The 143,158-nt window shown below is 46.3% G+C and overlaps 6 protein-coding genes across 19 annotated transcripts in view; 3 read left to right on the forward strand and 3 right to left on the reverse strand.

The window, feature by feature from the left end:
- Positions 1-12,089: 12,089 nt before the first annotated feature.
- On the forward strand, positions 12,090-18,250 carry LOC127065839 (leucine-rich PPR motif-containing protein, mitochondrial-like). Of its 5 annotated transcripts, none has more exons than XM_050998726.1 (5): positions 12,090-14,377; positions 14,444-14,969; positions 15,077-15,230; positions 15,316-15,503; positions 18,033-18,180. In XM_050998726.1, the coding sequence occupies exons 1-4, from the start codon at positions 12,246-12,248 to the stop codon at positions 15,444-15,446; spliced, it is 2,943 nt and encodes a 980-aa protein (XP_050854683.1). In that variant the 5' UTR covers positions 12,090-12,245; the 3' UTR covers positions 15,447-15,503; positions 18,033-18,180. The 5 variants fall into 5 exon arrangements, with proteins under 5 accessions (XP_050854683.1, XP_050854682.1, XP_050854680.1 ...); XM_050998727.1 differs by having other exon boundaries at positions 12,504-12,647; positions 12,760-14,969; XM_050998725.1 differs by having other exon boundaries at positions 12,090-14,969; positions 18,115-18,250.
- On the reverse strand, positions 15,529-17,774 carry LOC127065841 (intraflagellar transport protein 74 homolog). Its single transcript, XM_050998729.1, has 2 exons — positions 17,217-17,774; positions 15,529-17,059 (listed from the first exon to the last, which is right to left on the reverse strand). Exons 1-2 carry the CDS (start codon positions 17,558-17,560, stop codon positions 15,529-15,531), a joined length of 1,875 nt encoding a protein of 624 aa, XP_050854686.1. The 5' UTR covers positions 17,561-17,774.
- On the forward strand, positions 17,862-19,468 carry LOC127065790 (DNA primase small subunit-like). Its single transcript, XM_050998645.1, has 6 exons — positions 17,862-17,961; positions 18,033-18,183; positions 18,244-18,413; positions 18,503-18,698; positions 18,791-19,001; positions 19,091-19,468. The coding sequence occupies exons 1-6, from the start codon at positions 17,862-17,864 to the stop codon at positions 19,442-19,444; spliced, it is 1,182 nt and encodes a 393-aa protein (XP_050854602.1). The 3' UTR covers positions 19,445-19,468.
- A 343-nt stretch (positions 19,469-19,811) lies between these two features.
- On the forward strand, positions 19,812-22,575 carry LOC127065791 (testis-expressed protein 47-like). The gene is made up of 7 exons (XM_050998646.1): positions 19,812-19,847; positions 19,966-20,031; positions 20,102-20,203; positions 20,414-20,524; positions 20,629-20,787; positions 20,889-21,057; positions 22,475-22,575. Exons 1-7 carry the CDS (start codon positions 19,812-19,814, stop codon positions 22,573-22,575), a joined length of 744 nt encoding a protein of 247 aa, XP_050854603.1.
- Positions 22,576-23,965: 1,390 nt separating this feature from the next.
- Positions 23,966-96,676, reverse strand: LOC127065840 (nephrin-like). The gene is made up of 14 exons (XM_050998728.1): positions 95,369-96,676; positions 51,571-51,703; positions 49,848-50,056; positions 41,320-41,430; positions 40,935-41,138; positions 31,208-31,359; positions 29,115-29,259; positions 28,790-28,920; positions 28,325-28,484; positions 27,292-27,585; positions 26,080-26,388; positions 25,548-25,874; positions 25,249-25,439; positions 23,966-25,153 (listed from the first exon to the last, which is right to left on the reverse strand). Exons 1-14 carry the CDS (start codon positions 95,490-95,492, stop codon positions 24,884-24,886), a joined length of 2,760 nt encoding a protein of 919 aa, XP_050854685.1. The 5' UTR covers positions 95,493-96,676; the 3' UTR covers positions 23,966-24,883.
- Positions 96,677-142,639: 45,963 nt separating this feature from the next.
- Positions 142,640-143,158, reverse strand: part of LOC127065848 (uncharacterized) — a 9,690-nt gene continuing 9,171 nt past the window's right edge. For all 10 annotated transcript variants that reach the window (XM_050998766.1, XM_050998762.1, XM_050998765.1 and 7 more), the window contains one exon: positions 142,640-143,158. This exon is cut by the window's right edge. The gene's annotated coding sequence lies outside the window, so the exon portion shown is untranslated.

Here is a 143,158-nt window from a genome sequence, read left to right on the forward strand (position 1 = left end):
AGGATTCCGCGAAAAAAGAGCTCAGCGGGGCAAACGGGAGTCTTCCAATCTCTCGTACTCTCGACTTTGTTCGAAAGAGAAAAGTGTCTAGATACTAGAGCGATATAGGCGCGTAAAATGATCGAAGGGAAGAGAGAGAGAGAGAGAGAGAGAGATGGACGGAAGTCGGAGGTAAGATGGACGGAAGTCGTAGGGACAACGCGTTCCCATAGAATAGCTCTGCTCGGTAAACTCGTTGTCAGCCTTCGACTCCCTCTCTTCACCTGTACCGAGGATGCAACCTCTCACCCTCCGGTTGCGATCGCGTGGGAAGGGTACACAATCGAGCCCCGAATCGATTGATTTGATACGCGCGCGCGCGCGTAGCTATAGCGTAAAAATATTCGGAAACCATACGTCGCGGGGATTTTCTCAGGGGCTTCTCGTCGTCGCCTCGCGAAGATGCCCGCTCTGCTTTTATGATCGTTCCATCCGACGCGTTCTATCCTCTATGGAAGGTTTCTCCAAACGATCTCGCGATTAAGAAAGCCCGCGCCCGCATCCGCGCCGAAAGAAAAGGAGGAATACCACGTGGAATTAATGTGTCGCCCAAGCGGGGCTTCCTTCTGGTAAAGCCAAAAAACTCCCTAATAATATTAAAAACGGTCTCGAAAGGTAATACGAAAAACGATCTCGCTCGTTCGAACAAAGTATAACCAAGCGCATAACAGAAGGAAAATGAGAATGGAAGAAATAGAGAAAAGTTTGAAGGGCGTTTCGAGAAATCTGCGAGATACCTTTCACCTGACCGATGACGAACGAAACGCGCGATCGACCGCTCCCGATGGAGATGCATCTTACGGCGCGTATCGCCATGTGAAAATATAATCAAGAATCGACCTTCGACGCGAACGTAATCGAACGAAAAGGAAACTATCGATAAGACGTTACCCGATTTGGAAAATAAATTGATCGTAGGTGGTCCTTTGAAGGATCGTGGGTGGATAGAGATTCCAAAGATTGGATTTCATGTCGTCGACCTGCCTCTGTCTCTCTTATGTACCCTCGATGTCGAATGGATAGAGAAAGTAACAATAGGAAGAAAATAAGGTAAGAAGGGAGTCTATTCCTTGGTCTTTTCATAATCCTCCCTCCCGTGTTCGTAAAGCACCCCCCGAAGAGACTCGCAGCATGTCATCGCGACATACCCGACACCACCGTCGGTGTCCACACAAAGGGAATAGACGATGTCGAGCCCTTTCGATTCTTCTAATTTACCGACGCTTACGTCTCTTACTTTTTTTTTACTCTTCGTGAATTAGAAATCGGTGTCGTTGCACCGGCCGATAGGGATGAAATGCTCTTTGTTCGAATGCCTTCGAAAACGAGGTTTGACGATAACTGTTAACGATACGATCTATGGATATAGTACATAGACAGACAGCTATATTCTTTTTTCTTTTCCTTTTTTTTTTTTTTACGCCAATTATAGCTTTTCAGTATCCAAATATCTTTTCCGAACTTATTCGAAATGGGAGAATCTAGGATAGGACGATGTCAATAGTCGTCTTCTCGAGGCGAAAGACCCGAGATTTGATTTTAGACACCTCTAACGATATCGATTTGGAATGATAGACGCGATAGAAATGCATTAGATTTCGTTTTGATTAACCATTGACACGCGATAGATATCGGTATTCGATAAAGGACGACCTAGTTTCGTAATAACCCGTGAACGTGCAAAATAACGTCGTAGCGTACGAAAAGGTCCGTCGTCGACCGAAAGGATCGGTAGGAGGAGGATGGATCGATGACGAATTCTTTTCATCATATCCGTCTATCTGTCCGATATCCATAACACGGAATTACGCACTCGCCGAGTATTCGCATCCTGGCACGTGCCAAGGAGGATCCTCTTACTCGTTCAAAAAGAGAGAAGGAGAACGGCCACGTATAGCGCGATATAACGAGGTATATTCGATACCGCATACACGGGGGCACGGGTCCACTAGGAAGGGATAGGTAGTACATAATTTTACACCAGGTACATATATGCTAAGGCTATAATATTTCCAGGAGACGGCCGGCGTCTGATATCCTTCCCCTGCTATACAGTTCCCTTCCTCTTTTACACGCGTCCTGAGAATTATATTACCACGAGGCCACGAACTAAGCGTCCGGCCCATAAAGATTAAATAAGGAACTCAGACGCGGAACGTGTTCCGGTCAATATTATCGGTCGACGTGAGAATCACGCTAGATTAAAAGCATCGTTTTTCTTGTTTCTTTAACGATAGCCCTCTATGGAGCGTGACGCGATACAATGGTGAATTTTTCAAAGAATTCTTCGCGCTGAGAATAAGTACGAGATTAAGAATAAGAACGGGAACGGGAACGGGAACGGGAACGGGAACGGGAACGGGAACGGGAACGGGGACAAGAACGAGAAGGAAGAGGTTGAGGGTAGGTGTTGTAGGTAAGGGTAAGGTGTGGGTTACGGTCTCTATCCGTACCTATTCGAGCGTCGAATGGAAATGTTATTTTCGAATCGTTGAAAAGAAAGGGTTGGAGGGCCAGTTCGCTGGTGGGCAGTATCTTGGCGGGCAATCCGCGAGATTAGTTCCTCTAATGCGGTTACCTCACGACGCCGTAAGGGCTTACAATTAAACGAGTCCGAGATGAAAATTAGCAGCGTGGAAGGCGTTCGATATAGATCTCCTGCGGTTAGAGCCGCACGTATATTGTCGTCCAACACGAAGGCTCTCCACTATGATTGCTTCGTGAGAACTTTATCCCGCGTTGATCTGACTCTGTGCAAGCCAAAATTGGGAATCTTATAGTCGAGTAATAATTAAGCGAGGTCAATATGCGAGCAGAAATAGAGAGTAAGAACGGTAATACCTATCGACTCTCCCAAGAACTTGGATTACATCGGAACGATCGAGTAACTCGCGTATAACGTCTTTTTAAAGTAATACATTTTAAATCAACGTTATCCATCCGTTCGAACCTTCGAACGTAAGTAATAATTCAGGCAAGCTTTCGTCCCAGATATTCTTAGATATGGATCGTTGAACGAAACGGTAACGCGTAACCGTACCGAATACTTTCCCCGCTACTTCGCGAATCTAAGCATTTGGTACTATTACGAGATCCCATAGTAATAGAAATAAGTAATCGACGCGCGAGGGCAATCTCGGCAATTGCACGATGGTATTACGGTGTCACCGAGTCCCTAGCAAGCTGTCATTCAAGTGTCAAGTGTAAGAGACGCGATCCCTCGAACGCTTTGGGGGACACGGATGGTGACCGCCGAATCGACGAGTCCGCTTTCATCGTCGGGGTTGCGACGTATAAACGCGCAAGGGCGAAAGATTCGATGAGTTTTGCTGGTTGCGCAGCGGTTCTCTCTGCGAGCCAAGTACTTGGATGGTCAGGCGTTGAGCCACGCGGTTACGTGGGTGGCCGTACCTAAGGCGCACACGTGACGTTTTTCAAAACGCGATAAAAGCTCTCTCGTGGATCCGCGCACTTCCACATCCACGATCGCTTTCACGGTGTGCAAACATTTCGTGGCCACGAGAGGGATATCGCAAATCACCGGCCCACATACCGCTCGCTAATCTAACGTCGTATCGTCGCGCACGTAATTTCTGCCTTGAAAGCGCACAACAGGCAAACGCGAACGCGAACGTTACGACGTATAACGCCGATAAACGATTGCGGCTGTCCTTAAGGTTGGACGAATAGACCGCTCAACTTCTCTTATCCTTTTTCAATCCTCCAACTTCGTCAACTTTTGATCGTACGCCAGCGAAAGATAGAGAAACATATATAGGAGGTAAGGCCTGTTTCTAGATAAAACGCACATGCGCGATCCTCGTGATATATAATATATATAGATATAATTATTGGTCGAATTTAACGGACGACGTAACGGTTAAACTCGCCTGAAATGATCGTTTAGAACATTCTCACGGTACGTTCCCAAAGTGGAACGCGCATACGCGCATTTACGGTTTACGGCTTCCCATGGAAAAAAGATAGACCTCGCGTCGAACCTATACATTACGACGTAGGTATCTCTCTCCTTCTCCCTGTATTTATTGTTTCGGTTCGTATCGACAAGACGACATATGTTCAAAGGCAGGGGTTGCGCCTTTGTTGAAACGCGCCAAGAATATTTTCGTCGTTTCGTCTACGAGAGAAATATTCGTGTCCTGTATCGGCGATAGCCAATTTTTTTACGTAGCTACATACCTGGGATAAAAATTTATTCGTCGTAACGAGCATTGAATATTCGTAGAATAGCGTATTATTCTCGTTATCGTTGCACGTGCTTTCCATTGAATGGAGAACTTTTTTTCTGTCCAGAGAGAACGATCGAACGCCCGCATTCGTCATTATGCAACGTAGAGGGTGCGAAAGGGATTGGCGAGTCCTTGAAAGGGCCCACCTGTTGCAGCTTCTACCCCCGAGCGTGCCGATCAGCATACTCGCGTTCTATGGATTTCCAGCGAACGATCGGGTCGTTTCACGGCTCATCATCTCGCGACGCCGACGCCGACGCCGACGGATCGAACGGGGCAAATTGTTACGAGCCCAACGGACTATCGGTCGCGATAGCGACGAACGATAAGGAGGTTTCGAAGGCCCTTGGCCGCGAAACATCTTTGTTCCATCACGGGTGTCGCGTTCACGGATGAACGCTATTGTTCGATCCTGCCACTCGTTGAACGAAAAGGGCATTTCGCTCGATGAACTACTACCAACGGTTTCTACTTGGGCGACTGAGCCCACCTGTTCGTAGAAGACATCGCGTCGTGTCATTTTTGTAGAACGCATAAAACAATCCTCTCCTGTCTCCCGTGTTGCACGATCCGATCGCATTGAGAAACGCGATTGCAAAGATTCGGACAACCGGACGGGACATGTTCTTTTTCTTATCGCGCGAACGATCCTATCGAAATTTATAATCGTTAATGATATATAAAGCCTCGAATAGGAGTAGGAGACTCGGGAGAAGGTCATCGTTCTGATATCAACGAGAGAAATTTGATACTTGCCTTTCGAACGTGAGAAACCGATGACGAGTCCAGCAGCCGGCACGGGACAGCGCCTCGCTGAAATAACAAAATAATTTTCTAACGAATAGGACGCTCGTGCGCTCGAGCCACGTAGAAACGGGAGTTGAGATGGCTGGCATCGTATTCGAATTTCGATAAGGGTGAGCGTCCTTAACGCGTCTCCATTTCCACAAGTTTATTCTCCGATTTAATCACGGTAGCGTGACTAGGAGATCTGGAGATGCGTGTTCGACACCCAAAGTCGACTTTGTTGATTCTACCATGGAGTCCATCGTGGAAGACGGCTGGGTAAAGAATGGACGATTTATATTGATGCTCGGTATATTGCTCCGTTGGTAATAACGAAGTGCGCTATAGTGATGTCCCACCGCAGGCATACTCGGCTAATTGAACCATATCCTTGATATTCGTTTCGGGCTCGAAACACGCGATCGTTTCGCAGCTGCGAAGCGACCGTTTAGTTTCTGCATCCTCTACGATATCTCCCTTTAATGCATTTCTGGCACGTGACTTTGATTGAAAAAGTCCCGATGCTCTGCTTATTTTTACAAATTTTTACTCTATCGTCTATGCTTCTCTCTCTCTCTCTCTCTCTCTCTCTCTCTTTCTCTTTTTAATTTTGCTCTATCGCGAGTCCTGTTTGCATATAAATGGAATACGAAGGAGGAACGAATGGAGTTAGGGGTGATGATAGATAAAAGATATAGCCACGTACTTGGCACGTAACAGCGTTTGTCGAGCACAGGACGAACACATCTGTCGACGTTCGCGGAGATAAGGAGATTGGGATTATCCTGATCGATTATGCCTATTTTATGCATCACGGGCACGTTGGTCAACGTTCTAAATCTCGTCCTTTCTTTCTCTCTCTCTCTCTCTCTCCCTCTCCATCTCCCGGGAAATCATAAAACGATTCAAACGTGCCTACCTAATAGCCGAATTAGTCGATTGGACTTTGATGATTCAAACGTCATCGATCCGTACTCGAGCGAACGGATAAAGTAGATGCTTACTAATCGCAAGTAATCGTTCTCGTTAAAGACTTTTTGTCAAATGAGGGCTTGACATTGTGCGCGAACCTTGAAACTCGATGAATAGGCCACGAATGTCAACGTAACCCGCATATACGACGACATTTCGCGATTGTACGCATCGGTTGTCGGAATGACGATGTCACGAAACCCCAAGTTACAGGTGTCTCTGACGAGAAGAAAGGCAAAGTTTTAGGAACGATCGAAGATACCGTCGAATGAGACGTACGGAATGGGAAAACGTCCATAGTCCAGTGGCGATCCCGATCGGATAACTGGAGAAATTCCGCGTGAAAATTTCCATGGCTATCTTTGCGGGCTATGAATTGTATCGGCCATCGACGAGCCAGGGTGCGATCCATTTGCGACATCGCAAAGAAGCATAGATTTAGACGCGTGCCAACGCGTTGTAGGAACAACGAGTCATAGAATTTCTTCGTTCCGTATCGAATTCGAGGAGGGGATCGCCCTCTTCCTCGAACGGACGAGGCGACGACGCCGAACCGCGTCCAAACGTCGACGACGATATCAGCCTCGCGTTAACTTTCGTTTTTTCACTTGAAAATATTACTAAAACGATCGGGAAATCGAATAAAAGGCATGGGGAATATTTAAGCGCGAGTCAGCACCCTCGTGGTAACGAACAGCGCGCCTTATGTCGCGTGCCTGCAACTTAGCCCCTGCAACCCATGAATGTAGTAGCGTGAATCTTTGTGGGACCTCGTCGAGGGCCGTTTCGCACCACCCTTTGCTACAAAATCTCGACGCGTGCCACGCATATTTTGGTCGATCTGACAGAACCTTTTGCTCCCTTCCGTCCGTCGGGTTGCGTCGCGTCGCGTCGCGTCGCGTCGCGTAGCGTCGGTCCATTATCCAGAACAATATCGCTTTTGGTTCCTTCGACGACAACCCTGACGCAATCATTTCGCAAAGCTCCGCTCTTTATCCGTCAAACCGATTCTCGGGGGAGGACCGATACAAGCTGCACCGTGCACGAAGGCTACGTCGAAACGCTTCGCTCGGAGGAACAGATGTTGCCGGGACAGATTGGGCGCATGTCTATTATATTTCAAGGTGCATTAGTTACGTGTCGACTGTACGACTAATACGCCTGACAAACGTCTGGGATATGGATTACGGGAATGGAAGAAATAGCGAAGAAATTGATATCGCGATTATTTCCTTGGTGTTGCGACCGGCCTCGATCGGTCTCGATCGGTTTAGGATATAAAACGTGACGGTGACAAGAAGGTGGCAGGATGGTGACGGTTTAGGATAAAAGCGGCAGAGATCGCGCGGACCGGCGATGGAAGGGAGACGTGTCCGTATCTTGGCGGCACCAATGACGCCTTTCGAAGGGGAAAGATCGACGTAACGGCGTACGCGCAGTTAGTGGGAGGATCCAGGGTCGCGAGGGTGAGGGTAAAGGGAGCGAAAACGGGCTAAAGTCATCGGCGGGGGGTACGGAGGGGAAAGGAGAACGAGCTCGATGGAGGGGAAACGAAGCTCGCTCGGTGGGGATAATGGCAGTCCGATGGTGGGGTGGAGACGCGTGCGAGCCCGATACGAAGCCGAGTTAGGGCTAGTCTGCGAGCAAGCGAGCGAGTGTGCGCTTGCGTGACCCTCGGAGGACTCTTTTCTCTCTGTTCCCTGTTTCCTCCTCAGCCCCTCTCTCTTCCCTCTATCTCTCTTTATCTATCACGAAAACGCAGTCGATCCATCCTCCGAGGGTCATGCGACCTTCCATCCCGCTTTCCCGGAACGAGCTACTGGATTGAAATCACCGAACGGACGTGCGCTCGTCGCCGCTCTTTCCACTCGCCAGGAGTCTGCGGCAACGGAGGATTTGCGCGAGCGGAGACTCCGTTACCGGCGATGGGAAACATCTGGAGTGGATTGGACGAGAGAGAGAGAGAGAGAGAGAGAAATCCTTGGAAGAAGAGCAATAACTTAACGCCGAGGTTAAAAGCGAACGAGCGCGCCGATCGAACATCGTCGAAAACATCAAAGGTAAATAAAGTACTGGATTATCTGATAACACGACTCGCATGACCAACGAAAGAGAAAAGACTGAGGAAAGCTTTTATTTTTTATTATCCGAAAAGGAGAAACGACTGTACATAAATTCACTTTGTAAATTTATCGCTTAACGATGAGGGTTAATGAAGAAGAAGAAGAAGAAGAAGAAGGATTGGGAGAAACGCAGAGTACTGATGCCAAGAGTACAATTATTAGTTAATGGCTCGCTCGTTATCAAAATTGATTTTTGATACGTTCATTCTAGTACAAAAATGGACTCTTTCGTCTCACGAATACGACGGTCGTTGGCATCTAAAGTCGCCCAAAATCTAATGAGATCTAACGAGAAAGGACGAAAAACTCGAGAAAAGATTAAACCGATGCAACCCTCTGGACGCATAACGAAAGAGAGATTTCCAACTTACGAGATGAACGACGACGAACTACTTTGGTCCTTTTTCTCTCACACGTCTGTCACCCTCGTGGAAATCAAGGGACTTCTGCCGAATCGACCTATCACCTACCGAACGGGCGACCTTCAGGCGCCAAAGTGATCTACGTTTTACACGGATGTAAGATTCTATTTTTCGTTCTTGATACGCGGCTGATATTTCTATTCGAACCTAACATAAGTTGTAGTAAATTTAACGAGTCCTTAAGTATCTGTATTCGATACCGAGCACTAAGTCTATTTTAATTCAGAGATCACGCGCGCGTGTGCGCGTGTGTGCACACGCATCTATACCTACACACACACACACACACACACACACACACACCTATATACGCGAACACGCACAGTGAGACTTGGAAATAGGTTATCGTAGAATTTCTTTCCTTCTTTTTTTTCCCTACTTTTCTATATCTCTATGATGAATATGAAAGGTGCACAACGGGCCGATACCAAAAGTATAGGATAGATGACAAAAAAGTGTTGGAAAAAAGATATATTAGATCGTCATAGATTTGTATCTCTCTAGTATATAGTTCATGCTCTAGTCATCCTCTAGTCACTCTCCAAATCGTCTCTAGTCGTAAACTAGTCAAAAATCTACTTTTAATTAGAAAGATTCGATCAAAGCGCTATGATTCTAGTCTAAATCATCACCAATCTAACTTATTCTAGTCTCAAAGCTGAGATAACGTTTGATCGGTTAATCGTAAATAACGTTTCCGATTAGTTTAAGTATTCGTACAGCACATTCTATCGGACGAAGGAAAATCATTTATTCCCTTATAGAGTAGTAACGTAAAGTAGAATAGTAATTCGACGTGGAAAAACATTTGACATATTTCCCTCGTTTTGCTCTTTTGAATCTAGTCTTTTCGTAACGTTCTAGTCATTCGAAATTGATAGTCACGAATCAACGTAATTATTGGGCCAAAATCAAAGATAAAATTAATTTATTATATATTCTAAAGCGAATATGCAGGCCAACCGTAAATGCAATTCTCGAAGAAACGTATAATAAATCGTTTCAGCTTCGATTTCGATCCTATACGAGATACGAGATGTTTAAGTACTATTTATTTATGGCATCTTTACTGGATCATGTATATTTATGTAAGTAAATCGTACGTCGTATATCGCACATCGTATATCGTATATCGTGTACGCAATAACCGTCAAAACCCTATCACTGCCCGTGGATGCGATGCCATACACACTATGCTAAAACAAAGGTGAAATTCAAATCATTTTCACATTGATGAAAGGAGTCGATATCTCAGGAATTAGTAATATTCTTTCTCGCGCTAGGTAGCTTTATCTTATCGGATTTATGTTTAAGGAACGTTATGACAATTTCAATCAAAATTTCATCCTGTGCCCAATCGTTTCTATTACGTCATATCGATTTTTTTCCTTATCTTTTTTTGGCATTTCCAATTGGCAAAACAATCTCCTCGCATATACGCAAATATTCGTCTTTGATATTTAATGATAATCGTACGATAATCGAGTACGAGATGTCCGTTATGGCAGCTACTAAGGTACTTAGAATTAGATTAGTTTAATATGATACTATAGATACGTAGTGCGCGAGCTAAAATAGATTAAGAAACTATAATATACGTAGATCATAGTCGAACTTGTCGCGTGAAGGTATTGTACTTTAAAGAGAAAAGCAAACAGATTTCCAAATTTAACGATTAAATTAGTGTTCGCCTTTCTCTACGGATTTGTATCGTTTGAAAATACGCGAGTGAAAGGGTATTACGCGGCTGTGCTTATTCTAATAAGTAATTCGTAATAAGATAAAATATGATACCAAATTTACATGTAATACCTTTCGCGAGTAAAATTTTCAATTGAATGTTCTCGTACTAGACAAAAAAAATAGATAAAAGGAAAAAAAAAGAAAAAAAAACAGAAAGAAAAAAGAAAGACAAAAAAAAGACAAAAAAAAAGTAAGAAAAAGGAAAGGAAAGAAAAATTTTTATCCTTGCAAATCCATAGAGACTGATTAGAAATATTTTAGAGCGATCAAATTAAAATTGGTTTTACAAATCGGTATAAGTCAGTAGCTGATAAAACATCTAATCGTACAATCTAGTCATAAAATTACTTGTAAATAAAAGACTAATATACGAAGATATATTATCATGAGTGGGATCTAGTCAACAAATTCCTGGACACAAACCCGAAAGTATTCGACGCATATCGCGATGTGCCATTGTCTCTCGTGGATACAAGTAGGGTACTCGATCTCAGTCCATGGATACCTAGAGTTAAGTCTATAAGACAATAATAAGTACTTGCATGTTCTTTCGTCGAATTACTTTTAAGAAAATCAGTATGTGCGTTCTTAATAAGAAATTGCGTAGACGTTCTTTTAGAAGTTCGAGTGAATCCCTTATTCTAAGCTTTCAACTTCACTGGAAAATTGGAATTGCGTGCGTATCTTTTAATTTTGATATAACTGAGCTATAATGATAATAATAATATATATATGTATGATGTATTATATATATATATATATATATATATATATATATATATATATGCACACGCACACATATATATAAAATTTTGATAAAGAGCAGTGCACAATATGTATGTGCTATTATATATAGATATAATATTGTCATAGGTAATTAACGTTTCATACTTTACTCGTAGTCGTCAAGTTTGAGCTTTCACAAATGTAATGCGTTTTGCTTATTTAATCGCCTATTTAATCACTTATTTATTCATCTATAATCATCGTGTGTTTATGTGTGTATTTTTCTTGTACGATGTAATCGACGTATGTAATTTAATAGCGTGTTAAGTGTGCTCCTTTTTCAATTTTATTTCAATCTCCCGACGCAATACAATATTTATCGATCAGGACGAATGATATCTCTGGAAATTCATAACTTATCTCGCAAACTATTTCGTACAATAAAGACAAAAGAAAGATATAAAGAGAGGAAAATAAAAAATAAAAGATCAGGTACGACCGACATATAAATCGTTTTTCTTTCTACCTAATTTTCCATGAGAACGTCCTTTCATTTATTCATTTATTTTGTTCTCTTTCGAAAACGAATTCGTAGAAAAGATTATTTCTAAAGAAATGATCAAATACCTCAATCTTTTACTCTCCTTGTTTCGCAAGATTCATCTTTAAATCGATATACTTAATCATCGAATAAATGTTATTTTGTCGCTTTGACTGTTCTTTGTTTTCCTACTACGTTGATCAAATGGACCCTCGATAGAATGACTGGTGCCACCTTGAGAAAGCGACGCGAAATAGAATCTATCTGTGTACCTATCGTGTTTGTCCAAATAGGTAAGTACTTCCGTGTTACGTTTCAGTTGTCGATCTTCTCTGTTATAATTGCACGTAATACAAACATTTAATTCTACGGAAAGAAACTTGATCGACGTATACTCCTTCGAACGAATCGTGTTCGTTGCAAGAGTTCCAAGTAACGTCGTTTCGAAATGATCTGTTGGCACATAGGTAGGTATCGTATTTATCGAGCGATAGTCGACTAAGGCGCGACCGATGACGGTTAAACTATTGTGAGGAATAATTTTGAGGTTAGGAAGGTAGTGTGGAATACACGGAATTACGGATAAATTTGATCCGACTCTTTCTCTCTCCGGTAATATGCGCATCGAAAGGATCAAAGTCTTATGAATATGGCATTGAACAACAGGTGTTTTCGATTCTTGAGAAATTATAAAAAGACGTACGTGAGCTGTTATCCAAAATTTTATAGTCTTGACAAATACTGTCTCGACAAGAGCGATTGCATTGATTTCAACAAATATAACACGCAACACTTTGACTTCCACAATTCCGTGATTTCTAACTGTCTTTCGTTATCGTCTGACACGTTAGAAAATAAAATAGTAAATTTGTGTATAAATCTTCGAAATGGTAGGGTTTTCCTCAACGATTTAGAGGAAATTATTCAAATTTATGAGAAAACGAGCAATGCGCCATCGAACAATGTTGACTTGATATTACTCAAGTGTTGCGGCGAATCACTACCCAATGTCGATCTCCCAACGAGACGAAAGTTAACTAGTCAGGTATGGAATCTGTTACATAGGAAAGGCTGTCAAATTACGTTGAACCATTATAATGCCCTTCTTGAAGTTTACGCACAAAATTTGGAATTTGTAAATCCTCGTGAATTTTTAGATAACATGACCTTAGAACCTGATCAGAGCATATATTGCTCTCTGTTGAACGTAATGTCGAAAACAGAAGATTCTGAATTAACCGCCGATATGATAGCGAAGATGAAAGAGAACTTAGATTCTTGGAGCAAAGAAACGTTCGAAACGATTGTCAAAGTAAACGCCTTGCAAGGCAACATCGCGAAGGCTTACGAAGTGATCGAAGAAATGACATTGTACGAAATTGTTCCATCTCCCGAGATCTATAATTACTTGGCGTACGGTTATGCAAAAACCGGCGATATTTCCAATATCATAGAAATATTTGAAAAGTATCATCCCAGTATCGTAAATATAATCGAGGTCGTCAAAATTCTCAGCCGTCACGAGTACGGAGAGCACGTAGAGAGTATTTTAAAATTTCTACCCGTATCGTTGAAGCCGAATGAGTTATCCGTAATTACTAATGCGATCATTGAACTTATATACACTGGTTACAGGATAAACGCTCTCAAGATAATAATTAATCTTCCTGCGGTGCCAGAAGTTATAGACACATGCGTGGAATACGTCAAATACCTGGTAAACGAAGAGATCCGGCTGAATGGAACGGACGAAGATATTTTACAAGCGATACGCAAAATCACGGATTATATATATTCTCCGTTTATCATAAACGAAGCTACCAGAGTTGCCTTGCACGAAGGCAGGGAATCTTTGGCGCTTGCATTGTTCGAGGATATGAGAAAGAATGACATTCCGGTACGTTCTCATTACTATTGGCCTTTGCTGATACTAGCGCACAAAAGCGCGAACAAGAACAAAATTTATTCTCTTATTTCGCATATGATATCCTCGGGCGTAGAAATAGATAAAGATACGCTTATGGACTATATACTACCTTTCGTAGATGTAACAGATCCTGTCAAGATAACGACAACACTGATCGATAATGGGATCTATTATCTCAACGTGATAGAAAGCGTCAGTGCGTTTCTTTTGCGCGACAACAGATTGAAGGACCTAACGTTATTGCAATCTAAATACAAAGTGAAGATTAATTTCTGTGATTCTTACCTGGAAAAGTCCCTTGTCCAGGGATATGAGAAGGCAACCGACAAGTTGGCTTACGTGCCATTAATGCTAAAAATTCTCTATACTATGAAGCCACCACATTTGTATATTTTGAATGCGTTACTGAACGACGCAGCCAAGTTTAAAAAATTGGAGCAGCTTATTGATTTTTTACGAATATTAAAAAAATATAAAGTGACGATACCAAAGGCGGAGATCGATGTTATGAAAAAACGTATTGTTGACATAAAGGCGGACGTAGCCGAGAACAAAACTATTGAGGATTTATTGAAAGGGTTGAACGATAAAAAAATAGATATGACAAGCGACCGGTTCGATTTAGTGTTATCGTTGGATCCGCATCCGAAAAAAATGGACATTGAGAAACTGCGTAATCATATTACAGAACTCAAATCTAAAAATTTGAACGTTCGTGGCGCGACGAAGAAATTATTGAATCAATACTGTAAATATAACGATCTAAAGGCTGCCGAAAGTATGAAGGAAGAAATTATTGCGAATAATTTCCAGTGGACACCAGGAATGAGAGCAATGTTATTCGATTTGTACGTAAAAAATAATCTATTGGATAAAGCCGAAGCCGAGTTAAATGAAATTCGAAATAATTTCAGTTCGTTCGAATTGGATAGTAATAAAATATTATCTTACGTCATCTCTTTGGTGGAAAACAACAGATTGGATGACGCATTCGATGCAATAAGCGATATTAAAAATATTAATAATTCCGCAAATGTTACCAACAAATGTTTGCAGTTATTGTATGCGATAACGAAAGGCGAACGTCACGGGGATGCCGAAAAAATGTTGATAACTCTCATTAAGAATAATTATTGTACGTTGCAAAACGTTTTGCTCCAACCGTTGGTCGAAAGGCATATTTCGAGAAACGACATAGTATCCGCCGTGGATACCTTTCTCTACTATGGGAATAAATATAAGCGGACACCGTTGCAACAAAGATTATTGATAACATTGGTCGAGCATATAGACGACTCGTCGATACCGGACCTTGAGGATAGATTAAAGAAGGTTTTAAACTGTATAAAAGACGTTCACGGAAAGCCGGTGGCTGTGGTAAAGTTGATCGTGGCATTGGCGAAAACCGGTAAAATCGAGCAATTACGGAAAATATTTCAGGTCTCGTGTTTTCAGCATATATCACTCATGCTATATCGTATCATTATGTATTTCATCGTGTCTTGTGAACAACGTTTTTTCTTTTTTTCTTTTTTTCTTTCTTTCAGATGGAAAACGTGCAGATGAAACTGTTGTTTAAGGATCTTCATTATTACGATCGCAAAGACAAACTCGATATATCGTTAACCATATTCGAAGCCGCCAAGTACCCGAGAAACATAAAAATAAATCTTTTGTGCGATTACATTCTTTCGATCTACGGTACGGTATGACAATATTTTCTCAAGTAATATTTAATGAGTAAACATTCATTAATTCTTTTCATTTAAAATGACACCGTCGACAGATGAGAACAACGATTACGAAGGTGCTAGCGCGTTACTGAGGAAAATGGAAAAGGCATCGATAACGCCGACCGATAAGTTTAAAACTAAGATTTCGCGGCTAAATAACGAGGAAAGGAGGATGCAAAGTTAAAATGTAATAAAACGCCATTTAGTTCTATCCGTACGAACGAACGGGATAGGAAAAATGGTAAGAACTTGACGGGTTCGTCAATTCAATAAAGAGTTTTGGAATTTTCTTCGAGCATCGTACCGTATTCTTTCATCAACTTCAAGGCCTCCTGTTTACGCGGTAGAAAATCAACCTGTTCTTTTTGTCGCAGAATCGAGTCATTGCTCTTCTTATTTTCTTCCTTCAAATCGAGCAATTTTCTCTCAAGCGCCTCGACCTCGAGAAAAATTCTATTTTCGTTGAAACGCGCCTTGATCCGGTCGTAATCGTCGTTGACGGTTTTCAATTCTTCCTCGCTGATCGTTCGCTCGTCCATCAGCTTTTTATATTCAACATTGGCGTCCTCGCGTGTCATTCGATAATTCGCTTTAACAAATCCATCGAAATCTTCCGATCGGGTCGATTCATGATCCCTGCCGTGCGTTCGTTCGTCGCCGATCTCCGATCTCAATTTATTCTCTAATATTTCCAACTTGCGCAATGTCTCCTTTAAATCGATGTAATCGTTGCTTAGCACTTGGAAACTTCGATCGTTCGGCGTACGCTCGATGTCGTAATAACCGTCGTAGTTGGAGTTATCTAGAATCAAGGACTCCTCGGTCCTCGTTAAATTCCTATCGCCGGTCCCACCGGCATTCGATATCCTTTCCAAGTACTCGACGATCGATACCTCCAATTTCCTTATCCTTTCCATTTCTTCGGCTTTATTTTCGTCAAAGGTGGCAGCGAATTGCTCCATAACTTCCTCCCGCTTTCGCAGCTCTTTGTATTTCGTTTGTTTGTCGGTTTTACCATCCTCCAAATCCGTCTCCAAACGTTCCAATTCCATCTCCACCTCGGCCAGACGTTTCTTTTTACTCGCGAGTTGCGCCTCCGCGGCAGCCATGTCCATATTATCTTGTTTGATCTTTACCAGTAATTGCTCCCTCTCTTTCTCAGGCGACAACCTGTTCCTCTCTTCCTCCCTCAGTTTGTCCCTCTTGTACTCGGCGTCCATCGTCTTAACGTGTAACTTGACGGCTTCCTGTTTCAAAGGAGAGAGCGCCATTTGTTCCTCGAAATGGTCCTGTTCCCTCGACAATTCCTCGAGTTCTTCCTGCATACCGGCGATCGTTCCCTCGACTCGAACCTTTTCCTTGCGCAGTTTCTCGTATCTTTCTCTCGCAGCTGGATCCATCATCTCGACCAATTTTTCCGTACGTTCCCTCTCCGTTTCTATTTCCTTCTCCGTTCTGCGCGATCGTTGCTCCATTTCTTGCCTGCGCTCGAACATATCCTCTATCTCGGCCATGGACCGTTCGTTTTTCGAGAAGAGCTCTTTGGCCTCTTGATCCACCGACTCCTTTTCAACGTTCGAGCTCATTTTGTCGACGACGATGTTATAATCGGCGAGTTCTCCCTGCAACGCCGTTAATTCGCCTGCCAGATCCTTCGCCCTTTTATCGTAATGCAATATAGTGGCCCTTTCCTTGTTCTGCATATCGATGTCCCGTAGGATAGCCGCCATCTCTTGCGATAATTCTCGCATTTTCAATTGTACGAGTCCCTCGTAATACCTTTTGTCCTGAACTTGTCTGTATGTGATTTAAAACGGAAATAAATGAGTTAAGCGAGTCGAAGGGTCCGACCAGAGTGATTACTAGCGAGTGAGCGTGCGAGCGAGACGGTGAGCGATAAAATGTAAACTCGCGGATGAGCGTGTAGTATACGTGCGTATCTCCGCCAACGAACCTTGTCATCGACGTGCCTCTGCCAGTCCCGGGTCGGATAGAGGCGATTCCGTGCTGGGTGATGGGCCTTTCCAGACCGGGCATCGACAGTCCCGTATTCAAACGAGACAAACCCGAGATAGAGGCCGAGGGTGCCCTGACGGCCAACGGCGCGTTTCGGGCCGCAGGAGTCGCGGATCGAAAACTACCGTACTCCTCGAGCTCCTCCTTGATCCCTCTTCTAGACGTCGGTCTCTCGATTTCGTTGCTTTCGATCTTTTTCGCGGCCTTGTCGAGCGTCTCACGGCGCCAACGGGTCACCGGTCTTTCCATTTGCCTTTCGTTCCCTGCTCTTTCAAGATCCATCGGAGAAGTATGGCGCTATGCCAAAACCGATGCTCGAATAGTTTTTTCTTTATCGTTTCTTTGTTTTTCTCTACCTTGCTTTCCTACGCGCGACGCAACAGCGAAGGAGAGTATGAAATATGAAGCGTTGTTGACGCGTCGATGTTTTCGTTCTTATCGCCATGGCAACGAGACCTAACGTACGATTCCGCGAGACCTAACGTACGCGCGCCGTCTGCGACGCTCTCGAGTTTTATTTTTCCCGTACGGCTTTCGTAAAGTTTCGTTTCGTTAACAAGTTCGCTTTAATGACGTTCGCGTTATGAGTACGTGCGACGAGAACATTTACAAATATCTCGATATTTATTATCAAAAATTCTTTCCGTACGAGGAACTCTGCGCTTGGTTAGGTTATGGAGACGGTATCGAATTATAAATCAACGATCTAACTCGTTTAACGAACCTTGCGAGCAATATCTACTTTTTCTTTCAGTGGCCACCCTCTCGTTTAGAGAATTTTCGTTCAGGCTGTTGAGTCAATTGTTCATTAGAAATAAATCTTTTCCAATTCCTAGTCAGATGAAGGCAATCGTTTTGAAGGAACTTCCAATAGCAATAAATATTGGAGCGATATACAACACGCCGTGAGTACGAGTTACCGAAAGTATTGATAAAATGGAAGGAAAATAAACAAAAAATTTCAGTCCGCGCTGTAGGAGCGTATCCAAGTCCTTTGTCGAAAAGGAACTGGTCTTCGACATAGATATATCCGACTACGACGACGTGAGAACGTGCTGCGAGGGGTCTGATATCTGTACAAGATGTTGGAAGTACATTCTTATTGCTTGCAAAATATTAGATATTTGCTTAAGACGTGAGTACGCGTGCTTGCGGCGTTAAACAAAATCGTCCTTGTAACGAACACCCTCCGTGTAAGATTTTAATAGGAATTCTTTCTTGCAGATGATTTCGGATACGACCTTATACTCTGGATCTTTTCTGGAAGAAGAGGAATACATTGTTGGGTTTGCGATAAAGCTGCTAGAACATTGAATCAAAGTACGCGTTCTGGGATATTGAACTACATGCGGCACGAAGCGTTGAAGTGTTTCGCCAAGGAGGACCATTTTCAAATGAGAAAGTTGAACTATTACGACAGGTTCTCTAATCGTTTCCTTCATCTATCGCATTTAATTATAATTTTAAGAGAGCATACGCATAAATAATGAAATATTTCAATGCGTCAAACAGGCGCGTTCTTGCAATCATAGAGCCCGAGTTTATACCTTTATGCGTCGTAGATCAAAATCTACTTGGTACGGAGGAGGGAGTCGATTATTTTCTGGCTCTACTTCCTGATAACGAGGCACGGACGGACGTTAAACGGTTGTTCGATGATCGCACAAGCAGTGTCGATAGGTGGAACTCATTTACCGAGTATCACAAAGATATGATCAATTCTGTACGATTGAAACGCACTTGTCGGAATTGTAATAACGATTATTCGTGCGTTCGTTGATATATACTTTTATACATGCTTTATGTTTTTAGGGCGTACGTTATTGGAAGGGATTGGAGGAATATCCGGATCACGTAAAGTTGCACTATTGCGGTCCTAGATTTGATAGTAACGTAACAGAGGGTACAACGCATTTGTTGAGATGTCCATTTTCTGTGCACAATGAAACTGGCAAAATCGTTGTACCGTTCGACTTGGCCGACGTAGACAAGTTTGATCCGTCGACTGTTCCTACGATAAAACGATTGATTACCGAAATTAATATTCTAAACAGAAATCGTTCGATCGAAGGTGACGTAGGTTATGCGAGTGATTGCTACGAGACTAGTTTAAAGAAACCCATCGATATTTTTCAAAGATTTGTAAAACGAGTAACGACAAACTGAAATTAAAATTAATATCAAATGAAATTTGTTGTTGAACCAGTTATGGCTAAAATAGAGCTTACATAAATGTAGTTCGTACGTTTATTCGCTTCTATGCGTTTTCATGTACTTCTATAACGTCCATGGCGTATTGTCGTGCCACGTGCCATCGTTTCGCAAAGATATTACCATTATTATTTTCTCGCATCTATAGGGGACGCGTGCAACGATTGAGCAAGGAAAGGATTACGCGCAATTAAGAGGTTTATTCGAACTTTTATTCAAATGTGCAGTGTGAATTTGCGCGTTTCATCGTCGTCGCCAGACGGTAACTTTTTGTTTTCAGTATATAGCACATACGTTATTGCATTTTGGAGGAATAGCTAAAATGGCAGAGACAACGAGAAAAAGTATATTGGATGTGGTGGAAAAAAATTTAAAGATTATTAACTACGTAAATATGATTATATATTGTTCACTTTATCTTCGTCCTTTCCACGTTTACAAAATAATGTGATAACGCACGATTATGTGATTTTCAGAGTACATACATAACACGATTCTCGTATTTTGGAGAATATTTTCACAGTTCGGAAGAATTGCAAGAGGTTGGCTCGATACATCAGTCATAATGGCCGTTAAACTTTGGAGAACGTTTTTACATTGTATTTCCTACAGGTAATGAAAAAGATCGTCAAAGCACTGCACGTGGATTCGAACGAAAATCTCGTAACCGGTTTGTTACTCGTTTATCCAAAATTTTACATACATCTCTTGGAGGTACGTTTTGACGTGATTGTATCGAACGAAAGAAAAAATAGTAATAAGCCCTTAATCGCAATAAGTTAAGATCATTAAAAAGAATTTTGAGAAAGGAGATGAGAGTTGAAATGAGGAGCGGGAGGGGGAGGAGAGAGAGAGAGAGAGAGAGAGAACACAAGGATGCGCCCTGATTCCGACTGACTTAATTCGATAAGTTTGTACAAATAGGCCCCGGAAGACGTAATTTACATGCATTTCAAAGACATCTGTGAGAATAAGATAAGGGAAGAAAAATTTGGGAAGACTATTGTTTTACCGACGTATCACCACGTTTACCACGTGAGTTACGAACGTAAAAGGCAATAGCGCATAGCGTTGTTACATCTTCGTGTTTTCTTCTTTTTTGTTTTTTCCCTTTTTTTTTCTTCTATCTATTTTCGTAGAGATTTTTCATCGATTGGTTTCACGTTTACACGCTGGCACCTAGCCTATTGGAAAAGATAGAGAAGCAAACGCTGGAGGATATTAAAAGACAAATTTCAAATTGCTGTATGAAATTATATCATCTGTGCAACTATATTTCAAGAGTAATGCACGATGACGTGAGTAAAGATCGACGTATACGTAGATATACGTGTTTGTATCTATATGTAAACAAAAAAAAAAAAAAAGCGATAATACCTACGTTCATCTTCTTTGATAGGCGAACGACGTTGTAGAAATTTTATTTAATTTGAACGAGAAAGTACCGCAATATCTTCCCGAAAGTACCGTATTGGAATTCTTGTTAAACGCAAAGTCAAGCGTATTGAAGACCGTCGAAGATTATTTACGTATTTACAGAGACGTACCATTCATAGAATTTTACGATGGTAATCGAATTTACATTAGTTTCCATCTTTTATTCTAGTTTTACATTATTCCACGCGAAGAAGCGCGATTCGGACCAAAGGGTTTGACAGATTCCGGCCTTGAATAAAAACGATTATTTATTATAGAATATTTACAATATCAAAAAAACGATTTTTGTTTTGTTTCGTTTTTTTTTCTTTCTTTTTTTCTTTCTCTTTTTTTTTATGAGGATACACAAAGTAGGTATTGGATGGTATACTAAACTAACAATAAGTACATATACATACAAATTTCAGTGTTTCTGGCAAAAAGCAGCCCCGGTCAAGCAGTACGGTTCGAGCAGTCGGTGCTCCGACGATATTCTTATTCTAACGAATCTTTTCACATCTTATATCGAATTAATCCATGAATCGTATAGTAGTGCGACAAATATGATCGTGCCTAGTGCTTGTGGTCGGCACTACGTCGTTCGCGATAGAAGAAAACGCACTTGGACTCGCGTCTCGACACGTTCTAGCTAACGTACGTTGATCGTGGATAAAGTTACGCGATACTTATCCTCCGTTGTTTATTTTTTTGTTTCGGTTTTTTGTTCTTTTTTGTGTTTTTTTTGCTCGTTTGTTTTTCTTTCTTTCTTCTTTTTTTTTTTTTGTATTTTTCTTTGTTTAATACTTCGGTATCGGCAAAAATGTCTGAGAGAATAAGTACTACCTGTTTATATCTCGCGACGGAAGAAAGTCTGGGTCGTGTCTTACGAGCGGATACACGATACCTCGTAAATTTTTCGCTCTTGCTAAGAGCGTAAATATACAATACGTATACGTATTTTCTCTTTATACCGTTAAGCATGTAAATTATTTTCCTAGGAAGTCTGAACATTTTCCAAGGTATTGTATTTCCAGCAAGTACAATCGTACGTCTGCGATGCCGCGACACTGGCTCCTATCCGAAACGAAACTTTCATACATATCGCGCATACTTATGCGTTGCGATGTCTCTTTCAGAAGTGCTGACGCAACTTGCAAATTTGTAACTTATACAACTGATGTAATTATCGTCTCTTTTGACGTATTAGTAGTAGTAGAGGATCTAATGAACGAGACTCGCACGGATAATGGTGCCTTACGTTTTCACTTTGAAACTACGCGTTGCGCTCACCTTTAAATAATTTCATTGTGTTACGCTAGATGTCAATTTTCAAGCGGTATATCCTAACTTAGTTGTACATTCGGAACTTTGGCCTCGTCGCTGATGTCGCATATACGGTATAGACGCGCGCGTGTTAGTCGGCCAAATTCTATACGCAAGACTTCTTTGCAATTCCGATAGGCATTAAATGTTTTTGCCTTCGTAGATGTGTCATCGTAGTAGATATGCAACGAATGGCAAGAGCCTCGAAGAAACGCGTTTATCGAAATTGATACGATGATTTTGCAGATACGATTTGGCCACCTCCGTCGGATAATATGCCTCGTTACGCGTCGGAGAAATGCGTCGATGAAGAAAAAGACGAAGATCTAATAAGGAAGAAAACGTAGACTTGCGACGATTAAAAAGGAAACGTTGAATTTGACGAGATCATCGAACGTGTTTTATTTTCTTACGTTAGTTTTCACGACGTGAAACGTAAGTAGACTTTCCTAACCTTGCGAGATGTGTCAACGTTTATGGGTTAAAAATAAACGATCAGAGTTTTCATCGTATCGTCGACATTTACGATTGATCTCGAACATGCGCGACGAACGAAGTCGTCCTTTGGTGCGTATCTCTGTTTTCTTTAATTTCGTGTAAAACTTCTTACAAGGATAAATTACGCATTTTCCAATTTATCAATCACTAACGTACATATTTCGACGGTACATTCGATCATGTACCAACATCAATTCCATCAATGGCAATAATAATTAACAATTCATTTAGTAAACGTTATAGTCGGATTTCTCAGAGATATAACTTAACGTCTAGCGATCGAAAGAACACATTTACGTAGAAGTTTAGAGAAACGTTCGGTTTCGACGTTATTTTACTAACAAATGACTCGCGGATAGGCCACTTTCTCAGCTAGGTGCCTAAACGCCAAATAACCTTTCCCAAGTACTCGGACCTTTCAGGTTTTTATTTCTCTATTCTCTATCCTTTTTTCCTTTCCTCTGCTTTTCTTCTTTAAAGTACCTTTAAGTATTTACGCGTTTCTCATCTACATCGAAAAGTGGGTATTTACAAGAGGAAGCGAAATATCATCCACTTTCGATGCCCTCCCCTTTAGCCTTAAATCGCGGAAATGGAGATCGATTTAGTTTCTTTCTACGTTAGAACATAGGTACCGTCGTCGTGTCGCCGGCGCCGGTAACGAAATCGATAATCGACGAAAGCCATACACTCGCACATTTTGCTCTTTTATACAAATTTGCAATCTACAGGAAGGAACCACGGTTGAAACGCGGCTGAAACGTGATAACCCTCCTACTCGCTGCGTGGCGCAGAGGAGTATTCGCACGGGCATTCATCCTTATAACGATTAACGATACGTTCACGTATGATACGAAGGGAGAGATAACGAGAAATGACCTCCGGTGATACATTAGATTTCCAACAAGATTTTCTTAAGCATCGAAACAGGCAGTAATTTGTAGGACTATCGCAATTACGTACCACGAGTGACAGACTTAACTTAAGTAAATCGGCATTCATCTAATCGTAAGAGTAAAGATAAAGATTCATTCTTCTTTTTTCCCCCTCTTTAAAAACAACGCTCGTATTTGTGTCGTTAGTACGATTACTCGCAAAAGGGAGGAAACGTTGTCTTCTCTTCAAGACACTATTATACAGATAGTTAACGTTACAATAAAATCCAGAATATTGTAGACCGAAAGAAATCGGGGACTTGCTTTGACTTTTTTCGTCGTCGTTCGTTTTTCGCTTCTCTACTTTTTCTTTCTTCCTTTTTTTTTTTTTTCTTTTTGGTTCGAACGCCTCATTCCTTTATACTCTCTCTTCGAACGTTTTGTCCGGTTTTCGTGATGGAAAACCAAACGATATGTTTCTATCGCGTTCCCTCGCTTTCAATCCCCTTTTCCAGCAGTCTACGTTTTTAACTTATGCCGGCTCCGACACGCCGCGACGTGTGATCGATTTTTCACACAGTATCGCACCAACGAATTAACCCTTTTCAGTATACGTTATTCTGGTTGCACGATTGATTTTTGAATTTCGTCTACGTATTTTTACTTACATCGACTAGACAAATTGTACAGTGTGTACCGTAGTAAAAGTTGAATAAACTTTATGCTATTGATTTGTATAAAATATCTTCCATGTTCCAAAGGTATGTACAGTACATAAATTACGCGACGCTGCGTATGTGTTTCTTTGTGTATTCTCAAGTGTATGCATGGAGCACGTGCGTGTGTCTGTATATATACACTTTCTCGTTCAACTGTACATATTTATATTTATATATGTACAAACACACGCAGGCACGTGTATGTGTAGGCATTCGTACTAAATGTCACGCGTTCGTGCACACAGCTTTCTCTCTCTCTCTCTCTCTCCCTCTCTCTTTCTCTCGATTCACGTGCATACACATTTATCGACGCAGTATCAATTTCAAAGTCTTCCTTTAATATAAAAAGGGCACTTGATTCAACATAAGTTCGTAAAATGGCGATTTCATTTACGGGGTAGGAAATAAATTCGTTAAAGTAAAAGAGGCTTGTGTTGTTGAACTCACATACGACGTGCGTCACATACGCTTTCTCTCTCTCTCGTACTTCTTTCGCGAGCGACAAGATAATTAACAACGAATCTTTCTTTTTTCTAATACATGGTGTACTTCTCGAGGCAGCGTCACACCGAGCTTTCTCTCTTGGCCATCACAACGGGCGTAGTCACGGTCGCCTCTTTCTGCGACTGGACGCAGCACTGAGCAGGAACTCTCGTTTCGATGTCCTTCGACAAGAGCGTGCATGTACTTGGACAGGTTCTACCGACGACTCCTAACCCTGCGTACAACATCGGTGGACTCATCGTCATAGATTGAACGCTCTGAGTCGGCCAGTGCTGTCTCGGTAGCGTGCACACTCCGTCGTCGTACACGCTTCCGATGATGGGCTGAAACTGAAGGATTTTTTATTTCTCTCTCTCCCTCTCTCTCTCTTTCTCTCTTCCTTTCTCCGGCTCTCAAGGGAAAGAGAAAACGGCGTTTTTCTTACACTTTTGTGCTTGGTAGATAAATTTGAAAATTCGTGCAGGGGCATCCCGTTGCGAATGGTGCAGTAGCCAACGTAGCTACCGTGGCCGGTTAAAGAAGTGATGGTCGAGTGTTCCAAGAGACTTCTCGACGGAGAAGTTTCTATCGTCGATACCAGTCGTCTTTTTCTCAAATATTCCGAGGGCTCGTCACCTGAGAAAAACAAAATTGCATGAGCGGTTAATAACGATTGATAATCGAGAAGGGAGAAATTTTCTTCGATCGTTTCATCGCAAATACGTAGACATATACTATACGAACCGGTGATTTGCTGAGGTATGATGTCCGGATTCTTCTCGTCGCTCTCGCTCAGATCACCGCTGGTGTCCAATTTCCTGAACGGACTACCTGGATGCTTTTCGTCGTTAAGAAGGCTGCTACCTTCGCGAAACCTCAATTCACGCTGTATCGGCACGGGTTTCGTTTGCTTCCCATGTTCCTCTATTTGCGACTTGCCACGTTCCTCGACGTTGGTGTGTTGGATCCTCAAAACGACCATGACTATTACCGCGACGATTATCAAGGCCGTTACCACGCCGATCATGACACTGAACATCGGCGTTAATCTAACGTTTTGCCGTGGCCTTTCTGAAAAAGCCAACGACTGATCTTACTATCGTATTTTCCGTCCTATTCGTCTAATTCGTCCTGCGTGCGGAGAAAAGGAAGAAAAGTTCGATCGATCGCATTCGAAGCTTTTTGTCCGTATGCTTCAACTTTCATACTTTCCTTCCGTTTCTCGCGATTAATTCGGAAAAGAAGATCGTTGTGAAAAGAGATTACACGCGTTTACCTGACTCGGATGTTAATTGTTTTTCAGGGAGCCTCAACGTTCCTGCCTGCACGACCATTGCCTCGCTGCGCCCTTTATCGTTGTACGCGTAAATGCACGCCTGATAAAGAGCACCGGACTCGAGTTGAGCGACGCTGAAACGCGGCACCGGCGATGTTAAATTTGCACGCAATTCCTGGCTGTTGCTCTCCCTCACCTCGAGAAGAAAGGATTGCGGTAAGCCGCCGTTGAAACCCTCGGTGCATCGCACCGAAAACGAGTTGGTCGATGTGTTCGAGGTAGTACAATTGTGTACCATATCCGGGCGACCTGTCAGGCGGGGATAGGGAGGAAAGAGATAGTTACGCTAAATCAAGTTCCTCTCAATCTTCAAATTCGTTCGATCCGTTCGACGTCTTTTTTTCTTTCTTTCTTTTTTTTTCTTTTTTTTTTTTTTACCCGGATAAAACGAAAAGTTTATATATAAAGTACGTTTGGATGGAACCGTGCGATCGATGATCCTTTAGAAAGGAGCGCAATATCTTAGGTGGCTTAACGAAGCCGACAAAAGGAATGCAAATGCCCATTGTTCCTTCGTAGGGGTACCTCTATAGGGTACCTCTTTCGCGCTATTTTTCCAAGCTTACCTCTTGAAAATATAGCCGCGGTAAGGGGAAAGGTAGGACGTGTCGCGTGGCCGAGAGAGGGAAAATATTTTCTCTTTTCTCGTCTTCTTTTTCTTTTTTTTTTTGTTCTTTCCTTTCTTCTTTTTTTCTTTTTCCAAAGAATATCCTCACGGCGTGGCGCGACGCGCCGGAAGCACGGTTGTTCGAGATAACAAAAACGAGAGAGAATACTTTCGTTCTCCGTGAAAAATCGCGCGCGATGAATTTTTGCGACTCCAAGTCCACTAGGGCTTTTATCTTTAGCGGAAAAATGATGATAGCGATTTAGTTTGATTTTCAAGGAGCTTGCAGCGCGACTCGGAAAGATTCGCCGGGACGAAAAAAAATACATCATCTCTCAGGTTCGACAAGCGGACATGGATTTATCATACGTACATATACCCTATCTTCGAAAACTTTGAGTCGACTCGAAAGTCCGCACGACAAAAGGAAAACTGCCGGATATTACCTTTGTGCTCGGTGTTCGGCAATGCCAACGGCGACATCCGATATTCGATTATCGAGGTCTTTCGATTTTCGTGATCGTTGCTGCATAAGGATAACTCACCGGCGGGTATAATGTGATAGACGCAAGGCACTTGTTGATGCCCTATACGATTCGTGGCCCAACATAGCAACGTTCCGTAATCCAATTCCGTCATCGGCGTGTACGAAACGATCGAGGATGTGCCTGCTCTGGCGATATGACCCGCGGCAACGTCGATACTCTCCGCAGAATTGTTGAACGTCCACCGGAACTGCACTTCCGCGGGATTCGCTTCCACTTGACAGGATATGTTGGCCTTTTCTTGTTTAGCCACGCCGTGGAACTTGGTTTGGTTCGGCTTGCAAGTTGGCGCGACTGCAAAAATACGTAAATGGACGATAGAGACGACGGAGACCGATTTGCGAGTCGAGTCGCTAAATCCGAATTAACGCGGGAAAATAATGCGAATAGATTTTACCAAAATTATGTGCTAACGTACGCCATTAATAATTTAATAAGCAAAATTGATAGGGCGGAATTTCAATATCCTTGTCGACGCCGTCATATCCTTTCGCGTACGCTTTTATAGGAGGATTTAATAATAATTCAAACCAAATAAGCGGACATGTTTGTTATAAATTTATAACGGTTGGATACGTACTTATGTAGGTACACGTATTATATATTGGCAGGATTATTAAACCGTGGGATTTCATTTTCATATTTATAATCGATGGAAAGTCGAAAGATTAATGACGATCGAGGCGACGCGACGGTTCGCTTTCCGGTCAAATTCCCTTCGAAATCGCTTTTATTTCGTCGTCAGCGTTGTCGCCGGTATGCATCGATTATAGAACGTAACGCGGTTGTCGCGTTCCACGATGAGGGAATGAGGATTTCGTGGAAATAATTTTCTGCGGTGCTTCTTCTTCTTCTCGCGCGAAAGATAATAGCGTACGCGAGTGTACGTAAATATGCCACCGACCCGACGCGACCCCGAAGCGCAGATCCGACGCGCAACTCAAACGCGGAATCGCGGCACTCGTCCGGACTCGCGCGTACTATCCTACGTAGCTCGTAGAATTAACGTCGTTCGCGCAGATGCGATACTCACACATGACGTTCAGATAAAAGGGCGAGCTCTCCCCGTCGCCCTCGACGTTGTATCCCACGCACGTGTAATTGCCAGCGCTCTTACGGTCGACTCCTTGGAGCACCAAACTCTGGTTACTGATTATGATGCCTTGCGTGACGTTGTGATAAAGTGCCTTGCCCTACGGAAGAATTTGACGATTTTTAATTGGCACGGGGAAACGAGGAAACAACATCTCCCTATTCGCTCGACGCTCGGAATCGTCGCGAGATCGAATGCGCGCCTACGTAATCGCTTTTACCTCCTCGAAGCAAGGATATATCGTCGCTACGCCGAGGCGAAATTTATTAAAAAGACTTGTCGAACCGACTCGATAAGATTCCTTCTAAAGATCATGTTCGGAGATATTTCTCTCTCTCTTTTCTAGCTTTTTCATTATCAACGAGACGAATCGAGGAAGAGAAATCGTAAGAAAAAATTTCTTACCTGATGACGCCACTCGACTTTGGTAACCGGTGGCTCGGCTTGTATCAAACAATCAAAGTAGACGTCCATACCTTCTCGAATCGTGCTAGGGTCCAAGGACGTTCCCAGTTGTATTTTCGTTTCCGGCGTGTCTGTAAATATGGTCGATCGACGAGCGAACGCTTGAGTATCGTTTATGGGAAAGAAGTGGTGCGGTTTTAACGACCGAAAAGGAAAGAGAAGAGAGAAAAGAAAATGTTCGCGCGCAAATTCGTCCGTTCGTCGGAGACGAACGTCGTTTCAACTTTCCTTCGGGCAAGATAAAATGCGTCGTTAATACTCTTACATTGTATCTCGAGTATCCAGTCGTCCTCTATCGGCGCGCTTCCCGTGATCGAATTTTCAGCTCGGCATGACAAGTGTCTACCGGCATCTGCTTTGGTCGCCATAAAAGATAAGACGCTGCTGGTCGTGTTCCCATCGCTCGAAGTCTGTAACAACGTCGCCCGCAACTTTTATTCGTTTTCTCTTTTTTTTTCTTCTTTTTTATTTTTTTTTTTTTCTTATATTTGCTCTCTTTCTTTCTCTTCTTATCTCCTTACTTTATCTTACATTTTTCCACTATATGAATTATACATACGTCAAAAGCTTATCTATCATCGGAAAGAGGGGAAGAACGCTCGAACTCGAGTCAAAATCCTCGATCGATCTGTACTTTTTCTTATTATCGATGCGAGAGGGGGGGGGGGGGAAGGAAGAAAAGACGCTGAATCTTTTTCAGCCAATTTCATTGTGGCGGAAGTGCATTTTTCCGCTCCGATCGTCGCGTCTCAGCCGAATCGATAGCAAGTCGCAAGCTGCTCTGATAACACGAAGGACTACGTCGCATCGAGACGTGGCAAGGACGCGAAAGGGATTACGAGTGATGGATGGAAGGAAGTCGTTTCAGAAGCTCTTATTTTTCCCTCGCGTATATCTCTCGCCGACGAATTTTCGATCGACCTAAACTACGACTACCTACTTACTACGTATGCTCATTTCTGCATCCTCTTATTTCGGTCTTCTTTCTTATATGGCCTGAGAGATCGCGGAAGGAAAGAATTTTTGTTGTGCTTCCGATCCATGGAGTTGCGTATCTTTTTCTTTCTTTTCTCCTCTTCTTCCTTTCTATTTTCTTTTTTTCTTGTTTAATCCGATAAGACGACGATGTAAATATTTGAAACGTCGTACGGACAAGGAAAGATGCAGCGACTCGTGGAAGAAGGGAGAATTACCAAAAGAAAATATTGTTTCAGACTCGATACACTTGGTTCCGTAGCACTTTGTTTTGTTGCTTATATAAGAAACTTAAACAAAAGGGGATGTGTGTGCGCGTGTGTGTGTGTATATATATATATATATATAGAGAGAGAGAGAATATAGAGTAAGGGACCGATGGAGCGTGAGGGGTGCTAGTGGGAAACGGCCGAGAGAAATACGAGCGGCAAACTATAATCTATTGGAGAACGCAGCGAGGGTAGGACTCGTTTTTCTTCCTCTTCTTCTCCTTCTTCAACGTGCAAAGTTGAACGGTGAGTCTTTCGTTTTCTTTACCGTGGCATATTCGATGAAATCGAGTCGTCGAGTCGGAAAGAATAAGTATTTTTTTGTGCGCTGATTGCACTCGCAATTGCGACTAATCATTCGTAAACACGGAGTAATTCGTGGCGGCGTATCAATTAATTAAAAGCAACACCGGCAAGCCGACTGTCACGCATCAATTTAGCTTAATTACGTGCTCGCTAGGACGGTATCCATGGGTTGGCACGTCCGCGCACGAGCGAGCTAGTTGTTGCAAGGTTAAAGGGAGAAGGATGCGAACGGCGTGGCGCGGCGTTATCGCGTCAGTGGCTTACTTTGATTTAAATTACCTCGGGCTCTTAACGACGCTTTTACCGGCGGCTTAAGCCGCGGCACGAGCTCATGATAACGATATCTCACACGCCATTTCGACGAATACACGCCAAGTTAATGCGCGCGAGCACGAGCTACCTTCGGGATACGTACACACGGCTGGCTCTGTTTTACGGCTCGTGTACGAGGCGTGTACGAGGCGTGTAAAGAACGCCAAAGAAAAGAACGCCGGAGAGTCACAAAATTACGAATTATCTCGAGTCTCTACGCTTCGATCGTACAAATCGAGTCTCGAAAGCATTTTCCGTCACTTCTTTTCGCGCTACTACTCCCGCGAAAAAGGAGCCAATAATCCGATTCTTGGGGATGCCAGAGTACTCTTAACGAATTTCTTTCTTCCTATACTTTCGTGCCGGTCCGACGTGGCGGCGTTCTGCCTCTTTCCCTGTTATCTCCTAAAACTATTTCGTCGATTTTTAAGTTCGAGCTCCGATTCGAGTCAGTAGCGAGAACGGGCTATTGGAATTATGGTTTCCGTTTCCTCACCGTTTCCTTGGAATCCACTAAACGTTGACCGTTCCTCCACCAAGTCACGATCGCCGGTGGTCGCGAACCGGAAGTTCTGCAGACGAGCTCGTACCTTTTGCCAGCCGATAGAGGTTGATTAGCATCCCTTATCTTCACTTCCAGCGGGCTGACTGAAACAGTTGTCATTTTTATTCCTCTCTCTCTCTCTCTCTCGTTTTTTTCTTTCTTTCTTTCTTTAAAACGTAACATCGCGCTCGAGGCTTTGTACCTTTTACCGAGAACGCGTAGGCCTTGATAAACCTACCTTTTCATTTTTTTCCCTGCCGAGTCTAGATGTGGCAATAAATTTCTATAATTGCGATGAAAAGATAAATTCTATCTCGTATACCGGAGAACCATGTAATTAAAACATTTTATACGATACCTTAACGCGATAAAATATATCGTGCCGGAAAATAAAGCTGCGGTATAATGCGATCGTTTGTATTTTGCAATAAACAGAGCGGATGGAATATGGTCCATGATAAGCGTCCATGATATTGAATCTCTCGATGTGAACGTATTTAAATAGCGAGGAGGTCGAATATTTTTCCAATTAGAAATGATTTCCCGTAAAAGATGTCAAAGCATTTGTAGGTATTCGTAATTTCGTTACGCGTCTTGGTACGCGCTGCGTTGGAGAAGTTATCAGGTGGACGAGTCATTATTTTTTAGATGAAAATAATTAAAACGAATTATAAGTCCTGCAATTAACTTACGGATCTTGGTTTTGTCTCGTATTTTTAGAGAATCGTTCCCCGCAGGATAATCAATCCTCTCTCATTGTTCTCTCTTTCTAATTCCTCTTTTCGCGATAGCACCGTGTAACCGAGAGGACGTGCTATACTGCGACAAATTGACGTTGATAAATTCTCTTTGTTATAAAGCTATACATCATTTGTGCTCCGTCGCAGCCTTCGCCAGGAACGGGAATCGAGTTATTCGGAAAATTGTCTACCGTCTTTGCTCGACTTCTCTTTGCTTTGAAACGTCCACTTCTCTCTCTCTGTTTAACTGTCCGTCTGTTGTCTATCTCATTCTCTCTCTCTCTCTCTCTCTCTCTCTCTCTCTCTCGTCACGATCTGAAATTCTTTGTTCAATAAAAGACAAATTTTCGTTAGCGAAATGGAGGAGAAAGAACCGTTCGCTCGGTGGCATTCATAAAGTTTAACATGATATTGTCGACGCGACGTACGTATATACTTGCGCACGCGCGCCCACACACACACACACACATACCACGCATGTATTTTCTTCTCTTCACGTCGTTCTTATTTTATTATTCGCGCAAACCGGAGATCGAAGATGTATACACAAGTGTATTCCTCCTTGACGGCATTTTCAACTGTACTTCGGTCGCGCTTTGACGGCGCTTTGACGGTGCGAAGAATGGCGCTTTGACGGCGCTTTGACGGCGCTTTGACGGCCCTTTGACGGCGCATGTCCGACCACGATCGGTCGGTATTTTTGAAAATTTAGACGAGAAGCGCGTATACGAGGGAGCTCTTAGAATATTCGTTTCGACGTGGAAAAGAAAATCGAGTATACCGTCCGAGCGAGCCCGATTAAAGAGGCGTTTTGGAGCGTTCGTGAATCATTGAACGATTCCAATGATCAATCTCGTGCATTACGTCACATTTTTTACGTGATTTCGTTCGTCGAATAAAATGAAGCGTTCTCCGTTTGGACGTTTCGAAAAACTCGTCGAAAAGAGACGCTTCGATGAGAGAAGGATGTGTTAGGAGAAACGTACGTATTCTTGTACGTTTTAGATACGCGTACTTTCCGAAGGAACGAGATCGAGTCTCGTGAGTGTGCGTCGAACGTTTCCATTTTTATAGGAGCCACGAGGACGTGCCATCTACGAGGAGGAGGAGAGAAGTTCCTGGAAAGAAGACAAGGGAATATTGGATGGAAAGCGTCATTCTCGATGAAGGAGAAGCGAGCGTGAAGCGTGGCCAAAAGAAAGACGGGGAAAGGAGGAAGCGAAGATGCGACCGTCTATGTTCGAGCAAACGAAATGCTCGTAAAAATCATCCTCCTTCCGACGCGTCTTTCAGATACACGTGTTTTTCGTTAAAGCGGCTCTATGTTCCGAACAACGAGCGTACGGCCTAGCGAATCTATGCATGGCTAATGGTTATCGATTTTCAAGTGTACGTCGCATCGGTGCTGCCGACAGAACGGTCGACGATAAACAAGCGCGGTTCGCGTCGCGTATAACGAGGCCGTTCATTAATCCGCGATTCCGGCTAGCGTGGGATTTGTCACGCGTATTATACAAACAGCCGGTACGCGTACCCCGTTCGAGAATCCGCCCGGCTGTAGGTTGGTCCTAGTACAGATTGGGCAAAGGTACGAGAAGAGTGTGTCTATGCGCGCGTGTGAGAGAGAATATGCGGGAAACCTTGTTCCGAAGCACTTGTTCTACCTCGTACGTGCTTCTGCAGCGTGCTTAAAATTTAGGACAGTCTACCACTGTATCGTACAGCGGCCCTGTAAAAGTGGCAAAAACCTTTTGTACGAGATTAGCTCCTATTGCTTTCCGAAGGTCTCTCTCTCTCTCTCTCTGCGTGGGAGCGAATTTTGCTGATACGCCAGACCTGATTTTCCTCGCGAGCGCGCTCTTAAAAAAATATGTGAACGTCATTAAGGCAACGTACCGGCAACGTTATTTTCCCAAACTGCCTACTCACCTAGATAACGATCTTAGTTAAGTATAGATAGAAATTTCGTAAGGGCAAACATTGTTCGGGTTCGCAGTATCGTTCGATTCCGGATAGGATAAATATTTTACGGTCGAAGGCGGTCACAAATAAGCGAAAGATTATTTTGGATTCGGCGCGTATAGATCGATACCGAGCAGGAATATCATCGTCCCTTGTGGAAACTCTGGTAGATAAGCAGGAGTGTACGGTTACGCGAGTAATTCTCTACGCCGTTCGAATTACCGTGGAACGTAGGATAATCCGTACCTACGAGTTAAATCGTCCTTTCGCGTTGTACGAGAATCGCGTTTATCTTTCTCTTTACCTTTCTCTCTTGTTCTTCGCACGGGTTCGTTTGTAATATAATCTTTATACCGCGTCCGAAGGACTTCTCCGCGGTTCGTCGTGCAACGAGAAGATCGAACGTATGCCCTTTCCAAACAATTGGTTAGTCGCGTACAAAGGGATTTCAGATACTCGAATTCTCTCGTACGTGTACTTACTCGACGTACGAAATAAAACTCGTTTCAACGTCGATTTAACGTCTAGTTAGCTGCATTCTCTCTCTCTCATACGCTCGGCATCCTTTATCGAGAAATTTATCTCGTCGCCGCGCCGTGTCCGCGACATAGCGCATTCATTTTCATTGATTTATCGACGCTTTTGTTGACTGTAAATTAGGATGAGTGCCTTCGGTATTCGGTTCGGAGAGAACCAAGTGGAATTAGCGGATAGAATTTCACCGCGACATTTGTAATTCGGTAACTATCTCGACTCATCGAGTCGTTCGCTTTGTTTCGCCGGAACGTTCGTTTAATACGCAATTATCTTGACCGTTTGAAACTTGCGGTACCTAATGGATGTATAAAAAGGCATTGGGGCGGCAGTTCATTCGCTTCGACTTGAATCAAATTCAAGTTTATGATCGTCGAGCGTGGAACAAGGAAATGCCCCCGACGATAATTTTTGTCCAGGTTGTCCGCGGGACTTTGAAATGGACGGTATCGTTTGTAATACCGCAAAGTGCGCTCTTTCGAAGGGGGAAAGAGAGCAAGCTTCGTTCTCTCGCGTCGACACGATCGCGCGTGTAGCAAGCCGCGATATCCCTCGTTTACCCTCGTTTCGGCGTAGCGCCGTGTACACGGTACTTACCTACCGACGTACGTGCCACATGGTACACGTTTGTCTCGCTCGCGAGAGCGCGATTCTACGCGAAAAGCTTCTCTATGGAAGGGTCCGTCTTTTCTTTTTCAACGCGACGTCGATCCTCTTTGGCCTTTTTATACGTTCCGTCCTCTTGGTAGACGTCTTGGTAGTCGTCTTTGCAGTCGCACTCGGTAGTCATCCTTACCGCCTAAGGCTAAGCTTTCGCGTTTCTGTTCCTACGTCCGTCGCACACCGGTACCATTTTCCTCGCTTAGAAATTCAGGCCAGTCTCTTGACGGAGCGAGAGCGAGAGGGAGGGTCTATTCAACGATGCCGGATATCCATTCAGAGGGCGAGGGAGAGAGAGAAAGAGAGTTGGAAAGACGTTGCGTCTTTAAAAGGACGCCATGGATCAACGCCGACCAAGAAATATTCTCGATGTTCCGCTTCCTCTCCTTGCATCGGACTTTTTCTCGAGGAATACGAGAGTAGTTGCAATATTTATTGCCACCTGGCGCCGGTTACCACTGACACGCGTCAGCTTTACCGTTCCTCGACCGTCCTGACTACTTGTCGACTATACGTTATGCGACGTGTTTCGTTCGCTCGGAAACGTCTACTTCGGCAACGATCGTGCGAATTATTATTATATTATACGTTTCCTCGCGAACGCCGTCTAAAGTTTATACTTGATCTTTTCAAGACGCATCGCCGTGCTTCGAGACAACGTCTTTCAAATACTGCTTTTAACGGAAACACAAGGTTTAACCGTAACTTTTAACTTTTTCAAGTTCAATCTACTTTTACCGAATTGCGACTGAATGTCTTTAAAGTCGTCCATATCGAAGGTTTCTTTTGCTTTTCTTCGAATACGCGATTCTCTGCTGATCGAAAGTTATTAATCGGCGAAATTGATTCAATCACTGGTCTTGGTCGTTCTAAAAGGAGAAAGAGACGAGAGCAATTTCGACGTCTTACTTTTTCTCAACGAATTACGATCGAGAGCTTTTGATCGTTCGGAGGAGATTTCGAGCGGAAAACTCGCGCGGTAAGTAAGGAGTTTTCCAGTTTGCATAAATAGTCTAAATGCGAGATGAAATCATAGAAAGTCGCGGAATTAGTTTCGTATCGTATGCGTTGCCACCGTCGTGTTTTGCTAATTTTTTGCATTTTCTACGATAATTGTAAGAAAGTTGCTCGCGTTTGATATTTCCAATTCTGACTATTCCCTCTGGACGGCATTCTACTGCCTCGACGGTGTTGATTTGACGACATTGGGTATTGCCAATCTCTTTGCCTTTCTATGATAATTGCTCGTCTCTCTCTCATTTCGGAGAAGAAAACTCGAGGGAAAAGATAGTATCGAGCGTGAGCGCGAGAAAATTGATACGAAGCGTTATATTCGGGCGAGTGAAGAGATATCATTCGTAACTCGATCGTCTCATGCGTGCACACGTCGTACGGATAATCCGATGATATCGTAGTAGCGTGGAGAAAGTAATTGTTTCGTCGTCCCGTCGGACAACTTGGTTGGCGAGAGAGAGAGAGAGAGAGAGAGAGAGAGAGAGTCGGATGAAGAGAGAGCGTGTAACGCGCGAGTGTGTTAAATCTTGGAGATATTATACCGTGCGCGCAAACACGTCCGCCGGGTGACACGACGTAGCGTAAGAAGGAGATGACGGATCGCAAGTTGCAGTCATTAATTCGTTGCGTTTCCTCCTGCGCTTTTAACGAAGAGGAAAACGCCGACTACGCCGAAGACGTTCGATCGAAATTGTCGAAAATGATAGCGAAGCGTGGAAGGATATATTCTGCGAGATTCAACGAATTGAATTGCAAAGCGAATGAAAGCCAAACTTTGCGGATAAGGATCCTTCGATGAAAAGCGGTCTGCGTTTCGACGCTCCGACGCTCCGCGACCCTCCGAGTATATTCGAGCGAGCGTATAAACCTTGCATTTGCATACGTATGCATACGCGTCGTAAAGGCAGGTATATAGGCATATCTATGGACGTACGTGCATATTATGTAATACGTTGTTACGTATATGCGCTGGGTGGCAATAACAAATAAAGATAACGCGCAGGATTTCTGTGGAAGCAGTTTGTTTAGAAAGGCCTCCAACGAAATCCTCGATGCGATATAATTAATTCTTCTATTACTCGGTACACGTGTTTCTAAATAATAAGGCTAATTCGAGTAGACGTTATTATAGCGAAATTCGGCTTTTGTGAGTTGGCGAGCTTCCTTCTCTTTGTAGGTACCGTTCGCGAAGAAAAATTCGCTCGGAAAAGAGTTTGTAGGAAATGCGAAAGAGGCTACCTCTCTGGGAACTAGGAAGTAAAAGGAGAGAAGGGACGGATAGGTGTACTTTCTTAAAAAGATGGAAGCTCGAGCGCGGCCGTTAAGATTTTTTACGGACGAGAACCCTGATCCGCAGTCGGTACGATTCCCGCACCCGTCTTTCGTTGCATGCGCCTTTCCTTACTCTCTTTTTGAATCGAGTAATTGATCGACGAAATTCAATTTCCAACGGATAATGAAATTCAAGCAACGTGCGGATTCGCCGCGTCTCCGCCAGACGATCGCTTCTTTCCTCTACTCGAGAGACCGCCGAGATTCAGCCACGTGTCCGTATTGCGTTTGAATTTTCTTTTCAAGCGAGGACCTCGTACGAAGCCCACGTAAATACATCATCGATCTGGCCTCGATTAACGTTCCTCTTCATTCCATAATCCTCCTTGAAATCTCTTTATCTTTGACGTATCCTTTCGTTTCCCCGACGTGTAAAACGACCCTAGACGTACCTACGTATGAATAACGGGGAAAACCGTTCGTTAAACGTCTTTCGATCGTCGACGTTGCGTGAAATGTTTCGGCGAGTAGAACGAAAAGGGTACGTCTACGTAAGGCGGAACGAAACGTTGTTTTTAGAATCAACGGGGAGATCGTTTTTCTCCCTTTCAATCTGTTCCATTAAACGATTAAAAAGTTATATTCGTGTACGAGCGTTCGAGAGCAAGGTATTGAGAGGAGGAAAGTGTCTTTTACAAAGAAATCATTCGTACGTCGGTCGAGCAGCTTTCCCTCCTTTTCCTCGCGTCGAAAGGAGTCGCGCAGGCATTGTCGACAAACGCGTCCTCGAACAAACTCTTTAAATACGTTCCTCCTACGCGAGATCCTTCGTGTGCTTTTAAAAAAGAAAAAAAAAAAAAAAAATGCTGCCACCGTTTTGCCGACTCGAAACGAAAAGACATCCGGCCCCGGCCCTGGATTCTCTTCGGTTGCCCTTGACGGCGAGCGAGGTCGTTCGATTTCGTTCGTTTCATCGTTACATACGTCCAATCGTCGAAATAAAACGACGCTAATTCAAATCGTAGCTTTACCCGATTGTAAACTATTATCTCTTATAAAGTTCCACGATAGCCCTCTCGAGAGCTCCGAATAACCCGATAAATATATATAAAACTTTCGTCATATTTCTTTTTCTTATCGTTAACTCTTAGTCTTATCGAAACTGTGCCGAAAGCATAAACGTGCAAAGCGTAAACGTTTGAGTAAATAGGTGACGTAAACGGAAATCCTTTAGACGACTTTGCTTTCATATTTCCCTCATTCGCGAAAAACGCATCGAGCGTTTTTAAGGATATCTCGTACGTTGTTACATCTTTTTCTTTCAACGTGGCCCAAATAGCGCATAAACTTTGATCGCTTATTCGCACGTCGAAATCACGTAAAAGCCTCCGGTCGCGGTCGTTCAATTAATCGCTAGTTAATGCGAAAGCCGTGTTGGATGTATCAGATTATTTCTTTCGCCATTCAACTCCTCGCTTTGTCCACACATTTTTAATGGTCCCGTGCAAACAGTGTATTTACTTTTGTTCTTTGTCGCGTATTCTTCATCTCGTTCATTGTCTTTACTTTTTTTCAATTATTCTCATTTTTATTCGTTTTCCATTGACGTAGCTAACGGAGCACGACAATTGAATTGATAATATCGACGTATTCACCGTGAAAAAACGACGTAATGACAACAATAACAATAACAACACCAGCGGCAAAGTAGCGACAACGACGACGATACTACACGACAGCAACAACAACTATGATAATGATAATGATGATGATGATGATAATAATAATAATAATAATAATAATAATAATAATAATAATAATAATAATTATTATTATTATTATTTTAACAACAACAATAATAATAGTAATAATAGCAATGATAATCAAGTTGTTTCGCCTAAAGGAAAAGAAAAAGATGAAAGGTAGCGTGGCGAATATGGCTATCGTAAAACGTTCCTTTCTCGAGCAACGGAATTAACGTGCGGGCACTGATAAAACGTTGGCGGTGTGATAAAACGCGGTGTGGTATTTGCTATCGAACGTTATCGAAGATGTAAGGGTTGGCGGCATGAGATAATGGAATTCACTTTGCAGGGAGAGGGAGAGAGAGAGGGAGAGGGGGGAGGGTGTGAGCTAGGACGAGCGAATTTCGGTCGCGGAGATATTATTCGTCCTTTAACGATCGCACGAAACATCACTTCCCTTGCTTTCGCAGTTTTTCCTTTACTCGGTTGTTTCTTTTACCCGCTCGTCTCTTACGCACTATAACCAGGGACAAGACACGTTTCTCTTGAAGAATACAAAGCACCCAAGGGGAATCGTCGAAGCTTCCTAAGCGAGGGGTAGAAGCGAGTGTACGCAAGAGTCTATCTTTTCCACCTACGGCTATGTATCGTGTCTCGTCCATCTTGATTTACTTGTAACATAACGTGCGTATCGCACTGCTACCAAGGCTTTTGATCTCCGGTATCTGCAGCGTTAGAAGGATTTACGGGATAACATCTGCGCGATCTCTCTCTCTGCCTTCCCATTGGCGATAGCAGCAGCAGGGTAGTAATAGTGACGGTAACGGTAGCAACGCTTTCGAATGGACGATATTCTCGTCTTATACCAAGAAACTGTAACGCGTTGCATAAATTAAGGGAGCGAGTTTATAGCGCGATCGTGAGATAACAGCTTTTTATGTGGACACCGGGTCGAGGTAGATGTATCTTTTCATAATAGCAGCGTGCTGCGGACGAGATTAAACGCGCTTTCGAGCTCGGTCACGTTTAGCCACTCGCTTTCGACGCTCTAAAGGCAACTTGACGAACGGCGTATAGCCAACCCGAAAAATCTCCTATCTTGATCGGCGGCGTATCTCTTTCTCTCTCTGTCGCGCCGTATCGGTGTTTTTCTCGCCGAGCTCGCAGGTGAAGCTAGAAAAATGACCATCGGTTTTTCTGTTATCCCGATAAACATCACGCAGCGTACCGATAGCACGTCAATAACAAAGTACCATCGAAATACTCGGCTCTTCGACCGACCGTAACTCGCTCTTGTGAAAAAGCGATATGGTATTTCTACGATTGTTCGTTCGCACTACGATATCTGCCATCGCGTAATCCACTTGTCTTTTCGTCGTAAATGCGTTTTTATTTTTGATTTTGCTTTCGTCGCAGGTACCAATTTTATCCTTTTCCTCCTCCTCCTCCTTGCTCGCGACGGAGGGAGTATCGATCTAGAGTTGAAAAGTCTGCTTGTAATTAAAAATGTTCGAGGACGTACGCTCGAGGAGGAGCGATAGAAATTAATAATACAAGACGCGTAAGCATCGTTTTTCGATGTACGTCGTCGGATCGTCGGATCTAGGGTCGAACGGAGAGGCGAAAAGACTCTTGGAGAATCGCCGAGAGATTATTTATAGTCGTCCATTCAGCGTATCTACTTGAGCGAAGCGTCGCGTCGCGACCCTTTTGTTTGCTTTGTTTTATTGCTTCGAGCGGATAGATACTTACAATTCATATCCAGTCGAATGGTCGAGGACAGCGGGAGCGATCTGTTATTATTCGTCGCGTTGCAGGTCAGCTCCGAGAGGACGTCGTCTCGTCCCAAATTTTTTATCACGATCTCGCTGCGCGTCACGCCGCTTCGTACGTTCATCGTTTTGTTATTCATGAAATTGTTGTTGCGGTACCAGGTCACGGTGGGCGGCGGCTTGCCTGCGAAGGAAACAGACCATAGAGATAGTATTCGTTCGAATCGTAGGAGATATAATATTTCTTTCCTTCCTCGTTGTAGACTACGAATTTATTTCTATTTCTCGAGTTTACTTACTCGCGCGTATCCATATTTGCGGGTATTCGATTGCATTTCGCAGCTTCTCAAACGATCGTTACTTACCGCCATACACGTCGCAGTAGAGCCGCAAGGAGTCGCCCTCGGCGTACGGTCCGGCCGTTTTGTCCCGAGCGATGCCTCTTTCGTCGACGATCACGATCCTGTGAGGTGGAACTGCAAAGTGACGGATACGAAGACGTAGATATTTACGCGTGGTATTAGCAAAAGGAGAAGGATTCACGGTCGGGCCAGTCGCGCGCATCTATGAAGATAGCCGCGGTCGGCGTTTCTCTTTCCTCCCTCACCCTCCGCCCTCTCTCTCTCTCTCTCTCGCTCGCCATCAAGCGAAAGTCCGATAACGCGAAATTGGTATTGGAAGATCTTCGGATGCTTCGGATATCGTGAGGCGGCATTAAATTGAAATCTGAAATCGATATCGCGCGTCTAGTTCATAGAAGCCAGTCACCTGTACCCACTGCCGTCGCGATAGCACGGAAAAGAAAACGGTATCGAGCGGTATCGAGCTGGTATTATTGGTAATGCGATGGAGAAATTACAATTACGAAAAAAGTCGATACTCTGATTTGGCATCACGAGGGGAAGTTTGGACGGCCATCATCGTTGCGTCGGAGAAACGCGGCTGCGATTCGCGAGAGGGCGATGATCGACTGGCTTGCTTTCCACGAAGGAAGACTCGCGACTCGCGATCGGAGCCGAGTCGGCTGAATATCGAAGATCGTTCCCATCTTTCGCTTCTCGAGGGTACTATCCGCCGTAATAATTCCGCGACGTTCCGGTTTGAAGACCGCCATCACGATAATTGCTTCGGCACTTTCTCTCCTTCGCTAGCGCGGACAGCCATTTCTGGCGCATTTCCTCGGGCACAAAGAGAATCGTCTCGTACTTGTTCCTTTTGTGCTGGTAGAAGAGGAAGACGAGTACCTGCCAGATTCTGATTCAGCCTACAGGCAAATTACTTCGATCTTGGTCCGTGTCTGTCTTCTTTCCGCGTCGCGATACACGTAAAATTTCGTAGCGCGACGCGAAGATTTCTCTCGTTCTTACGCGTCTTACGGGAGAGCGAGGCTAGAGAGCTCGGCGAAGACCATTCTTATCGGTTAAACGGTACGTCGAAACCGCCTCCATATTTCTCTCTCCCTCCCTTACTTTTTATTTTTCTTTCGTTTTCCCATACACCCGGAGACTCTTGGTTTTCTTAGGCCACACCAGTTTACCAACACTTTTGTTTCCCTCTCGCTTTCTCTCTCCCTCGCTCGATCGTATCTTCTAAACCTCTTCTAATCTCTTGTTATCCTTTCGGAGCGAGGCGCTCGAGAGCCGAGAAAAGAAACGGGACGATCGAGTTTCTTTCGTGGTTCTTTGTCTCTTTTATTTTCTTTTATTCCTTCCCGCACTCGTCGCGTTATTTCGTACCGTCCTTCTTAACTGCCGTTAAGATCTTGAAGCACACGCGAGCGAGCGAGCGAGCGAGCGAGCGAGCAAGAGAGAGAGAGACGGAGAAAAGTGTCTCCTTTCCCGAGAGCGTAAAAAGTCGCGAATCGTGAGAACTGTTATCGAATCTTCTCTCTTTCTCTCGAACGGACGAGTAGGAAGAGGAAAGAGGCGACGGTGGTTTACCGCGTCGTGGAATTTTGCCAAGTATTTCCAAGTCTTTTGGAAAGGATCTATGAATGGAATTTAATGTCGCGGTAAGCATCGTAGCGTTTGCACGAACAAGGACGTGGAAGAGTAGCGAACGTGTTTTTCCCTTTCATTTTTCTTCCTCTCTACCAACTTTCTCCAATTCTTTATCTCCCGCTTCTCTACCATCGAAGTCTATCCGATGAAATAAGATTGTCCTATCGTGTTCGGGAAAAGTACCTTTCAACGTTGTTGATTCAGATGTAGGACGAGATTCGCGAATCCCCGACCATGAAACGGATGGAAGATGAAATTCGTCCCACGAAATTGGATGGAGAGGAGAGAAGGAGATAAAGACGATCGAAATTTCATTCCTGCCAACACCTAGCGTGGATTTCAAGAGCAAACGGGATGTATCTTCGAAGCGCTTTCTCATTATCTCTCGAGAGCGCGTACGAGCGAAACGAACGAATCTGGTCGTACGGCTTTAAGGGAAATATTTCTATTTGGAATCGAGTCGTTCCCCGGACGATGGTCACGCGATTTTTCCTAGTCCACGGAAAGATCGCGAGAGCTTTTCCAGTCGCGCGAGTAAAACGCGTCTCGACGACCGTAGTAATCGTCTTGCGAAGCTCGAAACGGTACAGACGGGACACGGTAAATGGGCAAATGGGCAAATGGGACGGCGAAACAATTAACGTGGCTTTGCATCCGCTTAATATCCGCGCCACGCTTCGGAGACGGGAGACCGATCGCGAACGCTTCCGCGCGCGTAGACAACGGTGCGCGCGATTATTCCTGTCCGTTACGTACATCGAAACCGATCCGAGATCGGTCTGTCGGCGAGCGTCCGCTTTTTTCCCCTTTCATCGTCGCGCCCCGCCGCGCCGGCCCGTTGATTTCGCTCGGAAACGCTTAAGCGATTTTTCTTTTCTTTTCCATCGAACCGAGAACGAGTGACAAAGAGAGGGAGGGAGAAAGAAACCCGATACATCGTTTTAATAGCGGGAGAAACGCGTCGATTCGCCCGACCGCATTCTCCCGAACAAAGCGATTAATCCGGGAAAATTGTTTGCAATTACGCGCATCCGGGTGCGAAGTGCGTGGCTGCTTTATTAATAATGATTGGAATATTACAAGAATGCACCGCGAGATGAAATCCAAATTTCCATAACGAAGTCGAGCGTGTTAAAGCGCATTTCTCGCTCTTATGATTTCGACTGGCGTCGCTATCGCGGCTCGTTAATTTCGACAGACACGCAATTTGTGCATTTTATGCGGCATCGGTTGGCATTCCTGAGGGCAGTACTCGTCCGACGTTTTTAGGAACGGGACGGTCGAGAGTACGATCGCGGGGAGAAGAATCGACGAGGAGCGTGCCTCTCCCGATTTGCGAATTATTAACGTTTGTCGGTCCGAACGGGCAAAAGCCTTTGTTCTTTTTCCTTTCTTTTTTTTTCCCCCGAGGAGCGAAAACTCGTTGTTAGCGCGGCTTACGCGCGAAACGTCATCGATTCTCTTCGCCAACTCGCTGTTACGAGAGCGCTCGTTAAAGAAACGAGTAAGAGCACTGGTGTAGTGGATATCGACGACTTCGACTTGCTTCCATCGATGACTTCGTCGTCGTCGAAATACTCACTTTTTAACGTTCGCGATAATTCGAAAACGATCGTTCGAACGCCTTCCTTTCCGTTCTCTTGCCATCCTTTACTTCCTCGACCTCGATTTGTTTATTACTTTCCTCTCGAAGACGAGGATACATAGGAGCACTTTTATTCGTCGACTCGTCGCGTTCATCGCGTATCGCGCCACGCGGAAACGAAATCGTATTGCGAATAGTTACCGAAAGTTGCTTCCTTGGTCCTCGATAGGTGGCACGTAACTATGGGTTTGCGTCATCGAGCGAAAGAGAAATGACAAACTCGAAAGGCAGTGCCGACGGGTATGGGTTCTTTTGACGAACTTTGATTCGAAATGACGTAATACGAGTATTTAAGGGCAAAACCGCAGCCTCAGGTTCGCGAGTTTGAATTTTCTAAACTTTCAGCTTTTCCTTTGCGGTCGTTTGCAACAGACGTCGTGTAACTCGATTCTTTGCGAGCTCGTTTTCTGCTCGTTCTCCGCTTCTACCAAGTTCCGTGGAAGCACGAAGGAATTTCAAGAATGTCGTCGATTCGTACGCGCACGCGTTCCTTTTAATCCGAGCTGGAAAATGATTGATAGACTTATCGGTTCTTCTAGCGAGTAACTCGAGCAACTTTCGATATACAATTTGATACACAAAGGACCACTCGTTCGTTATTCGTCGTTCTTGCTATCGCCTCCGAGAGTTTGTTTGGGCAGAGCAATAAATGGATGGATAGAGATGAAGAGAGAAAGAGGGGGGATGCTCGTTCGCATCTCTCTTGCGTGTTCACGCGTGAATTTCGACAAATTCTCCTCTTCTCTTCCCTTCTCGAGCGCGTAAATCGATCGTTCTCGTTTTTTTCCGTCCTTCCGCCACCGAAATTCGATCACCGAGATAGCCAAGAGCTCCGAAAGCGCTTTTATTATTCAGCTGCGATAGAGCGCGCGTTCCTATTCTCAGTTTTCTCAAAATTTCATCCGGTGGGTCGAGTTGTACGCATCGACGATAACTATGATCCGTTCGTAAAATTTAATCGTCTGCGCGTTAAGACTAATCGAAAGAACGCCCTTGTTCTTTCTAAAAGTAGGCTATGCCTACTTTCTTCTTCGAACGACGTACCTTTTCTCGCAAAATGTGATCGAGATATTCGAGTATCTCGATTTAAACGACGCACGTATCCAAGTACGTATGCGAGTGAGGAACCAGAGAGAGAGAGAGAGAGAGAGAGAGAGAGAGAGAGAGAGAGAGAGAGAGAGGGAGGGAGGGAGGGAGAAAACTGAGAAAATTCTGAGGCAGAGTGTACCACGAATGGGATAGAAGCGTAATTATTTCCTTCCTCGAAAACTCGACGTGACGTCCTCGGATCTTCCCTAGCTTCGCGAACGAGGACCTTCTTCCGTGATTTCTAACAGGTGCGGCCTTTCTATTTACCGTCGGTAACGACGAGAGCGAACCGATTACGGAGCTACTTTCAAACAATTGAATTCAAGTACATTTTCAAGCGGCGCTTCAACTACGTCCGCTTCTCCAAACTACTTCGTACGTCCATCGACGATGCTCTTCCCGTTCTCGTTAGCAGAGTCCTTTTTCCTTTTATTTCTCTAGAACGTGATTGCATTTTCAACGGTAAAAGTAGTTTTTAAATGCGAATTAACGGCGTAGCCGTTTCCCCGTTTCGCGTAAACCGAGCGATCTTACCGGATTCTCTAGATCTTGGCCAATCATTCCCTCAAGATTCTAACTGCCGAGGCAATTCTTCTACGTTTCTTTAGCCGCGCGCCTGTCGCGTTACAATTAACTTTTCCGATCTTCATTCGCAAGCACTTCGTACAAATGTCGACAAGTTGGAAAGCACGAACTCGATCGTATTCTAGCTCATATTTACTTCCATCTTCAACAGGAATGTACATTTCCATCGAGTGTTTCCAATTTTGCAAATGGCTCGACGTCTCTTCTATTATATATTTTCACAGTCAATTTCGCTCATCAAAGCGGATGATCGATAAAGAGAAAATGAAAGAGAGAGGGAGAGAGACAAAGATGGCATAGCAAAGGAGAAAAATGAGGAGAATCGAGAGTCGCTCTGATTGTTCGGAAGAAAAAGAGCTCTCGTTTAATAAAGAGGAAAAAAAAAGAAGGAGCAAGGTCGTTCCCGTTGAATCCCTTCGTCGAACATGGTTTTACGTGTCGTTTTTTCGTTCTCTTTCTCTCTCTCTCGCGTCCCCCACTTTTTTCTTATTAACTTTCTACGAGGGAATTTCGACTCGATCGTCTTTCGCGTCTGCACCAGATGCATCATCCGGACGGAAGTGTACTTAAAAGTAAAATACTATTAAAAGTTCGGGGTCGAGAAGACGAGTGAGAGAAAATCCAGATCGATTACCTTTCGAGAGAACAATTCGAGCGAAAGGTTACCGCCTCTTTTCCTTTCTTCTTCTTCTTCTTCTTCTTCTTCTTCTTCTTTTCTGTACCGCGCGCGCGGCCCCCCTCCGCGCCGTCGCCCTAAACCTCACCCTAACGTCAACGGATAGTCGAAAGTTTGTTACGGAAAGGCGATTTCGTTCGCAACTTTGACGGATGATCAAACGCATTTGATAACACGGGGAAAGCGGGAGAGGGCGATTTCAAAGTCCGTAGTACGTAAAATTTCACAAATTCGTGGGACGGTTAGTCGTGGAAAAGATGCGCGTTATATTTTCAAGTTCGAGCATGATTTACGATTATACCGCGAGTCTTTGCCCGTTCCCACGAAAGAGTTCTCGCGTTATTCGAGTTTCACAGAGAAAGGAGTTTGTAAAGCTTCTTGAAAATCGAAGAATCGATGTCTATCGTATATCGTGACGTGCCGTAAGAAGTATGCGGTGGAAAGCGTCGTTTTCCGAGTAACGAAGTTGATAAATTCTTTTCGATCCAATTTATGACTCTTCCTTCTTATTCTTCTCTTGAAACGTAAAAGACTCTCTCGTTGGTACGCTTCCTCGATTCTTACTTTATTTCCTTTTATCTCTCGAACGTTCCTTGCTTCGTCGTTAGACCATTACTCCTTTCTGTCGTTTGCTTTCTATAATATATATTTACTTGTCATTAATATCACCTTACGTCGGTATACACTTTTATGGTTTCGACATTGGATGGGTCCGTCTCGAAACAATCGTTGGGTGGTACACTTCAGCGGTAGTTTATTCGAGCCCGAGTTCGAACCTTGTCGAACTAATATCGAATTACTCGAAGGCAGGCTATTCGATTCGATAACGAGTAACGTCGATCCCTCGCAGCAAATATATTTGCGTCTCCTCGTTACTCCTTGCGATGGACTTTACGCAACGAAAGCAAAAATATGCGATGAGCGAGAATTCGAGGTTTATTTGGAAAAACGAGTTTGGAAGGAGAGACAGGGGTCTAGCGTCTCGTCGAACGTTCGAAAACATCCTCCGGCGTGACATCGCTGTTCGCTCGCACTCATGCCCCTTTCCTCGTTTCTCCTTTTTTCTCAGAGACACAGACGGCTGCGGCCTGCTGGTTTGCGAGAAGCGCGATTTAAATTCCTCGAGTGCTCTCTTTAACGCCGTTTCCTTTCTCGCTTTTAACGAAAGGTCGCTCTCTTCCGTTCGCGTTTATGCGCGTACGTGTTTCGAAAACGACACGCGCCTTGCGAATACGGGCGGGGGGGGCAGAGAGAGAGAGAGAGAGAGAGAGAGAGAGAGAGAGAACAAGCGCGAAGCGTGAAAATGAAAGAAAGAGATAGAGAGACCGATGTGCAACTAGCAATTTTAGCAAAGTACGGCAAAAGAGTGGAGAGGAGAGCGGAGAAAGCACGTTAATTGGCGTTCATCTGGAAAAGGTTTACCAACGCTCGCGTTTACGAGGGCTTCTGTCCGGAGCATGCTCCGGGTGGGGCCGGGGCTGTTCGGTAGAAGGGGCTAATTATCCCACGGGAAAAATTCCTCGGCACATGCCGAGGAGAAAAAGCAACGAGGCCGGCGCGGCACGCTCGGCCGGGGCATCTCCATAACTTCTGAACGGGATTGTTAATTGGATTCTTTTTTCCCTCTCTCTGCTCTCCCTCTTCTCGTCGCCCCGTCAGCTTCGTTCCGTTATAACAACCTCTTCCTTTTCCGTTCCCTTTTTCCCTTCTTATTTTTCTTTTTTTCCTTTTTCCCAGAGTGGTTCATCTCCCGCTCGACGTTTTCCGTCATTCTTTTACTAGTGCGCGTGGCCGTGCTCGCTATACATTTCGTTCCTCTACAACGCCTCAACCGCGAGAGAAATCCGAGAAACGCTTCAACGTTTCAGCGTTTCAGCGGCGAACGTTTAAGGTATATGGAACAGTGGCCTCTCTTCTGTTTTTTCTTTTTCCGTTGCTCAGCTAGCTCTTCCGTGAAGCGCACGTACGAAAGAAAAGTTTTGCAAATAATTCAAGAGAGATATTTACGTTTCGGATGCGAGATATCGACGCGACTATGACCTCGATTGTAATCGTCGATAAAAAAGATAATTTATCGATCGTTTGTATTTCATAGCTTTCGGCTAAAAAAATGTAGGAACGTCTCGGCATTGCCAACGTGCGAGGAAGCGTGCGCGCACACGAGAGGCGCGATAGATATTTTCTATTCCTACACCCGAGGTTCTGGTATAACCGGATGCATGCGTACATACATACGTTCCAATGTCAGCTGCAGAACGTTGACTATAAATCGAGACCGTTGGCCTTTTGCCGTTTGCCGCGTCTAGTGACGAGACGTATTGTTAGGTATAGTGGCTCGTGAGAGAGAGAGAGAGAGAGAGAGAGAGAGGACGGCGCGACCGTTCACATATATCTAACGTGTAACATATTGTAACGTTGTAAGAAGGTAGACATCCAGTGCGACTATACCGTGGAAAATCCTTTTGAAAACCCCTTTGCATCTTCTCTCGAAGCTCTCGCGCGACCTTTCCAATGCGGAAAAATGTCAAACGTTTCGGTTACGCTTTCGGAGTATGTATCTCAGGCTGAGATCTCACACCAGACGAATAATATCCGTTTGGTACGAAGCCGAGTATCTCCGTGTTCCTAAGAGATTTCAAGGAAGAAAGTCGAAAAAGTAGAGAGAGCTGTAGTAATACCGCGCGCGGTGTGCATAGATGCGCAAAAAAGGCGACGTTGGGAAGAATACGAATTTTGAATAAAAACTCATAGTGTATCGTAGAAATATCGTAGATAGTATATCGTAGAAAATGCGTTCGATCGAAAACGAGTGAAGTCGATCGAAGTCACTTTCCGACGATCGTCCTTAGAAAAATATTCTTACGATTAACGCGAATGAAAAGATCGTTTCGTTCTTACCTATCACCGTTAAATTGACTTTGGAGTTTCGCGTTTGGCCGATTTGGAAGTCGACCCGACATCGATAAATACCAGCGTCTTCCTCCCTTATGTGATCCACGCCCAGCTCGGCCGGTTTCTTGTCTGGCATGAAGTAAGCTCGACTCGAGAACACCGTGTCGTCCGACCATCTCTCGGCTATACCAAAGTCTCGATCTCTGGCGTCGACGCTGCGACAGAATCGCTTTATTATACCGATGAGTCTCGGGGCTCGCGATCAGCTGCCTCGAACGAATACACACACGATTTTCGATTCTCAGACTTGCAAGCTTCTCTCGTGTAATGCGTGCGAATGTGTCGAGGGAAGAGCAGCGAGAAATAAATTTTATAATTTCAGCGGAAAGCATCTAAGGATAATTTACCAAAGGATAGCGCAACGCGTAGTTTGAGAGAGAGAGAGAGAGGAGAATACCTATATCTATACTATATTTATATAATACGGATACGAGTATATCTATGTTAGCGACGTGCAAGCACGAAATCGTTTAATCGCGTAATCCATCTTGTGGTTTCTACATATATGCGTTCTAAAGCTTTGTTTTTCCTAGAGCTTCGAATCCAAATTAATAAGGCGTGGAAACAGTATCCATTACCGGGAATTTTTGTTCGTTCGAGTGAAACCGTACTGACGGATAGAAAATTTGAAGGAGTGCGTCTCGTCTAAAGTTAACAAGATTAATTTTTCTTTTTCTTCTTTTTTTTTTGAACGAAAACATTTGCCAAGCGAGATGAAAAATGTTTCAATCTTGGAAAAGACTCAATTTTGTATTTATTATTATGTCGATAAAGGTTCTAGGAAAAGCTCGACTTTCAAGCGGATTTTTGCACGTAACGATTCCACGCTCGCTCCTAATGTAATTCGATGGTAACAGGTTTCCAGTCTTGGCATTATTCAGATAGGATCAATTAGGACCAATTACACTCACTGTTTGGTAGCGTGAGCCAAGTTTGCGATACCGATTACACTGCGGCATTCCATGACTATATATTTCGCATAGTTAACGTGCTTACTCGATCGCGCTGTTGTAAGAACTCGCTCGTTCGCGTTCTCTCTCTCTCTCTCTTTCGCTCTTTCCCCCTCTCCACTTCTGCATGTGTCTCTTTGCGCTTATATCGTAAACGCTCCAACTATTTCCAAAAGTTGCTACCCCCAGCGACCATAGTCATTTTTAGGTTCTCGATTATGAGTAGTTGGAAAACTCATTTCTCAATGCTTTGTACGGTATAGAAGATACCATCTAGATAGTTTAGTTCGGCGAAAGACTTGGCGACGTGTGTGTGTTTATATATACATATATATATATATATATATATATATATATATATACACACATATATATATATATAAACGCTTATGTACGTATATAGATAGGTATATATCCCCGATGTGAGACGAAAATCGAGTTCGAAGGCAATTTTCGGTTAAAAGCGACCACCAATCTCGCATTGTGTCGACGAGATGTATGTAGCCTGGTGCGGACCGATAGAGACAACGACCGACGCCAGTTTGTACATTCGTAGATGGATAGAAGGATAGATAGATAGGGCGCGTGTGAGTGTGTGGATATGTATGCTTGCGCGCGCGTATGTACGTATGTATTTGCGTAAGAGAGAATATAGTAAGGAGAGAATACGCGTATTTGTATGTACATGTAGGTATATGTATACACTGATTGCATCTCACCTGTAAACCGATGTTCCAAGATCCTCGCGATACCAGAGCACAAGATGTACCGAATCTCCTTCGTGGGTAGTTGATATGTCGCAGGGAAGATAGGTGGGATCTCCGACCAGTGCCACGATGTGCGATATGGGTACTAAACAGAGAGAAACAAGGCCGGTTGATATGAAATTCAAAGTGGCGTTATACGCTTGCTGGAATGTTTATCGATGGAGATAGAGAGATTCGCGAGTCGGATGGCCTATTTTACCGTATTACCGTACAGATTCGCCTAGTCGAGGCCTAACGCGAAGATATTAAACGGAACAAACCTATTAGCCGTTACCCGTCTCCTTTCCCCGTAATCGTTTTATCCAAAATCTGCTTTTGGTCGATAATCAAGTATCCCTCGCTAGTCGGACTCGGGTCAACGTGAAATACGATGCGATAAAAATACGGTACGCGCGTTCTTCTCGTCCTTACGACGAAGGCCTGTCGTAAATTTTTGACCGAATTCCCGACGTTATTCCGGCCGGAGTTGAGAAAATATTGGTGAAATACGAACGACGAGACGCGACGATAAAAGTCTATTTTCTATAGGTTCGGGACCGTCGGGGGGAGGGATGGATTCGCGTTACTTTCCATGAAAATTTATCCTAAAGCGCCTATAAAGAGGCGGCGGAGTAGTAAGGGGAAGGGCAAACGCAAGAGCCGCAGGTGCGATCAACCTAAATCGACCGTTCGAGGGTTTGGCGAAAAATTTCTATAAGACGCGTTTCGTTTTTCTCGCGCGACTATTCCCGTTTGTCGACGATTTGTCGATGCCGTCTGAACCATCCAGGAATGGATCGTGCCGAGAGAAAGCCGCGTTATCGCTACCCCTTCCCTTTTCTGCCCAGCCGCGTCGTTTGACACTTACGAAAGTACATTGGCATTTTATACAGGCATCGTATACGTCATACCGAGGACCTCGGTGCGGGTCGTCGTAATCGTCATACGTAGCGACGTGAGGGAAAAGCGTCGGGATCGTACGAATGCGGTAAGTGGCGAGCGTAACGGCACAGTGGTAGCAATTGCCGACCGGTCAGCCTAGTCGGCCTAATCGGCCACGTATCGGTCGAGCCGAACGATCGAACCCGAACTCGGCCACGGCAAAATCGATGATATCAAAGGGAATGGCATTCCTCGTTACAGGAACATCGCTTTCCTACCGTCACCGTTCTCCTTCCGATTGAACTCATTAAGGGTATAAATTTAACGCACGATCCCTATGCTTCGCTTCGCAACCGGGGTCGGCCGACTACCCTCTAACGATCGATAAAGATATATCGTTCGATTACCGAAATACGCTTATACACGTACGGACGCGCGTCTACCGGTACACCCTTACGTAGATCCATACCGTACTTGGATTCGATGGAAATCGATAGAATTTTTGACAAATTTTTTCAAAGAGGAACAAGCTCCTTCTACGGGACGGACGCGCGCTTCGGATAATTTCCTTCCTTCGAAGGGATTAGGACTGGGGTCGTTAACGCGCGTGTCAGCGATTTTCGATGCTAATTAACGATCGTTTACTCGTTAAAACGTACGGCGTCGTCGGTGAGCTCGGTGCGATCTCGAGGCCCAGATTGCGAAGAAGAAGCGCGCACGGGAGGAGAAACGAGATCTCTGCGGCTCGTTAGAGGACGATTAGCTCGTAATATGCGCGAGAATGCTTTGTCGTCTCGTGGTACGAGCCAAGGTACAGTTGGTATATTTTAAACGCGTCGGCGCGCGCCTTCGCGTCGCGGTGGCATTAACGTCACGTGCGATCATTCCAAACGAACGAAACGAGATTCTCTTTGTAGAAGCTTTAGCGCGAACGGTGAACGTTTTTCCTACTTCTCTCGCGATCCTCCTACGTGTACCTGCTAATATCGGGCAGGTTGAAAGAGAGAGAGAGAGAGAGAGAGAGAGAGAGAGAGAGAGAGAGAGGGTGAGAGGGAAAGAGGAATTATATCAGTTATTATTTTGTCGTTAATTGCAGTTCGCGTATCCGCAGAGAGGCGGAGGAAAAACGACGGACGACGGACGACGGACGACGGATCGACGGATCGACGGATCGACGCGCGTACAGACTAGGTTCCGCACTTATTGTAAGCGCAGACCACAGTTTCGAATTAATAGGATTTCGTGCGGCTCACGTAGAATTTCGCGTGTACCGATGAGAACGATCCAATTATTTACTTGCGATTGTTTCCACGATAACGAATAGACGTCGAAACGGGCCGACATTGAAGCTCTAATTATCGAATCGGTAGGAGGGGGGCGATTTCGCGGCCCATCTCCTCGTTCCCATATCGCGTCCTCCTTTTCTTCTATCCCGTTTACTCGCTCGCGCGATCTTCGACGACGTTTCGGTCGTTTCGGTCTTTTCGATCTCCGACGTACCTCTCGTCTCGCCGTATCGTCGCTTTCGCTTTACGCGCGAAAGTGCGAAAATTCGGCGAAAGGCCGAATTCGTTGGTTTTTTTTTATTCGGCTGAAATAAAGAGGAACGGGTTCGCGTTGGTACGCCTACGCCTTTCGACGAGACGTTCGCGAGTGGTCGTGGTCGGTTGCCCAAGCCGATCGTTTCGAACGTTGTTCGAACGAGCCGATCGATAGGCGAATAAGGAAAAACCGTCGAGGTTGGCCTTTGTTCGACCAGGGAGAGTCTCGAGAATCGTGACCGAGAGCGAGAATTGCGCCGAAGGGGAAATGGCACAAGCTTTTTTCATATTTAGCGGAAGAAAGGACGGGAAGGCTCTGTCATTGGAAAATAGTATCGATGAAAGTACACGCTCGGTCGAGTTCGTCGTGCTCGTTCGAACTCGCACGCGCAGTGCTACTCGCGAATTATTCGTGCAAACACCGTTGACTCTCCGATAATGTTCATCGAACATGCTCGTTTCCCGTTACATCGTTATTAACCACACCTTGTCATTAGTTTCCCCCTACTCGCGCTAATTCGTCCAAATTATGTACTTACTCGCGTCAATATTGCGACTCGCAAATTATTTGAATTGACTCGAAGCATTAATCGGCGCTCATACGTAAAACGCGAGTACGCGTCGATGCCTGGGCGTTGTTTGTAAACTTTTCGTTACGTCGTCGATTCGTTTTTCCTCCCCTTTCTACGCTCGATAGGTCTCGCCCCTTTTTATACTCCTTGAAAGAGACCGGAGAAACGAGCGTTGTCTCCTCTCTTTAGAAATGCGAACGGCGAAAAGTCGTTCAGATAATTAGCAATAGCGAGGAAGGAGCGATACCGCAAACGGGCCATTTAGTCGTTTTTGCGCTTAACGACCAGCCGATCGATTTCAGACGAAGCCTTTGGGAGGGTTGTGCTTCTTTGAATAAACTGTATATAAATTCCACGTTTAACGGCCGGTTCGGCATCGATCATCGTGTTCTCGATGAGACAATCGCGTCCCGCGATTATAGCCGTTGGATAAAAAGTAGATGGGTACGCTAAAGGCTCGCTAAACTATATTTTAGGCCGCGAGACGTTTGAACGGTGTTTAATGGAAGCGAGATTATCGCGACGGTGCGAACGTCGACGAAAGACGTCTTGGCAAATAGTATGGGCTTTAGCCGCTTCAAATATTGACGTTGGTTCTCGGTAATTCTCCTCGATCGCACTGCCACGAGCACGTGTCTATGTGTATATAGTCTACGTATATGCTACATGGACGCGTATTCGCGTCCGGTGCAGACACATTGTCGCAGCACCGTATTCTCGATGTATTCTCGACGTATTCGCGAACGGAAGCGAAGGCGGCCCACAATTCCATTTGTAGAATTTGCCAAGCCGGTCTTAGCCCAATTCAGACTTGCGTCTTGCTCATCGTCGATGGTAGCGGCCGAAGACGTTCCATTTCCATGGCAACATAGATAGCCTAGAATCGCAGCAACTTTGATCACAAGTCGGATGCCCTGTAACAATGGCCATCTTCCCATTTGTATTCCGGAGCCAGAGGCATGCTCTCCTTCTATAGCTCTCTCTCTCTCTCTCTCTCTCTCCCTTTATTCGGAGCTTCAACGTGTACGCTGGCAGCGCGCGCCATTGGTTTCGTTTCCACCATTTTCTTCGTCCTATTCTTTCGCCTTCCATTGCTATGGCGTTAAATGTACCAGCATGTAGTTTTGCTCGCTATTCAATTCGGGGAGTCGAAGCAGTGTTCGCGCGAGCGTTAAAACTATGCCCTACGTTTACGAAACCTCTCGAGAGGTTCCCAATTCGTACCGACAGATCGTATTTTATATTACTCGGACGACGTCATTTGCGTTTACTTCCAGGTGGCACTCGAAGAGCGTTTCTTTTGTTTTCGTAAGCAAAACGGTGGATATACGACGGTTGCTACGAGAAAATTCAAGGGTCTTTTCCGTAGTTTCTCCTTCGGCATCGACGTCTTCGCGATCTTCGAAAGACTTGCCTCGAGAAAGGCTAACTTTTTCTACTCGAGCGTTTTCTTCGAAGTTGACCGTATTATTGCTTCTATCAATTATCGGCTGGCAAGAACAGGGGATGGCTGCTTCGTCGTCCAATTTTATTCACTTGCTATATGTACCGATACGTGGCCGCGATAAAAAACATTTAGGTTTTATCCAAGAGCGAATGCACGACGAAACGCGTGCGTATCGAAAGTTGGATCGAGTTTGGTGATCCGTTAGGATATCCAATACGGACGAATATTTTTCAGCCGCCGAGTATAGGGAATTCCGACGTTTGGTTGGCCTATTTCCCCGATACCGTTAAGATCAAAAATACAGATCGTTTCTATCGAGTTTCGTGCCGATAGCTGTGCGGTGAATCGGTCCTCGTGTTAGAACGAAGCTACGGAAAGTAACTACGGACTTGGTAAAGAATCGGTCAGATTAACCAAAGTTCGCGTAACTCTCTAGATAGAGTCATCGATCCGACGCGACGGCGGGCCATCGATTTTCTAACGAGCGGATTCGGACAGATCGATTCGGAGACCGGGGCGTGGAACACCGATCGTTGAACGAGTTATCCTTGAAAAAGTCGGACCGGAACGCTCCCGTCCTCGAGAGAATCTACAAATTTCGACATTGTCCACTTTGATGCGACGATGTCATCGAAGGAGTTCCTTCTTACCTATCTTCGTAGGAGGCCGAAAGGGGTCGTTCTACTGGCCCTTGTTGTTTCGTTTCCGTTTTCGTTCACGCTTGCTTTTCCACGATCGAGCTCATTGAGCGAACGAGAAGCTTTGGAATCTCCTGGCACGTCCTTTGCTCGGACGTTATTTCGTTACTCGAAACGAGACGTCTCCGTCCAATTTAAAAATCCGCATATGTGGCTTCACCCCTCTCTCGTCTCGCGTCACGTCGACGCGGACGAGTCGGTCGAGGCGAGACAAAGTAGGAGCTTTAATTCGACACAAACGTAATTTCGGCGGGTCGACTCTGCTTCTCTTCGAATCTCTAAAATAACGTAGTTGGTTCGGGTCACGTATCGCGATAAAAATCACGGTGGACTCTCGCGAGGGGACTATCTTTTCCCTTACTTTTTCCCTCGTTGACGTCGTCGCGTCTCACACCTCGCTCTCTCTCTCTCTCTCTCTCTCTCTCTTCATTTATTTTCCCTTTTCTTTCGGGCTCTTCCTTTCAGACATCTACGAGAGAAGGCAAAACCCATTAAGTTCTGCGTTTTCTCCGGCGGAAAGAGATAACGCGTCGGCGATTCTCCAGTCACGTCTCATCTCTACCCTTCCATCATTTCCACCCTTCTCTACCTTTCCTTTTTCTCTTTCTTCTCTTTTTCCTTCTTCCTTCGAATACTTGCATTCAATTTGCCGGTGACGCGCGAATAATAATTCCGTGGATGGCGAGAAAGGATATCAGAGAGAGAGAGAGAGAGAGAGAGAGAATTCCGGAGAACACGAGATGCTCGCGTCGAATCGCGTTGGTGTCAGGTTGTCTGACGAGGGAGCGGAGGAAGGGCGGCGAACGCGAATTAGAGGAATCGCGGGAACGCGGCGAGAGTAGAAAGGAAACACGATGAAAATAAATGAAACGTGGTTGGCCAGGCACGGAAACGACGGGCAGTCGAAGCGCCGAACCGGGAACGCAGGGGTAGCGGCTGCCTCGCAGGTGGATCGAAGAGGATAGCGCGGCTTACCGGGGAAAGTTTCGTTCGGGTCGATCGATGAGAACGACGACGCGTAGGTGGTTATAGGTGGCAAGATCGCACGCTACCACCTATCTCTTTCATACCCCTCTATCGCGTTTTCCCTCATCTTTCCGAGCCTTAAATTTCACGAGAGTGTGATATATCCGGGAGATATTAGTTTTCATTCGATTTCGAACGCTCTAGATGTGAGATTCATTTTTTTTCTACGCTTACACTCCGTAAACGAGAGAAACCAATTAGAGAGAGAGAGAGAGAGAGAGAGAGAGCTTACATTTTTCGGCGGTCAGGATTTTGCTGGTCGAGTGATTCTCTCCTACCGACGTTCGTTGTAGCGAATTTTGCAGGATTTGTTTGAGAACAGCGAGAGAATCGAGGATTAGACCTTCTTGACTTATCTCGGCCTACGCAGCCGCTCGTTCTCTTTAACGATTATCCGATGATCTTTCCTGCGAGAGTCGCGTTTTTTCTTATTCGTCTTAATTACCTTTTTTCTCCGGTCCGACGAACGGCTCGACGAACGGCTCGACGAACGGCCCGGCAAACGTCCATTCCTCTTTCAAAGTCTTTCTACGGATGGAGATTCATTAAAAGTTGTCTAGTGGCCTTATTACCGACTCGAACTTTATCAATGATATTTAATCATAGGAACGTTGGGAGTTTAAACGAGAAACATTTCATTGTTTACAGTTGGAACAATCATAGCGCGTACTCGAACGAATAATTCGGAGATAGTTTGTTACGTTGTTAAATGTCGGTTAGAGGATTTTAATCGTTGCGTAAGAACGGGAAGACGTTTCCATCCTTACCCAACGACGTAATTGGTCTTGAATTTCTCTTATATAAACGTAACATTAATCGCTTTTCGAGGAGCTCGCAGTTGCGCTATGTACACGTAGACGACCAAGTGGAATTAGACGATGCGGCGCGTAACTAGAAGACGAGTACTCGATAGCGCCGAATCGTTTCTTTTCGTTTTGGTTTAGGAGAACGCTCGAGTAGGAATTACGCATACGAAGTACCTTCGTTACGGTTTCGTCCGAACGCCTACGTACGCGACGCCTCGCGTGAGAAAAGCGATTTCAAGTTAGGCGGGATTAGTAGAGAGAGAGAGAGAGAGAGGCGGGGGAGGGCCTCGAGTAGAGGCAGGAAACGATGCCTCGATCGCGGCGAATCGTGGCTCGTCGAGACGCTTCTACCTTCCTCCGTGCGAAGCTATCTATCCAAGTACCTACGTCCGGGTACGTACTCGTACGTGCGTAGGAATACATCGGAGATGCAAAGGGCACTTTCGCCAGAGCGAATTAATGGGTTTTCTTCGATCGCTGCAAACTGGGACGATACGAAAACGCGTGAAGGGTCTCGCGCTCGAGGACTCCGCGCGCGAGGCGGAGATCGGCTCGAGTCGCGAAACGCGCGACGTTAGGACTTTGGAAATAATTCGTCGAACGTATCGCGGAGTTCAACAGGTGCCATCGGTTCGCTCTTCGACGGTACGATCGACCCAAGAACATTCGCGTCGACGAACGAAACGAGGAAAAGCCGAGACGAGTCGAGAGCAGCGAGTACGAGAAGAGATAATGCCTCGAGGTCAGGGAATTATCTCGGAGGCGATGAAAAATGTGACAAAGAGTCAACGCGAACAACAGGTGCCGGCAAATCGAGGGTATTATTCCTTTTTCTTTCGTTTTCTCCTACCCGTCGCGGTCCTTCGCGCGTTAATGGAAATTCTCCAAAGACGGAAAACTATCTCGAACGTTTTCTTGGGGGCTTGCTTTCGACCATTTAGATAAGGGACTGTCGCCTGGTACGTCGGTGCGACGGGCGAGGGCCGGCGGCGTGATAAACCTGCCAATACTCCAACGCGACCAACAGGTGCGACGATAAACTTCTTTCGCATAGATAAAACGCGGTATCGCGCGCGTCGCGCTCGAGTCTTTACGCCGGTACGGCGCCTTGCCGAATAAATTTGCTGCGGGTTCGCAGACGAAACGTATTTACTTCTCGCGGGGAAGGCTATTGCCGATACGTAGCTCTCGATCGGATAAAGGAGAAGTTCTTTGCGCGATCGACGTCTTCGTTTCTGTCAGCTATTAATTAACGTCGGATCGAGATCGAAGAATTACGGCGACATTGGCCGAGTTTACGAAATCGTGAATCCGTCGATAAGTCGAAAGGACCAACAGGTGCGACGATAAAAATTCTCTCCCGTAGAGTCGACGGAGAGCGAGGAGAATATTTGTTTTGCGTCGTTACGCCTAGCGCTAACGAGAGCCGCGATGGCAAAAGGCGAAAGAAGAGGACGAGATGGAGCGGGGGGTACGCGTGAAATTTCTCCGGCCCGAAAATATTCTCTTGGTCTCTTTTGCCTACGCGTCCATGGCGAACGAACGAAAGAACCAACAGGTGATACTTCGAGCGATTCGGCCGACTACTTTTTCCCGGCATTTTCTCTCGCGCGTCGAGGAATTTCTGATCGCGTCACAATCGCAGGAATTATTTAGGATCTTGAATTAATCGTAGCCTCGTCGAATAAGTGAATTTTTTACGACGTCGGAGATGCCCGAGGAATCTTTCGCGCGGACAGGAAAAGGAGATGGTAAAAACCGAAAAGGGAGAGGAAAGCTCGGTTCTTCGAAGTAACTCGTTAAAAAGTTTTTCTGCCAAAGTTTAAAGTCATCAAATTATCAGCTTGGAGTTGTACGATTACGAGGGACAGCAAATGAGATCGTTTGAAAAGTTCCGGCGAAATGTCTCGGAACGCTCGTCTTTCTCTACTCGTCTTTCTCTCGTCTTCCTCTTCTACGGCCATTGATCGTTATTAACTTCCGCGCGTTGCGTTTTCTTCTCGAGCGAGGCGTTGCTTCTCTCCTTTGTACATCTCTACGTCGGCTTATCGCGAGTACCGTAGGAATCGAGTTAATTAATAGCGTCGAAGGTATCTTTCGATATTTAAATTCTTATCTCGCGGGAAAGGACGAACGCGGGAGAGCGAGTAATTTAGCGATATATGGGCGTATGCGAGAGATCCCGTCGACGTTCGGCAAATTTTCGGAATAGCTATGTCGTAACGTGACGTGCCGTCGTCGGAAATACCGAGCGCGCGGCGGTACATGCCGGGTTCGCTCGATCCTGCATACTCTCAGATTCGAAATGGGAATGCGAGATTTCTTATTAATTTTCCTTAGCATTTCGAAAGACTCTCTTCTCTCTCTCTCTCTCTTTTTTCTTCCTTCTCCTTCGAAAATCGCCTTTATCAAATTTTTCTCTTCCTTGCATCGTTCGTTTCGACGAATCCTCGAACGAACGAGGAGAACGGCGGGCATACTAATCGTCGTTAACGCGTTTCTCCATCGCCGACCGACGAAACGTCATTTTCCTGCGATGAGGTTTTTCGATGAGAGAAACGTTAGCTTTTACTTCGAGTACGATATTTTCGTCTTCCTATGAAACTTTAATATGTGTCGCGATTAAATGTACCTACGCGACTTTATCAACCGCTTTAATACGTTTCCCGATTTTTCGTAAAAGGTTTATCTCTTCTTCGGTCGTTGTACATCTACGAGATATCTACGTAGCAGCATACGTTAAAACTCGTTCTAGGCCTTTGCGAGATTTTTCGAAACGTATATATTCGTTTAATTTCACAATGAAATTGCCTTTATCGATCGTAAAGACGTATTTGGAGGGGCTTTTCGGTATAAACTCGTTTGAAATGAAAATGAATGAATATGTAGCCGGGATACCGCAGTAATGCAATGAATTTTCTCTTCTTTCGACGTTATAAACGTCACAATCTACGAAATGAAACAACGAAACGTTTGAGTTTTTGTTACGGACTCTAGTCGTAATAGGAACGGAGAGAGACGTTTGTTCTCGATCAAGAAACCATGCTCTTTTTTCAATGTCGCGATACCGTTTACGAGGTTTTTGCGATCGACCAAAGGTTTTTAATGATTTTTCTTATTTCTCTTCGCTTTTTTCGTAAACGCGCTATATTCGCGTTATTCATCAGATTTTTTAATTACTCTCGCGCATACACGAAATTTTCAAAGGGTCGTTTCGCGAGATAACTCTCCAGTTTATCGTCCGTTTCGAAAACATCGAGTATAGAAAAATCTGTAATATCGATCCCGGTACTCGCGAGAACGTCTTGGCAAAGTGCAGAGAAACAAAAAGTATGGGTTGGCCAATATAGCAGAGGTGGCGTTTGACAGACGTGACACGATCGGCTACGAGTGTCGGGGGATGATCTTGCAACGTGTTTTACCCGAAACTTTCGTCTTTCCGTTGACCACGAATACCGGGGAAGAGGAAAACTACTGAAGTGAGAGATAGAAAAGGAGAGAGAGAGAGAGAGGAAAGTTTTTCGGTGGCGCGTTGCACGTCCGTCGCTCCCTGCGGCCATGCGCCGGCTATCGATCCACGCGGGCGCCCTTCCTATACGGATGGCAACACGGGCCAACGCTAGCACCGAGATATTTTGTTTCGTAAAATGCTTGGTAAAACGAGCACCGCCAGAAAGTCAACGGCCAAGAGTGTCGTTTGCAGAGAGGAGAGAAAAAGAGAATGAAAAGGAAAGAAGAGAGCGACTTTTTTAGCTCGCCTTACCAAACATACGGAAACAAAATAGAATTACGAAAGGATCGAAGTAGCGTTTAAAATTGCACAAATCTCGTCTAATTTGTCGTTCGTCCATTCGATAGGAACCGAGGAAATCTTCTAGGAGCGACGTTTCTTTTCTTCTTCCGATAATTGCTCGATCGGACGCGCGCGCGTATCACGTCGCGCAGAGCAACGACGAGCGTGCATCGATCATGGTCGCGCGGCAACGTCGTTCTTCTTCTTTCCTTCTCTCTTTCCCCGCGAAAATGCCGAGGGGGAGAGAGAGAGAGAGAGAGAGGACCGCAAATCTCGTTGCTGCCAAAATAATAGAGAAACCGCGTTGTTGGCCCAGTGATGGCTGCGGGTCAATTTAATTACCGCTAATAAATAAGCCAATTATCGGCAATAATAGAAACCGTATTATGAAGTAATGACGAAACGTAATTGTAGAAGGCAAGATTGATTTCTAGCGGAGCTAGAGATACGAAAAAAATATGCAAGAGAAAGGGAGAGATCAATTTCAACGGAATATTTTCGATCGTATCCCACTGTTTTATCGTTTGCGCAACGTTTGCCCGGAATATAAATTAACGAGCGTAAATTGAAATTACGGATACATTTTCGAAGCGTTCGTTCCAATTCGAATAATATTGGTATAGGTATAATTTTTGACATTTATGATACTCGGCAGAGCCGTATGCGGACGGAGATACGCGTTAGGAATACGAATGATTCTGACAGAAATCGCGTAGAGTTTGTAACGACGCTCGCTTACCGATCGTCCGCGTTAACGCTCGCCCGCCCTCTCTCTCTCTTTCTCTCTCTCTCTCTCAAGAGCGTGCGCGATGAACCGGCCTTTCTGCCAATTTCCTCTATAAACTCTAAGAAAGTTTCGGTTCGAGCTGGTATGCAAGAAAGTTTTAAACGAATATCCGCGTCGGATTACGAGCATGAAGGCGTGCCGATCGAATTCCGTCTCGTGAAAGCCGCGCCCCTTGAATCGGGATGAAAGTCGAGTCCGGCGGAATATTCGTTCGAAAGACAACTATCCTTCTTGTTCGATGCGTACACGTAGATACACGTAATACGTAAGAAAATTATGCGTCGAACCGAATACACGCGTATAAAGTTGTCACAAATGCCTGCCGATCGAGAGCAGCTGTTTTCCAAGAAAGCCCTTCTCGTCGATTCTTCTTTCCAACGATCGTACAATTGAGGATATTGTCGCTTTGTCGCGGTGTCGCTTCGGAGATATCAAAATTTTACAAAATATTACTTTTTCCAAATTTTCTTCGCGGAGATGTATAGCACGAATGTAGATAAACGGGACAAATTCTTGTATTATCGGATTTATTAAAATTATTTATTATTTTGCGCTTGATACAAAAGTCGTAAGGAAGATCCATGTATGCGCGGTACACGCGCGTGTCTATTTTACGTACGTACTTATTTATTGAATTCCTAAAAGAAGAAAATAAACTCATTATTTTCAACGTTCTTATTAATAACATTTGTCATGCTATTTTACAGCGTACGTTTTTATCGACAACGATCGCAAAAATTAATATTTGCATCGACTCGCGATGTATCCGCATTGGCGCTCTGTACTTTTCGTTTCCTCGCTGGTGATCTGGATCGCCATCTTGGACATGCTGACGCGAGTCTGCACGGTGCTTCTTCGTTCCGTTCAACGAATAGGTAATTGTCATATTTCTTCCGACTTACAGCCTCTTTCTATGTACCGATCGATCCCTCGGAATTCCTTCTCTAGCACGTGTCGTTCGCATGGCCGCGTTTAAAGGATATTCGCGAAAATAAAATCGACGTGTTTCGGAGAGCTATTGCGATCTAGCTTTTCTCAGATTCAGTTTTTTAATCGATTCGATCTATAACTTTTTACCAACGAATGCGATCGATCGATATTTTGTATTACATTCGATTCGATCGCACTCTCTCTCTCTCTCACACACGCACAAAATAATCCTTTAGAAATCGATCTTACATCCTTCGGACTTCCAAGAATTCTACGAGCAGGGAGGGATCATCCGTAAACCTATTTAGACGTACGTATGTAAATATTTAGTTTCTTTTCGTCGTACGCGGGTACGAGTAAATACATCTCCTTTCGAAGAACGAAGCGAGCCTTGATAAAAAGAGATGGGTAGCGCGTGGCACGTAAATAAGCATCGAGCATATTTCCGAGAAATTTGACGAAACAGAAAACAGAATGGAAACAGAAAACAGAAAGGAAGGTTCGAACGGGAAGGTCAGAAAAGAGATCTTCGTTCCTTTCTTACGGAGTATCTCGACGAGTACGCATCTTCGAAGGCGGAAGATTAATTCCCTGCCAGGTATCTTGCTCGGTTATTTTATCATCCAACGTTTTTATTTCAACTTTATTAGGATTAATCGAATATTATAGCAAGTTTATTATTAGATGGGATAGTCGAGCGGGTCGATAGAAGGTTCGTTAAACGCGACTAACGAGCAGGTACGTTATCTTAGTCCGTGGATCTCTCATATGCGGCAACCAATCTCCACGCGACGAGATCTGGGTCGGTATTATTTGCGATCCATCGATATACAAATCGTGCAACGCGTCGTGCTGCATACTTTAGTGCGTTTCCGAAACGTCTTTTTCTTTTCTCTCTTTCGTTTGGCACGAAGCTGGAGATACGTGTTAGCCGAGTCGCATATTTATAGATCGGACGTAATATAAAAAAAGTAAAAGGATATCTCGGAGAAGCGGCCCGAAACACAAAAACGCTTCTCGGTGATATTTTCGTCGGATAATAAGATCTCTCGAGCAAAGCGCTTGAAGTCCATCCCCCTTTCTTCGAAGGACTACCCTTTCTTAGGAGCAGCAGCGATCCGCGGCCTCGGCTCGGAATCCTCCTCGTTCGATCGAAGAGGAGAGGGCTCGTATCGAGGTATAAAAAGCGTTGGCGCGTAGTTGGAAGGCAGCAGGGCACTCGAGCCGAACCGTTTTCCACGAAATTCCAAATTCAGATTCTTCCGTTTAATATTTCATTTTGAAGCGAACGTGACTCGGAACTCTTTCCCCGTTCGGGCCGATTTTCGAAAGGAACGTCTCCCTCGTTCGATCGACGATACCTCCTATCTTCAACGTTCTCGCTTTCCGTTTCCGTCGATCCTCGCGGAGGCGACGCTCGGCGACTCGTTCGAGCGGAATTCCGATTCCGAAAGATCCTTGAGAGAGCCCGCGTTTCGACGCGCGATCCACCTTTTTCGAGGAAGGGAATCGAAAGGAAGAAAGTGCGAGGAAGGTTCCACGGCAGGTATCGCGCGGCGCGATGTCTGGCCGGATGCGTATCGGAAAACTAGAAGGGAGTTTTCTACGGAGCGAACGAACGAGAGAACGTAGAACGTCCCGTTTCCCGTTTTCCGTTCGTCCGATATCTCTGCCCCACCCTCGCACCTTTTTTCTTTATCTCCTTTCCGTCTCTATTCTCCTTTCCCGCCTTTCCCGTAGTTACGTAAGTATGTACAACGTGGATAAGTATACAAGGTACTACGGCGCGGTAGATACGTGGTTTGTGCGCGAGAGACGGTATACGGCCGTGAAAAATATGTACCGCTTCGGGCGGACCGAGTGCTTTTTGACTTTGGCCTCGCTCCAGAGAAGCCGAAGGCGCAAACTTCCTCTCATATTTCCTAAATCATCGTGGCGGAATTGAAAGTATCCGGGTAACGCTTGTTTTTCGGTCGCGCTGCGCCAGACGCAACCCAGGACTTTCCGTAACAATCGCTAAGCGAGAAACGATTCGATCGGTAAAATACGTTGTAATCAACGACTGATCGAGGAACGATCGGTTTAACGATGGTGACGCAATCGCAGGAAACCGGTGTCGGATGAATCGGTACTCGCTCTCCCCTATCTGCGATCTGCGTTAATAACGGTATCGTTAACAATGCTATAACTTTGGCGGGTTTCGCATAGGAGGAAGATATCCTTCCTATTAATTTATCGAGGCGTCGCGCGTGCGTCAAAGTCGATCGAAACGACGAAACTCGCTCGAAGCCGCTCTCTCCGGCGTGCTCCCTCCGCAGTGCCGATAGAATTTGCAAAAGGACGCCATACCCCGGGAGGCCCTTGTTCCTTCGTCCGACCCCTTTGCCCGTCTCTCGGCCCGTCAAACGCCGCCAGCCGGAGGTGCTGAAAATCGATGATCCGCACGCGAGCCACGGGTCACCGCGATTACCCCTCTTTCTCTCCCCTCCTTTCTTTCGACCTTACGAAAGTTAGTCCTTTCGATCCTTAGAGACGAGCGAGCACCGCGGAAGCTACCGTTTTCATCGGCCTTTCGGAGCTCCCTTCTTATTCTCTTAGTAATTTCGTTAAACGTTCGTTCGTGTCCCTGTCGGCGTGTCCCCTCTGAAAGAGTCTCTTCGAACGCGTGGCGAGACGCGTTTATACGTTGTGCGAGAGCGAGACGGCGAGAACGGGAGTCGCGCGAAGAGAAACGAAGATAGAGGAGAGAAGAGTTACCTTCCATCCTTCTTCTTGCCGAGTGGACGCTTCAATTTCAAGGCAATTTTCACTCTCGTAGCGACGATCTATCGAAGAGGAACTCTATTTTGCGAGCCCCGCCACGAGACGAGTTTCCGATCGCGCGGAAAGTATTAATACGCTCTGAAAATTTATCCGCATTTCGGGACGGCTTCCGTCCCCTTCCGGCGACATAATTTATTCGCGAGCGCGGAAGTTACGACGTCGGACCTCGGCTCGATTTAATACGAGAATGCGTCGTCTCTCGCGGAAGCATGCGCGGCCCGGAAGAAAGATCTACCCGAATTTCTTCCTCCCCAAGATCTTTGCCGATCTCGATCTTCCTCGTGGTCGTTCGATATTATTTATTTACTTTTACCCTCGCGATTCTTTGCGACGATCGTCATCGTGCGCGCGTGCAGACGGTAACAACGGAGCCGTACAAGTACGAGAAGTTGAACTTCCCTCCGTATTTGTATGCAGGAAACAGTCTCTTGTGAAAATTTCATTACGATCCGTCCGGCGGTTTGAATGAAATTTCGAACGTGCTACGTGGATTAAAACAATCGACGAATCGCCTTTGTATTCTTTCGGTAAAAGTTCAACCGCTAAATCCATTCTACGAAACCGACAGTGTCGGTCCATGCGAAAGCGCTTTCGCTGGACGCCATGAGAAGCTTAATACGTATGTTTAAAGTTTTAGCTATCCGCGTCTTTCGACCTTTTCTCTCGGTTACGCAATTTCTTTTTCTTCGTTCGATTCGTGAGAATCGTTTCTACGATAAAACTCGATACCGCAGTGGATCTCGAAACCGCTAACAATGCATTCGCGTTCGCTCGTAGCTAGGAATTTGTATCGGGAACAGACGAGTCACGTTGGCGCGCATTGTCCGCGTCTTTTGTAGCTTCGCAAGGCGTAATTAATTAACCTCGTACGATCTCGAGATGGTCGAGAAAGGAAGGTCGTCGAATCTACCGATAGGGGGGGAGAGAGAGAGAGAGTAAATGTGCTAGACCGGAGAGTTTGCTTTTGGCCTCAAAGTAATTGCACGCGTTTGGAGATAATTGCCACGACAGCTTTGTCGTTCGAGCGAGCGAGCGAGCGAGCGAAAGAGAGAAAGAGAGAGAGAGAGAGATGGGAGAGGGAAAGGAGCAACACCGCTTCGTCTCCAACGTTCGAGAATACCTTTGAAAATCGTTAGAGGCAGCTGAGACACTTTAAAGCACGCCGTTATAAAGGGCAGTAAAACGTCGAGCGAGCGCCTCTCTCTAAACGAGAGACGATTTATTTTCTCATTTTCCATATCGTCCTCGTCCTCGTCCTCGCCCTCGTCCTCGTCGTCGTCTTTGTTATTTCTCCGACATTTTTCTCGAATGCATCCTATAGCCGATGTCTTGTAATTAAAGAGCAACTATGGTGGGAGTCGTGCGACTCGCCGAGATACGGACATTGTCGAGAGAACGGCTAGGCATTCGAGGAGGGGGAGAGAGAGAGAGTCAAACTCGAGGATGGAAAGTTTTTCGGAGGAAAGCGGAGGAGGAAGAAAACGATTAGTTGGATGGCTCCTGCGTTGCTACACTCTTGTCGGTAGTTGCAGCCCACCATTCCGGTTGGGCGTACCTTTCTCGCTTTTCCCATCTCTCCTCTTCTCTCCGTTTCAAAAGCCATTTGCTCGTTAAGAAAAAGGAAAGATAGAGGGAAAGTGATAAAGGGTGGCGGTGAGGGAGATGGGGGTTAAAGGGCACCCGGTTTACAAAAGAACTTAAACTTCCGTCAAGTCGGTTTCCCTCTTCTGTCCTTAACTTTTCTTCTCTTCTCGCTCTTCGCCGACTACCTTCGCATTGTCTCTCTCTCTCTCTCTCGCCACACACGCGAGCGCGATGCGCCTCGAGTAGGGATATTTAAGTGGCGCTATAAATTAGTTTCGAGCTTTTTTAGGTCGCCGCAAACGATCGCATTCTCTTTCTTTCCTTATTTTTATCTCCTTGCGAGGCGCAACTTTGGCTCTTCTTCTCTTTCGTCCTTGCGTCGACGATCCTTTTTCGACGCGGACGACGAGTTGGCAAAGTAACGCCTTCGAGCGTCCTTTCGTAACTTCTTACTCCTCGTCGCGTTTCCAATCCGATGTACGGTCTTCTCCGAGACTTCGCAGTCGCCTCTTTTTCTACGTTCCCTTTTCTCGTCCTCTCCTCCCTTCCCCCCGATAGCGACGATCGAATTTAGAGGGGTATCGTCCGCGAAGGAAAGGAATCGCGAGGAAGATTTTCGACGCGGTCTCGCTCGCGGCGAACGAGTTCGGGTCGCGGACTCGAAAAGGAAGATCGTCCGCGACGATCCCCGATAGCCCCTCGGCGCTACGATGGAAGAAAGTCGTTAGAAAGTTTCTTCGGTTCTTTTTCAAAAGTGCGCTTTGACTCTTAACAGTCGAACCCGCAAATACGCTCTTCGGGCTTCCTTCGGTAATACGGGCTCGAGGAAAAAGTACTCGTAAGTTCGAGCGAACTTATTCAAGGGAGCAAGAAGTTTGTTTGCTTAGGCCATTGTCCGGGTTGCGCCTAATATCCCCTCTATCAACGGACGGCGCCTGCCAGAGAAGAACGCACCTTCGGTTATCGTCCTGCAGATATCGGCGTGGCGGCGCCTCGGTCGGTCCGCTCCGACGAACGGAGGCGGCCAATTGGCCGCAGAATTGGATATTTACTCGGACGAGAGATCTCCGGTTCCACTGTGCGATTAACTTAACCCTTGCAGCGCACATGGGAAATAAATTCCTTCTCCCAGCTTGTTCCACTCGACGTCCTAGTTGGGATGACATTAGGGAAAGGTAGGCGAGACGTACGGATGGATAGTGGACGAGAGCGGATAAACCGTTTACCGATGATTAGGTAAACTTTGCCAGAAATACAAGGCGCGCGGGACGCGAACGTAATCTCGTTCTCTTCCACGATCGTTCCCACGTCGCTGACACGTTCGTCCGAAATCCAGCCGTTTTACGGATTTTCCCATTGGTAAATGGCACACTCCTTTCTTTTTTCGAGGTGTCGACGAGAGCGATCGAGCCGTTCGTTTTAACGATCCTTCTTTAAGGACCATTAGTCGAAATTAAGATGCGAGACGATCGACGAGCTCTTGGATGGGTTGACTCCAATTCATCGGAGATAATGTTCGCCGATGAATTTCGCTCGTGCGAGAAATAAGTTCCCGTTGCGGATCCTACGAAGGAAACGCTCGAGAACGGAGAGCTGGATTTTCGTACAGTTATTATCTCAGCGCCAATAATAGGATAGCTTTAGGTACGTCGTAAATGGGTTGGTACGCCGCTTAAACTGAATACTGATTAGGCCGGGCGAGGCTTTACGTTAGAGGGAAATGCGATGATGATCGTGCTTTTGCCGTCTACTATGTATATTAATTTCTGCCAAAAAATTTAATTACTTCTTCGCTCGCACGTGCAGGGCAGTACCTTGCGCGAACGATCGAGCGTAGCAGTTATTCGGAAACGCTGAATCGATTCGTTGATTCGGTCGAGAGATAACGCGTGGCCCGGATAATTATTTACGAGATCGAATGTATTTCACCTGGATGCGAATCCGCTTCGACGATCGGCCGTAGCGACTTGCGCGCCCAATGCTCTTATGGTCGTTAAAAACGAACGATACGTTTCGAAGCGCGCACTTAACGCGCGTACTATCGCGAAAAAGCGACGAAGCAGAATTTTCGAACTTTGATCCCTCTCTTCGGTTTTGCCGATGGAGCGAATTCTCGGCGAAGGAAGGAACTTGGCAAGAAAGATTCGACGAAAGACGAGCGCGCATCGAACAGACGTAATTACTCGCTCGATATTTTTTCGACCGGAGAAGGGATCGTCCGTCGGCGACGCGACGATACCGTTACCAATTGACCTCGTTACGTAATAACGTCACAAAGAATATCGAAAGTACCGTCCGAATGGGAACTTTTTCCTTTTTATGTTTTTCCCTTTTAATATAGTCCTTTATATCGTAAGAGCGATAATTGACATTCGTAGGACGTAAACGTAGGAATAAAAAGTATGTGGAAAGAGACATTGTTATGAAATTTTTATACGAGGTTGAAAGGTAACAAAGCTGGAGTAATAATTGAAATAGCGGTATCTATTAAAAAGGAGGCAGGCACTCTTCGTTCGGTAGCCGAACGCCTCGCTTTGACGGATCGCTTCGGAAGCTTCTTGCCGGTCGGATGACGCGTAAGAGCCATATCTGTTAAGAACCGTCGGGGCTCCCGAAGCTTTCCGGCCGAGAACGAGAGGAGAAATAACAAGGAGAATCGGTGGGAAATTTTCGTCCACGAGACGAAGGAACGTTCGGAAAGGTCGAAGGGAAACGTAGCTGGCCCACGACGCGAAAGTTTTCCCGGCGATCCACTCGCGTAGCTCGTAACCGAAACGGCCGAGCATTCGGCCCTCGTTCGGCAACTTTTGTTTTAAAAGTTCTCGCGCGTCACGCGCTCGTACCGCATCGTTCGGTCCACGCGCTCGCAAGCGTGTTCCACCGGTATTAGCGCTTTCGGTGGACTTCGAGCGAGAAAGACACGCGCGGGGCCCGTCCGGATACCCTTCGCGCAACGTCTCTCCGGAGATAATTCGCTCGGAGCGCGAACGGACGACGATGCGTCTATCTTTCTCTCGTTTTTTCTTTTCTTTTTCTGGCAAAGTGTTTCAGCGGAGAGGCGAGTTCTTTCCGACGACGAAAGTTCGTAGAAGCTTTGGCAGGAGCTTTCGTAGGAGGTTCCGCGCGAGGCAACGAAACTGCGATAAAGCAGTCGCGTCGTTTTCTTATGGATCGTACGCGTCGCGAACTACGTTCGAGTTACACGCTTCTCGACTTTCCCGATTCGAACTTTGCTAAATGGAATTGTTATTGTTCCGCGTACGGGAAGCGCGACCCGGGAGATTTTCCGGGTATGTCGCGATCGTTGAATTCTCCAAGGCGCCGAACTTTGCGAACTTTGCGAATCTCCCGACCTCTATTACGCGTCGGTCCATTGCTATCGCGGATTCTTTTTCGACGACCTCCTCCCTTTCTCTGTCTCTTTGCTTGACTCGTAAAGCATCGACGCTGCGATTCAACGCGCGGATAAGAGGAGGTACTTGCCACTCGATGCGTCGTAAACGCGACGTAAAAGTCGTAAACGTCCTACCGTGTTTGGACAGTCAATTAAGGTGGAAAAAGTTGACTCGTTTCGACAAGTTTCGAGCGTACTCGCATTCGCTCCCTCTTTCTCCGTTGCACGGACCCGCACGCACCCTTTATTCTCTCGTCTCTCTTCCATCTAGGGTTTTTTCTCCTCGCGTTTGCGTCAACTTGCCGGTCGGCCATCGCGATCAATATTTTTTATACGAAACTACGTTGGAGCGATATTTCGTGTTTCGTGCTCTTTGCACGTAGCTCCTGCGAAAAAGTGCAATGGGTGAGGAAGAAAAGGACGAAATCACGGATCGATTATAAACTTTGAAAAGCGCCTGACTCGCGACTCCGTCGAAAGAGTCCCGAAAAGGAAAGCGACGGCGACGGCGACGGCGACGGCGACGCGACGACGACGATGACGAGTACGCCGTACGAAACGGAAACCGAGTCGACGTTCCAAGATTAATTACCGACTTTCAAGAGGATAGACCCCGGAGTCTCGTGCGGAAGCTCTAACAACTTGCCGGGCTTTGTCGAGGCTTTATCCAGCGGTCCTACGCTACGGTGGATACGTCTACGAGGGACGAGAAGGCAACGACGGAGAGCACGAGACAAGATTCGAGAGCTTGGATTTCGTCTTTCCTCTTCTCTCTTCCCCCTCTCCCTCGCACGTTTTTCTCTCTTTCCTCTTTTTTATCGTTAACGAGAAGAACGTTTCGCCGAATGTCCTCGGTGATAATTATCCGTCGAAATAATGACGGTAACAAGCGTAACAAGCTCGTGAATCACCAGAAACGTGATTAATAACGGAAAATGGGCACGGCATTAGAACCGAAATTACGCGCGAAGCGTGAGACTTAATAAGCAAATAATTAAAGCATCGCTTGTCCGGGCGGACCGATAAAATTACTTCATTTTTTTTTATCTTTCTCTTTGGAATTTTTTTCACCGAGAAACTTTTTTCTGCGCCAGCGACGAGCGAGTTCCGTACGAAACACGGCGCTCGGTTCGCTTCGACGTGTTCTACTTCTCCCTTCGGCCCGGCCAAAAAAAAAAGAAAGAAAGAAAGAAAAAATAAAGAGAAGAAAAAAGGAGAGAAAAAAGAGAGGAAAAAGTATAGTTGGGTGGGCGTAAAATATAAACGGACCTTTTAGCAACACCTTCAGCGGCTTTCAAAGTAGCCAATTTCGCGCGAGCGTTCGGAGCGAATAGAAAGGAGAAAGAGGGCGAACAAAGGGAAACGAACGGAACGAAAGAAACGGAGATTCTCAGCGGTCCGATTGTGTCCAAAGGTGGAGGCCGAGCGAGCGAGAGAGAGTGTACGTGCTGCGTACGTCGTCGTTCCCGCGTCACCGAAACTCCGTATCTCGAAACGAAGACGAAACGAGTCGCTTTCGTCTCGTCCGTAGCGTGTTTGATACGCGTCCGCGTGTACTCGAGAAATCGACCCAAAGAGAAATCGCGAAAGAAAGATCATTTTCTCGATCGAAGGGAAGTAACGAGAGGCGAAACGAGCGTTTCTTCCGTTTTTTTTTCTATTTCGGAGTGGGGAAGCAGAGAGCCCGAAGCAAGGACAGCAAGGACGATGGCACGAGGCAAGATAGATCGTTGCCGGGAGAGACGAAAAGCGAGTCGAACTTTTGTTTCCAGCGAGGACAGCGAGGTCGCGCGTACAATGGACCGGGCTACACGTCTCACCTTTTTTGCATCTCTGCCATTTCTGCGCCAACGCTCTTCGCCGGCAGGGATCGAACTCTAACGTTCGCCGGAGATACGTAATACGTTCTCTCGACGCTTACGCCATTGCGAGAGAGACGTATCGTCGGCGATGTAGAGAGATCAAAGCTATTAAATTCGTTAATTTAACGGCAAAGGAGAAGAAAACGAGGAGCCTCTCCGTACGGTTATCGTCGTCGATTCGCCTCGCCGATAGTCCTTACCCGTATAGACTCGCGCTTCGCAGTTTTTGCGTCGTCGAGTAATCCGTTACGTTGCGATATTGAAAGGCTATTGTTTTTATTCGCAGCAACTTGGGCGCTCTCCGATGATTTATGAACGTCGTTGTCGCTCGGCGTCGTCGATGCTGCAGAAGGTTAAAGGAACGCCGAACGAGTCCCCGTGGGTTCGAGTAAAATCGCCCCGAGTACGGAGCACATCCCGGACGCATTAACCGTCCGCGCTGGCATCGTCTTGGTAAGAAAGGAATTCTCCTTCGGCGTCGACGCCCGTCTTCCTCCGAGCTTGGAACATATCCGAAAATAGTGCGATAACCGACGTCGAATGCTTGCTCCTTCGGACAACGAGTCGAGCTAAATTCGTGCGTTTAATTCGATGGAAGACGGTTTAACGAGTCGATTTCTCCATGAAAAACTACGGGGGGAGCACGACTCGTCTCTACGAAATCGGTATCGCGGTGCAACGCGATAATAACGCGCGGCGTTCTTTTCCTAAGTAACTTGCTCGAGTCGGTCGTCCGACTTACGGGCACGGTCGATAAAAAGAGGATCGAGTCTCGTCTCGATCTTGGAACGAGCGCAACCTCTTCGCAACCTCGCTAATCGATCGGATACCACGCGGCGTGCTGTTTCTACGATCGCGATAAATTCGCGCTACGAGTTACTAATAAGTAGGTATCGTCGTAACGTTGCGCGTAGCAAAGTAAAATATTCGAGTTATTACGAGGGGACGTTCATTATTTAGCATACGTACTCGCGTACACGGACGCGTTCGTTAGAGCGTCGGCACGTTAATAAATAGTTTGGCGCGGTGAATTAATTAATTCGAACGAGTTTGTCGTACACGCTCCTACGGATAGTCCGCGATGTAAACGCGGTCGATATTATCCGTTACTAAAGTTTTACTTTGTACCGTCGTGCGTCGTATCGCGACGGTGATAAAAATAATTACGCGATGACAATGCCAGGGAGAATCTTCGTTCCTCTATCGAGATTCGAGACGCCGACTACGTTTCCATCATTGGAGCCTCGTGTGCGAGCTTCGCTCCTTTTGCGAAACTCGAGTTTCGTACGTAATCGACGATCGAAGAAAAATTGAAAGGGAGAACGAATCGTTAAGCGTGCCGAGATTTCCAATGTCGATATTCGCTCTTGCGAGCGGTCTTACGTAATAATTAGCGGGAACGAATAATCGTGCGAATAAACGTTGATCGAGGACGATCTGGAACGGCATAACCCCGGAGGATGCTCTTTCTCTCGTTCGGTAGACGCTCTCCCCGTTGCTCCAACGCTGCGCGTCGATTGGCGTCAGCGTCGGAGGTGGTACCCGTTATTTGCATACATTCTCATTAGGTGCCGGCACTCGGCAGGATAATTTGAATATCGCACGTTACTCGCGCTGATGAGACGTAATTCGAGCGGCTCTCTCCGGCTCAAGTACCAACGATTCTGGCGCGCGGTATTCTCCTCCTTTTTCTTATCGTTCCAGCCTCGCGCGCATCTTCCTGGAACGACTCTGGTTGCGCCTCGTTGGAATCTTGATTAGGTGTTTCTCCGAGCAAATGGATATGTCGACGAGGTACGAGCCTCTATGAATAAGATCCTGGCAAAACTTTCGATCCCTTGTGCATCGAGTCTCTCCTCTTCCCCTCCCTTCGACCTCCTCGCGCACCCCTTGGTTTTGATTAAACCTAACCACCATCTATCGCGAAGATGAGCCATTGGACCGAGAAACAACGGAAGCGTAACGCGTTTTTCTTGGTTGGCTTAAATACATGTCGCTGACGTTACCGAAAAGCGTGCTCCCGGGCCGACCAAACTGTCCTGAACTGTCCTATACTTTAATTAGCAATGTGTCTTCCCCTCGAAAATTACTTCTTTAAGTGCGCACACGAGGCAGGCTCGTAAACTAGTTCGTTTTCTTTCTTTCGTTTTAGCATCCCTTTTTTCTTGTCGCGTGAGTGCATGCTCGGAACGTAGGTGTATACGACGAGCGACTGCGATCTAGGAAACGTAAATCTTTGCGTTGCCTCGGTCTAACTGCCGACGATATACGGCGTGCTTTCTTTAGCCGCGTTTACAGAGTTTATCGATCATCGTAATTTCGCTAATTGGATGTCCTCGTTGACGAAACAAAGCGCGAGTTTTATCGTCGGTAATAAATTCCTTGTTCGAGAGAGAGAAACGTCGTAGACGCAGCTTTCGATAACTCATCGGGAGACAGTTAACGTCGAATCGAATCGACGCGAATGAACTTATCTCGTTAGTCGCTGCTTGTAGTCAATACGAAATTTCGTTTTCCATGTGCCGCCGGTTAGCTGCAGCATTCGCCCGTTTCGCGCGCTCTTTCCCGCTCGACGGCCGATCGCGAAATTTCAGCGAATCTCGCGTCTCGACGACGACGCCACTCGACCGTGTTCTTTCCTCGTAATCTCGTTTCATCGGACGTCGAGGCGGACGTCGAAGCGTCGCCATCGTCCTTTATCCTTCACTCGCGTTCGTCCGAGGCGCAACGAACGTCTTTGGCTCCGATATCGTTCGTGTTGTATAAAAACGAATCGGTTCGTTCCAAACACCGTTGGTGTTTCGACAATCACGCTTCTCAGCGAGAAAGAGAGAAAAAGTGGATAAAGGCGTTAGTAGGTACGGTCGGTGCGTAAAATCGATCAATGATCGAGTTACCAATGGATTTCGTTGTCCACCGCACGGCCGATCCCACGGGAGGAATCGCGTAACTGATCGCGTAATTGTTAAGCCGGGCAACAAAATTTTGCTCGTTCGATGCGGCTGGCTCACGCTGCGTTACCACGGGTGTGCCGGCGAGCAAAGGTGGGGTGGACTCGCCGTGGCAACGTGCCCGTTATTCGCCGCCCTCGAGTACTAAACCGAGTGAGCGATAGGCGGCGTCCGTAAAATGAAACTATTGTAAATACCTGGATAGCGTGTAATTTTGTTCCGCGTTGCGTTCTCCGCGCGCGGCTTCTACTTTCTCGAGCTACGTTTCATTCGGACGCTTGCTTTTCATTTTTACCGGCTTTTTGTGAATTTCTTTATAACGTATCTCTCTCATTTTCGAATCAAAAAGTTTGTTTACTTTCGTTTCCTCGCGAATGGATTCCTTGCCTCTCCTCGTACTGTCGATTAATTTGGGAGGGCGGGGCAGACGGGAGGGGAGAAAGGAAGAAAAAAGAAACGAACAAAAGCTAACGTTTCTCTGGCACCTTCCTATCGAGCCACGGCGCGCTCGCGGATTAAACGATCAAGCGCGTGTTCTTGACGCCTCGTACCCGTAAAGCCGCTCGGTTCGTCGTATCGATAAATTGGCCGCGAAGGAAAGAATGTGCGGACTCGCCGGAATTAGCCGGCGGAGGAGTATTTATTTTATAATTATTTCGCAATATTCATTTGCACGGACAGAGAGAAGCGGGATACTAAGGCTCTCGCCGTCGCACTCTTTCCTCTTCGACTCATTCCGACGTTTTCTCTCTTTTCTTCTCTTTTTTCCCCGCGAGAGACTACTCCGCGACGATCGAAGTATCCTTTCGCCGGATGAAACGTTCGAAGAGAGACGAGAGCAAGGATGAAATGGCGCGCGTTCGTCGTCGAAAAGGAAAGGGCTCTTTCAAGTTCGCATTCGTCGAAAGTAGCCTCGATCCTTGTCTCGTAGCGCTCCTCTGGCGCTACAAATGAGCTCTTTTATTTCCTTTATGAAAAACTAACGAGAAACACGGGAGATCGGTGCGGCGAATGTAAAATTCATGTAGAAGAAAGGGAAGAAAAATATTTTTGTCGTGCGCGAACACGGAAGATGTCCCTTTCTTTTTCGTCTCGACAGCCTCTCTTGCGTTGTCGTTCGTTGAATCGGTCGTGAAAAATACGCGCACGCTGGTGCGCGTTGGATCAGTTTCCGCCGAGTCAAAGTTTCCACGCTGAAAGCGCATACTCGTCGAACGAACGAGAGTATAAACGCGATTTTAGCTCTCGCCTCTCGTTCCCATTCCGTATCGTTCGCCGGTGAGATATTTCTCGTCGTTGTCGCGTGTTATCGGGCACGTTAAATTTTAATAGCCGTTTACCGGCTCCCCCCTCCTTCCTCCCTTCCCCCTCCCACCGTAGAGCTTCTTCTCGTAGCGCGGAGCTTATCGTCGTTCGCCCGATACGTGGCGTGGGAAAATCAATTAATTAAGCGCTATCAAGATTTTCATCGAATTCGCAGTCGCTACGCGCGAACGGCGATTATCGAGAGGGAGATTGGCAAACGTTTACAGAGAGAACGCAATACGTAATTATCTCGACGTTAGGACCTTCGACGCGCTTTCGATCGTACGTTCCCTCGACTCGGTTTAATCGATCGCCCTGCGTCAACGAAAGCGATCTTCGGTTTAACGATCTTTAATCGATATCCAAGGGCCGTCAAAGCCGCGTCGAGCGCATGGCTCCTCGCGACGCTGCATTTCCTCGCGAACCCTCCAAAACTTTTCCCATTTGCGCATAACGCAAAACTATCGAATTGCGTGCACGCTCTTATTCTATCCTATTTCCATTCCATCCCGTGGAAATCGAGTTCGATCGTAATCCATTCGGTCACGGAATAGGGATATTAATACGGACATTAATAGAATTTGTTCATTAGGCGGAAAGGTCGTTTCGTCGAGCGCTGCGTTGGCGAATAACGCTTGATGGTTGCAACGGACCCAGCCCTCCCCCCGGCGCCGCCACCGCCGCCACACTTTATCCACCATCTTTCGCTACGTTCCGCCGAGTCCTCGCGTCGGCGCTACGTCGCTCCACCGTTTACGTTGCAACGACGGGCCGATGACCTTTGACTCGCGTTCGCGATCTTCCCGGTATCCCGCATCTCGCTGGATCGTCCCGAAGCGACGAGAGCGTAACGAATGCCTTGGGACGAGGAGCGATTCGCTTTAACAAAGCTTTACGGACTATTTTCGACGGGTATTCGACGGGTATTCGAAATGCATACGGAAGGAAGGGGGAGGGACGAAGAGGAACGAGAGAGAAAACGGACTCTCTCGGTTCTATTTCGTGCTAACGAATTCACCGACGAATCGACGCTTCGGAAGTAGAATTTTTGGGCGTCGCGTCGTTCGGAATAATCGAAAACGCTTTGGCGTACGTGCGATACGCGAACTCGCAACGCGATTCGCTCGTGCAAATGCCATCGACGAAATATCCTCGGGCGTTCTCGAGAAATTCGTTCGGCGCTCGCTTTTTTCGGGCGTCGCGACCAAAGTGCGAGAGGAAGCAACGGATCCGTTTCGTGTGGTAAAAAACCTGGACGATTCCGTTGGAAATTTCCACGGCTTTCTTTCGTTTGATCCCGACGCGACGCGTTATGCTCCTCGGATGGCATCGAGCGCTCCTCGTTCGCGATTCGTCGCGCGCGCGCGCTCTGGAAATATTCCGATCGACGAAGCGTATCCCCGTTCGCGTACGTGTATGCGTCCGCCGCGTGTATAAGCAGGAGATGGCGCGAGGGAGAGTGGGATCAACGTATGGAGCGTATACATATGCATACGTCATTATGATAACAGTTAGTGCGCATTATCAGTTCGTACCGTATTAACGCATAGATAATATATGTTACGAAACAAAATTTACGATTTTTACGCGACGCTCGCTTATCGCATTTGGTAATTTACGTAAACGCTCGTTACACGTATTTGGCCAAACGTTGAAACGTTAAAACGTTAAAACGTTGAAGCGAACGACTAATGGCGTGGTAAGCAGCGGCGAAGTAGCTTTCGATTCTATCTCGAGATCGGTATAGACCGGAATCGAGATCGAGAGGAGTCGATCGACGACGAAGCGGTCCGACCGTGTCGGAACGAACTCGTTTCCCCGTCTCTCCTCTTTTTATCCTCGTTCGGGACGCGCGGAGGTCGCGAAGGAAACCGTCCCTCTCGGTCGAAGAGACGACGACGTGGCACCGCGACGGTACTCTCCTTCGACTCTCGGGGAGAAGGATCGAGGCCGTGTCGCGGTACTTCGTACGACGACTTTTTCAATCTTGTAACAAGCGATTTTTGACTTTGACGCGACTTGAGGACTTGGTCGGTCGAGCGATTAAACCAATAAGGATTCGTCGAATGTCAGCGGGTACTCGTCGAATATTAGCAGGAGAATTAGGTTAATGAGAGTCGACGGTGACGACGAAATCAAAAGTTTAGAAACGAAGGATAGGCGGAAAGCCGACTCGGAGTTAAAAGCGTTGGTTAATTAACTCGATTTTCTCGAAAATGCGTTCGTAAACGAGTCTTCTTCCCCGGCGTTACGACGTTTCGTCCCTTTGGAGCTCGCGCAGGCGTCAAAACGAAAAGGACGAAAAAAGAAGGAACCTTTGAAAAGCGGAAACTTTGCGTCGGACGGGACGCGGCGAAACACCGTACGCACAGGTGGTTCGATCGATCCTTCGAGTTAAATCCGCGATCGCCTAATTTCCCGTTAATTATCATCGAGAGTGCGCCACAGCGAACGATGGAATCGTTCGATCGTTTGAGTGCTCCAGAGATAATTAGAAGCGGATCTATAATCGAGAGTAACCGAGAACGTATCGACGCTATCGCGATTCGCTTTACTCTCGCCTTCGAAAGGGGATGGAGACGGACGATATAGAAGATTTTCGATTATAACCGGCTTTCTTTCCGGACGAAATTCGACAAGAGAACTCCTCCGGTAGTAGTGGTAGCAGCGGTAGGATCGAAGAGTGTTACTCTCGCCGTTGGGAAATCCTTAATCCACCACCCGTCGTTGTTTGTTCTCGGCCGCGCGATGTTTCTCTGTAATTGGAGCCTCGAAGTGATTCTGGCAAAGCACGAGAAGTAGGATGAAGAAAGTAGGATGAGGAACGCGTGTAGATAGCGACCAAAGAAATGAACGAAGGAAGGAAGGCAGGAAGGAAGGAAGGAGAGGCGCGTTACGGAAAGTAGCACCAGGCTACTAGAGGTTGGAAAAGAGAAAGGGATTCGTAGAGCACGCCGTTGAGTTCTCTCGATGTAATGGAAAAAGTTAAATGACCGAACGTAGGTAGAGGCGAGCATTTTTATTATAAGCGAGCTAAAGTTTAATCGTTAACCAAATATGAAATATGAAAATAATCACCCTTACGTCGATGATCTTTCCTAGAGAAAAGTTGATATCTGTAAAGCCGTGCTCGGGGCTCTCGACGAGATAGTATTTATTCGGGATGAAATAAATCGTTCTTCCACTTCCCTTTTGCCTTTTTCTTATTTAGTTGCTCCAGCGACATTCGAAGGAAAAAAAGAAGAAGAAAAGAGGCGAAGCAAAGCGTTGCATTTTGAATGGGGATGAAAGGCGCGTTATCGAGCAACGCGTTATTATTCCCCGCATCGTATCCGTCCACCGTTATCTTTATTTATTCGTTAAACCGCGACACTCGAGCAAAACGCTATAACGATTTCTGATTAAAGCCGCATAAACGCACAACTCGTTATACCGTCGGAAGTACCGAGCGAAATCGAACGAAACGCTTTGGTATTTATAAGCGGTAGGTATAAACGATCACCTTGGAAAAGGTATATCTCGCAGGTAAACGGAGCATTTAGAAGGCCGGAAGGGAATGAGCGTGGGATGCTAGAAGGAAGCTTTCAAATAGCTAATAATAAAAGTTGGAAAATACGGATGAGATACGGACGAGAGCTCTTTTTACCGGTCCGATGAACATCGTCTTCATATCCGAACGCAAGTAAACTCAATGTTTATCGAAACTTTTTATTCGCCGGTTAAAAGTTTCACTCGTTGATATCGTTTCGTCCAATTCGTTACGTAAGGAAACATCCGAGAAATAATAGGTTAAATCGATACAAAATCGAATACAACGGAGGCCCGTATGGCGAAGCATCGAAAGAAAAAAATTATCGCGGAACGGATAGATGGTTTAAAGGGAAAATCTATAGAGGGCTGATGCGCGATCGGATACTCGATACTTTTCGAAAGTACATAAGTAAGGACCGTGAAATATGGCTTTCAGAGATCGTTAGCCCGACTTTGAATTTCTCCGGATGCATAGACCCGCATGTGCATCGTATATTTGCTGCTCTCTCTTCCTATCTCTCTCTCTCCTTCCCCCTCTATACCATTCGCACCTCTCCGAGGTATTTTCGATTCGGTTATCGTCGCGAAGCTCTACCGTGGCATTTAGAATTCGGAGTATCTGCTGGCCAGGAGGCAGCCACCCCTTGATCCTCGAGTGGTACGCCTTCTTACCTTCGTTCTTCGAGTGATATACGAGCTCGACTCCGCTCTCTCTCTCTCTCTCTCTCTCAATCTTCTTCCAGCGTTGGTATTTGCGCGCAACCTCGATTTACTGCGAACGAACACGTGCGTTTCGGAGACCACCGAACGAAAAAGATGGCTAATGCCCGAGCTATCGATTCGTAGGAAAACTTATTTCTCCTTCTTTGTTTATCCCGTTTGAATTCAAGAGTTAGACGTCCTCGACTCTCGAACTGATTTTCCAACCACCGATGAGGAAGTTGAGGCACGTAAGTTCGCGTTCACGTCCACAACCACGTCCGAGTCTATTCGCGCGTTAATGGACGAGTTAGTTGGTGGCTTTCGCCGAACCTTTTGGTCGGTCTCGTCGCGGTTTTCAACTCTACTCGTTTGGCTTATATTTTACTTAGGCTTTAATAACTTCACTCACCGGATGCCAATACGATTTGCAAAGCCAATTTCGTCGGAACTAAGACGCTAAATATTACGTAAGAGGATGTTGAAAAGAAAAAGGAGGAAAAAGAACGAGAGCCTTTTGACGTCGCGACACGATCGTGAAACATTTCCGACACTCGTGAAAAATTCGTAGGGACGTAAATTCCCTTTTGATCGTACGATCGCGCTCCGCGCAACATAGGGAATCTCAAAGGTCAACAGGATGCGTTTAACGAGCGTGGAATCGCACCAAGAGGAAGAGGTGCGTGCACCTACCGGTACGCCGACATCTACAGGTTGTCGATTTCCGTTCCTCGCGTGACAGTCTCTTTCCGTCGAATTAATTCAGTATTTTTCAATCGAACGGATTTAATTGATAAACCGACTGGAATAAATCGCATTCCGTTTCGAAGCTTAATAAAGCCATTATTCAGAGCGTTATCAAATAGTGGATATAGACGCGGTGGTAGCGGTGAACAGAGAACACGGACGATATTAATTGCGGAGGTACACGGCCTATGCCTGTGCTACGTCGAACTCTGCCTGCATTGGTTACAATAGCTTTCTCTCTCTCTCTCTCTCTCTCTCTCTCTCTCTCTCTCTCTCTCGCTTTCCTCTCCGCTTGGAAGCGCATCGTTCGACTTCTTTCCGAGCGAAAATCGCTGACCACCGAGCCGTGCTTTATTTCCATAATTTATTCACTCGCTACGTTTTTTCGTCGGCCATCGACTTCTCTAACCTAGCGATTTGGATTTTTCACGAAAACGCTCCGCCTTCGATGCGTTTCCTTCGACCCTTGATATTTCGACGAATCGAGATTTCGCTTTTGAGAAACACCGGGAACCGATACGAGTGCGGCCGACCCGTGCGGCTTTTGTGGAGAATTCTGCGGAGAATTCTGTGAAATTCTCAAATGCGTTTTTCGCTCTTTGGACGACGTCCGTGGTCGATAAATTCGAACGTTTCGCGGCTACGAGAGACGCCATTAGGAAAGCTATGGAATAATATCACGGGATTGTTTATGTACGTAAAGCCTCGTCCCGCGTAGCTAGCTATTCATAAAGTGTAAACAATCGGTAGTTGGATTCTCGACGTGGAACGGTAAACATACCGAAATAGAGATCGCCGAGGAGATCGGAACGGTACTGCATGGAATTTTTTCTATTCTCTTACGACGATTTCCGTAATTTCGTCGTATTCGAAGCGACGAGAGATGCGAAACGATATCCTCCTCGTCGAGGCATTTCGACGGAAATAACGGAGGTAATTAGGAGAAGCGTATTTTACTGCGGCGACGATGGACGACGATTCGAAACGAGAAGAAATAAGGTCTTTTTTCGACGAAAACTACTAGAATATCTCAAATGTCCTTGTCTCTTTACGTTTCTCTTCCTTATAAACGAATGGTAAAAAATGTAGATACCCATGTTCCCCGTAGCGTAACCGCATAGCAATTATAAAGTTTCAAAGTTCGACGAAAGGTAGGAATAAAAAGAGCGGTGTAAACGGGTAGTAGTGGCGGTTGCCGCTTGACACGGTACTCGTTGCGGCTACGACGAACGTCTAAGCGTCGATACGTTCGTAGCGGTTCGCGCAAGTTGTGTGCAACTTGCATACAAACTGCAGCATCCAGTTCTTTCTGCAGGGGCAGCGAGAGAGAGAGAGAGAGGGAGGAGGGAGAAGACGGGAAGCGCCCCGAGCTACTCCCAAGCCCGTGCTTTATTTCCATAATTCTTTCCGTATGATCTTTTTATTCCAACCTTATCCACCCCTGCGCTTCATCCACCTTTCCACCTCGTATCCGCTTTCACAGAGGATAACCTCTTCTCGTGAAATCGTGTGTTTCATTTCGATGCCTTCCCGTCTCTCGCTGTCCATCTTCGTTTACTTTCGATCAAAAACTCTGGCCAATGATATTCGAGTACTGACATTTTTACTTTTCACATTACAGATAATTGATATCCGTAATTAATATTCGCGATATGAAATTGCAATACCGATAAAAATTTCGGTTCTTTGATATTAATATTACAATTACGTTAATGATCTATCTCTTTTGGTTTTAAACGTATCGCTAAAACTACTACGGAACTACATCGGAATCGATGTTTCTGCTAATGAAAAATATCAGTTTTCGTTGTCAAACGTTTACCAGGGTCGACAGAATTTCGATTTTATTAAAAATACGGTATCAAAATCATTTCGGTTTGGGATAATTTATTATACTAACGTATATGATATAACGACGTTATTGTAACGATAACGGTGTAATGCATCACAAGCGATACAATTTCAGCTCGAAGATCCTTCTTTCGCTTTCTTTTTTTTTTACATTTTCTATCCTTTTTTCTTCCTTACTTCCTTTCTTGGAAAGTCCCCTTACCTCATCGACCGCATCTCCTTTCCGTCTCTTGGTAAATAGTTTTAAGAGAAAAGTTTATGCACCCTCGTAACCGTGGGAGGCAGGCCCTCGTAGATCCGATATCGACATTCGAAGCTTTTCTTTCTTTTTTTTTATTCTTTTTTCCTAGTCTCCTTCAAACTCGGATGATGGATACCAGGACACGGGACCGAGTTCATCTCGGAGAAATTGGGTTGTCTCGGACGAGAACGATGAGACACGTGGGTTTTCGATTAAGTCGCCGATAGGTTCGGATCGAAAAAGCCGACGATGTAATTTAGGCTTAATATCTCGAAAAGATATGCTTATTTTCTATCTCTCTTGTCTTTTCGAGCAAGGACGACCGATCGGTACATATCGCGTGTTATGGTCCGTGCGAAAATTACGCGTCTTTTCCTCTTTTTTTTTTTTCAAGTCTTTCTACTCTTCTCAAACGCTTCGGAACGATAAATGTTTATACGGAATTTGCGGATCAAAGAAAAACATATACTCGCAAGAGCGGGATAAATGAGTTTACATATTTTTATTTTTTTTTTAATTTTACAAGAATTTCTCGAGTCTCGAGGAATAATATTTTGGAAACGTCGACGCGTCTCTTCCCCTCTCCTCTGTCCTTTAGACGCTACGTAGAATAGTTGGTACGGTCGGAGACTCGTCGTTGCGTTCGTTGCGTGCGAATCGAAAGGACCGCCGATTTATTTCCAAAGCTTACTCTGTGAAAATCGCAGCGGATATCTCTCGAAAATTTGTTTCTAATTTTTCACACAAGTTGCGTGGAATCGAAAGATAGATTCCACGTTTCTTCGACAGGAAGAAAGATATAGAGGCGAATCTAGAAATATAGTCGAAATGAAAAAGTATCGTTTTTTCGAGCGACGCTTCGTCCGTAGCTCGAAATTGATTCGACGAGGCGCGCGTGACACGCAATTCCATTCGACAGAAATGGCCGAATGTAGGCTATACGTATATTGGAATATTCGAGCATTTCCAAGCATTCCCGCTGCGGCTGGAGAATCGCGAGTTAACGCGCGCTCAGATAGAATATCTTTTCTATCTCTCCTCTCTCTCTCTCTCATGTTCGGCAGCTATCGAAGCGTATACGAAACTGCATATCGAACGTATGCGTGTGATTTTACATCTATGTATCCTACTAGGGATAGCGTCGAAGAGGTCAGACTCTCTCGGATGCGGCCTCGAAATTCGAGTCGTCGAAGGAGAGAGAGAGAGAGAGAGAGAGAGAGATCGATATACGCGACAATGTCGACAACTTTCGTCGTAGGAAAGAACGAATTAACGCAGCTTAAAAACGGACACGTTCGACGTAATCTCGAGCCAAATAGAAATCTGTAAATATATTCCTGGATGCGGAAAACAAAAGAAATATTAGTCGTTCGATCTACGGAGAAACTATTACGATCTCATCCGAGCCCGAGTAGAACTACCTAATGCGAATTAATGCTAAAACCAAAGCGAATGCGAATCGGAACGTATCGATTCGGATGCTCGTTCTCCCATTTAACGTACTTTGCGAATGCACGAGAGATATGCCGTGGACCGTTACGCGCTCGTTTCCCGTCGTCGTCGTCGCCGTCGTCGTCATCGACGTCGTTGCCGTCATCGTGTCCCCGTGAAAGAGTCAAATAAGCTAAAAGCTCGACCGGGGAAAGGGGATAGCGCAAACGGACGATTTCGCGCGACCGATACATATAGGTTACACGTACGTATACCAGTTCTAATACGTTCTATGGAGGTGAGTCCTACAGTATCAAAAGATCAACGCGCGTATTCGTAAAAGCGAGAGCAACTCGTATCCATTGGAGAAATTCGAGTGAAAACGGAGAGAAATCCGATTGACATTTGACTTTTCGTTACTCGTTTATCTTCGTTTACGCATTTCGTTTCTTTCGTTCCTCCCTGAAAATTCTCTACTCGTTAAGATTCTTTCGAAAAGTTTGTAAAAGTAAATTAGTACGCTCTTTCGAGTAAGAGCGTAAGCGAGGTCGCATATACATATCCGAGCGTCGTTGCAAAGCATTCGCGATATTCGCCATCGAGAACGATTTGCGCCGAGCGCTGTTAGCGACGGCGAGCGGTTCGCCGCGTATACCGCAACCCGTCACTTCCGTAATCGTCGAGGTAACTCGCGCGCTAACGCGTCACTGTCTCGCGTTAGATTCTTTCTCGCGAATAAATTTCATTGCTTCAAGATACCAGAGTAATTATCGATAATAATTTTCATCTCGATCGACGTAGGTCGATGGATGCGCTTGCGAAGCGTTCGCTGTTTGTTGCAAGCATTGATTATTATTAAATATTTTTTCTCCGCGGGCAGCGCGCCGCACTGTACGCGTGCACGTAGAAAGGGTCACCGGTGTGCAATCCGGGCTACTCCGGGTCGTCACCGTAAAACGTTTATGATCTTGCGACCGAGCGGAATTACAAGTGCCGTTGTTTGTAATTGATAGACGAGGGGAGAACCGAGTCTCGACGAGAGGAGTCGTGAAGCATACGCAGACCCGATGGCCGATACGATGCAACTCAACGTACAGACTAGAGCCGTAAAACGGAGAAAAGCGCGCTCATCTTTGTAACGCGTTATTCCATCCCTATCTTAATCTCATCCGCGGCGTACGACTGAATTTAATAATCTCCATTAAAACGAGAAAGAGAAGAGGAGGAAGAAGACGGCTAATGTCTAAATGGCGATATGGCCGAACGTGCCTTTTTCCCCATTTTTGCTCGAGAAGGACGTCGTTACGACGCCACAAGTGCGTCCTCGACGGTGCCGTAGCTTGCACTTTCTTCTCTTCTTTCTTTTTCAAGCTTGCGAAGCTTGACCTCCTCTTGCCGTGTCCACTCTCTCTCTCTCTCTCTCTCCGTCCGTCCGTCCGTCCGTCCGTCCGTCCATCTGTCCGTCTCTCCGATAGTTTTCGGCGACGCAGAATTTTTTATTACGCTGAGCCAGTTTCGCCTGACGCAGCATACGATAACGAAGGAACGATGAATCAGTAGAGCGACAGACTTGACTCTTTTACGAGCCGCGAGGAAACCCGCTCGTTGGGTACCCTTCCCTTTCATCGCCTACTTCCGTGTTATCCCTCGTGAAAGGCATGTAAATCGTCTCGTTTGCTCTTCCGATAAAAGGCTCTCCTCGCGAGTCGCGTGCAAACTCTTTGGAATCGAAGAATCGATTTTCTCCCACGTTTTCTCTTACGTACGTATATATCTGCGTACATATGTACTTTTCCGCGCGGGAATGAATTTACAGCGATAAAACGTAATTGACGCTAGGCGAACGTCCGAGATGGAAGACGAGACGGGACGACCGTACGTACGAGGGTACGTTACTCGAAACTAAGATTAATGTTCTTCGCAAAGGCGAAGTTTGATGCGAGTTTCCAAGACGCAGCGAGCTCGAAGAGTGGATTTGAGGAGGGACGGTTCTAATCGCCTAATTAGTTGTACGACGCGACTCGTTATCTTTTCGATTTTTCTTCGAAATCCTTCCAAGTTGCGTCCTAGCTATTTTTCCGCTTCATGCAAATTCGCCCGCGCAGGAACATGGAGATTTTTTTGTTAACTCGAGGTGAGAGAGAGGGAGCAAAAGAGCCGCAAAATGAATTAAACGAATCGTAGTTGGGATTTTTGGATACAAACTAGCGTAAAGAGAGGAAAAAGCTAGTGACACGAGGTGGATAACAGTCAAGGGTGGAGAGAATATGTTTCCGTGCTTTGCCGTCATAGAACGTTCGTCGCATTAACGGGTCGTAAGTACGCACACATAAACGGCACTTACTCGCGAAGCGTTTATAGGTTAAAGTCCGTGTTGTCGCGACATTAAACGGCAGGCAGGCGTAGTCGAGCGCGCGAACGTCCTTTTGCCCCTTTTTCGCTTCCCGCCTACCTCTGAGTTACGATCGTATTTGACCTTTTCGCGGAGCGAACCGAGGAGGTGCGCGCGGAACTCGAAGGTATTTGCACTGTGAATCGCGGCTACGTCTAGGGAAATAAATCATGCGTTTAGCTACGGAGTAAGGAACTCCGCGCTCGTGTACTTTTTTACCCGGGAATATGTACCGGTACGACTTTTTCCCGGGGTTTCTAATATTTCGCCAAAGGTACGAGCTGGAAGGATAAAAGCCGTCTATTCCTCGTATCCGTTGGCTCCGGAGATAAGAGCTAGGTGGGACGAAAGGATTACTTTCTTTCTCTCCGAACCCCCACCACCAGAGAGACGCACCAAATTAGAAATTATATCCCGTCTTTCGTTCGGCGAAATCGTTCATTCGTTATCCCGTGTTAGTTTCCATTCGCCTTGGCAAAGTTCCGACGGAGTGGGTATCGAGGCTTCGCTCGGCTTTGATATCGAATCGGGGGTAGCTCAGACGCGCGTGACGTTAATACAGTTTTTATTCGAAATAACGAAGCGTCTCGCGACGCTTAAAAGCAGCTAGTAATTCCGTCGTACCGCGTTTCAAAGATAAGCTTCGAACAATAACCACGGGTACGGGAATACGCAAGGAGTGCGCGAGCGATCTCCGAGTAGTTTGCTCTCGAGTTTGCATTTCGCTTTGAAATACTCGAGGTAGCGTTCGCGGCTTAAAGTCCAAGTTTCAGCGACGTTTCGACTTCGTCTTTCGCTCCCACTTTCTTTTCTTTCCTTTACGCGATACGTCGTTTGAATGAAAAAATGACTTTGCCAGGAGTTCCGCCGTATACGCGATGGACTCGCGGTTCGTGATAAATTTGAGATATCGCGCAACGAACACCATCTTCGTTTCTCGATGATACTCGCGCGCATACAGTTCGCCAGCGACCTTTGCCACGTAGGAATCCGCGGTCAACTTTGCGATCGAGCAAATTCGCTCGTAGAAAACCAGTCGACCGGCCGTCGAATGAAACTCGGTGCGCGACAACGCGAAAGAGAAAAGGGAGTGGGAGCATTCGAGCGTGGAGTAATCCGGTTTCCATCGAAAGTAGGGTTGGCTCGTTAACGCGCCACGAGTACGAAGGACGAGAGGGGCGGAAGGTCCGAAAGGGTTGGCGGAGGAGCGGAATTCTGGGAAGAGGACGGTGGTAACGGTTTAGCTGGCACTGCTTACGCGCGCAGCGCTAACTTTTGCGACGACGTCGACCAACACTTGGGGCGCATTAAAGCTCGCGAGTTTAGTTCGCGGTGAAACGCTCGTTAGGAAGTCTCTCCGTGGCTCGATTTACGCTGATCACGTTTTCATTATTTATCGGAATTTCGTGAAAAAGGAGTTTGTAACGCGAACACGGTTCTCTCTTTCATTCTCTCTAATTTGCCTGTTTGAAATCGTGCAGGATCGAGTAGCCTCGACGACATCGGAGCATCTTTCGTCTTCTCGGATAGCGTTCGAATCGCGTCATCCATCTTGAACGTAATTTACGTCGGTGTCTCCGTCTCTTTGTAAGACACGCGAAAGGACTCTCGAGAATTAACGTCGAGCGGGTACGGGCTGTCGCTGCGACGTGTAACGCGATCGTGGATAGCGTCGCCAGGAGCCGAGTAAGCACCTCTCGTACTTAGCCCGAGTTCAAGAGTACTTGCAGGATATGAAGATCGGCAAGATTAGCGCTTGATGGGCCGGGTCATTACGTTGCGTACGTGGCGCAAGTAGATCTGAGAGAGTAATACCGATGCCGGAGATTATCGATGCCCTGGGCGCATTGTCCTCCATCGAGCTTTTCTTCTTCCCAAGGCACGCTGGAGGAGGGAATATCTCGTTCGGTTGTTGGTTGCGCGCGAGATATAGGTAAACTTGGCCGATGGAGGAACGCGCGGAGCATCGTGAAACGTCGGAGAAGCGCTTGCCGAAGCGAGTTTCGCGATGGAAATAAGTAGGGCGTTGTATCCTCCCTCCCACCCTCTCTCTCGCCCTTAAAAGGGCCGTAACGAGTACGAGATTCGCGAACGACCGTTCCGGATTAACGCCGCGTACAATAACGCTTAGAGGGTCTCATCGTCGATAGAATTCCCCCCGCGGCGACGTCTATTCGCGAAATGTTCTTCGTTAGAGGACCATTGTGAATTATTCCGTCGGCTATTAGCCATTGACCCGAGAAAATCTTGAAATCTCGTTATCGGCGGATGGAGAAAGAAAGGGGAACCGAAGGAAGCAATTTGCGTGATCGAGATCTCGAGACGTTTCACGGTGAATGGCACTACGTCTACCATCGGCCTATCGCTTATCGGCGTGTAACTACGAAAACTATATAGGACGTTCTTCGTACCTACCTTCCAAGGGTCCTCGACGAATAAGCGAATCCTTTTCCCCTTTTCTTTTTTCCTATTTATTTTCTTATTCAAAGTAAGATCGAAATAAGATCGAAAAGTAAAATCGCATAGAAAGTAGTAAGGAGCGATAAATAAGAACGACGAATAATGCTCGTAGAAACGGTGTTAAACTCGGAAAAATAAGGCGAGTAATGGGTCGCGCGAGAGAGAACGAGGGTGGCCGAACGCGAGGATTCTCGAGGTTGGTAAATCGGAACGAGTAAATCGAGGCGAGGGGTAGGGCGTCGAGGGTGGTATTGTTACGCGAGATAGTTCGCGTTCCTTGTACTACTCTCGAGCCTTTAAGTAACTGGAGCGGACGAATAATAACGAAGAAATAACGACGAGAGAGGTGTGCGTGCAAGCGTAAAGAGATTTTTTTTTCGTGTCAAAGGAAAGGAGGAAGCAAGGAAGGAAGGAAGGAAGGAAGGAAGGAAGGAAGGAAGGCAGCGAGGAACGAACGAACGCAGGAATGAAAGAGCGATAAGAACGCAATGACTTCCCCCTTTCTCCCCGTCCGTTGCACTTCTTTCCTTTCCATTTCTACCTTTCCTCCATCTTCTAATAATGGCGATGTCGGGTTTAGGTGGATACGCGCAACGACGGTGGCAACTGTCTCATCGAAAATGGATACCTCATCGTCGCGATCTACCCCCGTTAGACGTAGCACTAATTCTGCAAAGCCACAGGGTTTGGAACTCAGCCAGGCTTGTAATATTCAACGCTTGACGGCACTCGGCGCGTTAAATTAAGAATGGTGATGTCGTGGACGCGGTAATAATTTAAGTCTTTATTCGTGTCTCTCGGTTAATAGTACTTTTAGCTAAAAGGTTTTTTTTAAAGATGCCACGCGAGACAAGAGCTGGCGAGGAGGGACGAGGGAAATTCTTCGGAGGGTCGTCCGATAGGATCTCTGGGTCGAACGAGAGAACGCGTGCGGAAAACTCGCGCGGACGAGTCGTTCTTCGACTCGCGCTGACACGCGCTCGCGATTTCGATGCCAATGGACACGGAGACGAGGTAGCTAATGAAATGGTATAATCGATAGAGGTAGCTAATAAAATATTTTCTCAATGGGAATCTATTGGAGCGAACAGATATCGTGCGGTTATACGACACGAGGTAGATACAACTATATAATAGAAATTCGGTTGTCGGGGAATAAGCGGACGAGTGTGGAAGGTACGGGAAACGGGAAGCGGCGGCGCGCTCGCATAAATTAGCATGTTAATGAAACGGTCGCACGGTACAACGCCGCGAGTATCGCGTAGAATTAGAAAGAAAGGGGAATGAATTTCGAAATTGCCGATTAAAACGTAGCCTCGTATAATTGCAAGGAATAAGCATGCCGTAAAGGGGAAAAAAGTGAACGTGCTCGAATTCTCCGTAGGAAAAATGGTAATAAGCGCGAAGACTCGGTGCGACGCTTAAACGACTTTCAAAAATCAATCGAACTTGTCTTGCGTGTTGCGAACGCGTCGAGCGACGTTCGGACGCATAATACGAGCGTTAGAAATTTGCCCGAACGTTTGTACGTGCGCGTGTATAACTGGAGAGGAATCGCGTCGCGTGGGTTCGCGCACGCTCGCGCGTATCCGCCTTCGATCGATCGAACTTTGTCTCGGAGATGACTTTGGAAACGCGTCGAACCCGATATCTACCTTTTCGCGTCTACTCTCTTCGCGACGAGCCGTGATAGCGGCTTTTAAAATTCCATGAATCGGGGATTGAAAGTATCGCGACCCAACGGCCGATGAAACGATCGCGTCGATCGATCGATCGATCGTTCGAGCGTTACAGGGCTCGTTCCTCGGACGCACCGTACTCGATTTACTCGGAGAGTCGCGCGAGACTTCGCTTTGATAGGCACAGGGACCTCGAGTAGTTCGTTCGTTCGTTCGATCGTTCGTTCGTTCGGACGGACGGACGGACGGACGGATGGATGGATGGATGGACGGACGGATGGGTTCGTTAGATTGGAATCTGTTTGTCGAAGGAACGATCTCCCGAGATCCGGCAAGTTTCACGCTGATAAACCGACCGTCTAATCTCGTCGATCTTCTCCGCGCGTCTCTATCCGCCGACTGCCTCAAATGAATTATCGCTTCTTGAGCAGGCCGCCATCCTCGAGATTGGAAGCAAGTTTTTCTTACGGCTAGATTGTTTAATAAAATTGCGCTATTGTTCGCGAGCGCTCTTACCTCGATAACTTTGCCAACTTTCTTAATTCGATCAAAGCGCTCCGCCGCTTCCTTTTTTGCCAGGCAATTTTGTTATCGGCTCGATAGATTTCTCTCTCTCTCTGTCTCTCTTATTTTCTGATACAGCGGAACGGGATTTGTAACGAGGTTTGTAAGCGAGAACAAACCGAGAAAATTATTTTTTAAGACTCCAAGAAAAAGTCTTGGAGGAGAAGAGATCGATATCGTCGTTTTAAAGAAGCATTCGTGCAGTTTCGTTCGAAAGGAAGAACTTGCCGCCGCTTTGCGATCTTGCCGAGTATTTTCCATTCTCCTTCGATTTCAAGTTCGGGACAAGAGCTTCGACGACTTTCAAAAGAATTTAGGAACTCGAACTCTAGTTCTAAGCCTTTTAAAAAGTTTACTCGTAAAGATACTTTTCGAAGGTTATTAAAATGTAGCGAGACGAGAACCCGGGTAAGTTTGGAGAAACATTTACCACCCGTATATTTCGGCCGATAAATGTTTCTCGAAGCCTTTGCGTTTTATTTGCTCTCGATGTCTCTCGCTCTTATTCCATTCTTCGCCGCGTTTCTACGCGAGAGTAAAATCAAAGAAGGCCTGTCTGTCCCGCCATAATCTTTCGGCGTAATCCACTTGGAACGAATTTTTCGCTCGATCCTAACGACGGTGGAAGTTCGTTAAGATTTTCATCGACGTGTAAGAGCCATTAAGCCTCGGACCGAAACGAATATTATCTTCGTAATTTTAGTAGAGCGCGAGAATTTTCCTTTTCCGCTTTTCGACTGGCGTCTAAAGAGGCACTAACGTTTCCTCGTTAAAGAACGTTATTAGTAATCCGAGGCGTTGATCCAAAGATATCGGAAAAAATGTTAATTCCCGTTGTAACGCCTGCTTAATAAACTTCTCCAGTGTCGTTCCGGATCGCGTCTTCTCTCTCTCTCTCTCTCTGGATCTATTTGCTATCGATTTGCTGGTCGAGCTAATGCAGTTCCTGGGAGATTAGAGAGCACCGTTGACCATATTCCGGTCTATGCAATTTCGTCAACAAATTACAGACTCCCGGCCGAGTTTCGCGTAGAAAGGGCGCTTTTACGCGTCGACCGACGCGTCCTCGTCGTCGCATACGATCTTTTTATCTCGGAACCGAGCGCCGACTATCTTTTATACATCAAGTCGGTCTCGTCGTAGTCGACAAGGATGAACGATCGCGCATTTATTTCCACGGCTTTCTTACATCGTGGCCGAGACTCTTTTTCCTCGTTCCGCCGATGATTTAAAATCGTCTGGCGCAAAGAAGGTAAAAGAAGGAAAAGAGAGGAAGAGAAATCGCTCCCTTTGCGACGAGCCATTTCGTTAATAAATAAGAACGGTAACGCGTGTCTCGGTGATCCGTTTGGAGGGGAAGGAGATGATTTTCCATAGAGAATAGTGTTAGGGAACCTAACGACATAGTCGGCGTGGAGGTATGTCGGCAAAGGAGGCGATTAGAAGGACGTTTCATCGATGTAAACGCGCTTCTACCGTCGGTTAGCTTCGAAAGCGTCCGTTGACACCTCCGTCAAAGACGAGCGAGATGGCTTTGATCCGTGGGTGTTAAAATATTACTATCCGACGCACCAGACTCTATACCGTATCCACCTGTGTATTTCGCGCTTCTCTCGCGGGAAAGCGATAGGGATTAGGGACGGACCCTTTTACGGCGGAGTCAAGCTCGATGGTGCGTTAGGAACCAATTTACTACTCGGGGCACTTTGCCGAAAATCCAATGACAAAAGAGAAAAGGAAAATCTTGTTTCGATACGATACGAGGATCCACTTACTGTCTTTGACGCAGAACGCGCCTATAATCCAGAGCGGGAAGAGCGGCACGATCAGGACGTTGAGGTATCTCGTGTTTGCGTTCGATCGTAGACTCCTCCCGACGTGCAGCCTCGGGTAAACCATGATCGTTCGACGTTAACCTTTCGCGGCTCGATCATAGCAACCGATCGTAATCGTGAAACGAGATTCCACCGCACATTCTCGTTCTAGTTTTTCCTTTCAAACGAAATCACCATCACCTCCGTTAAGCAGCGCGCACCTTTCGTTCATTTCGCGGTAGACAAAACTTTTCACGGGAGACACTTTCTCCAAAGGAGAACGAAGAAACAACTCGCGAACACGCCGAAGTTTCTTTATTCTTCCCCGTTTCACCGACCTAGACACGTTTTCTCTTTGCTCTCGGCTCTCTCGAGAAACGAAAAACACACGCACGATACGCACTGTTATCCTCTCCCTCTCCCTCCTCTCTCTCTCTCTCTCTCTCTCTCTCTCTCTCTCTCGACCCTTTCCCTCCTCCCTCCCTCCCAAAGAGCCGATCGCTCGAATTTCTTTTCTACGCACGCAAGTTTCGTCCGCTGTATTTATCTTTCTCTCTTTTCTTTCGCACGCAGCCGCCGAGCGATGGAGCGAAAACGTAGCGGTACTCGAACGACAACGACGTAATGCGCGCCACTCGCCGTCGGCGAGATTTCCTTGTCTCCCTCTCTCTCTCCCTCGAAGCACACACACGTATACTCTCCTGCGCACGTACACGCTTCGCGAGAGCGTATTGTCAGAAGCGAACGGAGTCGTGTGCACGGCGCACACCGCGATGCGCTCACCTGCCGCCGCCACCCCCACCAACGGTTTAACCGCCACTACCACCACCACCACTACCGCCGGTAGCAGCACCCCTACTAACGCCACTGGCGCCGGCCGCAGTATCAGCAGCGTTCTCCTCGTGGATCCTCTTTCTTCTCCTTCCCCTTCCTTTTCTTCTTCTCTTCCACCTCTTCCTTCTCGCCTTCTTCTTCTTCTTCTTGTTCTTGTTCTTGCTCCTCGACGTCCACGTCGTTCTCTTTCTCGTCGTATTTGTCGTCGTCGTCGTCGTCGTCGTCGACGTCGTCGTCGTCGTCGTCGTCGTCGTCGTCGTCGTTGTCGTTGTCGTCGTCGTCGTCGTCGTCGTCGTCGTCGTCGACGTCGTCGTCGTCGTCGTCGTCGTGGCGAGCTACGTCGATCGAAAAGTGGCCTCCCGCGTTGTACGCGCCCGCGCACACGCTTTACCTCGCATGCGTATTGAACGCGACGAACGACCCTTGTTCTCTCTCTCTCTCTCTCTCTTTCTCTTCCCCGTATCTTTCTTCCTCTTCATACTCGACCTCTATGGTTTTCCTCGCGTAACGCGCCTCCGAGCAACTTCTTACACGCGCCCGGCGAAACAAAGCTTTCTCCCCCTCTTCTTCGACATCTTTCCTCGTTTATCGAAAACTCCAAGGACGTTCGTGCTTGATCCGGTCGAAAGAGTACGCTTTTATTAGCGAAAATTCGAGAGACATTGTTTCTCATATTAAAAGTAAATACTCGGGTGACTCGCGGTTGAATACCTTTGGCAACGTCAGTCAAGTCGTCGTCCGTAGGAATGCAATTTAACGCAAAGAGCGATATGAAAGCTCGTGCTGCTCTCCTAGCTCATCCACCTTTCATGTATTTCTTTTTTGGATTCAGATTTTTACAGGCTCGTTTATTTCGCGTTTCCGCGTTAAAGCCGACCGATTTCGAGTAGATATGTCTTTGTCACGCATGCACTTCCTACGAGAGGAAAAGGGAGAGAGAGAGAAAGAGAAGACAGGTTGCTAGATTGTTTTTCGAAGAGAATAAAAAAAGATACTATCGGGTGACTCTTACAAAGCATTCCATCTCTCTTTTTTTACTTGGCTTCTCGAATCGATTCTTTCCTTTTTTCTCCATTTGATTCGTATTTTAATTCTTTTTTCGAAGATCAACTCTTTTGCCTCTCGAGTCTTCTTTTTTCATCGCTCTTCTTGCTCTCGTCGGTATCGGTGTATCGCGCGTCGTGACGGAGAAACGAGACCGGACAAGAGTTAATCAGAAAATATTCCAGAGCAATCTCGTGTAACACCGATCAACGCGTGCAATAATCTCGCGAACGAAGCCGACTACGAGAACGATGAAGTTCCAAGAAATTGAATGTACGTCGTAATTATCGCGAGTATTACGTTCCGCGCGTTATCACGGAGACTCGTTTTCTCCGTTCTTGCAAAATTTGCATCGAATCGATGACGCTGTTCTATTACTAGATCCCGATAGAGGAACTTTTTGAAAAAAAGAAAAGAAGAGAGAAAGACGAGGAAGGAGGAATCGGTAAACGAGAGTAAACGGGAGTAATGGGGATCGGAGAAGAGGCAAGGAAAAATCGTATTAGAAGGTAGTCGGATATTCATAGGTCGTGAGTTTGGCGGATACGAAGGAGAGAGAACCGGCCACTCTTTTTTCGAAGGAAGAAATTTGTAGATACAGGCGTTCCCCGATATCAGGGATATTATACCGTAACTCGATTCAACGCTCTACGGTCCATATCTTCGCTCTGTATTTTCGTTCCTTCGAAGGAACGAGGTCCTCGGATAGGAGAGCCACGCACCTCGTGCCTTACCTCCGTAAGGACGAGTTCGTTAATCGTTCGATAAACGACGAAGCATGGACGTGAGAGAAAAAGAAGATCTGGCCGTTCGCCAGTTGGACGGCTCGCGCGTTAACTCGGACACGAGTCGAACTCGAGTTTTGCGTTATTCAAAGGGATAGCTCGCTGTCCTTTTATGCTTCGTGATAAATTCGTGTTTGGGAAAAATATCAAAGTTAACGCGAGCTTCCTACGTTCCACGACGGAGATATATCCTAGGCATTATTCATAAGAGCGAAGAGGGTGCGACGGTACACGCCTACCTGTGCTCGGCTGGGTAAAGCGATAACCGTAAGCAACGTACAAGATCTACGGCTCGATCGTACGTGCGATACTTACGGACCGATGCTAATCTTTCCGTCCTTAACGACGACCGAGAAAGAAAAATGAGAGAATAGCTCATTTCTTATCTACAAATATGAGAGGGATTTGAAACGGGCGGGCGGGCAATTCGGTCGTTTACATTTTTTCTCTCTCCTAAATCGTCTAAACTTTTCGACGAGGTCGCGTCTTCCTTTCTCCGGCCGACGTATTCTATAATTTTCGACCGAAACGACGTATTCTATAATCTTTGAGGGCTGACTCGAGAGCCGAGGTGCCACGGGACTTTTTTATACGAGAATAAACGCTAAAGAATGAGCTTCGATGCCGCGACTATTAGCCAGCCGCGTTATTCGAACTCGCTCCGAGAGAACTAGAAAAAAAGAAAATATCTATTTCCAAGGGAATCCTACTCGTAAGAGAGATCTTTCGGTCGTTTTAACATTTTTCACAACGGCCTGCTTTATCTCGCACGCGCGCGTGCACGTTTATCTCTTGGCCCGCTTTTCTAATATTTTATAAGTTTATCCACCTCTCTTACGAAACAAAAAATTCGATGAAATATTTATAACGCTTGAAAATGAAAAAGCTGCTTATATTTACGCTACGGAATGACTGCAGCGGGGATCGCAAGAACAAAGTACTTATTTTATACTTTGGACAGGGAAAGAACTTTAGCAACGATTTGCCGTAAGAAGATGACCGGTAAAGTTTGCACCCAGCGCAGTATCCATTTGATGAAAGAAAAAGGACGGAGGTAGGGAGAGAGGGAGGAGCTCGTTTATTTCGTTGTACGTAAATAGAAAACCGACTCTCGATAAATATCACTGGCAGATGTAATATCGCGGAAACCCGAGGGAGCACGTGCCATCGAAAGGAATAAATTTCCGAAATCGTTACATTTTATATTTGACGCGTCTTTAAATTTATGAAGACGCGGAACATAGAGAAAGGTTCTACCTCGCTTCGTCTTTGCCTTTCTTTTCGCTCGTAGGTGCTCGTGACGCGTGCCACGTGCCGGTATCCACGTTGAACGGGATGTCGGACAGCTTAAAGGCACCTTCCGTCCGTCGCTCGCTCTCTCGCCGCCACTCTCCGTCGTACACTCCGATAAAGTGAAAATAATAACGCCACTTTTATTCACCTATGGTTAAACGTAACGGAACGACGGACGGTTGGACGGAATGAAATTTAACGAGGCGCGGTTCTATCTTATGCGCGTCGAAACAAATTTCTCTCTCCCTCTCTCCCGCTCGTTCGCTCGTTCTACTTTGGAAAAATTGGATCGACGATGCCTAAAAGATAAATTTATGGTAAATATGGAGCTTGAAGCGAGTGCGAGTAAAGTGCTGTAGAGACATGCGGCTCTTTCAATTCCATCGCGTTTCCTAGAAGAAGAGAAAGGAGAGAGAGAAGAGAGAAGAAGCAAGTATCCCGAGGTTTTATCCTTTTACTCGACACCTACCGTCGAATCGGTTCGCTCTATTTCTCACTCTCTTTCGTTCTTTCTCTCTTACATGAATGGAGAGGCCTGGAGTGAGAAAAGAGGAAGAATAAAGTTTCAAAGTCTTCCGCGGCGACAAATATCATCGTAGAAAACGACAATCTTTTACGGACGAACGCACCCTTGACTGCGTTCCTTTTTCATCGAATCTTTTCTCTGCCCCCACCCCCACCCCCTCCTTCCCCCTTCTCTCTCTCTCTCTCTCGCGCGCCCGCGACTCCGCGAAAAACAGAACGAATCGAAAAGAACAGCCGGCTCGTTTCCATATTTTTCCGATGGCACGCTAAAGCTCTTAAAGTTAAGTTCCCTCGGCTCGTCGAAGGTTAATATAACGCTTAACTCGGGTTAACGCTTTGAATCTAAAGGGTGCGAAGGGTCGAGGATTCGTAACTGGCCGCCTCTCGGATCTATGTATTTGTTTTTTTTTTTTTCTTTTATTTTATACGGGAGAAAGAGAGAAAGGGTATAAAGCGCAAAGGAAAGAATAGCAACAATCGGTGTTCCAGTTTTACGCGGCCTACTTTTTCTTTACTCTTTTCCCTTCGAATCTCTCGCTCTCTCTCTCTCTCTCTCTCTCTCTCTCTCTCTCTCTCTCTACACGATTCTTCTCATATACTTTCCGACCTCTCTCGGTTAATCCGCTTAAGTCGATCCACTCGGATATCGCCCAACGTTTCTCGTCTTCCGTCATTCGAGTACTTTTATTTTGCATACGCGTAGCGGCAGCGTTTGGAAAAACTTAGCGCGAGAGATGTATTCGCAGGTGAAAGTGTTTTTTCTGGATAAGAACGCTTACCTCGTTTTAAATTCTTCGCTCATCGAAAGGAAGTAACGAATCGGAAATTCGTTCGACGTTAAATCGTACAGATTTTACCGTTTATCGAAATTAAACCGGCATCTAACCGACCTTCGAGAGAACGACGAGGAAGAGGAGGAAGCGTAAAAATATCGAAAGCATCGCGCGTCGTTACGCGTTTGGCATGACAATCATTCATAATTGGGCATGAGACCAATCAAGTTCCATTAACGAAATGGAATAGAATTTTGGGCGCTTTGCAATCTCAATTTGATGGCGCTGCTCGCGATAGGTCGATAGCTTAATGAGATTTTCCCGGCACGTCCCGCATCTCATTTTTTATATACACGCTATTAACGTTCACCGATACGTTAGATTTGACCCACGGTAGAAGAGGCGAAAATAAAAGTAAAAAAGAGGGAGATGATCGTCGCTTTGTAATAATAACCGCGAATACCATTTCGACGTTTCGTCTCACCGATCGTTTCCACGATTTATTTAGTTTGCTCTTTCGCGCCGTGGTTTCTTTTTTTTCTTTTTCAACGTTACGCTTCCTCCGTTCGAAGCTTTGTTTGCGCGCGACTATTGTTCCTTCCTCTATTCCACCGGTCATTCTTCTTTATTCGTCGCACGTAGATAATGTCCGATATTTTCTAACGGAGTCCTCCGTAGCGGCCGTCCGCGCTTACCGAGAATTTTTCTCGAACGTCGATCCGCGCTACCGGTCTACGGAGAGAAACCGTTTTACCGCGTTCGAATAAGCAAAGATACTTCCGACGTCGCGATAAAATATATACTCGTACTCGCGAGCGGGCTAGCACATACTCGAAAATAAAGATCCGTGGCGTCTCGCGCGAGAGCGAAAGGAGCGAAAGGAAGGAAGGGAAGGAAAACGAACGGCGAAGGTATTCGAAAGCGCGAAATTGCCCGTAGGTATAGAAAAGTATAATATTTACGTATTTTAACGGAGTTACGAGTCCTCGAATACGAGAGCTTACAAGCGGATAAAGGAGCTTCGTAAGTAAAACCCGTCGGTAATCTTTAAGGCGAATTAATTCGCGAAATTATATTCGATGGGCCAGGAACGGCGGGTCTAAACCTATGGACGCATGGAAAAGTACACGAGTTTCAACGTCGATAATACCATTTGTTAGCGGGCTCTACCCTCCGTGAGTGCCGCTCGTAATACCAATTAAATGGCGTTTCGCGACGCAACGACGAACGTACGCCGAAGAGACGTTCGCCGAGTTACATTTCTCTTCTTCCTTCCGTCGTCTCCCTTTGGCTGCGTTATTAGATCAACTAGCAAAGAAAATAGGAATGACGTTTCCAGAGAAAGGAAAGAAAGAATCGATGTATAGCGGGAAGATAGGGTAGAGCTACGATGCGCGATACTCTCCTGCCTTTCCGTCTCTCTTATTTTCCTAACGAGCCTATATTTCCTAATGGTCTCCCTTCTCACCGACGTTATCTTTCTCCTCTTCCTCGTCGATCTCCTTTCGTCGATCGTTAGAGTCACGAGATTCGTATTCGGCAGTGTAAAAGTCAAGAAAAATAACGTACCCGCGACACCGTTCGATCCCCCGCCCTTATTAAATTTCTATTTATCAAACTATATATTCCGTTCGTTGCAAGCCCCTTATTTCGTACCCTGGCAATTTATTCTTACGATTGATCGCATTATCGGCACGGAGCTCCTATTGCTCGCGCCATTATTTTTCAAGCTGCGATCCATTATTGTCGAAACTGCTATTGCTGCAAAATTCTCCCTCTCTCGGTCTCCCTTTTGTCGCTTTTCTTAGACATAATAGGATAGGTTAGGAACGTGTTCGAGATGGAAAATAGAGAAAAAGTCCGGGATGTATCGTCGTATTCGTCGTCGTACTCGTCGCGCTAGGAACGACCGCGGTCGACGGTACTCATCGAGAGCGAAGCTTTCCAAGAGCCCTCTCCTTGAAATTTTCATTGCACCAGCGCCGAGAGATCCACCTTGTTTCCAAGCTCTCGTCCCCCTCCCCCCGCGTCCTCCGAACCAAAGAGTAGTCCCCCTTTCCATCGATACCACTGCGACGAATCGTACTCCTTCTACGGAGGAGACATATTGCTCTTTAAAGTCGACGTGGCGTTGCCGAAGCGAGTCTACACCACTCATACATTTATGCATTCGGTGACACATAGGACGACTGCATCGATCGCGCTTTGAAAAAATTAATTGATACCCGTCCTTCCCTCGCCGATATCCAATTCTCCGTTTCTCCTCGTTCGTCCCGAACCTCCCGAGTGCATCTCTCTCTCTCTCTCTCTCTCTCTCTCTCTCTCTCTCTCTCTCTCTGCCCATCCCTCCGCTCACCCCTCCGCCCTGTGTACCAACACCTTTCACCGCGTCCTATGTACCTACATGCATGATTAAGATCGTTTTAAACTCTTTCTCCCTCCCATCGTCGTCCCTTAATCGACCCTTTCTATTTCCAGTTTTCCCGAGACAACGTTATAAACCTCCTCTTAGCGACTGTAAATTACAGCGCGTTCGCTTCGGCGCCTCCTTTATGAAGGACACCACCGGAAGCCGGTCGTCGCACAAAGGACGCTCGACGCAGAAGGGTAACGTGCTCGAGACGTTCTAATGCGATTTTCCAACTTGATAAAATAATACAGCGCGAATAATTCGTCGGAAAGGCGAGAGGCCGGGGGGTGAGGAGGACGTTTCTATGCGGAAGGACGGGCAGTATCGGTTAATCGATGTCGAACGAAGAATATTGTATTTCATTCGGTCGCAATAATCGTTTCAACGTACGTATCGCGCACGACGAACGCCCATAGGATATCCGCCGACAAAGTGATTCGCGTTTTAATTAATTACGTCGAGCAACCCACACTTTATCCACTCATCTTCCTCCTCCACGTCCGTTCGTTGTCCATTCGTTGTTCGTTCGCTGTCCGTTCGTTGTCCGTTCGTTGTTTCCTATCCCATTCGACTACTCGCTAATTCCGCATCAGCTCTCATCCGTATTTGCGATTATTTTTCGAAAAGAGCTCCGCGCTATTGTTCCGCGCGCGAGTGCTCGACGCATAGCTCTTTTCTCTTTTTCGTTGCCTCCGACGTACGACTCCGAACGATCGTTCTCTCCCGTTATCTCCCTTGCTCCCTCCGAAACGGAGTCGTTCGTTAAGACGAAACAGCGGCTGATAGCTACGCGTTCGCTTGTAAATCTGGGATTATCCCTGTCTCGATGCGCTTGGATCGATTTTAAGATCTTAATGGTTGTTGCATCCTTAAGGGTCATCCTACGGAGACCTTAATGGTCCCATCCCTCTCGCGCTCCTCGTCTATTTTGTTTCGAGGGAGAAAAATGTAAAGCTTCTTTCCTCTTTTTGTCCTTCTCCTCCGTCTACTATTTTTCTCAAATTTCACGTTAAACGAGCGCGAATTACTCGAGTCCGTGTTCTCTGAATTCCATCGTACAAAGGGCCGCCTCGAGAGAGCGCTCATTCTTGGTCTCGGCTCTATCAACTTTTCTCGCTTCCTTTCTTTTCCTCATGCGCGAACACACGTACATAATGCAAGCGCGTGCGCGCACTTCCTTTTGATCGAAGAAAGAGAGCTCTCGCGAGGAGAAAATAAATGAAAGAGGAACGGTGACGTGCGGAGGGTCGAAAAAATGTGGCGAAACAATTTCGAACAGACCTTTCTTTGGTTTAAGGACACAGCGTGGAGGGGGCGGGAGAGAGAGAGGGGGGGGAGGGGAGAAGGGATGGAAGAAATTAACGCGAAAGAAAAGCGAGTGCAGAGTCGAGGACGTCCACGACTATGGCTACGGCTACGGCTCTTATCTTCGTCCAGTTTCGTTTCTCTCGTAGACAACGAAAAAACGACGTTGTTCAGCCGCGCGCAGCTCGAGCGTTCGATAAATCATCTCTCGGTCCGAGAAAAAGACACAAAGAGCTGGTCGTCCGTTGAGAAAGAGAGAGTAGGCGTCCGGAGAAGTAGGAAGAAGAAGAGTAAGTGCCGGAGAGAGGTGGGGCCACGGCGAGGCGAGAAGCCGACGTCGGTAATTAGATGTTACTTGCCGTCGTCATGATAATTAGCGTCAATTGTTTTCCTCCGGCCGCTAGAAAAAGCTGGCAATTATCGGGAGACGGACGTTTCTCGAGAGCGAAGAAGGAAATATCTTCCTTTCGACTCGACTGCTCTCGAAAATTTGGATGGTTCGTCGCGTAGCGAGCGAATAATCCTTCTTCTCCTCGTCCTCTTTTCTTTACTTTCCTTTTTCGAAAAACGACAGACCAATTTTAATAACGATTTCGAAAGCAAATTCTTGACTCGTCGCTAAGGAGGCTCGTATCGCGTCGAGTGCGCTCTCTTGCTTCGAGAAGGATCGGGAGGAAAGAAAAGCTGATTGTTTAGAGCCAATCGAGCGTTTTAGAACCGATCGCGTCAGCAAGCTTCGTGGGTATCGTTCCGATCGGATCAAACGACGCTCCGTATCTTTTCTTCGTCCTCCTACACTCTGCTCTTTTCCCGCTTAAGGTCTTTCTTAGTTCCGAGTAAGAGGTAACGGTGCTTGTTTCCCTCTCTCCTCCTCCTCCTTTTTCTCCTTCTTCTTTTTGTTCCTAGCTTCGCTTTTTTCTCCGCGCTCTCGAGGTAAAAATAATATTCTTGGCAAAATCATGAACGAGTCACGCGCAAAACTTTGTCTCTTCTTCTTTTAAACTACGTCCCAACAAAATTCAATTACGCGGTAATTCTGATAACGAAAAGGTACATCTCGTTTTATCCATCTTTCCTTCACCGATCGAAAATCGCTATTTCTAAAGCGATCGATTAAATCGGTAATCCTCGAAGGAGAATCGAAGCCTGCAACTCGAATGGACAAAGGAAAGGCAAAAGTAAATTTCGAGTGTCTCCGGGATCTAAAGAAACTGCGGTGAACGAATCGGTAGTCGTTGCTGGCTATCGGCACGCTTCGTTCCAAAACTTCATCTCGGCAAATCTTTTGCTAGTTTCGATAATAGAAGAAAAACCATAATATACCGGGAACGAAACGGAGCGTGGTGTTCGAGCTCGCAGCTCCGCAAAAAAACACGCCGATATTCACGTTCGACCGTTACTTCGCACTTTTGCGTTTGAGTACCGAGTCGTTTGCCAGACCAAGTCTTCTTGTCCTACAACTTTGAAATCTCGGGACGGTTAAAAAGTTTCGCTCAAACTTTTCCTTGGAGGTAACAAAGAGAAAAGTAGCGAGAATATAGTAGCAGGAGTAGAGAGCGAGAGCGAGTGGGGGGAGGGGGAGAGGAGACAGAGTATAGAGAGTAGAGAACGGCCGAGCGTGCGCGTGATCGATGGTCAAGCGAGCCAAGCTTTGAGCTCAAATTTTACCGTTGAACACAAAGAAAGGAGGAGAGGGAGAGAGAGAAGAGAGCGCACTCCTTTGAAACTCTTTCGTTTTCTCCTTTAACGATCATCGTACACACTTTGGTAAGTGCTTTAGAAATACAATCAAGGAAATTGATCCTCCGAGTTTCGACGACGAATTTACTAACGACATATTCGTGTTCTCGGTGTCGAGATGTTTCGTCAAAGGTGATGAAACGTGACTTTTTTGCTTGGAAGCCTTCTTTGTTTGCACGCTGGGCACCCTCTCTATTCGCATCTCGCTCATTCTCACGCATCATCGTCGCTCGGAAGAGTCTAATCGCAACGTTGCGCGTCAACGAGAGGGGTTGCTTACTCTCCTACTTCTCCTTTAACGTCGCGTCGCTCGTATATTCCAGCAGATTTCCTCTCTTTCTCTTTCTCCCTCTCTCTCTCCCTCCCTCCCTCCCTCCCTCTCTCTCTCTCTCTCTCTCTCTCTCTCTCTCTCGACTCTCTCTCTATCTGGCTCTTCGCTTCCGTCGCCCCATCCTTGCTTTCATCGTTCGACCGTTCAGGGCCGTAGATACCCGATACGCGCGAGTCGCCTGTAGGATTCTACTTTTCTCTCGCAACTTCTTCTCGCAACTTCTCGATCCTATTTACGACGAATCCACGTGACTCGATCGAAATTTAACAGTACGACGTAAACTCGGAAAATTTGAGAAGAACGTTCTCAACGACGGTGATAAAATAAATAGCCTGAATCGATCCTCGGTTCGGTTTTGCGATCCTTTCTTAGGCGTAGCAAAACGAAAGACAAAGTTAAACTCGATCGAAGTGCGAAGATAAAAATGGAAAAGCGAAAGGAAAATTGGGTATGCGACGCGAGCTCTCAACGATACGTCCCTGCCTTTGTCTTCTCTCTCGCAGCTTGCACAAGCATAGACGAGCTTGGAATGCTCGAATTTGCTCGTTCACCCTGTCACACAGGACGTCGCGAACGTGAGCTCGCCCGTGTATGTGTGCGTGTCTGCGCGAGCGCGTACTCTCTCCATAGCATACGTGTGTCCGGTTACGCGTACAAACCAAGTTCATTCGCACGTAAAATGTACAGTGAACCGGAGCTAGCCTCTATTCCCTCGCACCCTCCCTCCTCTTTTTCTTTCCACCCACTTCTTTATCGCCCCATCTAACCGCTCTCTCTCTCTCTCTCTTTCCCTCTCTCGTACACTTCTTCCCCGCATTTCTCCTTCTTTTTTCTCAAAGGAAAGAGTTGGAAATCGCTTTGGAAAGCGATTCAAAGAAGCACTAGCGTTTGACACGATGAAAAGTTTCGAGTCCGATCCCTCTCCACTTACTACTCGAGGCCAACCTCGGGAGTTACGGCTAGCGAACGAAGCAACGCGATAGTAGCTACGAAATCAAAGGGCGAGTACGCTAGCAATTTCGATTCTTTAGGGGTAATTTCTCTCTGTTCAGGTGTTTCACTTCGCACGATAATGACTCTCCTTCTTTTTCTTTTATTTCCTCCGACTTTCCTCGAGGCATACCTATATAGATATTTCAACAAAATTCACCGTCGTCTCTCACCGAGAGGAACAACGGACGAAAATTTTCTACGTCATTTCTTTCTGGACTTTTGGTATTAACTTCCATTAATATATTTTCTCTTGATCTCCATCTCTTTGATTTTCTTTACTCCACTTCTTTCGGATCAAAGAGAAACGTTCTTCGGAAGAGTACATACTAGCCGACCGAATACACCCGAATGGTTGCGAAGGCGTTGGATAAGTATCTTTGGTTCAAAGAAATTTGCTCCTCTCTCTCTCTCTCTCTCTCTCTGCGCGCAAATAAATTGTAAATCGTGGAAAATCCCTGGCACGGCTTAAGAATTTATCCAAGGGAATTTTTTGATATCTTATCGCGATGTTATGCGCTACCCTAATTCGTTCTCCCTTTTATAATCTTTTTTAGAAACATCCGCAGAGAATTTTGTTTATTCGGAAGAAAGATAGGAGACTTTGTATTCCGTTGTCCAAGGGAATGGAAATTTAGATGGGTATGCGACGAGTCGTTTAAGGTCTTTATTAGAAATATCCATTCGAAATGGATATCCGGCTGGAATTTTGGTCGACGCGGTTACGTTGCGTTATCCTTTGAAAATAGCTCGCGCTGCCTCGAAGAAAAATATATCTACGAGTATTTCAGGTAAAAGAGTCGGTCGAGCGACCTCTTCGTCGTAGATATATAAGGCGAGGTAGGTAATCCTAACGCATCGTTCGGGAATACCTACGTATCGAGTCGAATGTATTCGAAGGTTCTCGCGCTATACCGAACGTATCCGATCCCGAGGGATTGAAATTTCATTAATCTCGGCGTCCCGTCGCTTCGCGTCGGCGTCTTCCCGATGCATAGTAGGCGGCAGGTGTAGATACTCGCCCTATCTGCGAGTTATCCTTTCCCTCCTTGCCGCGTGATCGCTCGTGTTCTCTTTCTCTCGGGCGTTTGGTTATCGCGGCGTACAGATAGATAGGTAGGTAGGTGGTAGGTGGGTACATCGTGAGCGGGCATAGGGGAGAGAGGAAGCCACGTGCAAGAAGTTTTCTCACCCGTCTCTCTCTCTCTCTCTCTCTCTCTCTCTCTCTCTATCTCTATCTCTTTATCTCCGGCTTCCTCCAGGAGGACTGCATCTCTTACTTTGCCGCTATAACGACGGAGACAAACACTCGCGCGAATTTCTTATGCAGCCGTCGCGCATACAAATGACGCGTTTAAAGAGACACCAGCGGGAGATTGCAACGGGCTGACGGCTTCCGTCGTGGCGCGAGAATTCGTCCCAGAAATCTGCGCCTACCGCTTCGTTTCGCCGCGCCGTCTCGTCTTACCTTTCGAGCTAACTCTCGAGGATCACGAGCAGCATCCGCGAGTCGTGGGATTTTTCGAAATAGAGACGCTTCCGACTCTCGGAGTTGTATTTACTCTTGGAGTTATTTTCGAGTCGTCGAATCGGGGTTACAAAGGAATCGTCGGTAAGGAGTTTAATACGAAGAGAATTTAAATAAAAGGATTCGCAGCGCGCAGATAGACGCGAATCGAACGGTAGGAGTTAAACGAATCACGGCGAGCGAGCTCGTCGCATTAACGGGAGTAATCGTTCGAGTACGGTCATAAATTTGTAGGAGAGCGAGCGCGCGCTCGCGACGTTTAAATTACGTGCCGTGCCTTGCACGTCGTCGATCATTTTTACTTCTGCCAACGTTTACAAATTAACCGGCAGCCGGGAGTACGCTACAAATAATCCCTTATGGGTCATACTTTTGTTACGACGGGGCAGATGGTTTGCCAGAGGACAAATATGCGCGATTAAAGAGACAAGGAGAAGCTCGGAATCTCGTTTGGAAAGTTTCGAGCTCGCACCGTCGTCGCGTCGGCGCGCGCAAATAATACATATTTCTGCGACTGTCAAAGGACTTTTGGTAGCCAGCGTCGATATTTTTCGGATCGGTTTTCTCTCGTTCGTTTTTTCTCTCGTTCGTCTTTCCCTCCCCCGCGAGCAGCCCCAGCCGGCCGGTCCCCTTTTCCGAAAGAACCGCTCCGGCCCGGCAACGCAGCTCCGTGCTTCTCGCGAATGTAGATCGCGTTTATTTCCTCGTCCGTTTGGCTAATCAAGTTTTCGTGTCGGTGCGTTTTCGAGCGTGGAAAGCGCGCGTCCTGAAAAGCGAAACGGGAGAAAATTTGGAATTTAAATCGTCGCTTTTTCGTATCGCGCGTACGCATGTGCGCGCGCGTGAGAGAGGGAGGCCGCGCGACGTAATCGATCTTTGCTCCTCTTTTCTTTTCCAACGAGAACGCCAGGGATTAGCCGAATTTATCTCGAAAAATTCGTCGAATCGAATCCGTGCGCGCGGAAAATATCAGTCGGACGACGACGTCTGCGTCGATTAACCGCTCGATCGAGCGGACTTTTAGCTGCAACGATCGACCATGCGAGCGATTATCGATCTTATCGTAGCTATACGTATATCGAAAAAAAGAAGTCTACATCTATATATTAGAAGGGGATGGCGCACCTACGCGCACCTCCCGACGGATAAGCGTGGCAGGACGGAGAAAAAAATGTATCGAAATTTTTCAATTTCTCTTGCTTTGTCACACAACGCCCTTCGGAGCCGTACCGTCATTCCGCTATTTCGCTATTTCGCTATTTCTCCCTTTTCTCGCCTTCCTTTTATTTCGATCATTCCGGGGGACGTGCACGCGCGTTGTACGCTCGCACCTGTCTGATCGAATTTTCCGCCAGAAATCCTACGCGTTCGATCAGAAACGGGTTGGAAACTAACGGTTTACCATTTTCCTACCCTCCCTCTCCCCTCCCCTCGCTCTCTCTCTCTCTCTCTCTTCGCTAGAATTCGCGTTTAATTGCCGCGACCTATCTCGGGGGTTGTCGAAAAACTCGGAAATCCGCTAGAAAATCGTCAAACGATAGATCGTATAATTTGAAGTCGCAACTAGATCATATTACCGAAAAGCCACCACTTTGCGTGGAATGCTTACTGCCGTTCGCTCTATCGAACGATTCCGTCGATGGATCGAATGGTTTTTCTCCTATAAGGTATTTATTCTTGACTTTTTTTTCGATACGTTTGCGAAGAGATTTTCTTTGAACTTTTTTCTTGTTTTTAATTCGCTCCGGGAGAATAATCGGTCGAAACTGCCTTCCGTCGAAATAACGAAACTCCGCCGCCAACGCGACGACGTTGAAGTCGTACGCCGCGACTCGAGACGCGAGTCCTATATCCTCCTCAAACGGATGTAAATCCGTATCGGGATTAAACCGGCGATTTTGCCTCCTCGTTATGTAAAACGAAAACCACAAACGATCCGTTTCCATGCTTCTCCTTTTCCTCGCGCGCGGCTCTCTCAGAATTTCTTCCTATTCATTCGTTCGTGCATCTTTGTCCTCTTTTTCCTTCGAAAAACAAGAGCACATTCCTCTTTTTGTGCGCGCGTACTCCTCGAAGTAGAAAAGGAAGAAGAAGAGGAAGAAGAGGAGGAAGAAGAAGAAAGGAACAATTAAAAAATCACGATTAAAAAGAAGTACCGACGATCCTTTCTCGAAACGCTCGAGATCGGCTCCGAAATTCATATCGTCGTCGTCGTCGTCGTCGTCGTCGTCGCCGCCGCCGCCGCCGCGGAGTCGTCGGCTTACCTTTGAACGATGTAACAACGTAATTTCTATTCATGATCCATCCAACGTAAATACGAGCACTGCTTTTTTTCTCATTTACATTAAGCTCGTCGTTCTCGGTTTCTTTACTCGTAGGTTCGCATTAACTCCTCGGATTTTTGCGTTATTGCCAAGTTCTGCGAAGAATTAAAAATCCTACGAGAAATCAAAAATCCTGAGATAAATTAAAAATCTTACCGTCTCTCGCCACGCGGAACGTGCCCGAATGGATAGGTTCGTAACGTTGATCCGTGTTAGGTGATATTGAATTCGTGAAAACGGCTTAAAATTCGAAATGTAGATACGTATTTACATTTGTCCGGCATCCTGTAAAAGTCGATAAAAGGGAAAAGGGAAATAGTGAAATACGATGGGTGATACGCGTATTAACGGTATAAACCCATAGATAAAGAGACATTCGCAAAGTCCATTAATGTAGCTGGAAAAAGTTTGACCGAACAAAAAGAACGTAAAGATGCGAGGATTAAAGTTAAATCCATTATCGAAATGAAAAAATGCAATTAAAATCAAGGTGCTTCCTTATCGCAGAGAAGGTATTTCTAGAGACTTTAGTTAAAGAGTAAAAAGGGAGAAAAAGAGAAGGGAAAACTCTTCTCGGTCAATCGTCGGAGGCATTAAGTAGGGAAGGTCGGATATGTAAATCTCCTTTGCGCTGGCACGTAATCGCATTCTCGGGTCGCGTCAACGTACACGAGGCACGAATGCACGCTCGATTTTTCAGCAAGGCCTAAACGTTCGAACGAGAACGAGTGGAGGGTACCGAGTGGGAGGAGACGAGAGAGAACGGAAACCCGGACAAACGTTCTCCTCCATTCTCGGCTATTCGATTCGCCTTATCGCGCGAGTCGAATCGGAGATAATGGAGCACCGATGTAAACGGATCAACCGACGGGTAATCCCGGATCGACCGCTCGTCGGTGGAATGCTTGAGTTAAATTCAAGCCTTGAAAGTTCGAGCCCTATAGGGAGAAAATTTCTCTCTCTATCTCCGACTCGTTCCATCCAGCTTTTCGGAGCGCGCTCTCTCGCTCGTCCTTCGGCAAACGCTTTTCTTTCTATAAGAGTGTTAATTTTGGCCGCATCCTCGATATCCTCGAATAGATGGAATCGAACCCTCGGGACGAGTCGTTTGCGATAATGGAGCATCGATGTAAACCTATCGATCGATTTTATAATCCCGGCGTTCTCGCGTTCCTCGTCCGAACGAGTCCCTTCTCATTTTTACATACGTACGCGCGCGTATCGAATATATATATCCACGTACATACGGCATACGAGGAAGCTTAAAAGGGTAGGTGGTACGCGTAACGTCGAACGACGTAAACAAATCGTTACGACGTAAACCGTGAGAAGTACCGCTACGTAGGGAGATCGCGCCAAGACGACCATACGATCGACTCTGCTGTCGTCGTAGTCGTGGCAAAACTTTCTTTTCTTTCGCGTCGAAAAAGTCTTCTCGTTCGCAAAGGTTCGATTCGTCAAGGATTTTGACCACGCGAGGCGATAAATAAATATATCCGATAGCGATTATCCGATGCGGGTGTGCACGCACGCACGTCGGTAAATATAATATATGTGTACGTATATACGAACACGCGCGCGCACGAGCGTTAGCCGAAATTTATAGCGGGTCGAATTCTTTTATTCCATCGGAGGCTTCCCTCTCGAGTGGTAGGAGCGGGGATCGTTAGAAAGGGGATCTCTTAAGAATTCATCGGTCACTCGGTGAGATTTACGAGTTTGCGGATAGGAGCACATAATACGTCCGATTCTTCGCACAAAGCTATCGGAACATCTCGGAGCGTCCTAGGCTTTCCCCCTCTGCCCCTGGCTCCTGACCCTCCAAAGTCGGTTCGACGATAATGGAGCACCAATGTAAACGGATCAATCGTCGATAATCCAGGATCGATCGATAGCCAGCCACGAAAGAACTCTTGCCGTGCTCCTTCTCGAGAATCAGCACCTTTCGATAACGTATGCTCTACACCGAGCGAACCGTTATCGCGCGAGGACGTTCCGTTTCTATCCTCTGCTCCTTTATCCTCGAGCTTTCGCCTAGATTCCTTCTAAACGCGAAACTCTTGCTATCGAGGAAATAGAATTTCAGACTATCCCTCTGTACTCCGTTCGTCTCTCGTTCGAGCTTATATAATCCGTCTTCGATACTCTCTTTTCGTCGAATCGACACACAGTTCGTCACATTTCAACGCGTTTCGACGTACGTAGATGGGTAAACGCGCGAAGCGCGAGAACGAGTGCTTTGCCGAACGTGTGAGAAATAAAAGGCGACGGGAGAATAGGGAAGAGAGGGTAGGGATTCTTGCGAATGTAGGCCACGATCGTTAATTCTCGATCCGATAACGTACGACGTGATCCAAGTTCAGTGTTATCGCGTCCGGCGAAAATCGTGGGGTGGAAGAGAAGAATGAGAATGCCAGCGAGGGAGGACGAGCGGAAGAAGGAGGAACGGCGGCGAGTGTTCTCTGTTTTCCAAGAGCTCTTCTTTCTCTTTGTCTTCGCCGTTGACGTCGACGTACCCGTACTCGTAGCCGTAGCCGCAGTCGTGGCTGTAGCCGTGCTCGCGTCCCGAACCAAAGGCTCGAAGCGTGCATTCGATGAAGAGGATCCACTTCGTCCGTCGTGCCTCCCGTTATTGCCTTTTATACGGCTTCGAGTGACCAAAGAGAATCCGAGATTTAGTCCAAAGTCATTTCCTTCCTTTGCCAAAGATCATCTGGAAGAAAACGGAGACGGATGATCTTACCTTTTATCGCGAACTCTCATTAGACGCGCATTAGTACTCTTTCTTCCTTCGGCGAAGAACTTTGCTTCGGTGCGCGAACGAGATAAGAACGATATTTTTTTTTTTTTCAGATCGTCATGAATGCCGAGGATCCTCGAGAGGACGTACCTATGCACGCCAAGTTCAGCGTTATCGCGTTCCGTTCTCTCGACGTTTCTCTCGACGTCAGCCTCACCGAGACCGAGTACAAAGGGCACATTCGATGAAGAGGGCACGCGCTCTTCTTCCCTTGCAACCCTCTTTTCTCTCCTCTCTTTACGGATTCTTCTTCGGTTTCGAACGCGCGGAGGAGACGACGAATGATCGAGAGAGAGAGAGAGAGAGAGAGAGAGAGAGAGAGAGGAGGGTCGAAAGAATGAAAAAGAGAATGAAGAGTCGTGACGAGCGACAGGGTAGGTCTAACTGAGAATGTGTTCCAGCTTGGCGTACCCTTCTCTCGGTGACACACTAATGAGACGCAAAGGCTTTTGCGCGTTTAAAGGGTGACGACGCCACGGCGTCGATTAATGAATGTCGCTTCCACCTCTCTCTCTCTCTCTCTCTCCCTCCCTCTCCCTTCCTTTTCATCTTTTTTCTTTTCGCACACACGTACGCGCGCGTGTAGCGCGGTTATCAACGCGATAACACATCTCATGTCTCTCTCTATCTCTCGTTTCTATCCATTCCCACGCTTCTCGCGGTTATTCCGTACGCAACGAAGGGAAAAAAATGTTTCGAGCTTAAATTGCTACCCCGTCTCGCGTATCCGCCTAACGCTCTCCGCGTAATTATTGCAACGAATTGAAAGAGTGAAAATGGAGAGAAAGGGACAGGGAGAAAGAGGAATCCAGGCTGGTGTTTCTTTTTTTTTTTTTTTTAGAACGTGGGGTGAACCGGGAGAGAAAACTGTTAATCATCGTAGCAGTCTCGCGAAACAGGTACCTTATTAGCGTCGAATCGCTGCTATCGCCCATTGTGTCGATTTCGTGAATATTCGTCAACATTTTATTGTTCCCAACGAATAGGAAACGGAGAGGAATAATAGTTGGTAGAGGCACGCGTATCTCCGATCGATATTAATGCCGAAAAAGAAGCGAGAGAGAAGGAGAAAGACGGAGATATCGAGATACCAAAGTGCCGTTCTCCCGTCCAGGGTGTTTAATCTTCGTTTAAAATAAAGTCTGGGGGAAATTTTCTTAATGAAGCGTACGAGGTACGGTCGTCGAGCGTCCGTAACTGTAATTACAGACGCGATCCTCTCGCATTCGGTCTGCCACCTAGCAGAGATCTTTAATCCCACGACGTCAACGTGCAATTAATAACTTGCAATGACGATGTACAAAAATAATCGGCCATTATCTAATTTGATTCAACGTTTAAAAGATAAACCAAACTCGTTTCGTCGTCGAAGGGTAAGAGAGTTGGCCGGTGCGATCTTTGGAATAAAACTATCCTCGGAGATTTTCCTAATAAAGTGGAAACGGAGCGGGGAAGAGAATGAGGAAGACGGAGAGAGACAGAGGAGAGTGGAATAGAGAGAGAGAGAGAGGGAGAGAGAAAGAGAGAGAGAGAGAAGGAGAAGTCTATAATTACAAACGTGACCGTCTTTGAGAGCACTCCACCCTGTTCCGTTTGCCCTTTGACCCGGACAATTTTCAGGCCACCGTCTTCGATAAGTATCGCCACGATCGCCCTTATCGTGATGTACCTTCACCCTCTCTCGTGTCGCGCACGCGCGCGCACTCACTGCCTTTCTTCGCCCTGATTAGACATCTTCCCTGTTTCGACGCGAGCCTCCTCTCTCTCTCCCTCTCTCTCTTTTTCTAATCTTTACGAGGGGATCTCACGAGAGCACATATATAAGTCTACCCTCCCTCTGGTCTTTTTCTAATTGCTGTGCACACCCTCGACTCGACTCGACTCGACTCGACTCGACTCGACTCGACTCGACTCGACTCGACACGACTCGAGAAAAACAGAGAGAGAGAGAGAGGAAGAAAGAAAGAGAAGATAAACTTGGACATTCTCTCGCACGTGGAAAATACTCGCCCTATCGATTGCTCCACCGAGACCGACACGTTCGAGAGCTTATCGCTTATGATCTATGAGATTCTTTGGAGGGAGAGAACCGTCGAACCAACGGAGACATATTTTCCACGTGGCAGAACAGTCGGCCCCGAGTCAGCGATAAAAAGGCGAAACTCTGGTAGCGGGTGGAGGTTTAGAGAGTTAGAAACGGCAAAAGTGCTTTGCAAACATCGCGAATGCAGAAACAACATCACCGCCAATTCCTTCCTCGCCGTTTCTCTTCTCCGTTTACAAGAGAACATCGGGTGGCGTCCGCGTTCGCGTTCGCGTTCGCATTCGTGCTTCCCCTCCCGTCCTACCGGTTCCACGACGTAAACTTGGTTAAACGAGTCGCGGGGCCACGCAAAGTTTTCCTTCCCATCTCGCTGTATTACTTGGCCGACTCTTGCGTCGCTTTGGCTGCTATGCTAATTGCTCTATTGTTTTAACATCGAGCGGGTACTACTTTCATCTTTTTTTCCGTCTTTTCTCCGTCTTTGCTTTTCGAAATAAATATTTTCTTCGATGAAAAGTGCCTTTCCATGTCTTTCCTCCGTTAATCGCCCCCATCGCTACGTCCGCCTACATAGTCGACATAGTCGAGCGCCTTAGCAAGCTCCCTTAGCATGCCGAAGCCTAACGCTGCACGAGACATGCTCGTGTACGCGTCCCTGCGCGCACACACCGATGGATAGATAGGTAGCTCGAGAGAGAGAGAGAGAGAGAGAGAGAGAGAGAGAGAGAGCAGGACTGGCGTAGAGCAAACTGCGCCCACCGATAGGGTGGCTTTCGTCGGTGGGAGTGTGTAGCTGGCGTCGGAATCTCGATGGTGACGGTGCACATAGATGTGTGCCTGGCACGACGGGTGGCCTCCTTAAGGCGCCTTTGGATATTCATCCTCGTGTTATGTGTGACACGCGAGTGGACCTCCCACAGGGGCTTAAAAGGGAATTACGTGGGCGCAGCGGGTGGAGAATGGCTCGGAGAATGGGATGGATGCCGTGGAGGGAGGAGTCGGAGTAGACGCTGGAGGATTGGAGGAGACACCAGCGACAACCTCGCAAGATCCGTCGTCCGTCGCTCGTCCTTCCTCGTCTCCGCCGTCCTTTGCCGAGCGACCAAGCGAATTTCTCCGGATGCTCGAGCTTCGAGCGCTTCGTCTATTTCACGGGGAAACGGCCAACCTCCTTGGAAAATTTCTCCTTGGAAAATCTCAAACTATCCTTTACTACCTTCCCCCTTTGCACCAGTGCCATTCGAACGTGATATTTTTACCTTTATCTCGTTACTCTGCGTTTATGATTCACCAACGTTTAGCCGAAACGGGTCGCGTCGGCGAAAGATAATCCGAATGATCCTTCTAAAAGGATCGATAGTCGATCGTTTTAATTTATCGTTCGAGACGTTGCTCGAGACCGGGTGGGTCGAGCAGGAGTGCGTAGAGAAAAATAGCCTAGAGACGCTCGTTTCTATCGCCGGCGCTAGGATATTTACGAGCTCGTCGGCGACTCGACGATGAGAGAAGAAAAGAGAGGGAGGGGGGAACGAAAGAATGGAAATAGTTTCCGTTTGAATCGCTAGACGAGAATAATCGGGTGCTTATCGCTTCCTGACCGGATCGTTCTCGAGAGCCAAGCGTTGCGGATAGTTCCGTCTGCGAGCGCTTTCACGACGACTGCCCTCGAAATATAGGAAATTACGACGCCTCGATACACCGACCCTTCGGCGATAATTACTCGCGATCGTTGGCCGACATCCACGCGAGAATTCCTTCGGAAAAGCGACGGTGATATCGAACGTCGATAAAATCCCCGTTTATCCGAGAAAAAGATCGAGAGAGAGAGAGAGCGAGAGAGAGAGAGAGAGAGAGAGAGAGAGAGAGAGAGGAGGTCGTCGTCGACGAGCCTCTTTCCGCGAGTCGCACATACGCCAAGAACTTTGCCATCGTTCTATAAAGTATAATTACGAGTACGAACAATGTCGCTTATCGAAAGGCGATAAATAATAAAGTTTCGCGGCCGAAAGTTACGCCCTAGCAGCATAGGACGTTAAAGAAAGAAGGAGATAGGAAAATCTTCCAACGATCGAGGGAGACGAGTAAGAACCCCGTACGTCCCTTCGAAATCCGCAGAGTTTGAAAGAAGAGACGGAGAGGTCGCTCGACCGACGTACCCTTTTCCGAGATTCTTTCTTAAGAACGCTTTCTTTTCTCTTTACGCGGATATAAAACGTATTCGGGATAGAGGAGTAAGTCCAGTGTAAACTGCAAGACAAACGAACGGAAAGTTATACTTCTACGAAGGAAATAGAATGTCTTTGAAAGAGAGATAGAAGGGTGGGGATAGGTAATCGCGTAGATGGCCTCTCTGAAAAATCGATGCCGAACGAACGAGACGTCGCAGCGAAAACGTCACGCAGGATCCGTCAGCGCGTACCTACCTCGTCCTGGGATAAAAGAGAATGGCCGAACTGGCCGAGTCGGCCGATAATACGACCCGGAAGCACTTTTCTCTCGTGATAACGTCCACTTTCGATGCTGTTATTTCGCCCGAGGTAGAAAAAAGCCGACATGGCTTTGATGGGAGCTTCTCGTATGGGAGCGAACGAGATGAGAGAGAGAGAGAGAGAGAGAGAGAGGTAGCGAGGGAAAAAGTGAAAAGTGAGAACTCGTCGAGTGTGGCGTTCGCGCGTGATGAAATTGGTTCGAAAGTTAAGCCGATGCACGTGGGAAACATTGGAATGCGCCGACTCGAATTCAACGGTAGAGAACTCTCGGTACGACTCGAGTGGTTTGCCCATCGACAAAAAATTAATGATTAAAGTAGCCGACCACGGGTTTATCGACGGACGCCTGTCCTTTAGAGAAAAGAAGGTTCTTTTGTCGACGGAACGTTATCTTCGTTTCTGATTTATTTCGTACGCTCGAAAGCATCGACAAATATTCTTTGCCGGGGCTCGTCGCTCGAGGCAAACGACGCAAACGACGACGACGACGACGACGACGTCGACGTTTCCCCTCTTCGTAGAAAATTAAAACCGTTTAAAAGCGCTCGAAAATGGTTTCAACGCGGTGCAACGTCTCTGAGAATATCGATCGCGTACATTTCGAAGAACGAAATTATGGACAGATAGATACCTGAGATATAAGACTCCGCTGTCCGAGACACGAGGCCTCGCGCAATAAACTGCTCGCGAATAGTAGCGATAAATTTGTCGGAAAGGTCGTGGTTGCGGGTATGGAAGAAAGAAAAGAGGCAAGAACGTTCCGGCGGGCGTTCCGTCTCGCGAGAGATAAATCAGGTCGCTCGTAAGGGGCCAGGTCGTTCTCCGATGGCTCGTAGAGTAGCTCGGCCCGTCGAGGGGTGTGGAGCCGTAGTCTTCTCTCTCGGTGGAGTGGTGACGGAGACTACGGACGTGGCGTCGCCGACGACGATGACAACGACGTAGTACCCTCGTGCCCTAAAAGCCGAGGGGGATCGATTAAGTGCCACCGAGAAGAGTTTCTTTAAAGAGGAACCGGGACGCTTAGCAGGCTTGTTGGATTATCATCTACGAGTCCTCGAGGCGACTCGCTACTAAATCTGGAACTTGTGTTACCGGCGCGTCTCGAGTACTCGAGGGTATTTTCACGGGAACGCTAAGAAGAGAGGGAATGCTGGAAAACCCGAGAAATTCGGCATGAACGAAGAAAAACTTTTCGAGGTTCGATGAACCGACCGAATCCACCGATACGCTGCATTTTTTTTCCTACCGCCTCGAGTTCTCTACCACGATAGAGAGAATCGTTATCGTTAGCAAAATTTGGCATTGCCGCGTATGACGAGCTTTCGTCGAAATTTAAAAGGCACCTTGCCAACGGTACTCGCCTTGTTGACAAAGTTCCGCGCATATCCCTTCTCGCCCCGATCGAATCCAGTTTCTTCCCGAAATGAAAATTCGTTTATGAATGTTTTGCCGTTCCGCGCGAGCGACCGCCTGCGCTTATTCGTTCAAATTTATGATATTTAAAGTCGAAAATCTTTTAATTCCCATAGCCGAAGGAGCGAGAGAGAGAGAGAGAGAGAGAGAGAGAGAGAGAGAATCGTGGGTATGTATCCGCATTAAATCCCAAGCGGACGAGTAGTTTTGGTAATCTCGTAAACGAGAAGTAAGCGCGGCATTAATCCGTCCGCGCGGTCTCTCGAGCGGCGGAGAGCCGTCGGAACGCGGCCGTTGCAGAGAACGTTGCCGAGGCCGTTGCGATATTAATAAACCCTAGTCTCGGGAACGGAAAATGGCAAAGTTAGAGTAATCCAGATGGCCAGCGTAGCGCGTCGCACGATGTTCGGTACGTGCGCGTTCTCGGTACTTGTTATTGTTCCGCGACTGGCAATCTCCGCGGTTATAACGACGGACACGCTGCCTCTTCGAAACGAGCTTCGAAATTTTCGATACGCCGCGTTCGCCGTAGAGATTATAACCCGACGCAGACCGTACCTTCTATCCACGAGTGTACGTTCGAACGTACCTATACGATGTTCACGTATCTATACGACAACCAACGAAGTGCCGCGTGGCATGTATTCTCCACCTCTTTTTCCATATACCTACGTATACCTACGTAGACGAAAAGAACGGCGATTCTACTCTTCCGAAATCGTCTTTCGTCTGAATGATGTCAGAATTTTTCAAAGGAAGCAAGCAACGAATAAATGCCGCGAGGAGGACGTGTACGACCGTTTACGATCGTCTACGGGCTAATCTCTGACGTGCAAAGTTTTCGAAAATTTAGGGAAAATGGGTTGAGGTGGTATAGGTCGAAATATCGGAGGAAGTTTACGAGAGTCCTGGGAGTAGCGTCGAACAAGCTCTCGACGCAGTATTTAAGGCTCGGAGGGTGGCTCGTAGGGTGGTTCAAAGGCGAACGTCCAAAATACCCCGATCGTTGGAAGCTGCGAGCGAGCGAGCGAGCGAGCGAGCGAGAGAGAGAGAGAGAGAGAGAGAGAGAGAGAGAGAGAGAGGGCGTTAAAAGGAAGCTTCCCGTTGGAGCTTTAGGACGTTGGAGAAGGAGGACACCGGGAAGGGCTTATTGCCTTTATGTTGCACAAACAACCGCAGGCACGATATATTCCTTGAAGATGTTCGGTTTGCGCGATCGGTAGGTGGAGCCAAATAATCGAGATAAATGATGACTGGTAGATATGCTCGTATCTCGATTATGACGGATAATCGACGTTTCCATGCGCGCCTATGAATTTTCCTCCGATATGCAACGTACCGTATATGTGCACGCACGTACGCGAACGATCGTGCTCGATCGTAATCGGAAAGGGAGGGCGAGAGAGAGAGAGAGAGAGAGAGCGAACTGGTATTAGGTACGCATCATAGTTTTGACGTTAACGCGTTGCGCTTCGACGAACGAACGATTCGCGATCGATGACGAATCGCGAGGAGAAATTTATGATCTTAGCCCGACCATATTCTCCCTCTCTATTCATCTTCTCGCGTCTTTATTATCGCCAACCGTTGCTTAATTTATGCATTGAATATCGATGAAGGGGGACGATTAAATCGAGTCTTTAGTGAAATTACTCTTTTAATACGGATCCTCCGCGTGCTCGGGTTAGAAAAAAAAAGAAAGAAAGAAGAATTAAAGATTCATCCGCGAATAAAAGATCGAATTGATTTGCTAAATAAATAAATCGTTTTCGTAATATTTCGAAACGTTGCGATCGACGCGTCGAGGAAGAAAACATTTTTCTAGATAAGACAGACGCAACCCTTTACCCGTCCGGAGGAAATTTTGTTCGTTCGACGAGACGGAAGCATCGTATCTCTCATAATATTAACGTTTAACGGCGGCCTAATCGATATAGGTCGCCAAGAAAACCGTCGGAAAGTTTCGCTCTTTTTCGTTATTAAAACGATACGTTCTTTTCCTTTTTTTTCTTTCCCTTTTTTTCTTTTCTTAGCTTCTTCCTCGTCCCAAGTTGTATTAATCGACGAACGACGCCGAAGCCTCGCTATCGATCGCTCTGCGCTCTGAGACCTAATATCGCGAACGTTACCTCCAACGATTTTCCTTCCTTTCTTTTTTCCCCGACGCGAGCCACTACTGGGGCTAATTAATAATTTTCGGTCGGATAAGAGAAATTTTCTTGTCCGTCGGCCGCGTTGCGACGAAATACTTTAATACCCTTCGATCGGAATCCTTTTATCGTTGGAAGACGCGACTCGCGAGCTCGCGGTATCGATCGCATTAGGACGAAAGGAAGGGCGAGCGATTCCTACGATTTTACAAGACGGCGTGCGACGAGTGCCGGTTGCTCGGAAATGAAAGAAACGAGCTTTTAAGCGGCACCGACTGGTAAACGCTATTGCCACGAGAAAAGCGAACTTGCCTGCCACGAGAGAATACAAATTATTCGAACCGTTTTACAAAGTTTTCAGTTCGACCGTTCGTAATGCCGTGAAACTTGTGGTCTCGCTTTATTTAGCGCTATCTCTCTCTCTCTCTCTCTCTCTCCCTCTCGCTCGCTCCATTTTCTTAAAGTGCTTCGTTAATCGGTCAACGCTTATTATTTTCTAAAACCTCGAAACGCGCTCTTACGTCGACGTCGCTGGAAAGTTGCGCGCGCTCTTCCTCCGAATAACAAAACCAAGTTATCGTCGATGTAATTTTAGCGACAAGTCGAACGACGTCGACGACGGGGAAGCCGTTGCTCGCTCCAATAATTCCTTATTTTTCCTTGCCCTACCATTGCCCTAACTTTTCTCTCGACGTTTACGATAAAGCAAAATCCAAAGTAAATCGGACAATATTCGAGATTCGTTTTAGTCGACTTTGACTAGAGACAAAAAGTAGACGTCTCCCTTATTATTAATAATTAGTACCACGTGTATTATTAATAATCAGTTTAGAGATTGAAATTGTTGGGTAGCTCGACTCGCGATTAATCTTTCGTCGTTTGCTTTTTCTTCTATGGCATTGAAAATAGAGCTTTAACCGACTCCTTTGTGCCTTCGTCTCTCATTATTTTCCTTCTTAGGAAAGATCGGGCGAATCGCCCGATATCGTCTTCCTTTTCTCGTTTCTCGCGCGAATAAAGAATTAAACGCGAAAAGGTTGATCCAACAGAGGGAAGGAAGAGGTATAATTGGAAAGAAGAAAGAGAACGACAACACGGGCGACTTTTCCTATTCGATTTACATTTACCGACGCGGAAATCTCGAAAGATCGTCGGATTCGCATCGTCGATTCGCATCGTCGATTCGCATCGTCGATTCGCAGTTTAAAAAACGGAACGGCACGCTATAAAATAGAACATTAAGGGCGTTCTTTCCAGCTTGATTCTCCTGCCGTCGACTTAAAACTCTGTTTCGTTTCCTTCGTTAAATTTCTTCCGCGTCAGGCTGCTACGGCGTCTACGGGCGAAAACGATGTCAACGATTCTCATCTTAATGTCTGTTGAACGGGAAGTATACCGGGGAGAGAGAGGGGTGGGGGGAGAGGAAGGGAGGGAGAGAGAGAGAGAGAGAGAGAGAGAGAGAGAGAAGGGAGGAAGATACAGCGCGCCCCTAGACCCTAGCCTTCGCAGCCTCCAGCGACTCGACGTAATGAAAACGTACACCACCACGGAATGTATTTGCCTGAAATTTCGCGTATAATTCCAACCTTCCGTCTTTCGCCTTCCGCTTTTCATCAGCCGTTTTCCTTATCACCGCCGATCTTGTCGCGTTAAATCACCGGATGACGTATTCTACTGTATTAATTAAAACAAAAGGAGCAGCATGCGGAGCGATCGGTGTAAAAAGCAAACGAGAGATTCGTAATCACCGACGAAGCGATTTATTTTTACTCCGGTCGCGCTTTTCATCTTCAACGAGATCGTTCGCGTCTCTCTTCTTTTATAGGCTAACCGTTTACGCGTCGCTTTAATGCGATTCGATCAAAGCGAAGTTCCCTTTATCGAATTCTCCCTCTCCTTTGCGAGTACCTTCACCGACGGCATTCTACCGTGAAAAGACTGACCCACGGAGTAGAGATTTAAAGAATCTTCGCCTCGTCGGCGAGAGAGGGCTTTCCAAGGCGGAGTGTCGTTCGCTTTTCTTTCGCTTTGTTTACGGAAAACTTTATTCTATCTCTCCTACTCGACGATGGAAAGTTTTCACGACTGATTGGTTTCTTTCGGTATCGCTCGGTAAATCGATAAGTTTGTGTCTTACCGGAAGAGGAAAGGGCTTACGACCCTTTTCTTCGCCGTTCAACAATAAAAGCTCTTTCTTTGCCCGTAAAGTACGAGTAGCTTGGGAAAATGGGAGCGAAGTTATTAAAACGAACGAAAAACGACAGCTTCCTCTCTTCCTTCCTACGTTCCCGGACAATGAATGATATTAGGCGTCAACGCGGATCAAGTATCAAGCGCAATTTTTTTTCTTTCCACGGACGCGCTGCGTCGCGCTCGATCCACCGAGATAAAGATTATTTCCCAACAGATTCTTCGAGAACGTCGGCCACATTTTTCACCCGTACGTTAAGAGTGCCGCGTCGCGATTGAATTTCGATCGGTCGATCGGCCGCGGAGATGCATGAGGCATTTTGTTCGTTGTCACGGGCGATACGAGAGGAGCTACAACAAAAAAAAAGGAAAGAAAAAAGAAAAAGGGAGAAAAAAAGGAAGAGAGATACGCGTACGGGGATTACGAAGGAGAGACGCGTTGGTAAGCGTTGACGTCGAGCGGTACGACTTGGACGAAACTTGAACTTGAAAACTCGTCGCTTTTCTCTCGCAAGCGAATTCGATTTCAGTGCGAGAAGGACGATTTCCCAGGCGCGAGACGACGCGGAAAACGCGTCGGCCGAACGTCGTGATAAACGACTCGACGCGGCGAACGATATATCGAACATAAAATGTCGTTAGCCGGAGTGCGATGCATCGTTGGAGAATTAAACTTGGCGTTTGGCGTTCGGGCACGATCGTTCGATTTGCGAAAACGATTTTCCCTCCGTTCGCCTTCTACCCGCTCTCCTATCCTGTCAGATCGAATTCAAGCTCACGGATATTCGAGCCTGCTTTTTTTTCTCGTCGCGAAACCAAATTTTCAAGTCCACCATTGGCAAAGGGCGAATCTGGCCGATAATTAATTTTCCATATTTATCTACCGAACGTGGCAAATTTTCGATACTATTGTACATTGAAAATGGCAAGCCGTCAAAAACGAGCAGGCGAGATATTCGCGAAACGTCGCTCTTTCGTCGTCGCTTTTCTATCCCGATTATCGTCCCCTCTCGCTCGCTATTTACTTCGACAACAGCGAATGTTTATTTCCCTGGCATAAAGCGGAAAGAAAATCGTACCGAGCTATTAGGCTCGCCAAAACATCCGCGTGGACTTTGAGAGGTACATATACCTGCTGCCTATATATTATCTACGTGTGTATACGTAGAGAGGGCGAGAGAGAGAGAGAGAGAGAGAGAGAGAGAGAGAGAGAATGCAATTACAAAAGACTGGCACTATACGTGTCGCTAACTATGCGCGTTGCGCATCATTACAAGGCCGGAGGATCGATATCTCGAATTCGGAGATAATACCCCGACCGCAGAGCGTTGCGTTCGAGTCGCATACCTCGCACAAACGAACGAACCAACAAACGTGCCCTCTGCCTTGGTTACTCTTGCTGCTACCGTCTACGTACTAACGAATAATGCAAAGGTGGGAAGAAGAGGAGACACATGTAAAAGGGAACCTTCTTTCGGCCTGTTACAAGTTAAATCCTATATTTCGATCTTTGTTCTTTGAACTGGTGCGCGTTTTGGTATCGTCGAAAGCGCGAATAAATCGTTACTACCTAGCTAAAATCGTTGTTGCGTACGTACGTGAAGTATGACGTAGTAGAATTTCTTCGAAATCGATCGGTCGTACGCGTGTACGAGAGCTCCCAATTGGGTCTGCGCATATGTATTTTAGCCAGGCCTTCGAGCGTTACGCCGTATCGCGACGCGACGACTATCATTTTCGTGGTCGGCCAGTAATTAACTCTTTACCAATTTGCCGAACATACCTATTACCTGCTGCTCGTGTACGTCGGCTCCCCCGATATCCATCCATCTATCCCGTGTCTATCTCCGTGTCCGGCAGAAAGACATTCAGCGATCGCAAGATACGACGTTTTTATCCGGGCAACAGGACGAAAGCGGAAAGCGTTACCGTTATCGCACGGCTACGTCCAGCGGCCGTTTCGTGCGAGAAACGATTTTGCGTGCCCGCCGATTGGAAGGACTCGTTGGATCGAGGATAATGATAAATCGTTATTCGCTTCGCCGGCGGGTTAAGTGGACTTGAAAACGCTCAGGGTCCATTGAGCTCCGAATCGAGCCGCGCTATTCTCGAATATAAAATTGAATTTTCCTTAACTCTTCTTCTTTTTCTTTATCTTTCTCAACCTCTTTTTTTTACACTCGAGCTACGGAGTTTTACGAGCGTCGAAAATTCTACTTTTCACTATCGAATTTAAAAGCTACGATTCCTATAAGTTCTCCACTACCAGATTATTATCATCCTCGCGTGGTCGCCGTTAGCTCGGCCCTTTCGAACGCTTTTCTTGCTCCTGAAATCTCATCTCTGTTATCCTTCTCATTCTCTCCTTCCATCCTCTGCTTCATCGTGTTCGATGATAATTCGTTCGTATCATTCTCCATCCATCCGACCCTCGTTCCTTTTCTCTCGCGAACGGCATTCTCTTGATTATTCCCTCTCTCTCTCTCCCTCTCCTCCAGCAGCAACCTTTGCTCCATCTCCTTGGATAGTTCTGAATTCGTAAGATAACTGCGTCTTTATGTTTCGCCACTGAAACTCTCGAGTCTTTTATTATATCGTTTCTCTCTTCCCCTCTCTCTCTCTCTCTCTCTACGAATATATACGTTCCATCCACTTTTTTCTTCTTTCCACTTTGTAAGTTGGCAGTTCACTTACCGGTTCTTCTTGTTTCTCATTTGGATTAAAGGTATGCGTGGTTTCTCTCCGTACGCGATACTTAAAAAAGGCGCGCGCACACATTCGTACGCGGAAAAGAGAGAACAAGATGCATTGGATCCATGCATAGAATCTCCATACTTTATTCTTTATGCCTTGAAACGATTTGCAGGATGGACCGAGGTGTAGACGTTATGCACTTTTCGTTATTACATAGGCTCTCGACGGTATCCGTAAGCGGTCTTGCGAACAAAGAACTGGAAAACTTGCCGTTTCTCTTCTCGTCCGTATTTTTCGCGACTCGATCCTTCTTCTTCTTCTTCTTCTTCTTCTTCTTCTTCTTCTTCTTTCTTCTTCTTTCTTCTGCGGTCAGCCGCTAGCGGATGCCCATTTGTCGGTCTTACTTTTAACGACCACCCCTTTAACCGGCATGGCCACATTTTTCCGGCACGGTCTCGGCGATACGCCGCGCATTGTTTTTCGATGAAACTTTCTACCCTTCTCTCCAATTATTTTCTTTCCACCGAGAGAAAAACTTGGGTCGTACCTACCTACCCACCTATCTACCACGTAACGATCGCTCGGAAGGCATTCGATCGGCCGAGTTTTCTTTACGATTCTGCGGTACTTCGCGTTTGAAAGACGAATTAATAATAAGCGGCCAACGAGAGCGTGTAATTTTGGTGGGAGCGTTTTCAGAGTGCGAATGGAGATCTTTACGTTTACGAAGCACGTAAAGGAGGGAGAAAGAGAGGCGAGTGCAAGGGAGCGGTTATCAAGCGTAGTTCCTCGCTCAACCATTTACCGTAATATCTCTCCGCTTGAGATAATCTACCTTACGAATCGAGCATTACGCGTTGCCGCGTGGTTTTAGAAATGATCATTTTGCGAGGGCGTTCGCGTCAGGCTTGCACGTTATTTATTCGATCATTATTTCTACTCGTTAACGACTTAAACATCTAAGATTCGAGTCAAGGCGCACGAGAGTCGCAAGATTAACGGTGCTTATTTATTACGGACAAGAAAAACGTAAGAATTTTCGATGCGCTCGCGACAAGCCTCTCTGGATTCTTTCGTTACGCTTACGGTATCTTCGAACAAATTCTATCGTACTCGCTCGCCAGTCTATATCACTCGCGTCGAGAAACGCGTCTGGATTCCTTTATTTCCCTCCTTCCATCTTCTTTACGCGCACACGATAGTCTTTCCATAGAATTACTGAAAAGGGGTCATTAATCACTCGTTGATGATGACAAAGTCGATTTTATTTCTTCCTTTGATAGGTAATAATCCGAATTTCTCGGCCGAAGTCGCGAACAAAATTTAAAAAATAAAAGCGTACGAACGAAGCAGATTTGATACATCCGCTTTATTTAATGACAACGGTATCAAATTTCTTTTTTATTAAGTCTGATATTAACTGCGAATTGAACCGTTCTCTCGCGAAATAATATTAATGTACGAAATAATACGCGTTCGGGAGCAACGATAATTCGACAAATTACTCGACGGCTTTGCTTCGTTTCCTTTTCACTCGTCGAATAATACGGCTTTAACGAATTATTTCTTTTTTAACGGTCGAAACCGAAGATGGAATACCTAGCGCGGTTCCAGCTTTTCACGTGCACGAGCGAAACTCCAACCGCACATTCTCTCCTACAACGATGCCCCTTCGAGAACAAAGAGATCGACGAAAAAAGAAGGAATCGACGCTCCTCACTTTTCGTTCGCTCGGACAATAATGAATATTAAGTACGCGGAGCTCGAGAGCCGAGAGAGAAATCGAAGAGAAAAAACAAATTCGTTTCATCCTTGTCGTAATGTCGCCGATATATATTTTATCGTCTATCAGATGTGAACGCGTATAACGAATTTCTCTCTCTCTCTCTCTTTCTCTCTTTTCGAAACGTAACTCAATGAATAAGAATTTATGCGAGTATATTTAAAGGGCTCTTCGGACGGCATCGCGAGTTTCAATGGGAGGGCGCTATCGTCGAGCCACGCTCTCTATCTTTGCTTCTCGAAATATAAATAATTTTTGGAGCGCATGAAACGTGAATGGAATGAAACGAACGTTGCACTCGTAACGCGTGCAACATCGTCGAGTGCTTTGGTACGCAGTATGTCGAGAATCTCGCGATGCCTCGTCGTTCTCATTATATTCTTTCACGCGAATCGTGCGAACGTTATCCTTCCTCGTCGCTCTCGTCTTTTTATTTCTATCGTTGCGAAAATCGCGGATTTTTCTAATGCCCTCGTTAGGAATCCGATCGATTTAATCGGCTCTCTTCGTTCCTCCGAAAAACTCCCTTCGGCGTTCGTAAGACAAGCTTCATCGATTTTCCTATTCAAAGACAAGCTCTCGGCATACTCGATAAGACCGCAGGAATCTCTGTTTGCCTAGTAATGTTTATTTTTATCATTCTCCAACGTTACTTCGAGGAGAACGATCGAGACGCATTAAAAGGAGACGCGCGGAATGTTGAAAAAGTACGCTTGAGCAGGCTTGACATCGGTAGCACGTCGGATATCGACGCTAGAATCGCGCTAAATGCAGCAAGGATCGCGTATCGCAATGCGAGTAGGGGAGACGAGCGAAGATGCATCGAGCACTTGGCTCCCGGGCGGCTCGCAAGCAACGTGCGAGCGACGCGCCGAGGACGCGCGAGCCGAGCGTGCTTTCCCCGATCGTTCGTCCCTTCGTACTCGCCGACTTCCGCGTTCCGTCCGTTCCGTCGGAAATCGATACGAACCGATCCGCTTTTTATCGAATTAATTCGCCTTTGTACTTCCTAGGCGCGTACCCTAAATACGAAATACGAGACAAGAGCCAATGGATTTATCGACGTAATATATATCCAAACTCCTCCGTCGATAGAATATTTCGAGGATAGCGTACGATCGAATCTCGGCGGCTTAACGAGCTTTCCATTCATGGAAACAGAGAGACGTAATCGTAGAGAACGTATCGTCCATCGAAAGGGAATTCGTATATAGCGAGAGACTTCCGTAAGGAGAAGGATCGAGAGCTCGGATAGAGAGGGATGGGTAATGCAAGGTAGTTCGCTACCGAGTACCAAGTCCCGTCTTCTCGCTGATATCCGCAATGTAAACACTGTACCGTTAGATAACGTTGCCGTATTACGTTTGCAGATGCTCGTCGCACGCTCGCCTCTCTTCCTCCCGCTCGTCGTCATAATTATAGCCGTCGCTCGAAACGTCTCGGAGTGACCATCTATTGGAATTTTGGCAAGTGGAGCGCGGATTCTCGAACGCGGTTCAAAAACAGACCCGATACCGAGGAGCGCGAAATGGATTATTCGCTCGCGCGAGTCGATTCAATTCCATCCGTCTTGGCGACGCATAGTTATCGCATAGCCTCGGCAATGAAAGAGATCGTTTTAGTACGATAACTCGTCGTTTATAATTTTTGGCTCGTTGGAAATCGTCATCCACGACGTATCCTCGAAAAGGAGCGAGGGAGCTTACGCGATATCTACCGACTTGCTTGGAATTATTCCAAATCTACAATTTTGGCGATTAAGCAAATTCGTATCGAGCTCGGACCCCGAGTAGAAATAATCGTCGTTATTGGAGCGTATTTTCGAAACGCGTTCTCGAATCTTGCGAATGATATCCGACGTTTCCGATAAAGGTGCATCACCTTTTTAGTTTCCAAGGATCTCTTGAAATATTTCACCGATACCGAGTTCCCACGTTTCTCGAGATTCTCCGTGATCTTTGTCGAAACGAAAGGCTTTGAATACTTTTCAAAGAATCGGCATCCATTGTGTACCTTCGCGTTCCGTTTCGAATATAGTGGTAACATTCGCGTGGGACTAGTGGCATTTTTAGAACTCTAATCGCGACGCGTCCTCGTTGGAAATACTTTGTCGATCAGCAGCGGCCCATGAAAGCCTTCCGAGATTGAAATCGCGATAGAGTCGTCGCTTAATTAATAAACGTCGAACGCGCGGAGTAACAAGGGCAGAATGATATTTTTCTTTCACGCCTTAGCTCGCTTTCCGTAATTATCGGATCGTTTACCTAAATGGAAAGAAGAGGGAGAGAGAGAGAGGGAGGGAGGGGAAGGGGGGATGCTAAAGGGAAGAGAAAGTAGAAAGTGGAAAGAGGAAGAGTCGCGGAAGCAGAGTCACGTTTTCTCAGTGATATGCGATGCATGAGGCCTGCAACGTGAATGCGCAACCGGCAAAGGTGCGAGCATCGAGAAGGACGATGATCCTCGAGGGTTCTCGCGTCAGATGGATCATGGCTAGCCAAAGCAGGAGGTGGTTGCGAGGCACGGGCGAGAGACATCGAGCAGAGGGGGCAGTAGCCACCGCTGGACAGCAACGTGCCGCTCATGGTAAACAGTTACGTGCCGGCGCAGAAGAGCCAACAGGACACGGCATCCTGCTGATCCTGTGGCGAGCGAGTGCTTCCCTCCCTTCTCTCTCCATCTCTCTCTCTCTCTCTCTCCCTCTCTTACCGTTGCTATCTGGCTTATCGCGATGGTCTGTTTTACGAGAGAAACGTTGCTTTGATATTAAGGAAAAAGCGGAAAGAAGGGATACAAAGGGAAGGGGGAAAAAAAAGAAATATTTTCTATGAAAAATATCGATGTTCCGGGAAAATACGCGTCTATGTAACGTACGCGCTTTCTTCTTAATTACAAATTGTTGCCGCGGTAATAGCGCGCTGACCCTTTTAAATTAATGCATCCGGTATCGTTAATAACGAAAACTTTTAGTGGATGAAACCGCGCTGGCCATCTTTCGTTGAAAAGACCAAAGTCGTAAACACGAGGGAGATCGTACCGCTTGGACGTGCAAAATTCAAAGTTCGACGCGAATATCAAAGGACAATCGTTGTAAAATAAATAAAGGGAAGATACTTCGAAACGGGCGGAACGATCGGAAGCGACTCGAAAAGGAGCGCTCGTGAAATTGTCAAAGATCTTTAGCAATTCGCCGGGAATAGCATCGTGACCCGATTCTAGTTCGCTAAATTGGTTAGAATTGGTTAGATCGGCCCATATGCCGGTCTTAATTAAAAACCTCGATTTCATCGTATTCATTCGCGTTCTCTCTTTTTCCATCTTGCGTTCATCGCCGTCGGCCCGATAATAATTCATGCCCTTTTATCGGTTTAATTACATTGCTAACACGGATTCGACACGAAATTCATGTTCAATACGTAATATCGATGGGAAATCGCGAGATGACAGCTACGACAAGCTTAATCCACTTCTTCCCCTCTTTCTCTCCCCCCCCTCTCTCCCTCTCTCTCTTCGTCGCTCTCCAGAGAGCTTAATCCTTATAAAAGAGATCCACGATGCGGCTATACTCTTTATTATTGGGTCGAATGCGTTGGATTACGTTACGGTTCGTACGAAAACCGATCGAAAGGATCCCTCGATATCGGTTGGTCTTGCAAAGAAGTCGGCCTTTTTCTTTCTCTCTCCCCCCCCCCCCGTCTTTCCCTCGTTTCGCTGGAAGAAAAGTTTCGGGGCAAATTTTCATTTCGTCGAGAAAAGTTTTCGCGGCCCATTGAAACTTTAGAAAGATTTCACGCGCTATGCCGCGCGCGGGCGATTCCTCACCGGTGCGGGCGTATGTTAATTTATGTGCGAACTGCATTACGTCGGTAATGTATTCAGTATTCACCTCCCGGAAAGCTCCGGATTTCGGTCTATCTCTTTCCCAATCTTTATCACTCTCCCCTAGCTTTGCTTCGTCGTGCAAGTCGCTTTAGTTTCTCTTTTTCCTTCTCGCCATCTTCATTTTCCTTTCACGCTTTATCCATCCATCTATGTCCCCTTTTCTCTCTCTCTCTCTCTCTCTCTCTCTCTCTCTCTGGCGTATAATAAAGAACATACTTTTACGTTGCAACGTTACAGCATCCAATAAAGAGCGCGCGTAAGCGAAGCCATCTCCGGCGCGAGACGAAAACGAGTTACTCTCGTCTTAAAGAAAGAGAAGCGCACCGCGAGGGATTCCGAACAATAGGATCCGAGTTCGTATCGGACGTTCCCTTTCGCTTCCCCATTCAATCTCGAAAGCCGACGAATTGTAAGAGGATCTTATCGAACGTTCCGTTTCTCGAAACGAAAATTAATTCGTAAGAAAAATTGGCGTTATTTGACACGAGGAAAACCATTTTCTTAGTATTACGAAGAAAAGTCGAAAGCACGTCGCGCGGCAGTTACGAAAACGAGGAGGGTCGGTGTAAACGGGTACGCCACGCGAAGAACAGGTGGATCGTAAAGTTTGTACTTCGCTTAATGTACGCGGCTCGCGAGCATCCGTTAGGACATGATAATACGAGCATAAAAGGGAGACAGGTTTACCCGCTGGAAGAGCATTTTTACGGAAGCATCTGCGAGAGTAGGTCATTATGCGAGGTGCGTGTTTATGTTACGCTAAGCGAGACTGAAATTATGTAATAGGCGTTAGAAGAAGCAGAAAAAGAAAGAGGGGAAAGAAAGAAAGGGAGGAAGGAGGAAGAAAAATATCGCGGAGCGTTCGATCGAACGGTAGTTATCGAGCCTAAGGACTAGCGTGGATATCTCGTTACCCTGGAACGAACGCGTTAACTAACAATAACCTCGGCAAGATCCGTTCGTGTTCCGACAATCGAGACTAGATCGAAGTCGAATGTTCAATTATCGAGGTGAAATCCCACGCGATCCGGAGTCGAATCCCCGAAGCTCCCTATCCCCCGGATATCGATCCGGGACATCGAGGCTGGAAGGAAGGAGACGAAGCGAGAGGAGAGACTGCGAGCCGCGTGCTTCGTAGCAAGCTCGACGTCCGATAGCGCGCTAGGACGCAAAGCACAAGGCGAGTCTGCACGCGTTAAGCCCGTTACGTGGCATTTATGGTCGCTTGACATTGATCTCGATTCCCAGCTATTCGATTAATTTTCCAGGAGAAACGTGAAATTATATCGTGTTTGCGCTAAGGGAGAGAAGCGTATTTGCGTTGGAGAGGATAGCTCCGACTCTCTCGATGTAACGAAGCGAAAGGTGCATAACCGGGATCGATAAAATATTTACCGGTCGCAAAGGAGGGAGTTTACGTTCCACCTGTTAGCTCCGCCTATAAAGAGTCTGCTCTTTCGTCCACTCTCCTCGTTCGTATCTACCGCGCCTTTCTCTACTCGTTCGTGCCAGCGATCGGAGCGCGTCCCACCGAGTTTCGAAAGAGTGCCCAAAATCACGCGAGATAATTCGATCAAGGCGATAGAAAGCTCCGAAAATGCAAGTTACTTTTCGCTCGGATCCGGCCTCCAAGGTTGCTCGCTACTTTACGGCGTTCGAATATATTCTCGGTCCTTTCCTAGGGCGAGGGCTACCACGTATACGAAGGAAACGTGCCAAGAAAGAAGCCACGAAATAGCTTCTTCGCGACGAGTTAAAAGCCCGGGATAAAGGGGAAACCCGGGAATTCGAAAAAGAGAATCGATTATTCGTGCGTCCGAGCGTGTCGAGCTTACCAAAGAAGAATATTTTCCGAGTACACAGGTTGGCACACAGGTCGAACTAGGAATAGAAAATTATTTCGATGCCTCGCAAACCGATAACGCTCGATTACGATCGAACGTTCGAGCATAAAGACGCTCTGTTCCCTTTTGAAGGAAAGGCGTATCGCCTACGCTCGCACGCACCGTGCTCCTTCGCACACACTGTCTAATTATACCGCGCGCATATACGCCGATGGGATAGCTCGTACCAACGCACACCGCAAGTTCTCGCCCGAGCGCCGACCTCGATTATTAATTATTAGTTAACAAGAACTTGCGAGCATTCCCGTAGCTAATTGAAAAGCGTACGTCTACGTGTACGCCAGAGCACCTATGTGCGTGCGTGAGTGCGCGGGTGTGGGCATATATATATATATATATATATATATATATACACACGTACGCTCACGTATACGTGTATATAATCTCCGATACGTACGATCCGAAACCGCCCATTCATTTTCCGCCCGAAGAGATAGATTTTTTACGTTTCAGCGGAGACTCATCGGCGACCTTTATACCTGCGATTCGTTATAATTAAAATCTTTCAGCGATTTCGATCGATTCGTAAAACTTGACATATACGGGGTAAGGAGAAAAGACGTTTTTTTGCGAATCGACGCTCTTTGTTCGCTCGGCTACCGGCGTTTCGTCGATCTCTCTCTCTCTCTCTCCGGCACCGCGGATCGCCTTAATAACGAGCACGTAATGGTCTTAAAATGCTTGTAAAATTAATGATATGCAAAGGCCATTAGGAAGGCCGAAGCCAGGCGGCTCGCCGTTCATGAGTCGTGTATGCAACGGCGCCGAGTCGGTTGTCACGTTCGTAAAGGCTTCTTAAAGGGATTATACGGCTCGGAGCTCGTGGCGTTCACCTCCTCTCGATCCCATCACCTCCTCTAGTCGTAAGTGCGTTACCCGAGAAACCGCGTTGCGAACCGCAACGTTCCCGTGTACCGAGAAATACGAACCTTCGGCGTACCAGATCGCGCGAAAGCGCCTTAAGCTCCTCGAAATTATAATTGCTTTGGGTTTACTTCGAACGGGCCAATTAGAAAACGCAAAAGTTTACGAGGAAGGACTTATTGAAATCTCCCGTCGATTTACGTATTTAAAGCTTTTAAATCTCTTCTTCCACTAGGACCAGATAGGAGGGGATAAAGTCTACCAAATAATTTCATTGTCGCTCGGATATCGGAGAAACTTGGCCGATTTGCTTCTCTTTTCGGGCTATCCCCATCCTCCTTCCAAAACTCTTGCACCTCCAGCTCCCACCTTCGGCCCCTTTTAAAATTTAAATTGGCGTTATGCGAGCGATCCGTTCATTAAATATTCGCCGGATAATCGGCGGCGGCGGCGGCTGCAGCAATAGCAGCACCGGCGGAGGACCGATGGAAGGATTTCCGTTACGAATTGATATATCGATAGGACTCTGGCACCGGCTAACGGGAAGGAGTTCCTCCCTATCGAAAACTCAGGGGGATTACGAACGTTAATTAGTTATTGGCCTGGACCTATAGTCCGGTTATATCAATAACCTTATTCGAATATCCAAGCGCTCGTTTTACTCGAATTCGAGTCCGGGAAGGGAGGGGAAAATTTTTATTAAAATTATTCGAAAAATTCGTCGAACGTTCTATAGAGTCGAACGTATCTCGTAGATACCGAGTAGTATTCGACGTTAACGTAGTAACGAGTACAAGAAGTACAAAGAATTTTTCAAATCGTTAGGACCGGGCGATGGAAGCCGGTGGGTCGATGGGTTTGGTTTAATCGACGCAGGAACGCTTTGTTACCACGGAGCATCTGTGCCGATCGAAAGGACGAGCGATCGGTCTCGCCGTCGATCGGTCTCGCCGTCGAGCGGTCTCGCCGTCGAGTCATCGTGTCACGATTTCGCATTAATCCAGTGCGCTTCAAAGCGAAGCAGCTTACCTCGAGATTATTCGAAAGCGTCGCATCGGCGATTCGCCTACCGATCGGGCTTGCTAATCCCGTGGTTTACGGCCCGGGCAAAGATATGATCTGTCCCACATGGCGGTTCTCCATTTGTCAATCGAGCGCGAGCACGCGTCGAGCTTCTCCGAGCACTCTATCCATTTCCAAACGATCCGTCCTTCTGAGCCATAAACGGCGAGAAAGACGACGACGCGAAACGTGCGTCGTGCGACGATTAACGAACTATTATCAAGGGGCGCAACATTTATCGCCGTAATAGCGCGAAATAAATCCAAGAAAGGACGCTGCTCCGACGCAATTTTCTACCTGGATAAACGGATGTTTTTGTTTCGAGAGCGTCGATCTTTTCTCGATTCTCTCTCTCCTTTTAGATAGGTTTAATCGTTACTCGCCGAAAGGGTCGACGTAAGATCGATCTTTGGATTCTCATCTTTGTCGCAAGAAAATGTCCGTAGAAAAATAGAGACGTTCGTAGGTGGAAAGTGTTTTTGCGTTCGGTTTGCGTTTACGACGAATACGGCGAACGTTTAAAAAGTGAAATATTTCTTTCTCGATCTTCCTCTCGAAACGAAAGTGTATATCCCACGTGTATACTCTGTGGTCGACGGACGAACAAAATTATACTCTTTGAGAGTCGCGTTACACCTACGTAGATACGCTCGGCGTAGGAACGCTATTATTCCACGATCGTTCGTTAGCGTTTTATTTTAAAGCGAGCGTACATACCGCCTGCGTGTTCGTAAAAGTTCCTTTGAGCGTCGATTTAAATTTGCAACTACTCATTCCGGACTAAGCGCTCGCAATTTGCATTTTGAATCTCTCTCTCTCTCTCCCCCCTCCCTTTTCCTCTCACGGTGCTCCTTAGCGCATGATTTAATTATCTCGCAATTTCACGAATTGCCTTTCTCGTTTATATACTGTTTTCCCTCTTCCCGGCGGTATAAAGAAAGCATCATTGGTTATTAATGGATCGCAGTTTTAGCGAGGGCGATAGAAAATCCGCTAAACACCTTTGCCATGAAAAGGAAATAGTCTTTGGACGAAATTCCATGGTTTAGGAATGGAAGGAGAGAGAGAGAGGACTCTACGTATTTGCTTTCGCCGACGCAGATTTCTAATCGCGTCTTTGAATTCGCTTCGCTCGGTTGCCCGTTAATCGGCAATCGGCGATCCGGATACGACGATAGGATTGGTAGTTGGAGAAATGCGAAGGGTAGAAAGGAAGGAAGGAAGGAAGGAAGGAAGGAAGGAAGGAAACGAGATACGGTCACCGTCATTTCCGAAACGGATGCGCGACCGGGAGCCACGTTGCCCTGCAATAATTGTCGTTACGGTTACGCCTTCGTAACCGGACGACTCTCTGCTAAAAACGCACGCACACGCTACATTACACGTTACTCTTGCTCTCATACGTTTCAATGGGCGTTCGAAAACTACTCTCTCGAATAGCCGATACGGACCTTTTCTATAAATCGAGCAATAATGGACCGAGGAGACGGCTTAATTGCCGAGCGGTCGATAGGGAAGGGCTAGAGGGAGAGAGCGAGAGAGAGAGAGGTGGACGGTAGCTAATTAGTAGGAATCTTTAATACTACATCGAACATGTTGTTTATTCGTTCGTTAATAAGTTATATCGTTCCTTCGCGATATACGTAATTGCATACTCTATTAGCGAATCCTATTGTGCTTTTTGAGGCACATCTATCGCCGTCCATTGTTGTATTATGCTCAGGCCCGTGCGCGCACGCTCGATCGCTCCGACGTGCAAAGGTGTTGGTTACGTTCGACTGTTCCGAACAAGCCGTAGATACTGCGCTATTCGCTAATGCAAAACGTAATTAACGTCGGAGCTGGATCGTTTACGGTCGATTGAAACGGAAAGACCCTCTGGATATCGTTTTAAGCGAAAACTCCTATTCGCTAGGGCCCCCTTGTTTTTCAGCGATATTTTAATATGGAGCGAGTTCGACGGTGAAGTTCCTTTGGAACGTTCGAGGATAAAAGTATTAGTTCGAGAGTTACGATATTACGCTAATCGAGACAAATTCATAGAACCTTCCGCGTCCTCCTCGTTTCTACCTCTATCTCTATATCTCTTTCGCTTTAGTCCAGAAGGGAAAGCAAGAATTTCATTCGGACGGAGGTTCGACGGTTTCCTCCTCGCCGAACTAAGATGAAATCTGCCCCCGCCTCGCGCCCTCCTCTTCTCCTCGCCTTTGATTAGACGGATTAATTGCGCCGGTCCGCGAGTTAAATTCTCCATCCAGCAGCCACGGGCAGCTTCCCCGAGTCCTCTCGTACCACCGCCTAGGAGGATCTTTGGAAAGTCGGGCGACGACGAACGAACAGAGAACCGAGTGGAACGAGGGGACTCGTTCGCGGTTCCGACTTGAAATTGGGGAGTGCGAGAGAGGGAGGGAGAAACGCACTTGGATGCTTCGAGGGAAACTCGCGAGTACGTCCTTCCTTTTGTCGAAGCTACGCCGTATTAAATGAGCCGAAGGAAACGGAAGATACCGATGTGAGTGAAAATGAAAGGACGAAACGGTACCGTTTCGTCCGGTCGTTATCGCTCGACGTTTGGCAGGAAGCGGTCTAGCGAAAGATCACCGAGGAAAAAAGCACGTTCGACGTAACTCGACGAGGGAAATAAAAAGGGAAAAGGAAAAAAGCTGGTTCGGTGGTGGAAGCGTGTGCTGCTCGACGGGTCGAAGAGCGAACGAGGGAAAACGAGAACGTCGCGCCGATGAAAATCTTTTTGAAAGGCCGTTCGTGACTGTCCGTCAGCAATCGCGGACGCGACGGGGTAGCAGCAACGATCGCAACGAACGAAAGTTCGTTTGCGAGCCAGCTCGCAAACTCGAACGCGCGATATTCGTGACGACCGAGAAATCGGAGCAACGGCAACGCTTTTATCCGAAACGAATCGAGAAACCAACGACTACTGTGTGACATTTAATACGCGTATGTATGCGCTAGTACCAATTCTCAATACGAATTTCACCTCGATCCTATAAACTTTTTCTTCCTTCTCTCCGCTTCGGTTTATTTTGTACGTTTTTGAAACTAGTCATGCATTGGGTGAATTCGACGAGCGATCCCTCGAATCCTTCGATTTCTTGCCGAAATGAGTATAGTCGTCTCTCTCGCTCTCCCCCTCCCCCTCTCTGTTTCCACGGCGGAAAGAAAAGAGGCCGTGCTTTTTGGCCTGGAAATTCGATATAAAGAGAAAGCAGAGAGGAGAATATTTCTTCCTCTGCGTCGTTATACGCGTTGTAAGAATTTGTCCGATCAAATCCAACGGCTGCTTTTATATAGATACATACGTTCGATCTCACTCGTTCGTGCTTCGCAGCGAGGTTGAATAAGCGATGAACTTTTCAGCGCGTCACCGCAAACAAAGAAGAAATAAATAAAGGGCGATTTTTTCCACTCCTTGTTACAATTTTGCCGTGTCAAAGTAATATTAATTATTATCTGTGGTGCCCGTATTTACGATTTTATCGTTCGTCGATCGGAAAAGCTTTCGTTCCAAAAGCTTTTATTTATATAAAATAGAGACGGGGGAGAGAGTGGCGAAGTATATTGCTGGTCTATATTTCACGTTTCACGGAAGAATTACTCGCTCGTCGAACTTTAAAAAACGTCGAAAGCGTTCTATTCGAACACGTAACGGTTCACTTTTTTAACGATTTACATTTATTTCTCGATAGAACGGTCTGATACGTTACGCCATCGGAGTATGCACACCGATGATCGAAAAGCGAGCAATGAAAAATGTCGAACGCGTGTTCGCGATAGGATCTCGAATCGACCAAGGTCTGGGTGAAAGCGCACGGCCGTTCTCGATAAGCTGCACACCGAGCGCGACTTTAATAAGCTCTCCGAGTCCGTTTCGTTTCTTTTCGCGGCATGTCCGCTAACTCGGAGAAGGAAGATGAAAGAGAAAAGAGAATAGCGCGAAAATAAGCGCCTCTCGCCGCGTCATGAAAACAAATTGTACAGCGATGAGATTAGTTTTAGAACGTTCCTACGTTTCGACGAAGCGAGATTACAACGCCGGAAAAGGATGGGGCATCCGTACAAGATGAATCGAATTCGTATCTCTCTTCCCAACAATTTTTAACGATCAGGAAAGTTCGACGACGACGACGACGACGACGGAGAGCTCGCGTGACTTTCCTAACTCGATTAGTAGGAGCGATTAGCTGGCTTCGTGACTAACTCGAGAAAATGCGAGAGGAAGGAGACAAAACGCGTTTTACCCTCGCGCGCCTCTCCTTTTATTCGTCCCTTTTTCAAATCATTCGAATCGGAAGGATATCTTCGACTTGTTCCTCTTGCGAGAATCTCCTAGCGATAACGATTCTTTCGTTATCTCGAAATAACGTTACCACGATTGGATTTGCATGAGTCGAAACTCGATACGAATAATCGAAGAGACGAAACGAGCAGGAAGGCTTAGAAAAGGAAATCTCTTTTATCGCGAAAATGTAACGGCCGCGAACGAGTAGCGAGGCTAAATAATAGAAATCGATTCGATAATGCCTACGAGACGAAACTAGAGATAATTCGCGCGAGATATTTCTTTCTATCGTCACGTTTCATCTCTTTCTATCCGCATAGTTTTTTATTATCATCATTTTCCATTATATAATCGTCGCAGCGAGTTGGCTTTGCCATATGGCAACTATATAGAAAATTGCATGCACGTCGATTATGCGTCTTGTCGCGAGAAGAATTTACATCGTAAAACTTGTGCAACGTTCCACTCGCGTCTCTTCCTTCTCCCTCTTTGTCGTTCGCTTCTGTGCGAAGCCTTGACTCGGCCGCGTCAAAATGTGTACTACGAGTTTGCACGTAATAACAGAGAGAGAGAGAGAGAGCTTTCGTGCTCTATCGAAAGCAGCATCGCTGGCTTGTATATCCGACAAGCGACACAGTCACGAAGGAGTCACGAGAGAGTCACGAGAGAATAATTTTCATCGCTCGTCCGGGACGAGTCTATTCTCGCGGATCGATCCTTTCGACTTAGCACGAATTCAGGAGGACTTCATTTTCGAGACAACCCGATACGAGCGAGATGCGAGTCAGCTCCTCTTCCTCCTTCTCCTTCTCCCTCTCCTTGTCCCCTCTAGAGTTTATCGAATCGAGATTGGTTTGTTAAAGTTCGCCGATCATTTCCGGAGTAACAGACTGTTCGGCCGTGGAAGGGTCGAAGACCGGAGGCGAACGGTTTCAAATTTCATCCAATTATCGACTGTCGATGCCGCCTCGACGACCACGCTCTCGCTAACTTGTACGTCGCAGCCATTTCAGTGGATCGATTCGATCTTCGAGAAAAGGATTCCATCTATCCTCTGGTACGAAGAGAGGCAACCATTTTCTATCCCCTTCTTCTTCCTCCTCCTCCTCCTCGCTTTCTTATCTACGTACCTACCTATATACATCTTGCAACTCGCCGACGCTTGCGCGCCTTCGGGTTATTTTATCGGGAAACGGAAAGGATAGGCTTTATTACGTAGTCGTAAAGTAACTCGCTGCTCGCTAAACGATTTTTGATTATTTTAAAATGATTTCGATAGCTGGCGAGCGAGGTACGTCGAGGCCGATCGCAGCGACGTCTGTAGGCGAATTGCCAACGACTCTTACCGCTCCGACTTTACCGATGTTCGATACGTCAGATTTCCGTCGATCTCTTTAGCGAGTACGATTCGACTTTGCCGTAAGAAATCAAAATTCAAATAACGATTCGACGAGAGGATACGGAAACCCGCGAGATTCGATCTCGTTTCGCTTTGTCGGCGCTGTCCGACCGAGTTTCGATCTTTCTCGAGACGAAACGCGAAACCGTTCGAGTCGTAGCGACGACTAAGGTTAGCGGAAAATATACGGCTTTGATCTTCTTAACGATACCGAGAGAACGATACGGGACGTCGAATCTCGTCGAAATTTCGACTCGCTTCGGTCTTACTCGATAAAGAGGAAGAGAGGAGAAACCGGATAAGTCGGCGGACGGGAGACAAATGCGAAATGGAGAGAGATGGGGAGAGAGAAGGAAAGAAAGAAAGTTGATACAGCAGTATGTAAAGTATAATAGACGTAATGTATTTAATGTAATAACGTAAACAAGATAATGGTTTTGTACAAATGCCTTATATGTATAAAAGTCATTTCCAGCAGCGGAGCGCGATATGGAAACGGCATGACGACTGAAATTTCGATCTATTACGAATGGGTTCTCGCGAGATCATTCTCCTCCTATATCGAAAGGAGAAACGGCTCGCCGTTGGGTAAAAAGGAAAGGAGATTACACGATTACAGATGGACGAAGACAAATGCACGAGAACATCGAATGGGCACGAGTATAAAACATTAAATCCCACGCTTTCGTATTTGAGCTTTTTCCCAAGCTTTCTTTCTTATTTCTTCGTCCCTTTTCTTTTTTTTCTTTCTCTCTCTCTCTCTTTTTTTTTCTTTTCTCTTTTCTGCCTTCTCAATAGATCGTATCGTATCGGGAGATGCTCCTAACGCTTTTCGAGTTGGACATTTTCAATTAACCTTCGTCGACTTAACTCGTCCAAGTAGCTATCCTCTCGTTGTCGC

Source organism: Vespula vulgaris, chromosome 8 (genome assembly GCF_905475345.1).
Source record: "Vespula vulgaris chromosome 8, iyVesVulg1.1, whole genome shotgun sequence".
Lineage (NCBI taxonomy): Eukaryota > Metazoa > Arthropoda > Insecta > Hymenoptera > Vespidae > Vespula > Vespula vulgaris.

Excerpts from the sequence above, each read along its gene's own strand:
- LOC127065839 (XM_050998725.1), top strand. The coding sequence starts at position 12,246 with ATGAATATGGCATTGAACAACAGGTGTTTTCGATTCTTGAGAAATTAT. Across the intron at positions 14,970-15,076 it reads AATTACGGAAAATATTTCAG|ATGGAAAACGTGCAGATGAA; the intron begins GTCTCGTGTTTT and ends TCTTTCTTTCAG. Across the intron at positions 15,231-15,315 it reads TTACATTCTTTCGATCTACG|ATGAGAACAACGATTACGAA; the intron begins GTACGGTATGAC and ends CACCGTCGACAG.
- LOC127065790 (XM_050998645.1), top strand. The coding sequence starts at position 17,862 with ATGAGTACGTGCGACGAGAACATTTACAAATATCTCGATATTTATTAT. Across the intron at positions 17,962-18,032 it reads TTGGTTAGGTTATGGAGACG|TGGCCACCCTCTCGTTTAGA; the intron begins GTATCGAATTAT and ends TTTTTCTTTCAG. Across the intron at positions 18,184-18,243 it reads GGAGCGATATACAACACGCC|TCCGCGCTGTAGGAGCGTAT; the intron begins GTGAGTACGAGT and ends AAAAAATTTCAG.
- LOC127065791 (XM_050998646.1), top strand. The coding sequence starts at position 19,812 with ATGGCAGAGACAACGAGAAAAAGTATATTGGATGTG. Across the intron at positions 19,848-19,965 it reads GAAAAAGTATATTGGATGTG|AGTACATACATAACACGATT; the intron begins GTGGAAAAAAAT and ends TGTGATTTTCAG. Across the intron at positions 20,032-20,101 it reads GTTCGGAAGAATTGCAAGAG|GTAATGAAAAAGATCGTCAA; the intron begins GTTGGCTCGATA and ends TATTTCCTACAG.
- LOC127065841 (XM_050998729.1), bottom strand. The coding sequence starts at position 17,560 with ATGGATCTTGAAAGAGCAGGGAACGAAAGGCAAATGGAAAGACCGGTG. Across the intron at positions 17,060-17,216 it reads AGAGGCACGTCGATGACAAG|ACAAGTTCAGGACAAAAGGT; the intron begins GTTCGTTGGCGG and ends AATCACATACAG.
- LOC127065840 (XM_050998728.1), bottom strand. The coding sequence starts at position 95,492 with ATGGTTTACCCGAGGCTGCACGTCGGGAGGAGTCTACGATCGAACGCA. Across the intron at positions 28,485-28,789 it reads AAGTCGAGTGGCGTCATCAG|GGCAAGGCACTTTATCACAA; the intron begins GTAAGAAATTTT and ends ATTCTTCCGTAG. Across the intron at positions 25,875-26,079 it reads ACAATTAACATCCGAGTCAG|AAAGGCCACGGCAAAACGTT; the intron begins GTAAACGCGTGT and ends TGGCTTTTTCAG.